Source organism: Papilio xuthus, unplaced genomic scaffold (genome assembly GCF_000836235.2).
Source record: "Papilio xuthus unplaced genomic scaffold, Pxut_1.1 DF826949.1, whole genome shotgun sequence".
Taxonomy (NCBI): Eukaryota; Metazoa; Arthropoda; class Insecta; order Lepidoptera; family Papilionidae; genus Papilio; species Papilio xuthus.
In genome coordinates, this window is record NW_013531700.1 from 5,837,135 (window position 1) to 5,981,313 (window position 144,179).

The 144,179-nt window shown below is 34.8% G+C and overlaps 3 protein-coding genes and 1 non-coding gene across 4 annotated transcripts in view; 3 read left to right on the forward strand and 1 right to left on the reverse strand.

Annotated features, from left to right (window-relative positions):
* The window catches only part of mab-21 (nucleotidyltransferase mab-21), a 1,546-nt gene extending 1,142 nt beyond the window's left edge, over positions 1-404 (forward strand). Inside the window, exon 1 of the mRNA XM_013316072.1 lies at positions 1-404. This exon is cut by the window's left edge and continues 1,142 nt beyond it. Within this exon, the coding sequence (XP_013171526.1) occupies positions 1-10 (10 nt within the window). The 3' untranslated portion in view covers positions 11-404.
* A 59,686-nt stretch (positions 405-60,090) lies between these two features.
* On the reverse strand, positions 60,091-98,238 carry rg (A kinase anchor protein rugose). Its single transcript, XM_013315962.1, has 40 exons — positions 98,185-98,238; positions 97,440-97,566; positions 91,636-91,736; positions 90,743-90,838; positions 87,619-87,740; positions 86,458-86,583; positions 86,142-86,262; positions 84,217-84,363; positions 83,706-84,008; positions 83,303-83,410; positions 78,554-78,694; positions 78,182-78,324; positions 76,895-77,108; positions 75,325-75,547; positions 74,404-74,546; positions 74,184-74,270; positions 74,008-74,111; positions 73,668-73,918; positions 73,058-73,374; positions 71,380-72,973; positions 71,134-71,276; positions 70,847-71,011; positions 70,516-70,695; positions 69,723-69,821; positions 69,071-69,178; positions 68,726-68,870; positions 67,048-67,218; positions 66,237-66,325; positions 65,492-65,647; positions 64,050-64,160; positions 63,537-63,636; positions 63,213-63,313; positions 62,884-63,091; positions 62,549-62,711; positions 62,377-62,449; positions 62,117-62,253; positions 61,823-61,994; positions 61,401-61,530; positions 60,546-60,682; positions 60,091-60,111 (listed from the first exon to the last, which is right to left on the reverse strand). Exons 1-40 carry the CDS (start codon positions 98,236-98,238, stop codon positions 60,091-60,093), a joined length of 7,131 nt encoding a protein of 2,376 aa, XP_013171416.1.
* On the forward strand, positions 90,493-90,565 carry TRNAA-AGC (transfer RNA alanine (anticodon AGC)). The gene has a single exon. It is a non-coding gene; the product is annotated as a tRNA-Ala (tRNA).
* A 6,781-nt stretch (positions 98,239-105,019) lies between the features above and the next one.
* LOC106120609 (RNA-directed DNA polymerase from mobile element jockey-like) lies at positions 105,020-107,619 on the forward strand. The gene is made up of 2 exons (XM_013315963.1): positions 105,020-107,280; positions 107,454-107,619. The coding sequence occupies exons 1-2, from the start codon at positions 105,020-105,022 to the stop codon at positions 107,617-107,619; spliced, it is 2,427 nt and encodes an 808-aa protein (XP_013171417.1).
* The last annotated feature ends 36,560 nt before the right edge of the window (positions 107,620-144,179 follow it).

The following is a 144,179-nucleotide window of genomic DNA, read 5'->3' on the forward strand; positions in this document are numbered from 1 at the left end:
GAAGCTGTGAGCTAGCACGCTCTATTCCTACATTTAGTCCTAAGTGGAGTGAGTGAACTAGTGATTACCGAGTATGTAATTCGCTCTCGAGTCATTTATTTAGTATTTGCGCGGTGCGGTAGTGCGGTAGTGCGGTTGTGCGGTCGTGCGGTTGTGAGGCCGTGCGGTGCGGCGACCGCCGGCGAGTGCGGTTGCCCCGGACAGACTGTAAGTACAGATGTTACTACCCGACTAGTACTTACATGTTGAATATGATTTGTGATATAATGTAAATAATTTACTTGTACAATTTTAGTGATATTTAATTATTTGAAAATATTAAAAAAAGTATCGTGTATTTATTTGACTGAGACATTTTAAAGTAGGCTTACGTATTGATATTACAATAAACAGATTTAAAATTATTTACATCTTTGATTTATGAAAACAATTTATCCCGAACAAAGGAGTTCAACGACCAACACGACAGCTGTAGCCAACAAGAATCCGTCACACAGATATACCAACACAAACATTAATTCTATTATAATTAATTATTTGTCTACGGAACTTATAAATAATTATAAACATGCATTACTCATGTCTTTATCAATGTTTAAAAACTGAGGTAACACTTTCTAAAAAGTTATATGTTTATTTAATTATTGAAAAATGTATTAAGTATGCCTGTTGGAAATCGACAAATAAATTAAGATTTTATTCTTAATTAACATCACTGCTTCAAAAAATAAACAAGAGAAAACTAGTTTATAAGTAGTCTAAAATAAGTATGTACTTCGTAAACAAAACTTAGGCCAAAATTCATTTGCGATAATAGATTACTCAACGCTTCATATCAATTGGGCAAAATATTTTCTCGAGGCCGTAAAAATAAATATCAGTTTTTCTAAACTTTTGTGTATAAAACATGTCCAATACATAACACAAAAATCATTAAAATCAAATATAGATAGCTATAATATGTATACACAATGATTAATTATTATAAATTAATTAATGTTAATTAATATCAGTTAAATAGATAGATATTAATCATTCAGGAAACATGATTCAAAATTTGACATCAAAAAAACAAATATTTTATTCCGACATTCAAAAAGGTTTCAATTCCAATAAGATAATTTGTTCCTTATTTAATTGCTATTTACATTAGTAATGTTTTACCCAAATTGTTCAATTTCTAATCATTATAAAAAAAACTCAATGCTTTTAAGACTATTTGAACATACTGTATTAGGCCTTTCTGAGGTCGCGGAAGTCAGCACGACTAAATTAATTTTTTACAAAGAAACTAATAACTATTTAGCTACTAAATGCTATTTTATACACTTTAATAAGTCTCTTCCCCTTTAGTATGTTGTAAATCAAAATTAAAAATTAAAAAATCATGCAATGTTAAACAATTTAGTACTAATAGTTGCCCGCAACTTCGCGTGACATTCGGCAATTTGACCACATTATAGATATTATTTAAATGTTAACCCAATATGCTAATAACCCGTATGTTATGCGACGAAAATTTACAACATATAGTATGTTCTAATTATAGTTTAAACTAAACGGATTATATTAAATGTGAATCTTAAATCTAGATATCAAAAATAGGCAAAAAAACACAATAGTAATCAGACATTGAATTCATAGAAATCTGGATCATCGCAGGATAATATTCAATTACGTATTTTCTGTGACTAAAAGTGACTTCTGAAAAGTATACTTGTCTCTGTTATTTTCAAATAAAAAGAGAAGTATGGCCATATGTTTTAATATCATACGAACGTTTTTACATTGCATTATGTATAGTTCTCAACTTATACTGTGGAAGGCATGAAAGGAATATATCCAGCTGTAGGCAAATAAAGATGATACGAAATTCTATGATAATCGCTCAATCTATATATGTAAATGGTAATAAAAGTATTTACATGTGGTCGGAAAACGTGAAGGGCTAAGACTAGTTCACAATGAATTATAACGTAGGCGAATAAATTGGAAAAAAAAATTTACAAACTTTTTAGAACATATCCCCAGTATCACCAAGTTGTTCTTGTTATTCTACGAATATAGTTCGATTCTAAAACATGTTAAAATTTATTTGTTTCATGTTAATTTCACAACTGATTAGGTTTTTAAGTAAGATTTTTCTATACATCTCAACTTAGCTGTAAAATAGTCATTGAAACATTCTCTACCAACTCGAATACCTATCATAAAACGAACTAAGGCAAGCAAATGCAAGAAAACAAGCACATAAACAAGGTATAAAGCAAATAAATGAGTGCCTTATATTGCTGCCTACGTAGTGTCCGGTTACAACGATATTTTATAGTGCGTGCGTGTCCGGAGATAGTCCGGACTTGTATTAATGGAGGAGATACGTATGTGGGTAGCATTGGGTATTTCGACCTCCCGATATGCTACCGGTACATACGATTTTACTCTTAAAAACGTCGTTATTTAACAATATTATGTAACTGTCTAACCGTGAGTTCCTGAGACAAAAATTCCCCTTGTCAAAGATAAGGAGTGATGATTATATGTTTTGAATAGAGATTTTGGTCTCGGAAACCAACTGGTATTTATTTTAAGAATTTTTAATATTTTTTTAAAGAAAATAAGTACGTTAAGTAAACAGAGTATTATAAATAAAATAACATACTAAACTCAAACTATTTACGCCTAAGAAATAAAATTTGCATTATTTTTCTTATATTCTTAATTTCTTATATGTTTATTTGTATAGTTTTATAAATAATACTAAAAAAATAATTATGTCAAAGTATTATAAAATGCAGTTAGATTTTTTTATATAAAGACTAGCTCGGCCGACGGATTTGAAATGCCAAGTGACGAAGTTTTTTAATTGAATTTTATCTTTATTAAAGTCTGCTTGTTCTATGATTACCTGTAAAAATATAACTATACATTAGAAAATTTAGAAAGTATATAACATTGGTAAAAAATACTACGAAATGTTCAAATAATAAACTTGATTAATATCTATATAAAATCACATCACAAATAAGGTAAAGCACGAAGTATGTTGAAGTAACAGTACTGAATATCAACACGTACAATAATTGTATATTAATTGGGAATCGTGATCTGCATCTGTTTTATAGTCGAAGAAGTTAATTTCCTACCCCATAAGGATGAAATATCATTAGTCGCTTCATACAAATTCTTTCAAAAACCATTAATACCAAGATGTATATTGAAGAGTAGGTCGTATGCTTTGAAAAATTTTGTATATATCCGTAAGCGGCAAATCTCATTATTTTATTTTTGAATGATTACTGACGTCAGACTAGCTGTCACCCGTGACTTCCGTGGAAAACAAACAAAAATTTAACGTATGTGTTCTTTCAAGGCATGTCCTACGTCTATAACCAATTTTAGAGAGATACCTTCCAATAAACATTTATAAATCCATTCAAATATTCGCATTTATAATATTAGTAAGATGTTAGATTTGCGAAGACGAACATCTGGATTTATTTATCCAACATATATGCTACGTTATAGTTCGTATGGTAACAGTTTACTATCAGATATTTGATCCTCAGTGGGTATTAAATTAAATTCTTTAACTATACAGTGGTGTTTGACTTATGTAGAGGTTATGAACCGAAGGCGCCACAGCGCAGGCACTACACCGCATACTAATTCATATAAATAATAAACAATACTTGTCACGATGTCCGTCATCATTGAGGAAAACATAAGACACCGTTACATCATAAATCAGAGTGCCTGCATGATTTGTTTTATAAGAAAAGTTTTGATTGAAACTTGACTACTATTTGAATGAAATTCTCCTCGAAATGTTACGTTTCTAAAACCAAAATTTGTGTATAAAACATATCGTTATCTCCGTCATTATCTTTGACAGAACAGATATAACATTTGTTTTGAATGGTTATTTTGGTCTCAGAAACCCACGGTTAGGATCATTTATTAATAACACATTAGAAACTCTTGATTTTTAACTGATGACAACGTTAATAAACGATTTTACACTGATAATATATAAATAGACAAAACACATAAAATATCGAGTTTAAACTCTTTACTAAACTCTATTTACGTAATTTAAATTCTCTCAACTAAAACATTTAGGTACAAATGTATTAGAATTAAGTATGAAGTACATTTTGTCGTAAGAACACATTAGGCAATGAGTTTTAAAAAATTCACCAAACGAACTGTACATAAATCTCTTGGGAACGATTTACTGTGGACAAGAGTCGCGGCTATGGTCGCCTGGTATCTAAAATTGGTAGTTAATGGTCAATTACTTACCTTATAAGTTAAGTTAAAAGTTAACTTTCAGTTTTACGATAAACTTACTTAAGGAATAAATCAATATATAAATTTTTTGAGATAAAGTTATCAATGAAAAGTGAAATAAATAATTTTTCTATACTTTATAAGTTTTAAAGATAAATGAGTATTTTCGTATGTTTCTAACTAAGAAATGGAAAAAAATAATAGGGTTATTGGATTCTCTATAAGACTGTTCAACCTTGCGAATTCGAGACGCACCACACACACAAAACAAAGCCCCTTCATTGTATCTATTCATAATAAATAATTAAAAAATGAAAGAACTTTAAGACAAAATTATAGAAAAGAGTTACATAAGATATAATACTCTTTTCATCAGATGATTAGATTTGTATATAGTTAAAATATAATACTTAACTATTAGATGTAGTTATTTCAAAGACATTTGCAACAGAATTTACTATATAGCTTTAAAACTTTTTCTTACAAACGCAAGAAACACAAGAGTTAAAAATTGCTGTCGCCCGCGACACCGTCCGTCCGAATAAAAAAATAGTAGGCCATGTCTTCTTCCAGATTATGTTCTAGATTTATATTAAATTTCACAGGGATCCGATCTACCGTTCTAGAGATACTACAAACAAACATACATCCAAATATTCGCATTTATAATATTAGTAAGATTAATAACTTGAAACTAAAGTATTGTTGCGTAGTGTTTAGACGTTGGACAACATTCCCGCCCATCCCAGCCTCCTCATTATGACTGTTATTTGTGTTCTATTCAATAACTCAACTCCTGTCCACCCATTTTATTATTTATACCTTTACAAACATAACACTCGAAGGCATTTTCTTAATAGTAATTGATACCTTTAAGACACAAAGTGAGTATTTATTTATTGAAATACATTTTCAATCGCATCTGTTTATATTATTTATGGATGTTTTTATTATAATTATACATTATAAGTGTTATTAAATTCTACTGTTCTAACATAAAATGATATAAATTAAATGTGTTTCAAATAGATAACATCGAGGTAGAAAGAAACCGTGAGATATCAACACTTATTTACGCCTACCCTTATGTTAAGAGGTTTAATTAATTATTTCTTGTATTAAATATATAACACATATATAAACATGTATGTAATATATATATAAGTGTTCAGTTTGATTTATATTCATATCATAAAGAGAAAAGATATATATTTTTGTAACTTATAAACTCAAAAACTACTCTATTTGAAAAATTCTTTCACTCATGGGAAGCTACACTATCTCCGTGTTGTTCGTAGACTGTCCGCGCGGACAGAGTCGCGGACAACTTCTAGTAAGAGATATAAGAAACGGTTACTTGTTACTTTCAATAAAATCTTTAATTCTGTTCAAATACCCGAAAAACTTGTACAAAAATATGTTGTTAATTCCATTCTCATTGAAAAAAATATTTTACTTACTTCTTACTAATATTATAAATGCGAATGTATGGATGGATGGATGTTTATTTGAATGTATCTACTGGACGCCTGAATAGAACTCGCTGATATTTTGCATATATGTAGAACATAGTCTGGAAGAACACATAGGCTACTAATTAAGTTCTTTTTAAATTCTGCTCGGTCGGAGTCGCGGTCGACAGCTAGTAGATAATATATTGAGGTTCGTTACAGTGGAAACGTACCCTAACATCTAATATGTCAGATATTAGCTGTATGTTATCTATAACGTCAAACGGTGTCACAGTTACGATTATATTATCTTAATGTCTTGCAATTCACTAATTTTATTCACATTTTATGTTTATCTGCATACATATTGACCGCTGGATACTTTATTGATAAATTTAATGTTGAAGTAAACCCGCAATGTATGGTAAATTTTGATGTGCAATTTAAAAGAACGTTTAATATGATACATCCAGAAATTACATCGATGTTTAAAAATATAAATATAATAAGGAAATAAGGGCTAAAAAGTTGAATATATAAGCGAGAAACTTGTGTAAGAGAGAAACCTTTAAGCGAGAAACATATCGCATTTCCTTGGATTCTAGCTTATCCAGGTTCGAAGTTATCTTTTCCTTATTCTAAGCCGTCTCATATTACAGAAACAAATAACGCAAACAAATTTCGCTTACAATTATACTACTTGAATATAATAACCATAAGTAAACTCGAATTTGAAAATCGGCAAAACTAAACTCTGTTTAAAATGCAAATAAAACAATTTGTTTTGGAATTATGTAAACGGTTAGAAAGGCCAGCTACCGTGGTACGTACAAAAGCTATTTGATGCAAATTTACTGACCAATACAGCTTCAATGGCCTTAGAACATAATCAATATGGTAAACAGAGATGACTTGGACGCCCGCGGCGACATCTGGTGGCCGGTTTGTGTACCAGTTATGATTGAATTCCTAAAGTATGGTAAATGTTAAATAGATTTTAAAAACTACAACAAATACTTAAATATGTTGGTTTGTATGTGTGTAATGAACATTACATGTTAGAAATTCTTTACATAAATATAGATTAGTGACTTACTGTATTATTACTCAATGTACTAAAAAGGAGGGGCGGCGCCTGGTAAAGCGGGTCACTTATACTTGATGACCACGACCAGTCTGACAAGACTGTAACGACGAAAAAGACTTACTGTGGGGTTAACATGAATATTTGTGACAAGCGTAATTACGTCGTCATCGACAAAATTTTAATTAAACAGCGCTCCTATCGGACGTAAAGTGCACTATAAATCTCATATTGATTTTGACACAAATGACAATGACGTTACGAAGGCGCTTGTCGCAGATATTCGTGCTAGGACCACTGTAAAGTCAATTCTTAAGTTTGAAAGTAGTAGTAGTAATTAGTATGAATTAATCATACAAGCAACGGATAAGTATCTTTCTAAACGATAAAATGACGATTGTACAAATCAATGTAACAAAATAAATAGCATTTGAAAAACAACAAATGACATCTGGAGTGAAGAAACATCAACGTAGACATGAAAGCAGTGATATACAACTGTAACAGAACTTAGGGACAATTTCCCACCGGCGCGTAATGCGCTGCAAGATAAACTATCAAGAAAATATACAAACAATCTTATAGTTTTAAACATATTTTCCACTAGCGCTATTAGCTGTCGCTCGACTTTGCATCTGTGGAATTAGAATATAAGTATTGTGTAGTCTAGTAAGCCATTGTATCATTCGAGAGTGTCTGTGTTAAATTGCAGATCCATTTCCAGATCCATTTATCCGCTTTGGTTTTATATGTTAACAATTATCCATACATCTCATGCAAACATTCGCATTTATAACATTAGTTAAAGTTCATTTCCACTGGTGCAGTTGCGATTACCAAATCAATAGTTAAATGTCGGATAGGCGGCTAGCCTCTTAGTGCAAAAATAGTCTAAATTCACATGAAAACAGCGCGGTGGTAAACGTCGCGCAGTAACGAATGCTCTTGCGCGTCCGAAGCGACAAATTTCAAAGTAATTCGTATAATATTACAATTTGCCGGATGAATTATTCAATATGGCGACCCGGAGCGATCTTTATTCGATTATATTCGATTTACATACGAACATAATGCGCCTTGTAACCTGCTGTACTGTACATTACGTTTGTAGGCGCCCTAACGCGAATATTGAATTTCGTATTCACTAACTAACGTCTAGTCAATTCTCTTGAACTATCACAGTGTAAATAACGCTGTATTTAACATTTGCGATGTTCAGACTTGCTTTCTAATTACGCTACGATCGGAAAGTCAACGGTTGAAAATATTTATATACAGTTAAAGTTTACTCAACAAAACTGGCTTGTAGGTCGTATATAACAATATTCTGATGAGAAGAAGGTGTATTACTAGTATATAAGACGCAAAAGCGAATATAAAAGTAGATAATTTATTTATTTGCAATACAATAATGAAAGATTTACTCTCATATGTTATTATGAAAAAGGCGACTATCAACGAAAAAAATTCTCGTGCAACTTTATGATGTATCGAATGACGGATGAAATTTAGGCTATTTAAGTAACATATATATTATATAAAACCACTGTTTATACCTCAATTAATCATTTTAATAAATATTAGTAGCTGTCGCCCGCGACTCCATCCGCGCGGAATAAAAAATCTTAATTGGTAAGCCTATGTGCTCTTCCAGTCCATATTACATGTATGCCAAATTCCATCGCAATCAGCTAATAAGCCGTTAATCAGCCGTTCGGACTTACCTTCTAACAAACCTCCATCCATCCATCTAAACATTCGCATTTATAATATTAGTAAGTAGTAAGATAAAAGCATATACTAAAATGTTAAAAATCTGACTTTAATACCGAAAGACGTCAGCGATGTTTGCGTCTAGGCTACAACCTCGGGAGACCTATCTACTTTAGTGGTCAGTCATTGTATTACAATTACTAGAATACATTTAGATGTCTAGACAGACGAATTTTAAAACTGAACTACATAGAAAAATAGTTAAGATGAATAAATACAGTTGGTTATAAATATAAAAAATTTATCAATTTGCAGGCTATGGAGAAAATTTAGCAACAAAATGATATTCTGTCCCTTTCTACTGTTTTATGTAAGAAAAGGACAACAGGTGTTATCTTTTAGTTTTTTTTTATATCAAAAGGTGGCAAACGAGCGAGCGGCCACCTGAAATCACTGAAATAGCGAAGTGACCGTTGCCCAGAGACATACGCAATTGCATATGCGTTGCTGCGTATAATCGACGGAGAAGAGGATGCACAGAAAGAAAATATCTTCCCTTTCCATGCATCCTCGCATCCGGAAAGTCCACTTTCACTTCCCATCCTTGCCTTATAACGAAAAGGATGAGAAGGGAAAGAGGACTAAATTAGGCCTCCGGGACACACACTCATCAGACGAAACGCGGAATTGCTTCCACTTCACGCCTGTCTTTTGTGTGGTGGTGGTATTTCACCGGGCGAGCCAGGCCGATTCGTGCGAAGATGTTAAAGCGGGCTCTACCACTGTTAAAGTATCTTTTAGTTAGTAAGAAAATACTGTAAGAATAAAGATATTCAATAAAATTTAATAGTCAGCGTCATGACTAATGTAACGAAAAAGTTTAGTACTTGTGTTACCAGTCTTAAGAGTTAATAAATCAAATTTAAAAGAGGAACACATGCTTTTATGAACTTTAGCAGTGTGTTTCTGAGACCGAAATCTCCGTCATCCCTGTCATCATTGACAAAACAGTTATAATATTTAAACGGTCTTTTGGTCTCAGAAATCCAAGGTACATCTAATTCGTAATTACTATAGCTATCTGATCTGAATGGAAGTTGTTTAAAGCAAGTAATCGCAATAAAATTGTACCTAATATCATCAAATATAAAATAGTGAGGAAATAAGCTGAAGATGTAATAAGTACTTGCAACATATTAATGTTTTAATCATTATGTTTTTTAAATATTAAACCATAAACGATATTTATTATTAAGTGGCATTAAACTTTTTAATTAATATAGCAATTAGAAAAGTCATCGCAAGTTTCTCATATAAAAATGTTGCAGGACAGTTTTTACTTTATGATGAAACTTTAGCTGGAAAGGTTAATATTTGATGAAAATAATTTGGCATAGAGTAAGAACATAGTCTGGAATATGCATAGATTACTTTTGATCATAGAAAAATGAACGGTTCCTTTTGGAAAGACATTAGTTTTTTTTTTCAAATCTGTATAAAATTTGGTAGTTATAAAGTATATTTTAGTAATATTATAAATGCGAATGTTTACATGGATGTATGTATGTTTGAAGGTATTTCCGGAACGATTGCATGGATGTAAGAACACATAGACTACTTATTAAGTTTGTTTTTAATTTCGTGCGGACGTAGTCGCGGGCGACAGCTATATTTTTATAAATAATTGCATAGAAAAATTAGAAAATATTATAGAGCATAACATTATGCTATTCATTCGCAAAGTAACAAAACACCGGCAAAGCGGACTAGTTTAATATTAAACAGTTCAGTGGGAGCGTACGTCCGTGCGCCCGTCCGGCTAATACGTTACGACGGATTATTGTGGGGCGCCACTGACAGCGGGCGAGTTAAGCGGAGCGGACAGCGAATTGGTAAGTATCGAGGAATCTATAAAAGAAATTAAAATATCGAACATTGTCTTAGAATTAACAATATATTAGCTGGAGTTGAAATTAATGGAAATCCCGATGTTAAGAGATGACGAAAAGATATGACACACTAGCAGTGTAGTTGATGAATATGCATAATCAATTTAAGTAATGTTTTCTGTTTAAAGGATAAACGAAGCAATTGCCAACAATTTAAAATATTTTAATTTTTTATTGTTATTAATAAGGTTTACCTTATTTTTAAAATAGAAAAATAGTATATATGTCGATCAGTAGAATACATATAATTTTATTTATTTTTCCCCCGCTCACAGTGACGCCCCGCGCTGTGTAACCGGGTGTAAACAATGAATTTTTAGTAAAAACTTGGTGGCCTTTATAAAACCGTCAGAGTGCATTGTGTGTGAAGGATAATATTTGATCTAGGATACAAAAACGCGTATTATGTTGCCGTAATTGACGTAACAACGGCCGATATGAGCTCGTTATTATAATTTACACGAGTGAACGACTTTGAGGTTACAAAGGGAACGCTTCGAGCCGATGTAAAACTAGCTAAACTAGCTCTAACTAAGTGCATGCAGATTATACACTGCGGCATTCTTAGCTAACGTTTTTTCGTTAAAAAAATAATAGAAAAACGTTTCACGCCTTTCATCACAGCTGAGTAGGTTCACTGTTCTAAAGTTTAAAACAATATTCGAAGTCGTTTGATGCCACCAAATAACATTAATACGGTAGGAATAAAATTAACGCGTTTAAAGTTATAAATAAAACACTTTTTAGCCATTTCAAAATTCGATAACAAACACGCATCGCTCGCAAACTTTACCGCTTCCTGCGATAACGTCGCAGCCAAAAAGCATTTCTGTGTCTCGCACACGAAAAGGAAAAGAAAGATATCACCGTAACGACGACATTTCTCAATATCGGCACAAAAAATATATTAGGCGAATATAAAGTAAAGAAGTGCTTAAAATGCGCCCACTATCGGTCGCTGACGTGCTATCAAAAGGTTATTTTTCAACACGATTAAAAAAATATGACGCGACATTCTAAAAGCGTAGGGTTCCAATTTCAAAATTATTCTTTTTTAAAAATCATATCATTGTTTTAAGTTCACGCATGACTCGTTTGAAAGAAGAGATACATTCTCATATCTTTTGAGAAAGATAGAGAGGGGAATATGATGGACGAGGGAGGCGCGCGATCGCGACACCGACTGTAACTCAGGCCGCGGCGCATACTTTCTCATCCCCGTACTAAAATAAACGATCTCTTTCGTTTTATGTGTTCCTGGTATATTTAGAAAAAGATATTGTCAATGTTTTTCGAATGGGTACAAAAAAAAAGTGTTAAGTAGATGATTTATATTAAGTGCATAGCGTTTTAGTTGCTTCCGGAGCGATTATTTAGCGCAGTAAGTTTTTAAAGTGCATCAAATCTTATGACGCCGACATCGAGGGAATTATTCATTAGTTTCGACGCTCGAATGCCTTTTGTCGTTATTTTTAGTAAGTTTTACGTGACGGGGCTACCGCTACTGTCATATAAGTGCGACTCTATTCGAATTTAATGTACACAAGTACTTAATATGAATATTGCATTGTCCCTTCACTACACAAATGAATAATAAATTACATCTAGTATAAAAATGTTAGAAAACTGGTAAAGTTATTTTGTGCCAGTTAAACTTTAAAATTAGAATTATGCAACAAAATTCTTAATTTAAAAATTATTTTAAAACAAAGAAGTATTCAAATTGCCAGTTCGTTCGATTTTTAAAATACATTATTGTATCTTCGCGGCGTAAACGAATGTGAAAACGATTAAACATAAACGGTTTAATTAGTTGTCCCAGCTTGTCCTTGGTAATTAATAATTATTTTAAGACGACCGCTTGCGAATAGTGGATCCATAATTCATTTTTTAAATCTAGGATAAATGCCAAAGTATTTCATTAAATTGAAACATACAGCCAATTTCCAGGGTTGTCACTGTTGTTTATTAAATTGTCTTTATTTATTTGCATGAAAATAAGCGAAAGAAATGCTTTACAAGAAAAAGTCGTACTAAAACTGTTTAGTGTTCTTCTTGCGAATTCAAACAAAATGTATTATTAGCCTGTTTTTGTTAATTTGATATTTACTATCAACTGAGTAATAACAGCATTTTAAATTAATGTACTAGTAACACATAATTCTGATAAGGTTGGGTCAAAATCAAATAAATTAAACAGAAAAATTATAAAAATATTTTAATATTAATTTCAATACTACGATTAAATTGATTTATTAAAATGATTTAAAAGTGCTTGTTAAAACGATTTTCAAAGTTAATCAAATACTAATAATCCATTTTAAGTACCAGGACAACATAAAAACTGGAGATATCGCTTTCTTATCGCAGTTCACGCCTCTAATCAATCCGTTTATCCCGTACGCTACCTCGGCTAGTTAGAGATAAGAAAGAGGTTATATTAATTGCCATCACCATTAACTGCTACCATAACTAACCGTGATTTTTCTAAGACAGCCTCATGAATATTTATTCGTTGAGCTACCGATGCTCGCGACCTGTGGACGTCTTATCTTAGAAGAATATTTAACAAATGTCGGATCAAACACATTGGATTACTTTGCTTATGTAATTTGATAAAATCCTGTTTGTTTTCAATACATATAGAAAACAAATAATTATAGTATAATTACAGGAATTGCTAGTGGGTGGTGAATCGGTGGTGATCCCCAGTGGTGAGCCGTAGTGAGCCCCGTGACCCCAGTGGCGCGCGGCAGGCGGTAGGCGCCACGAGGGCCTGAGTTCGAATTCCTCGTATATAAGTTTTATTTGAATCCGATCTAAAGACATCATAAATCTTTCATAACATTTTACTTCTAACGTATAAATTTTTTAATCGTTATTATTTCGTGGAATCCAGTAACTAGTTGGGCTTACGTTGTTCATGACAAATTAAATAATAACGTTACATAAAAATAAATATTGAAGAGATTTCTTAAGCTTTTCGACCCATATATGAGATGTTTATTGATAATTTTGCTACTATACAAACTTATAACAACACTAGCTGTCGCCCACGACTCCGTCCGATATTGAAAAAGAATTAGTAGCCTACATCTATGCCAAATTTCAGCGAGATCCATATAGCCGTTCTGGAGATACATTCAAACAAACATCTATCATTTGCATTTATAATATTAGTAGTATACTCTTAATACTAAACATTTCTCTAGTAATCGAAAACCCTGAAAAAAAATTCTCTCTGTGAGTAGGTACTCTGTACGAGACATAAAACACCCCAACGTTTCTCATGCACTTAGCTAAATGTCGCGTGGGAGACACAGAGCACCTTTTACATCATACATTGTTTATATAATCGTAACACTTCGCTTCTTTACTGCTTTAGAGATACTATTAACATTTTTATCATCGTGTTTGTACTAATGTGTTATGAAATATTGTACATAATACGACACTAAAACGTTTTAAAAATGCACTTTATTTCATGTACAATGTTATAATTTTTATACGTGATTTAGTGAAATTAATGCTAGCTAAATTATTGTGAAAGACGGATAAAGGTACGTGTCTATTCGCCCGCACCGCACGGATTGGTGTTTCTTTTGACAATAAGGCGACGTTAGGCTTTGATAGTGAATTTTTCTTATGACAAAGTAAGCTAAACATATGATAAATTGAACACAAACATATTTTTAAAAGACATTTTCCGTAAAACAAAATTTTTTAACACAAGTATAAACTTGAAAAAATATTAACAACTAAAATAGATACGTTTAATGAAATGATGCAGCTATAGTCACTACCTAAATGTGTATACTGCCTATTTGTAATTTGTCTAGGAAAATCATTATTTTATTTACAAATTAATATATTATTACAAGTTGTAAGATATCATATAACATGTCAATTTAGTATTGAATTCGTTCGATATACAATTTGCCGAATTATAATCTGGCGGAGTACACAATTTGCCGGTAGCACATACAGACTAGCGTTAGGTAAGGGTGGCATAATGAAAACTAATGACACCGGCACACGCGCGCGCCGTAAAAAATTAAATTCATGGAGGTCCCGGAATAGGAGAATATTGGGTTTAATAATAAAAAAAATGTTTCAGATGCGCTTTTCCAACGCTGCGGGGCTTCGTGAATTATGATCTTAAATCGAATTTTCTTAGTATCAGCTGTTTTTGATACGACTAAAGTTTCCGCTACGAAAAATATTATGATGTTCATTTGTTATTATTTTTATGTTAATTTCAAAGTACTGATGACACCTTTTAATAACATACTAGTTATCGCCTGCGACTCCGTCCGCGCGGAATTAAAAATATGTAGCCTATGTGTTCTCCAGAGTATATTCTACATGTGTGTCAAATATAATCAATATCCGTTGAGCCGTTCTGGAGATACCTTTTAATAAACATCCGTACATCCATGTAAACTTTCGCACTATGAAAGCGAAACTGTTTTGACAATAACTATTATGTGTTTCTTAATTTATTTGTACTTTTTACAGTTCCTAAATTACAAGTATTAGAGAAAATATTAAATACAGCTTTTAGCGACAAGGGACAGAGTATTAAGATGAGTTTAATTATTAATTAATAGCGGAATCCACTCAGAGTTAAAACAATACGCCATTAACTGTCAATTAGAAAGTACCAGGCGAGCATATACTTAAAGTAGGTTATAATTTACTGCGTCGCCTAATGGACGGAGAGCAGTAAAAGCGTCCTAAAACGTTTACCGTATTTATAGAAGCACCAGGTGTTCAGAGGTGACTCCTTAATAGAGACATACTTGCTTAGGAAGTGACTTTAAGAATATTGTTTTAAGATAAGACAGATTGTAAGCTATAAAATTTGTAGATAGGATTTTCAAATTAAATGAAAGTAAATTAAATTATAGGTCTGTACAAAACACATTTCATGAATGATGCTTTGCTCTGAAACATCTCGACTACAACCCAATTAAAACCCTCCAAAAACATGTAAAACAAATTAAAGAGCGCAAAACACAATTCAGCATTCAACCCCTAACCCCGGGGCTGCACAATAAAATTACTCTCGCGGCATTAACCCTTTGCCCGCCGGAGGGACTAAATGCACTTAGTTGTGAAACGACCCCGCTTACAAATTTGATGGATTGTCTTGCAATGACAAACCATTACTTTCCGACCTGTTACATCAAATGTGGTTAGTCTATTTGTTAGAAATTACTATGTCTACAGACTCTCTCTCTATGCCTATATAGTACAAAAAAGCTTGGAATGTTTATTTGTTCTAGATAAAAGACTATTTAACTGATTTTGTTTTTTTTTTAGCAATAAAAGGCTTATTTATCTGTCTGCCTAATCCTAGTATAATATTATATTTGAACGTAAAGCGTTTTATTGAAATAAACATATTGAATATTATTTTAGAGTAATTAGACAGGATGAAGACTAGACAAAAAAAATATATCCTCTGGTAATTCCCCTGTACTACTCCCTAGAGGTGAGTCCTTTCCCTAAGGATTGTTGGGAGCTTCTACAATTTGCCAAACGATATAGGGCTGTCCAAACATAGAAATTTGAATCATTTGTGAAGTAACTAAAGAAAATCAATAAAAAAGAGATAAAAAACGTAATTATTATCATTTCTTACACACTTTCACATACTAAAATGCCTGAGTTATCATAAAAAATTTGCAGAAGAACTTACGACAAGTTTGTTGTGGCAACCCTAAGGTACATGAGCAAGCCCTGCCGGCGGAAGGGCCTTGTGTTTTGACTCCGCCGCATCCCGCGCATAAATCACAAGCCTAATGTATCGAAATGGCACACCAGCTCAAGTGTCCAACCACCCCTAAGAACAACAAACTAAATTTTAGACTCTATTCTAACGGGATAAAGCTCACATACGCCTGTTACACAATTTAAATCGGATTAAATACAATCTTACTATTGAAATAGCTGAATTACGATTTTGAATTTTAAAACTATTGTCATAAGACTACAAATTGTTTATTTTAGGGGAGACAATCGAAGTTTGATACGTTTCGCGGACTAGTATGTAACAAATTTAAGTTTGCTGTTTATAGAAATATATTATGTACGTTATTGTAAAGGAATAAGGTATAAAATTGTGCGTGTTTTTGTTTTATGATTTATATAAGTATGTAATCCACATGAAAGCTTTGGGATTAGTGTTTGATGACATCATTATTCTACAAATGACGATCGCGTCGCGATTTTTCTCGTCCGCTGGGGATCGAGGGGTTCGCGAAAAGTACTACACGATTTTTTTGTTTTTTAATCACGGGATTATTTATTGTTACGATTTGAATTTTGTAAGTGTTATTTTTTTGGGAAAACAATTTACTTCTAACTATTAACTTAAAGAATTTATATAATACTAGCTGTCGCCCGCGACTCTGTCCGCGCGGGATTTAAAATAGATGTTGGCCGATTCTCAGACCTACTCAATATGCTCACAAAATTTCATGAGAATGGGTCAAGCCGTTTCGGAGGAGTATGGTAACGAAAACTGTGACACGAGATTTTTTTTTATATAAGATTTTGTAGTTTTTAGTAATAATTTTACTATCCATGGTAAAACTTGAAAGTTTGACAGATTTTCATTGTATTTCAGCATTTACACTTAACGTAGCGTAATATATAAATTTTATTATTCTTGATGCAACTCAAAAGAGCAAAACATTAAATCCATAGTAATCATTTCCTAATAACCATTGTGAAATCCTAAATCCTCAAAATCGCATGGGACCAACCCTAATCTTGAAAGTACCAAGTTATCAATTATATTATCATTGAAAAATATCCGTTATACGATAAGTAATAAGAGTTATTATAAATGCAAAATAAATTCTGTTGCTACAGTGTTACATCTCCCTTGTACCAATTTTCCAGGCCACTGGACCCTGACGGCAGAGATTGGTCCGACTTCTGAGCAAAAATGGCAGATGTGGTGGATGTAATTATTCATTGATTTATTTACGAGTTTATTCTACACCAGTGTTGCAATCATTGTAGTCATCAGAGTGTAAACATGATTATTCTTGTGATAGACTTTATTGCAATTATAACGCACAAGTTGTTGCCCGCGGCTTCGTCCGCGCTGAGTTAAAAAAATCTCAATTATTGGCCTATATGTTTTTCCAGACTATGTTCTACATCTATGCCAAATTCATCGAGATCCATTGAGCAAACATACATCCAAACTTTCGCATTTATAATAAAAAATAAGAAGTCAGATAAAGTACGCAATTCTTAATCACGCAACATCGTTTAACGTTCACTAAGGACAACCTTTAGTGTTGATTTCTTACGCTAAGGGATTTCTTCGTATATATCGAATATATCGTTGGTTCCTTCATCAAATAGTATTTCAAATGTTTCGGCTAATCAATTTATAGTTGGCTTATTTTATAGACACTTAAATTGATAGTGGCTTGACTAATAATTATTGATGTATTACCTTATGTTTCATAAAGAGTAGTTGTGTTGATTCTGTCTGATACACTATTGGTCGTTGCTGTCAATTCGAACGTCACTCGGTCGTGGCGGGAAATTAGCTTATCTTTGTAACGTGTGATAATTTATAATTATACTTGCACTAAGTCTGAACGAACAGTCTGAGAGAAGAAGGAGGAGAAGTAATAAGAAGTTGTTTCAAAGTATTATAATGTATCAAATGCGAATTAACTGCTGAGAAGAGATGCTCGAACTAGAAAGATCCCTTTTAGTGTGCTATCGATAATCCCGGTTCCCGCGGGGGCGTACTCCCCGAACACCCCCGGGAGGTGTAACACGAGACCGACGGACAAACAGATAAATATGTACACAAATAACACTATGTTACCTAGTAATGTGTACAGCCCCCTCAGTAATATGCGAACTCTTTGTTATATTTTTATTTTATTATATTATACAAAGTTTGTAAAGGGAAAATTTCGAAAAATTTTATCTGTACTGAACCAAACAGTATTAAGTTTAATGTTCAAACAGATATTATAGTAACTTTAGGTTTTATATTGTGTCTTATTGGATTTTGACACTGTTAAAAACATTCGTCCCTTTCGTTTTCTTTGACAAAATAGAGATAGATATATGTTTTCGTAGAAGTATTTTGGTAGAGAAGGTGTCAAAGAGAAGATTACAGAAGACTTGTATCAAAAACGTACCTAGTTAATCTTAACTCAGCGTCCGTACAAAACGTTCCGACTGACCTTATATTATCTGATCTTCTGGTATCCATAGCACAAAGTACCAGGACATCAGCGCTTATCTGAGATCAATTCCGACGAAGGTTGGACATAAACCCGAGTTGCAGTATGACGGACCGAATGAGCTCGAATTTCGTCAACACTTACCTGGAAAGATAAAAAAGATACGTTACAAGAAAGAAAAAGAAAAAAAGATGCGCGGGAGTGCGGAGATAACGTTGTTTTTTTATATTAAAGTATAAAATAAACGACATTTGAGTTTTTGCGAAACAAGAAATCTCGTGCCCCCAGCCCGTTGATAAAGTCAAGTGGTTTTAAAACACAACAAACACAAAATATACGACTTATCTTACATTCTTCAGCCTTATAAATAGTTCAAACAGGTTTAATCTCAATCATTGAAGAAATAAAGAAATGTTACACATAATTAAAGTACCAAAATAGGCATCACTAATAATCTATATAATAAGCAAAATTTTATCAGTTAAATATGTTCCAACTTAACATCACTTAAAAACATTAGCAACAAGTTGCAACTTTACTTAAGTTGCCGCGCTATAAACAATTCTTGCTGAGACATTAAAGGATCAAGTTACATGGTCTATTTTACTAGCTATAAATTACTTTATAACATAGATTCTAATTCTTTTTAAGTTCTAACATTGTGGTTTCGAATTTTATGAGGTCCTTTTGTCGTTAATTTTAACTACTCTCATAGTTGCTGTAAACCGCTTTGCCTAATTAATAATAACAGAATTATAAAGAAGACCGTATAATAAATATTTCCGATATGATCTGTTTAATGCGAGAATTGATCGTATGTTAGATTAATTGCAAATGAGATAGGAAAGATCATTAATATTGAAAACATCCGCGCGACGTAAGATAAGCAACTGTCGCTTCCCGGACATAAAAATTCAAGCTGGCCACATAAACAATGCCGGCAGCGGCCAGTGGCCACTGATCCACGACACGTCATCGGCCACCGCACAAAAAAACAGCGAAACAACACTCCCGAGAATCAAAGCCATAAATATATCAAAACGAAAACAATAGGAGACAACGAGATATCGGATCACACGACCCACGGACATATTTCAATAACGGATACAAAAAAATACAAATAAAAAAAATAGTGGAGAGCGACGTCGAAAAAAATACGTGATGGGCATTAATTAAAACGGACCCACGACCGGGAATCCAGAAAAACAAAGAGGTTAAACAAACCTTCGCAGTGGGAGCCCCCGCAATGATCATCATCTCACATTTTTAATCATCGGACATAAAAATTATTGTGACGATGGAAAATATACTTTGTTTTATTGGATTAAGAGACAAAATTGGTAAGGACTTGTAGTTTAAGAGCTGTTGAAACAGATTTTTTGGTCGGTTTGTCACCGTTGTCTTAATGGTATTACGCATCGAGGAAGGGTTATCTGCGGGCCCCGATCTCCGGCGCAGGCGCAGGTACAGCCGGAGATTGATTGGCTCCGAGTCGACATTTTTACGGCCACCATCTCGGGTGTCGTCGACTTGTACGTTAAGGAATAGGTTATTAAATTAGAGGCATCGATCACTCCACTGACCGCGGACATTGTCGTGCTTTGAAGAGTTTACTTTAATATCATGTCACATAGTTTCAACCATTATTAGATTGTGATTATGCAATTAAAATGCAGTGTTACGATCAATTGTTTCTGTACGTTTTTAAATTTTAATTAAATATACAGAAATTAGCACGAAAAGAAATGAAAAGAAAAAGAAAGAAAAGAAATAGGATTAATTTTGCTGGATTGCTCTTGCTGTCCCATAAAATCGTTTCCATAATATTTTATTCAGCTTCATCATATTAAATGTCATATTAAAATATCGTTAGCGTACAAAAAGCACACAAAAAAGCCCACAATATTTGATGACACGGTATACACAATGGATACCCGGACGGCAGTACAATGCATGTCAACACGGGATTGTGTTGATTGCAACCAGTGTGTGCGGGTGGAGGCGAGCAACAATGAAGTGGCGCTTACCACTAGGGGGCGTTGACGCTTTACTGAGAATTAGTACAACAAAAATCATGAAATTACAAATAACCATTAATTGTACAAAAAAACAAAAATATTATGCGACGTTAAGTTTAATTGTCATATTACTTGATGACAAACTGCTATTTGAACTTGAGTCGAATCGATTGTTATATAATAAAAAAATATATAATATAAAATCAGAATAATCATGATGCAATAATCGATTGTATTAAAAAAAGGTAACGACGAGCAGATGGGTCGACACAATCACGTCGACGTAAACAATAACAACACAGTATCGTCTGACAAAACCGAGATCATCTGATACGCGCGCCATTTGGACCCATAATGCTATATTACATTACCAAGGATTTTGTATAGAAAACATTCGAGAATCGGCGCTCAGACAAACGCACAATGCTCAATAGGGATTTAAGACAGGATTTAGATTCAAAGGGGGCTCTAAGAAAGGCCGCTTTTGTTTCTGCTGGCCTTTTAAATTTTCAAATCTTGAGGTAACTTGAGGTTGTTGTATGGTCCCAATGACAGCGTTTTAACTTAATCTTAACAGTTAAATAATTTTTTTAAGTTTCAATTTGATGTAGTCAGTATTATTATGTTTATTAAATACTGAAGTTTATACGTAAAAATATAATCCACATTTGAAAGTGACTATCAGTTTTTTAGGTTAGAAAAAAAGGACCCGAATACAATCTGATTTTAAACTTCACATACAATGATACCAGTTCCTTTAACTTCATTTGAGTCAAACAGGGGTACTTGTATTAACTTCCTTAGTTACACAATTAATACTCATCGTTTATAAACCCGCGCATACTGTGGCCATACACCGCGTACTAACGTCCTCGAGCTGTTCTTTATCGCGGCGTCTTTGTGCGGGGCCACAAAGCGCGCGACGACGGGGCTTGTGCGACAAAAAGGCGGCGCACCACCTCTCCTTTTTAATTGAGAATACTACGCGAGGAAAAGGGGGAATTAAAGCAATATTTTTTCTTATATATTTTTACGCAATAACGGTTGTAAAAGTTTTCAAAACATAGTATATACTAAAATTAAAGAGAAGATACTTATATTTTTGTATATAGCAAATAAACTCTCTTAATTTTTTTTATTGCATTAGGCACCTGCACCTTATTAAGATTCTTTGGCTGGTACTTTTTATCGGAATTCCGCGCAAGCGAAGTCGCAGACAATGCTAGTCTACATATAAGCTAACATATTACGTCAAATCTATCTTACTCAAAGTAAATCAGGTGAAAATATCAGTTAACTATTGCTAAAAATATCAACATTGTGATAAATATAAAGGATAAAAACTGTCTATTAGTTAATTGCAAGTCTGTTACTGAGCCAAAGTTGTTATAATAATAATTAAGTTATAAAATAGATTTGTTTTCATCAAAATTGCTAATGTCTTGTCTCTTATGCGCATAATTAGAACATTCATGACACCGCGCGGTCCAGCGTTTACAATATTTGTTTCAGAATTTATGGAGAATGGGTTAGAAGTTAAGTTGTCATGTACATTAGGATAATTTCATTGACTTTTATTAAATTTATAGCTGTCGTCCGCGATTCCGTCTACGTGGAATTAAAAAAAAACATAATAAGTAGCCTATGTATTCGTCCAAATTATGTTCTATATGTATGCCAAATTTCATCGAGATTCGTTCAGCCATTCTGGATATAGCTTCAAACAAACATCTATCCATCCATTTATATTAGTATGATATTGTTGCTGACAATTTTCTCATTATAAACGTCATAGGATTAACTACAGGGTGTGTTTATTACTGCGTATTGGAAGAGGATTTACCTTTATTCATTCCATCCATGGATACAATAAAGTATTGTATTTCATCTAAAAATATAAGATAAAGATGCATCACTAAACGAAATCCAATCAAAGGGAAAAAGGGACTTCAAAATATGATGTTGTTCATTGAAGTGCAAGTAAGTGACGATATAGACTGGGACGAGAGAAGACAAAGGTCGGCACAGACAAAGCCAGCGTAATCAAGATATCAGCTGAGGTGTGGTACTCGTCACAAGCGGAAAGCGGACATTGGTATACGCATGACAGAAACATATTTTGCAAGACAGTATTGATCTTATATGCATAATAGTAAATTTTAATGTTTGTCAAAACTGTACAGTTTACTGTAGGTTTCAAAGACCAAAATTCCCGTTTAAAACTCATGATCAGTGTACACTAAAGCAGTCAGAGAAAATCAAAATTGTATGTATTTCATTTTTTATCTATAGTTAGATTATGTAGTACGTAAACGCTTTCAAGACTCTTTTTATAAATTTTTTAATATTTTTTTCACGAATGCACTTACTGATCGAATACTCTTTTACAAAGTGTGTTCAAAAATGTCCTAAAATCATTATTTAATCCATTTTATAGATTAGTTTAACACACACTTATCTAATAAGTTTTCCGCTTCAGCTCATGTCTTGTATGACTGACGCAGGTAAAGCATGTTCTCAAATCAGCGAGGCGCACGCGCGCAGCAGACCCTACGTAATGCGGCCGGCGCCAAACGCACGTCGCGCATCACTTGGACCTCATACCACGACTATACCGAACAGGGTGGGTAGAAGTATAAACGTACCAACTTGTCAAGATCCTAAGCTATGAATTCTTATAGAGATATGGTTTTCAACATGTGTTTCGTCAGTGAAAACTCTTTTTGGCCTTTTCGAAATGTATTTTTATTATAGTATCAGGTGCAGCAGTTTTTTATTTGTCCATTAGCAGTTAAAATGTTGGCATATCAAGACTGTTTTCCTATTATGCATTAATAGGTCTGTAACGAGTATCCTGCTACGCTCTGTAATAACCCAACCTATGTCGTCTTTGCGAACACATTAACTTCTTTAAGTTATGTGTCCCTAGTCATTGCGTGGGCTTGCTACTACGCTAAATGACACTAAACGTACAAAGAAACAATTTTTATTTCACTCGAAGCACTTCATACTTTGTTTTTAAAATAAACAATGAATAAATAGCAAGATATGGGCGAGCTACGTCAACGTACAGTCATTAACACAAGACTTATTTAAATAACTTTTTATTAAACTATTGACGGAGAAAAGTATCAGAATCAGATCGCTAATAATCAATACTGTTAGAATATAATCTATAAGCTGTCGCCCGCGACTCCGTCCGCGCTGAATCAAGAAAATAATGAGTAGCCTATGTGTTTTTCTAAACTATATACTACATTCATAATTTCAGAGATAGCTTTAAACAACCATCCATGTAAACATTCGCATTTATAATATTACTAACTAATTATGGTTATAAAGACTGGTTAATAAATACATTTCCTGTCTGTGGTTTCGTTAATGTATTTCTTTGTAACCGCACACGCAACTGCGTAGATCAAAATGTAAAATAACATACGAGCTGGCTTGTACTCCTGACAAATGCTGATATCCTAGTAATGATGCTAAACGCAGCCATAAATATTGTCCTGTGTAAACTGATCGTGGATTTGCATACCGTTGCGACCCATAAAAACCTTGCTTTACATCCATGCAGTCACGCTAGGCATTATAATTACAGTAAAAAAATATATACGACCATGGTAATTATTTGACATTTTTAAACAACCATTCCACGCAGATATCAATAACTTCAAAGGCGAACCGGGAAATTAAAAATTCGCAGTGAAATAAACAAGTGAGCTTTATGTTTTTTAAAGCTTTCCTTTTTTCAATCAGGAATACACAGATTAAAAAGATAATATGGTAAACCAATAGAGTGTAATATTTTGCAATTTTTACTTGGTGAAATTAGGTAAATTAGGTTAAGTCCTCATCCACACGGGCGCATTAACTCGGCATTTGCAGCTCTCGAGCTATGCTTTAAACACTTTAATTCCGTTCGCTCACCAAATGCAAATTTTTAACCCGCGATAAAAAAATCGTCCCTGTGAAGGGGGGCTATTTTTTATATATTTTTTTTATCGCACTCCGAATCGTAATTGGTCACTAGAAACACCCCTTAGTGTAGATTTAGTATATCTACACTAAGCGATGTTTAGGTAATTATTAAACTACTGTGATTAAATCAGTAAAGTTCTTTTTATTCAACTCCGTTACCTTGACAAGCTCATATAAAGTTAAAAAGCCCTAAGATAAGTTATTTAACTTTAATTAATACAGGATACTCATTTCACAGAACCAACAATAAATATATGTTCTAGCATAAATTACTTCAAATGCGTGCGCTAATTAAAATCCAGTTGTTCAAAAGTCTTGTAGCGAGTAATTTTATTCTGTGGCCGAGCGCCCCGTAGTCATTTTATTTAAGATCAGATAATCCACGTTCAAGACATAATTCACTAATAACATTAACACAGAGAAATACAGGAATCTTTTAATTACATAGAAATAAAAGTATCACCAAAAGGAAATGTTTGAGTTCAATAAAGTTTATGCAAACTACGCAAATAAATATACCTACTTGAAAATGATGTCAAATTTTAAAAATAAATTTATTTAGAAGATACCAAATAAGATACCTAAATAAAAATATAAGTCGATCAGTATAAAATGTTCATATTTATTTAACAATTTACGCTCAATTAAATACGAATTACGTCAGATTGTTATCAAAATTCAAAAAAGTGCCGTCGGGCAAATTCCTCGAAATATCGACACAGAAAAAAACTCTTATCAGATCGCAAACACGAAGTCATAAAAACATACTAACATATCGACTAGTACAAGAGTCGGTCGATAAAATTCGAGAGTTATGGTCGAGGAGAAACTTATCGACAAATATGCGACAACACTACACGCACGCGTCGACACGCCCCCTTCTGACGGCAAGAAAACATCTGCCGTCTCTTTCCTGGAAATGCTAATAAGGACATAATAATTTTATTTGGGCATCTATACTAAAGCATATTAGAAGTAATTACATTCTTTAGCTTTAAATAGAGATGTTAGTTGTATTATTTTAATTTATCAGGATCAGTAATTCTTGATGAATATACCATTTTACATATTTCACCTTACTTTATAGACCATGCAATATGTAGTCTCCCTCTCTTTCTCCTGAGTGTGGCGACATCTCTTGACCATCTCTCGTTTGTATGCATGCGGTTCCAGCGATGTGGATGACAATTTGTACTTGACGGCTTAAATCTTATGGGATACGATATTTATACAGATTTAGCTCTAAGGTCTGACAAGACTGTAACGACGAGGAAGAAGAAGCTCTAAGGTTATTTGGGTACGTGGCCCTTTATGCTTCGTCCAAGAAGCCAAAAAAGTCTTCTTCATAATAACCGTATAGCAAACATTTCAAAAAAATTTGCACAAAATTTCAATCCGTGTTTCAATATTTTTATATATAAAAATCACTTTAGGTGTAGAAACATATATTTTAATACTGTCATTTGGTGATTAAGAGGGCAAATCATTCAAGATGGCAAAAGTGCTTGCATCACATGTCACATGGTAACCACAAATCTCCTCTGAACTAGATAATCCCGAGATTATCCCGCAATGATTTAACATCGCCAGCTGTCAACGCGACTGATGAGAAAAAATATCATTAATCCTTTAAAGAAAAGGCAACAGCTGCGTACAACTGTAAATACGATACGTTATTGAGAATTATACTTTTGTAAACTATTTATAACGTTATTAAAACTATGTTAAATACAGTTTTGTTTTCTTTTAAACGTATCATTAATTATATATTTAAATAATACTTGCAGTCGTCCGCGACTCCGTCCGCTTAGAATAAAAAAAAACTTAATTAGTAGCCTATGTGTTCTATATTCCATGTCCTACATGTATGTCGAAATTCAGCGAGATCCATGCTGTCGTTCTGGAGATAACTTCTAACTAACATCCATCCATCCATCCATCAAAACAATCGCATTTATAATATTAGTATAATATGATTTTCTTCTTCAAGACATATCAATATTATGATTTATAGGTTTTTATAAAAAAAAAGTAAACAATCTTCGTTAGAAAGTAGAACATAAATGTGCAGGATTAAAGTATTATAATGTAATTTCACGGATGCAGTGTCCACTGTTCCGCACGACACGACACGACGCCGAGGTGCGGGCGTGACGTAGGCGTTACGAACACGACACGTGACCGGCACGCGCGGGCTGCGTAAGCAAAGTTCAGAAGGGCAATTAATATTATATCAAGAGCATGGATGAATGAGAAACAAAACTCTACTTGAGAAGTATAAAAATAATCTGTAAATTAAAATTTAACTTAATCTTAACTATGTGATCTAAGTTTGTATGTAAGATACAGACTCGATTACCAAATAACACAGCATCCAGTGTGACATGATGAGAGCGGGGTGACCTGTGGGCCGGAAACAACGCGCGCAATCTAATTACAACCCCCTTTCAGTCCCGTCATTGATATTTATGTCCACGTCGCGAGAGGGCGCTTTTATTATCACTGTACGGTCTACAAGAACTGTTTTACTGTTCTGTAGTTCTGTATAGCCTGGGTGTTTTCCGTTGGGCCGATTGAAATATTCATCATACTAATATTACAAAAGCGAATGTTTGGATGGATGTTTGTCAAACGGCTGTATTGATCTCTTTTAATTTGGCATACATGTAGAACATAGTCTGGAATATAACATAGACTACTAATTAAGTTTTTTTTTAAATTTCACACGGACAAAATCGCGGGCGACAACTAAGCTAATAAAGTGTTGTACAAAAATGTTACCAGGAACGCATAAATTTAGATGTTCCTTTGGTGCTATAGGTCTCAACCACAAGGTAACTCATGTTACAAATCAATACAGTGAGAGTTTAACCATGTAGTGTTAGTCAAGGTTAGCTTAAGCGGCCGGAGCGGGTTGCGGTCATATATTTCCTACGGTTAAGTAATTTGCGGTCATTTGAACCTAGGCAAATGACCTAGGAAAGGCCAATTAGGCAGAGAGAAATAAAATAACATAAAATGTTAAATATTCAAAATTGTATCTAAATTAACTTTGTTTCTTACTAATATTATAAATGAGAATGTTCAGATGAATGGATGTTTGTTTGAAGGTATCTCCAGAACGGATCAACGGATCTTCATTAAGTATGGCATGGATGAAGAACACATAGGCTACTAATTAGGTATTTTTAAATTCCTCGCTTAGGGAGTCGCGGGCAACAATTAGTATTCTATAAACAAACGTAATATCGTCTTCTCTTCTTTGGAAATGAGAGAAAACATACTAATGTTTTTTTACAAGTTTCAGACATGGAATTAAGGTCGTCTTTTGTCGTATTTTGTGATCTCAAAAATACTGCAGTATACATATAATTTATAGAAGCACTCGAGTAGTGTCGGGGGTCACAAATCATCGTGCACAGTGTAATCACTTTAAGAGTGCATTCCGTGTAATCTAGTTATCCACACCCCGCGACCCCCTGCGACCCCCCGCAACCCCTCACAACCTCTCAGGCCTGGGGGTCATTAGCAGAGGGGCGGGCTAATCTAATTCCGATTTCATTAGAGCTGCACCCTCTGTTGTTCAGTTATCTTCTTAAGTGCTGACGGAGCTCTGTGTTTTGTTACATCGATAATTACATTTGACAATATCTGGACAGTGTTATGTCTGTCAGTAGGTAGTCTGTAATTTTTTGTCAAATATAATTTCAGTTGGAAAAACTCTAATGGTAACATTCGGGTACTTAATTGAAGAAGGGAGTGCATGTGATGATTTTAAAGTTTAAAATTATTATCACCATCTGTTACGTCTATGAATATGAAACGCACTACTTAACGTGTGTTTCTGAGACCTAAACACGTCGTCATCCCTGTCTTTAAAAAAAAAAGAAATAACATGTTTTAAACGAAGATTTTGGTCTTAGAAACCCACGATGAATGCCACATCTTCTTTTTTTGCATTATTAAAAGAATATTCCTGCGTTAACAATAAAACTTCGTCGAGGATATTGTAAAAACTATAATCTATATATACAAAAGAAAGTGGTGTTAGTTATACTATTTATAACTCAAGAACGGCTTTACCGATATGCCTGAAAATTGGTTTAGTATAAAATATAACTTTGCACTTAATTTCTAGTTGTAATTTTATATATGTACACGTATTGGTGAGATATGAGCAAGCAAAACAAATATCAGTATTCCATATCGCTCAATACACTCCGGTCGGCGCTGGCAAAGCGCTCGCCTGCCTGCGGTGATCATAATGATGCTGTGCCTCATTGATAAATCATTTCATGCATATTACAATCAATCTACAATTAAAAAAACAAACAAATATTCTTGTGGAATGGAATGTCAAATATGTAACATTTAAAAAATATATTTATAACAACTTCATGTTTGTCATCACCATTTTTGAATCTAAAATCCTCAAGATGATATGTTTTATAGAGATCTTGATCGTAAACTACCAGTTAATTTAATCTTAACTTAACTAAATATTAATTAAATTAATTTGTACATCCCTTGATCAAGTCAATTCTTTTAATTACTTTGTTAACCTCCTTCTTAATTCCTAATTCTTAAATAATATATGTCTATCCGTAAATAGATAATGCTAGAAGTAAACTAATCATTTTGCTCTAGTTACTAGGTCTACATAACTTTATTGGATGCATTGAATTGTGCAATCGGCGTGTTCAAAGGCAAGCTTAAACAATTATCATGTCCGTTAACTATGCATCATACGCGGCGCCCGCGCAGCCTCGCTATATAAATTAAACTACGTAATGATCCGCCCGTGATTTATACCTACGATAAATATATCCCAGAGTATTCCAATTGAATATCAATTCAAATAACGTCTCTGAGTAATAAATATGCTTATTAAAGATAGCTCAGTTGTTGGTTAACGCCGCTTTATGAGTTAACTCTTTCTAACTTTACTTAACTTTAGTTTCTGAGACCAGCAACCCCGTTTAAAATATATTATTATCTTTGTTTTTATCAAATATGATACAGAAATTTTGGTGTCAGAAACCAACGGTAAATAACTTTAAATTAGAGTTAGAGAATGATATTTAAAGCAGACGATTTGTAACACAATAAAAGAAATAGCAGAAATATTTAGGAATAGAGATTACTGTATTATTTGCAAAAACAAAATGTCAGTATCCCATGGGAACCCTATTTCTAGGATCAAAGGTCGACTTAATTGAGATCCATGCAGCTTTTGGAGATCCATCTAAACATTCGCATTTATAATATTAGTAAGATAGTTTAATTTTGTTAAATTTTTATTGTTATCACAAGACCTATTTATCATATTTTATATCGGTTCGTATTGTTTCAAAAATATGTTTGTTTTTATTATATTTTTTTTATTTAATCAATAAATTATTTAAAAATCATTCAAGACTCATGATGACAATCTTATATTTTATGTTCTAGCTGTCACAGAGCAACATACATCTTGTAGAACATAAAGGATGTCCTCATTTGAGAAGCAAAACATGACCGCGTTCAGACATGAGGAATGTCAGCTTATCCATTATCTGCTATCTAAGATCGCTACCTTATCAATGCATCTAAGTTCTGCTACGCGTGTGTAGCAGACCTAAGTATACTTTCCTATTTAGGCATCTAGAGAAACGACCTGAAAAGCATTTCTGCGGCCGGTTTTAGAGCGGCGGCATTTTAATGGTCAGAACACGTAGGGTATCTTTGTTTAGTCAAAAGGTTAAAAGAAATTCAACTTTAACTCTTACTTTTAAGGTTGATATTCGAGTAGTTGTTTTATGTTGTGTTGCTAAGACATCAGGATGAAGCAATTATGCCCCGCACCTAGTTTTTGCGACGCGCGTCGTGTCGGGATTCTCGTCAATTATATTGAAAGCAAAAAGATAAAGTTATTATGTGGTAATGCTAGACCAGTTTTATACAAAAACAAACCATTAAGCGCAATTAAATGAGATATCAATGTTCTACGGAGCCTATCAAATATAACATGGATATAATATAATAATAGTAAAGTTTGAAAAAGTTCGAAGTTATCGCCCGCGAGTTCGTCAGCGCGAAATTAAAAAAATCTTAATAATTTGACTATGTGTTCTTCCAGACTATGTTCTACATGTATGCCAAATTTAAGCAAGATCCGTTGGACCATTCTAGAGATATATTCTAACAAACATACATCCATCCATCTAAACTTTCGCATTATGTGTTCGCAAGCAACATCAAGAAATATTGTTGCTAGATGCATCCATTCACTTTCGTATATTGCAGACACTTATTGTTAACGACGATTATAAAAACGAGAAAATTTCCTCATATCAGAGAAAGTTAGGAATCTTAAAAAAGGAGAAAAAATGCAATTCCTTTTATTGTTAAACGTAACTAAAACATGACTTAGGGTGATATTAGATTAACAAAATAGACGTCATTTTAAAAATAATATTTACTTGGTAAATCGTCGCAAACTTACGTATTTACGAGGAGTAAAAAAGTAATTATTTTTAATTATTATAATATATACAAAACATTTCTGAATCTCTTGCAGACACTTCCATATTTAAAGACAATATTAAAATAAATTCAGAAGATCAAAAGATAGCATCTCGTATCATCCGACGCAATGTTTTAATTCCGTCCCGCCGATGCCCGATGTCCAGCCGAGATAACTTTTTTTTTTCCACGTGTTTTTCATTTTTTTTCCAACCACAAATTTCTGGAGAGTTTTTAGTTACAAAGTTATGTGAACGGGCGAGCAGTAAAATTTCATCGGCCATTCTGGATTCCGAGATCGTCGAGATTTTCGTTTTAACGTTCGAATAAAGCCACTGTCGGTGTTTTTTTAATTGAATTATTGTCGTTGTTTATATGTGGCCATGAACACGTTGACTCTGTTAAACTATGCTAGTTTACCACAAGGACAGAATTGTAAGGTAGAGCAGTAGATAAAGCAGTACTACTACTATTAGTGCACACTAACAAACCAATACTGTTCTATTGCAGCGCGTTCAAATGGTACTACTGTATTATATACTGCTCTTATTCCTACTACCTTCGTGTGAAACTTCAATAGGTGACTATTCTTTTCAATAAATTAGAGTTTGTCAATTCATTAGTAGAGATGTGGGTGTTTAACTTTATAGTTTGTACTTATGTGAGAATGCTTGACGGAATTCTAGACGGATACTAGAAAATTTGTACACAAATAATCGTACTATTAGGATTAGTTAAAAGAAAGCATAGTCATTCCGTTCTAACGTAATTAAACATTGAAAGTTTAACGAGAACGGTAAATTAGGGAACGCATAGCAGTTCTCCGCGACTATGTCCGCGTGGAATTAAAAAATCTAGTAATAAAAATATCCTATGTGGACTCGGGAATAGTGTAACTTTCCAACTGTGAAAGAATTTTACAAATCGGTTCACTAGTTTCGGAGTTTATTCAATACAAACAAACAATCAAATCTCTTTATAATATTAGTAATGATCATGCAATGGTGTTACAAAAGAAAAGAAACATTTTACATAAACGTGGGTCTACACTACTGATAAAAAATTCTTCTAATTATCCTTTAAATACTAAAAACACAATAGCATTTACACAAATGTTTCCGTAGTGGAAACTCACTCTAATAACTTATTAACCCGTGAGCTTGGTTTATATAACAGTTACTTCCATCAATAAATAATATTTCTTCGTATAACAATCCGTCAGAAAAAGAAAGCCATGTCTTCACAGCAGATAACATGCGGACATGGTCGTATAATGCATTAACTACATTAATATTATCGCTCGGCATCGAACCTACGTCCCATGTTTGATGGATGAGCGAAGACTACTGTTGCTGTTCACATGGAATTAGTTTAAGCGACAGGTAGTAGATAGTTTTACGATTACAGTAAAGAAAATATTATTCAAAACTTCAAACCATACCAATGGAATTTCTATTTATTTGATAATCTTTGACTGGAAATAGCAACTGAATAATATTTAGCTAAGGATTTTGTTTGATTTGAAAAAAGCATAGTCGGTTTCTGCTAGTGTTAGGATAAACGTAGGTACACGCAGGTTTTAACAATGGTAGAGGCCGCTTTAACATCTTCGCACGAATTGGCGCGGCTCTCCCGGTGAAATACCACCACCATGCAGAAGACAGGCGTCAAGTGAAAGCAAGCGTTTCGTCTGATGAGTGTGCGTCCCGGAGGCCTAATTTATTCCTCTTTCCCTTCCCACCCTTTTTCTTATAAGGAAAGGATGGGAAGTGGAAGTGGACATTCCGGAAGAGAGGACGCATGAAAAGGGAATATATTTTCTTTCTGTGCATCCTCTCCTCCGTTGATTAAAGGTAGGCAATGCATATACAATTCCGTATGTCTATGGGCAATGGTCACTTCGCTATTTCAGCGAATTCAGGTGGTCGCTTGCTCGTTTGCGACTTTATGATATAAAAAGGCATTCATGTTTTCTATAGAATTTGTCTTTGTATAAACAAACATGTCCAATTCTAAAAAGAATCTTTATTGTTTATTCCGTTCGATAAAACGGCACTTTAAAACTTAATGGCTCCGTTTACACCCAATCAGCATTGCTTATGAATCGATATAAAAAGCGTCATCCGTTAATCTGTGAAGTCGTACAAAATAATTAGCCGGACAAATAATTTGGAATCACAATGGCCGCATAACAAACATTGATTTATAACCTATTGTACTATAAATCGCTTTATATTCATATATTTTTTGTCTGTCATCATGTCTGCCGTGTGCGTGACACTGATAGCGTGATGGTTTGCGCTCCCGAGGAATTCCCGGATAGAAAAACACAAGGAATCCATGTTTGTCGAACTCAGTCGAATAATCGACGTCTCTCAAAGATTAGCGATCGTATCTCGTGTGGCGAATAGCGCGGGAAAAACCGACCCAGTGCTGTGATGTAGATTAAAAATCAATTCAAAATAGACGATTAAAATCCGTCTGATTGTTTATGGTATGAAAGAAACAGTTAAAAATTAATGGTGTTGACTTTAAATTTTATCACATAAATATTTAATGATTCAACTGTTGGCATTAATACATGAATAATTTTTAAATGTTTTTATTACATTTTGGTTTGGACATACCATTGATATCTTTTAAGAACTCTGCTCTACAAGATGAACAAAATCTGATGACCTTTCAGATTAATAAAACGGAAATCTCATAAAATCTATATGTAAATATAAATCAATTGATATTCGTTAGTCTCGCTAAAACTCCAGAACGACTAAACGGATTTATCTTATCTTGGTCTTGAAATGTTCGTGGAGGTCTAGGGAAGGTTTAAAAGGTAAGAAAAATTCGAATAATTGCCGGAAGCTAATTAAGTTTCTATTAATTTCACGCAGACGGAGTCGCGGGCGACAGCTAGTACTATGTATAAATATCACACAAAGAATAATACATATATGTATATTTTCGCTAACTTTAGAGAAATTTGCACCACAATTTGTCCATGTTTTTATCTTTCAATATCCTCGGGAATTGACTTTATAATTGACGAAAGTCCAAAGAAATTGTACAAGTGATTTTTATTCAACATTACATTGTACATCCTGTATACAAGAGTAATTCGTCGATTGAAGAAACAAGACAACATACAGAGTGTTTGTTAAGTATAAATAATTTTAGGCGTGTTCCGGCGCCTAATAAAAAGCCACCGACAGCCGCAGTCGGCCGACAGCGTCGTGTCTCTCCGTGTTCAATCAACAACGACACACCGACACATGTAACATGCATTAAACATATTGCAAAAACATCGCACAACTCGCAGACGCTTATCCTTTATAATTTCAACACAAGCGATTCTGCTCGATTTATCTTAAGCTTTTGTTGGGATATTTATTTTATTTTTCACATGAAATTAGTTGAAGGAGATTTTAAAAGTCTAATTCAAATCAAACAGTTGCGATATACATTTAGTAAATCTTAATTGAATGTTTAAATGTAGCGACAAAACAATCAGTCGACGAACGTATTTTAAAATCTGCAGTATGTCAATAAAATTACCATCTATTAACCTAATCTGGTCAAACGCCAACATAGAGCTATAAAAGATAAAAAGCATAATGCTATAGCAACAAAAAGTATTTGTGTTGCGGCGCGGCGCGTAGGGCTCAGCAAAGACGCGTCGCTATCACCTGCCCACTTTTTGCCCGCTGATTTACTACGCATTGTCTTCCACATTGGCGTACGATAGGAACTGGAAAAGTAACCGATGTGCGAGTCAAATGCAAAGAAAAAATATACAAAGCCACGATGTGAGAAATTCTAAACAGTATTAAAAACAATTGAAAAGAAAAGGAATCTTAACGGACTTTTGGTTTGAAATTAAGTGATTACTGAGCTAGTGTTTAAGGGATTTTGATCTCTGACTACCACAAAATAAGAAGAAAATTATAGCAATAACCTAAGCACGAGTTTAAGAAAGTTACAATATACTTAATAAACCAGATACTCCCTTAAACATGAGAGAGGTAAATTTAGAAATGTTACAAGAAAATCATACCGTCAAATAACTCCTACATGCAATAACGAAGCCTCGTACTAAAAAACCAACGTTTTCTACCTCTAGCATTTTAAATCCGTGCACAAGTCTCTGCAAAAGTCCATCCAGAAACTTTATATCGGCGCAAAACTTAAAAGATCAGGTGCGGAGTCAATAAACCGAATATGGTGGTGAGTGAACGAGCGGTCGCATTGAATTTAGCGAGTGCGGGCTTAAAGCTTTGTGTCGACTGAGCTTTTAATTGCCTCCATAAAGCTCGCTGTCGTATGCATACAAGCGAATTCAGTGGCGTATTTCTGCAAAAAGTTACGTAAATATTTCTTGAATGACCGGATATATGTTACAAGTATGTTCCTTTTGAGTGATTTAATTAAGCTATATATTGAAATAAGTGATATATTTGCGTGCATGAAGTGAGTTATATTTTGTTAAGGCATATAAGGAAATTGGCGGAGTAATGTAGTAAAACCTAGTTATATTTTATTAGGCTTATGGTATATGTATATTTTTAAGTTTAACGTTCTTAGTGCAAGCTAGAATGTAATTGTATCCTAACACAAATCAAAGCCTACCATCTCTTACAGTCTGCCAGCGAACTGCGAGCTGCAAGCTACAGTCACGACATCATGTAATGTCAACAGATAAATCCTTTGCCGAAGATCGCGTGACTGCAAGGTATTTAACTTACTCAGCCATGATAATTACAATCAATAATACAAACGTGATTTATGAACCTGAATAGAGAATATATATCCATAAATATCGATGTAACCAACGGGAAAATAATATTTTAAATTATTAAAACATACCAATACACAATTCCATAAGGTCGTAAGTTCAACGTAGAAAGATGTACTTAAACCATTTATACATCAAGTGGTATTCAAAAGTTAAAGTGATAAATAAAGGATAAGTAGCCTTGCAAAGATGAAAAAGGAACGAGGTGATGTGATTGTAGGTGAGTGGGAAAGGGACAGGGATAGAGTAAATCGAGGGACGAACAAAACAAACATTGGGCGGCAATTACAAGCGCCTGCGGAGCCGCCGACGTGCCGCCTCGCTAAGACGAATTCAAATACGAACACGAATATTATTTTAATTAGAATTAATTTTTAAAATATTGTTTTTATTTTGGATATTTGTCATTACAATTTAATGGTTTGATAGCGAAATAACAAACTAACTCCAGCAAACTTTTAAATTAAATATAAAAAAAATCATTCGTCAAAAAATAGTACGTAATAAATTAGTCTCAGTACATTAATGAATTAACAAGCTACGAGTCTGAATAAAAAAAATGACTTTACTATTAGGTAGAGGTCGACACGGTGTACCGGTATACAGTGGGGGTCAAAAGTCAAACACAACTCTTCGATCACATCAGAAGCTGTGTGACTGATGACCCCGCTGCCGGGTTTAGACATCGCCTTAGACGTTCTATACATTTTACTGTGTGAACACGCCCTTATGTACTTTCACATACGCATCGTCTAAATCGCTAGTGAATAAATTATTTTATGCATAGGTATAGCGTAAAATAAATACACAATAAAATATTTTTTTAAGTTACTTTATACATTTTTTATTTTTATGTAAATTTAACTAGGGCTAGGAAAGTAAAATCTGATAGATTTATTTAATAAGTCCAAAATAGTTAAATAAATAATTAATTAACAATTAATAAAATAATAAAAATTATTATATTAAAAATAGATTTAAATAGTTATTAAATAAATAATTATAATTAAATTATTAAGTAAAGGGGGTCGGCATGTGTCAGGTACCAGGCGAGCATAAAACAAAGGGCCCGGTGTAGGCGCGGGAGGAAGCGGTCAATCATTCCCCTTTGCTGCACTTCCTTGACGTGTCTGCCTCAGCCGCGGAATGTTTATAACAATATTACTAATTAAAAATAACACGACTATTTATTACAAAGAAATGTATCATAATTCAATATTAAATAGAGTTTAATGTTATAAATAAACTAGTTGTTGCCTTCGACTCTGTCTGTGCGGAATAAAAAAAAAACTCAAAGAAGCTTATGTGTTCTTCCAACTATGTTCTACATCTTTGCCAATTTTCAGCGTAATCCATGCAGCCGTTTTGGAGACACCTTCTAACAAACATCCATCCATCCATCTATACATTCGCATTTAAAATATTAGAAAGATAGTAAGAAGTAAGACACAATATTAGAAGCCAAATAATAATATTTATTAAATATACATTGTTATTTTTCCTCGAAAGATAATTAAAATATAATTTAATTTACAAAATGCAAAACCACTTTATCACCACTTTAGTGGACGTACAAAACTTCCCATAAAAAAATAACGCAAAATGTTCATATAAAGAGAAATAATACATATTATTGTGTAACTCTAGCAGGTATGCAAATCTTGAACTGCAATAACAAGTCACTATTCAATTGACCTTTTCTCTATCCTTTTTACTTTACGTAATATAGCTATGAGCGCTGTCGTAATAAAGTAGATACATTTAATTACATTGAACATTTATAAAAGTTTTTTTATTTATCAAAAGGTGGCAAACGAGCGAGCGGCCACCTGAAATCGCTGAAATAGCGATGTGGCCGTTGCCCATAGACATCCGCAATTGCATATGCGTTGCCTACCTTTAATCGACGGAGGAGATGATGCACAGAAAGAAAATATCTTCCCTTTCCATGCATCCTCATCCGTAAAGTCCACTTCCACTTCGCATCCTTTCCTTACAAGAAAAAGGGTGGGAAGAGAAAGAGGACTAAATTAGGCCTCCGGGACGCACACTCATCAGACGAAACGCGGAATTGCTTCCACTTCACGCCTGTCTTCAATAAATAAATATAAAAAATGAAAAGTACGAAAATACTCTATCGTAGAAAGCCTAAAAAACATACAAAACAGCTGTGTCATTAGCAATGTTATCGAGAGCGAAGCCGGGTGCATAATATTATGTCTGTGCATAAGTATCAGCTTACATGGTGAAGATGGACTTTACTTAGACTCACTCCGTTTTCATATTATTTATAAAATAAAAAAAATACAATTAGAAAAATGTTTACGACTTCTACAATATAATTGACAGACAGACTGTCGTTTATTTTTTTATAAACAAAGAGCTATTTAATAAAACCACAAAAAATATTGTATAATTAAACATGAAGGTGTGTAAACCGAACTTAACACAATCGCATTCAAAGACTGATGGCAGCTTTTAGCACGACATCTCTCGGACTTTAAACGATAACACAAATTAGCAAGAATAATTCCACGTACATACATATATCGCAAACCTTTATATTAACTGTGAGTAAACAATATAACCTTTCTGCACGCAGTTTGGATTCTTAGTATTGTACTCGGAGTTATTAAGTTTACATCTGTATATACAAAATAAAGTAGTGTTAGTTACACTATTTATAACTCAAGAACGGCTTTACCGATATGCCTGAAAATTGGTGAGGAGGTAGCTCAGAGCCAGGAGACGGACATAGGATACTATTTATTCATTTTTTTTCGAATTTATGCCTTGAAGAGCTGCTTTTTATTTAACTTACTTATTATAAATGCGAATGTTTAGATGGATGTGATGTAGATGGATGGATGGGTGTTAGAAGATATCTCTAGAACGGCTGATCGGATCTCTATTAAATTTGGCATACGTATAGAACATAGTTTTAAAGAACACATAGGTATACACTAATTAAGTTTTTTTTCTATATCCACGCGGACGGAGTCTCGGGCGACAGGTAGTTTAATATAAAAATTAACACTAAAGTCTTTCTTAGTAACTAAGCGTTATATTAATATTAAGTTTTATAAGTTTAAATACACTTAGTTGCACATTAAATAGGCATCGTATAGCATAATAAAGATAAAATTTATCTATATCTCAGCTACATTTTGCCTTACTAATCGACTCGCGCGCTTTGAGCTGAGATTTAATCGTTACTGAGACGATTTGTTGAAATTAAATAGCGATAAAGGGTAAGCCTTTATGTAACATTATTATGTACTAGCTGTCTTCCGCAACTCCGTCTGTGTAGATTTAAAAAAGCTACGTGTTCTTCCAGACTATGTTCTACATCTATGCCAAATTTAATCAAGATCTATGCAGCCGTTCCGGAGATATCTTCTAAAAAATATCCAACTATCTATAAAATTTGCATTTATAATATTAGTAAGACTATCACAACCCTGGTCTATAAATTAGCAGTAAAACACAAACACAAATAATTTATGTTTTCGTACACCTTTTATTAGTCCAAAGAAACTAATAAGATGTACCTATATCTTTAGATATTATGAAAATACTAAACTTACTATGTTAAATAGCCTTGCTGTAAAATGCATAAACACATTAATTTAATTCAACCTTTGTCGCCGACAGTACACTCGACATTTATTTAAAAAAAAACTTCCATTTGGTTAACAATGTTTTTGCAGTCAAGTGTAAATAACTTTAAGTTAAAAGCATGTTATCAAGTTTATTCGCGACGTGAACAGATACGAGGCGGCCCTGCCAATTGCCCTATCAACTTACTTGCAATGGCGATAATAACTTAAAAGCCCCGAGAAAGGTATTTGTCCGATAATTGTGAATGTAAAAAATATACTTAATTAGCACAGTAATGACGTCACAAACGATAATACAAAGTAGCGAATATAAAACTACTAATTGTCTTATTAACAGTATGACCATTTTTTATTACTGCAGCTCTCTAACATGTTATAAGGTGGCAAACATGCAAGCGGCACTTCATCGCCGAAATGGCGAAGCTACCGCTACCCATAGACACTTTCCTTTCCCATTCTTTCCTTATATGAAATGGGTAGGAAGTGAAACTAGCTGTCGCTCGTAACTCCGTCCGCGCGGAATTAAAAAAACTAAACTAAACTAGTCTACGCGTTCTTCTAGGCGATGTTCTACATCTATGCCAAATTTCATCAAGATCCGTTAAGCCTTTTGGAGATACCTTCTAATATAAAGATCAATCTATGCTTTCACATTTATAATATTAGTAAAATACATATGTAGCATAAGAATCTTTGTAACCTTTAGTTATCTGTCCATTATTAAAAATCAAATTAGGTAAAGGAAAATTTAAGGGATTTTTTTCCTTCATAAATCTAAGTGGTAATATTTTTGCATCTATTAACTACAAAATTAAAATTGCAGGATTAAAACCTCTCATCGTCTGTATAAATGCCGCTAATCGACACTTCGCCTCAGGAAATGTAACTTAAATCTGTTTTCACATTAGCGCCACTATCAAGAGCCGATTCAAACGATAGTCTCTTCCGAAATCATTATGAATATAAACAAGACCAAAACGAATTTCAATCGAAACCATTTCTCCCCTCATTTGACGCGTAGGGTTGTCAAAATATTAAATACTATACATACTAAACCACTTTTCTTTATGTTAAAAGGTTCAGAATAACAGACATAAGTATACAAGGCAATTCTTTTAAAAGGGATTAATAGATTCTTTAACTTTTTATTTCGAACACTAACTTATTCAAAACATAGTAAATAAAATAACTAAAGATGTCATTGATAAAAAAAAATGTAAATAACAGACATATTTAAATTTTTTTTTTTAAACGTAAACCAAGTAATTGTGGCAACCCTACTGGCTGGAAGAGGTTTCGCCTCAAGCGGCTCATACAGGAGAGATTTATTACTCTCGTTCTTTTGTTTACTCAGGCGAGCGACGCGGACGCAAATACTGGTGCATTAAGAGCCAAGATATATCACGATTCGCGCACTAACCTTTGACTATTAACAAATCAAATATCCTCCATCTCTCTACAAATTATTGTTTCTCTTCAATTGACATTAGAGATTTGAGTAGTATGCATGTGGTTTTCTTTTGTGAACATATATCATACATCTACAAAAGGAAATATAACAAAAACTTAACATGTTTTCGTGACCACGAATAGTCAAAACCTAGAGTTTAAAGGTCTGCTTACTAGGTTCTTGTGGCAGATGTGAAATGTGAGTAATTAATTTCGAATTAAACGATAAAAGCGCGCCATTTATTTTTGCGAATTGAATACAAGATGGCGGCTGCGGCGGGTGCGAGCGGCCGTGCGCGTTACGGCGCGATGCCCGCCATCACTCACCATGTTTATTTTTCAATTGCGGCCGTCAGCGGCCCGCCCTCGCGCACTTAGGGCCGCCACACACGACGCCGACAGATTATGCAATGCATACAGCTATTCATTATTTTGAGATCGCTAGTGGTGCGAATACCTTGAATCATTTTATAAAGGTTTAAAATTTATGAAAAAAAATTACGGAGTTAACAATCGTTACTCACTTTTTGTCAGACGTGTTACCAAAAAAATCGTAGTGATTACTATAAAAGTAAAATAGCTTTTGTAAAAAGATTTTTATTTAATACTCTTTTTTTACATGTTAGTAAAAAAGTAACTACAAGAAAAATTAGGTAAAATAAATTTTGAAAAAATAATTTTCGCTAAAACTTTTTCTTTTTAGTTTTAAGACTTAGTAGAGAATGTTTTGTCTCTATTGCTACATATATGTTTCTTATTTTTTTTTTAATAAAACTAGATCCAGGTGATCGCAATGGACAGCCCTATAAAGGAGCGCGGCGTGCGAGGCGTCGCGAACCTGCAATTAGGTGCGCCCGAAAAAGGGCAACAAGGCGCGGTAATACGCACTCCGCTAACTAGTTATGAACCCAACAAACTTTATAAACACAATAAATACATTAAAATGAACCTTAATCCGTTGCATTACAGACTTTTACAACACCATGTAAAGACTTCACCTTAGAAAGCAACACTAAGTGGTAACCGACTTCCACGTTCAAATAAATTAAGATAAAATGAACTTTATATCAAAGTGATCAAGATTGTAATTCGTACAACAAGTTATAGGGCATGGGAAAATTGTTCTTTGTTGTTTATTGGCACAGGCGATCTCGCAGAAATTACGGTGTGGGTTTATTTCTTGAAAAATTGCCGGAGAAAATTGATTTTCGTCAGCAAATTATCACGGTAAGCTTATAAAGTCTGTTCATATATAAACGATCATTTTAACAGACTTTCAATTATAGTAATATCGTTTCAATTTACATTATACATTTTACTCGCTGTTTCTTACGACTTCTTCCGAGCGATATTAAAAAAAAATATGAAAATTAAAAGTAGAAGCTAGCTCACGGGGATAGTGTAGGTTCCAAACAGTTAAAGTATTTTTCAAATCGCTTAAGTAGTTTTGGAGCTAATATACAAACAAATAAACAATCAAATCTTTCCTCTTGTTTAAATAGATGGATGTTTGTTTGAAACTGTCTCTAGATAGGCTCAAGGGATCATCTCAAACATAGTTTGGAAGAACACATAGGCTACTAATTAAGTTTGATTTTAAAATTTCCGGGCCGGAATCGGGGGCTACAGCTTATATTATTATAGATTAATACGATGGGTACTTGTAATCGTTATTAATATAAGAAGTTTATTAATGTTTGTAAATTGATCTTCGATGTTGAATATCTTATAGCATTCAATTACTGATGCAGCTTATTTTGAGGTTAAACAATACGAGTTTCCTTCAAACACCTCACTTTATAATCCACGGCCGTTTATCCGCAGAATTCTTGAATAATGCCACACCGCGTCTGTCTCACACACACCTAACACGTAAACCAAAGTCTCACATCACGCCGTTCTCAGAAATGAGGTGTGAACAGACAACTACTACGTGATTTTAATACAAAATTTGATGTATTGTTTCAAATTTTCCTCTATTTTTATAAATCCCTCAGTCATATGTTACTTGTACAGTCAGCTGCATAAATAATATACATTTAGGAAACTCAAAAAACCCGATTAGGCCTTCATTTTTAAAAATATGTATGTACGTAGTCGACTAACATGTATTAGTAGACGAAACTATACGGACGGATTTGTGTATACATATTGAAACCGAAAGTGCATAAAAGTTTTTGAAGCTTTGTAAATTTATAATTATTTATGCAGCTGACTGTACACGAGTCGACTTGAAATCGTGGAAAAGATACAAATCGTTAACGGCCGAATATAACTTCATTAATATTTGCTTTATAAGTTTTTCCCAACTTATGAGCTTCCGACATATAGTACTTCTCTCTCATGTCTGAAAAAACAATAACCATTAAGTATTGTGTACAGTTTAATAATACGAATAGAACATAAATCTAGTAATTCTAGTATAAAGAACAGACCACACAAGAAGTCTGTGGTATATCTGTAGCCAGTTGGCCGCCGGCATCGCCACCGGCCGCTCTGGCCACTGTCCAAGTAACCGTCGCTCTGACATATATCAACGATTTACTTAATATTTGTATTCGTAGGAACACCTAGTCTCGGTTATTAAATATATTTAAGACACCCTGTTAACTTCAATCACGCAATGGAAAAGGATTAAAGGAAAACATTTTAAGCTTCCTTTTACGTCTTATAAAAAATTGCGGGCCCTTTCTACTGCGTTGTATTTGAAAATTCAGAGGTAGTATGGTTTTGTCCAGGTGTTCCGTCTTTTTTGGTATTGGGGGAAATCTTCCAAAGGTACCCTGCCTTAAGGTTTGAAGACAAGGTTATATGGGATTTGACACACTAAAACCCCCTCGGTGGTCAAACTCAAGTGCAATTGACGAGGGTTCCTAGTAGCATGGGAGCCTTCAAGAGTAAAGTGAATAGATATTTACGAAGTAGCGCGTACCATCTTTCAACCACATCATGAATTTCATCAGGTGGGATTGCGGTCAAGCGTTAGCTTATTCGATATAAAAAAATCTACAAGTAACGCAATGGGTTCAATACTTATCTCCCCATAGGCCCAGATGTTTCGTCTATGGAAATCCACAATTGTACTAGATATTATTAATATCAGACGTTTTTAGATTGTAAAATATTATTTTGTGGTACAATCTTAAGCTAAGTTCCTTTGAATAGATAGTCATTTGTCTTAGCTCCCGGCTGCCGAGGTTCACGATTACAGTGTTTACAGCCGTCGGCCGTCGGCAGTTTGCAGTGAGTGCCGTCGACGGGTACGTAACGATAGCGAGACGATGTTTAAATGATTTTGATTGTAATTGCCGTTGTTTGAAACAGTTTACTTTCATTGCAATTATACCTCGCACGATGTACAGTAGACGTTCAAATAAATTATACTCAACTAGCTGCCGCCCGCGAGTCCGTCCGCGCGGAATTAAAAACAAACTATGTAAGTAGCCTATATGCTTTTCCAGGTTGCGTTCTACAAGTGGGCCAAATTTTAACGTGATTCTTTGTGCAGATCTGGAAACCTTCTAACAAACATCCATCCATCTAAATTTCTGAATCTATTAAATAATATTACTAGTATGATATTTTAAGATAATTAGAAATTGTAAAGTTAACTAAAATCCATAGTGTACTTAACTATGTTGTACATTTATAAAGGACCCTATAAGGTTTAAAAATTTCGGTTATAAAACACGGTGATATCACATATGACATTAAAACTTGTATACTTATATAAAAGAAATCATAATAATTTTGCTTTCACGATTATCATCGTAAGACAAAGTCAAAATTAAAAATGCCAAGAAACATCTGACAGTCGCAAAATGGAAAGTGACGTTTGAAAAAAAGGAAAAAACAACAAATAAACAATAATATCATATTTTAATGCATATCTTTTGCGTGAATAAACAAAAAAAAACTCTAATTTGTTAGGAACGTTTGGAAGAATGTTTGTAAGGCTATAGAATAGGCAAATATACCTAGAGGAAAGTTGGAACAGAAATATGTAGATAATGGAATAGCGCTTAGCTCACGTTTTTTCAGTCAAAAATTTAAAGTACGTACTTAAACATATGAAAGTACATCATTAATTACCAATGCGATGACAACTTGACTTGTACTAATAAACATAAGAAATTACATCGAAAACATCTGACAACTCTTTACAGAGTCGTCACTGCTAAAGTCATTCTGTAAATCACTTCTCCGAATGCAATTTGAATGCATAAATTCATTGGCGACAGAGCATTAACGCTCAAAGACTTTATAACTGCGTTTCCACTGTCGTTAAACTTCTATTAATTCGTAATGTCATCTCTTTCATTATCTTAGAGAAAACAGAGACGACAATATGTTTCAACATAAGTTGCACACCAGTGGAATCCTGCAGTAAGACTTTCTTTGTTGGAACATCACTAAATTTAGACACGTAAAAGCATTCCGCAGTCAACTGCATTATACTTACCTTATACCTTAAAGAAATCTCAATTGAATTATTTTGCACTTACCTGTAACAAATGAAGCACAATTCAATGATAAAGTAGGATATTAACTACGCGATAAGCTATTTGCAGTTATTTAACATCCTGTGAATATCTCTTTGTGAAGGGTTACCACGCGTTTACAAGTGCTAGCCTTTAATTTGAATTGTTTTTAAATAGTGTTGCGATATATTAAAGACACATTTAACATATCTTAAGTATTTAAATAAAGACTAAATAAGACATTATTGTAAAGAAATGTTTATATATTTTAAAACCCAATTTGTTACTTAACTTAATTATTTTTTTGAATGAACAAATTCATGGTCATTTGATGATATAGAGACGATAGTTAGCCACAAATTGTAGCAGACATTCGGCGTGTGTTATTGTTTTATAATAACCGCTCCGCCTCACCGGCGCTCGTCCATCAATCATGGGTCCGGGTTCTCACCCGGGGCTACAAAAAAAATAGCGCCCGTCCCTTAGAAAGTTTAAAACAACATTAAAATTAATATTCTCCGGTTAGTTTAGGGTTAACGTGCTATGATCGCTTGCTTGATCTCGATTTTTTTTTGTTTTTGAATACCTGCGCACGCGCAGATGCCTGTTGGCCGGTTGTTTTTAAAACAAATGCAATAAATGCTCGGAAATAAAATTTAAATTATGTCGTATTTTTTAATCTACATAAGTACTATCCTAGTGTAGCCTATATAGTCTGTGAAACTGAGTAATAAACATAAACAATAATGTATTAATTGTTCATGCAATACTAAACATGACGGCAAACTCTCTCAAGTGTGTCAACACACACCCACGACATTTCCAACTCAACTTTATGTAAATTCGCGTCGCCTAATGAGACAACGACACAGGGGAGGCGTCTCTCCTGGGGGACTTATGTCGCCTCCCCTGTACCGGAAGTACGCATTAGCTGGTTGATATGACGTCAGATATTTATCGAATGTTTCCGCTATTGTCAATGAGGCATGACGAAGGTTTTATGTTTATTTATTAGTTATCTACAATTCGTTGACGGTTGTTAATATATCGTTGCATGATACAAAAGGTAACATTGTCTTATTGGAAGTGTTTGCTTGTGTACTGATAAACAATACAACTATATATCCCCACTAGTTGTCGCACGCGACTCTATCCGCGCGGAATTAATAAACTTAATAAGTAGTTTATGTATTCTTCCAGAGTATGTTCTACATCTCTGCTAAAATTCAGCGAGATCCATGCAGCCGTTCTGTAGATACCTTCTAAGAAACATCCATCCATCCAAACATTCTCATTTATTAGTAAGGATAGGTTTAAACTGACATTTCTGTTTTTCTCAACGAGAATATAAAGAACGACATATTTATTGTAAACAAAAATGCATATCCTCGCTTCATACTAATGAAAGTACACATTCGTTTCAAAATCACCAATGACCTAATCGTCCGTTGGGTCGGCTACCCTACATTCGACGGGGGTCAAAAAACCAATACATTAAACTAATCAGCGGTCAGTTTGTTTGTTTGTTTTGGTGACATGTGTCCGCAATTAACGGAACAGGTCGCAATGACATTGCGGTGAAGTAAATGAGTAATCGAAAAAGGAATTTTACGAATATTGATGGCGATTGTAAGGGAATTTAATTTATTTTTCATTCTTTGACAATTATAATATTTTGCTTGAATTGCCATGTACCAATGTATTTTTCGATGTTACATATGTACATTTATCCGACGTTCATACGGTGAAGGGAAACATTGTGATGCAACCTGCACATATCTGAGAAATTCAAAGATATGTGTAGTCAACCTGCAGTGGGCCAGTGTGACGCCTAACTTAGGGTAAGCTCCGAACACCTCAGTGGCGACGTCTAGTGAGGTGATGATGAGTATAAATTCTTCTGGAAATTATTATGTAAGAGAAAATAATATATGGGAACTTTAACTACATGAAAGTCATCCTAAGAATATAACATAAAAAGCTTCTATAAAATGACCATAATAAAGTAACAAACCTTAACTAATTGTTATTTAATAATAGGTCGTTATACGTCACTCGTGGAGGGCAACAATAAAAGTCGGGCGTTTTTATTGTATACAAGAGCCGGGGCGCCTTGTTAGCGCAGAGTTCTCGTCACGGCTTTTATTATATTGACATTTATACAAATACTAGCAAACGCCCGCGGCAACGCCTATGTTTTCTGTTTATGTAATTTTAGAGGTTATAGAGTTGTATTCGACTTAAACTTCTCGATTCGTTTACATAACATACGAGTTCATATATTAATTATATAATAAATTAATTCCTTGTCAGTTAAAATTCACTTATAATATGGCAAAACAGTATAAACAACAAAAGAATTAAATTAATAATTAAGAAATGTTTGCATATTTTTATTCATCCCGTCTGTCCGTACGTGCGCGTCCAATGATTGTGAGTGACGGCGCGCGCTGCGCAGTTTTACATATAAATTACATATCAACTACCGAAGATTTTCAACAGTTAAGAAAGGTTAAGTTAAGGCAAAGTATGTTATGTAATTAATTTTTATTATATAACGGTATATAATATAACATTTTAAATAAATCCTTACAATTTGAAATCGTACTTCTAGTAATAATAACATTATACTTATTGGTGTATACGTTTAAAAACGTAATTGTTTTTTTAATTTCAAACGCGGGTTAAAAGGTTAAAGAGATACGTTTGAACGCACACTGCCATGTCTATGACTTCGTAACCCGGAGCACATAAATAACGGTAGCTGCTTTTAATAATGAGTAATGAGAATCAAAGAACGCAGGATAAGGAGTGACAGGCTAATAGATGAGTGAGGCTCCGAGCGGCTTATGCGCGCCTGGTGCTTTGTGGTTGTAATGGACGCGGCTCATTAAAACATATGATTGATTTTTGCGGTAAAATCAATACAGTAGTCAATTTACCGACATTCTTGTGGATAAAGCTTGTCATGAATCTTATACAGCTTTTGACAGCTTTTAATCTTCAGTTACGTCAAGTTTGTACTTAATGCAGAGTTGTTGTTGGCTTGTACTGGATATAGAACAGAAGAATGGCTTTGCAGAACTATGAAAACGTACCCGATTAAATTCCGTCTCGTCTCGTCCGTACGAGATTATTATCAAAATAAAATCAATAAAATTACTGGACTTGGTAACTTTACGAAGTTTATAAAAATGTTTAATTTTTTACAAGTCAGTTTGCTCTTTATAGTATGTAGAAATTTCTACTATCAGCCACGACGGCTATAGCAAAAAACAAACTTCAGTGTTGCCTACTCCGGTGTACTTCCGAGCGAATTGTTTTTCCAAGTCACGCGATTCATTTAAGCCGACACAAACGAGTTTGTTCCGTTGCCGTAATAAAGTTAGGGCTGCTAGTTAATGAATTCAAACTTTAGCTAGTATTAATAATTTATATCATGGCAACATTCTTGTCCACCGAAAAACACCTCATTTTAAAATCACATTTGTCAGGTAAAACTAAGGTGATAAGATCTATTTATCTTTTTACAATTCTTGCAGGATAAAATATTGAAATTGGTGTATTTGGGCGAGTTGTTACTGTATCTATTGGGAGGATCTTTCTAATTAATGTTATGACAGTTGACAGCCCTGACATCAGGCTGTCAGAGTTTGACAGGAGGTCTTTAGCGCTACGCAGTGCTCGGCCACCCGCGCGCGCCCCGAGGCAACCACGCTGTACAAACTCATTCCTTCCTGCTAAGGTAAACTAAATTGCCCTTTTATCGGAATAACGGTACCTTATATATGTGCTCCTGGTACTCACGCTAGAAGGAAATTACTTGTTACGTCGTTTAAGAAAATGTAAAAAAAAAACAAAGAATTCCATGACTTTTGGTACGACATGATTGACATCCACACAGGTACGCGTAGTTAAAAAAATATGTCACATCGTGTGCGATGGAAATAATGCATATAATTTACACATTATAAGCATTCATTATAAAACCTAACCTCAAAATGTGGCGCCAAAGGCTATCAACGCGTAAGAATGCGCGGTCAAAATCGGTCGGTTTCCCATATCACGGTAACTTCCTGGAAGAATCGCCGACGGCTTGACAATGCAGTCCTCGCTTTCATGTCACGTGCTCAGATGACTTTATTTTAATATTGCGCGACTCTTTTTTATCGCCTATTGTTTTTTTTCATCCAGGTACGTGTCGCTACGTCGGCGCCTGTTTGCGGTACATTTTTCACTAATGTTTAAGGTGACCAAACTTTTAAAATAATATGAGATAAAATCCTCACAGATGATTGAATTTTAAAACTTTTTCTCTACAGATTTATCCTGCCATTTGTAAAAGTCTTCAAAATTAGTGAAATCATATTATAAATAATAAATCATCGGGAAAATTTGGGCATAATATTAAGGCAACTTATACATAATTCCTGTTATTCGAAAGTGTAAAATTGTGGTCCCCGTATCGTGCACTTATAATTCTAGACCTGCTGCAGAATTGTAGATGGATTTCTGTGAATTCTTTATAATTGATGTCCAGATATACTTCACACCTGATTATTATCACAGGACCTCAATTCGATGCTCGTTACATGTAATGCATATTGCGGTGTACGTGACGATGTGTACAATGATTACACGTGTACAGTCAGCGTCATATAGATCGTCACAGACAAGATATGCAAATATATAGGTACATCAAAAGTAATCAATTATATCGGTACAACAAAAGTCCTCAAAATAATAGATACATTCACCCTGCTCAAAAACATCGGTACATACACAGCGTCAAATATATGAGTACATGCAAGATGCTCATAAATATCGTAGCAGCCACAGCGTCATAAGTAACGAAGCAGTCAAGGTGTGCAAAAATATCGGTACATTTGACAAAATTGAACTCTATCTCTATATACTTGTGATACAATTTGGAATAAACTACTTCTGTTATATTCATTTGACACTTTGCATCAAACCATTTTTCAAAATTTACTAAAAGTGTTCGACGCGGATGACAGATATTAGGTAGATAAAACCAACATCAAATTTAAGTTTGTCATCATATATGCTAGTTTGGTCTCGTGGCCTTACCGTTCGCCGCCGTTGGTACGTAAGGTCGGCGGTTCAAATCCCAAGCCACTATTTTTTTTATATTTAAACTTTTTAATTTTAATATCGAAGCACATGTAATTCAACTTTATCGCCGTAGTTATTAGGTACTTTTTGATATTGCTTTGGACTAATGAGTTTGACCGTTAAAGTACTTTTCTATTTCAAACAAAAATGAAGGAGATAAAGCGATGCTATTGGCATGGAATTTGTTTATTACTCATGTTTGTTAAACTTGTACCGGTAAAAATAACACTACCTTTTACTGATACTGATTATATTTAAGGAAGAAAGAAAAAAAACTGAATGTCAATATCCAAACTACATCAAATTTTTGGTCGATTGCAATAAACATTCCAGTGTGCGTGGGCGCGCACACATATGTAGATAACACTTGTACTTATAGTTTCCGCGCGTACCATTCATAAAACCCGCAATGACAATCCACGCTCCGCCCACTCACTTCACCCGCGATGGTCTGACCTAATTGTTGTTAACGTTATTTAAATTTCTTTCTACCCGACAACGAAAATTATAAAAAAAAATTATCGAGCAAAATTTTACATTACCAAATTTTTACTGGTTATGAAAAAATAACCCCGTGATTGATAAAATGAAAAAAAAAAGTAGCCTGAGATTCGAACCGGTAAACTTAAATATTACGGCAAACATACTAGAATACTGCGCCAAACTTGCATATATTGTGACAAGGCAAAATTTGATATTAGTTATTACGTATCTGTCATATTCGGCGTGACAAACTTTTATAATATATTTAAGCGTTATGACAGGAGAAGAAAAATATTGGGTTGCCCAGTAAGTTCGTGCCGCTTTATAAGGAAAATTGAAACCCTGTTCTCTTAAATTTTTGGAAATGTTTTTAAATTATATTGGTACGACTCTATACCTAAAACGTCTTTTATTTTTGGCTAAAATTTTAAAAATTAGTTTTTATCTCAACCAATGAAATGAAATTATTCACAATATAGAAATTTTTGTCACGTTTGATAATGGTGGAAATCCGAAAATGAATCCACTTTAGCTACAGTCTATTGTAAGCTTTATATCGAAAATCAGAACGAACTTTCCGGACAACCTATAATGTTAATACAAAGTGTCAAATGAATGTAACAGAAGTAGTTTATTCCAAATTGTATCACAAGTATATAGAGATAGAGTTCAATTTTGTCAAATGTACCGATATTTTTGCACACCTTGACTGCTTCGTTACTTATGACGCTGTGGCTGCTACGATATTTATGAGCATCTTGCATGTACTCATATATTTGACGCTGTGTATGTACCGATGTTTTTGAGCAGGGTGAATGTATCTATTATTTTGAGGACTTTTGTTGTACCGATATAATTGATTACTTTTGATGTACCTATATATTTGCATATCTTGTCTGTGACGATCTATATGACGCTGACTGTACACGTGCCGATGTGTACGAAGATTACGCGTGTAAACAATTGCTTGACGATTTAGCCTTGGTGTAAAAAATAAAGCTGTGGTTAAAAACGTCCTGTTTTAGATATTCTAATTTTGAATACTAATCAAAATGACACTTCAGTAACTAGAAGCTAGTGTGGGAAGATTCCTAAATATCGATAGATAACAAAACTTTTTTTTTTGTAATTCCTTGCGTCTCCTTGTATGTCAACTAAACGTAAATGCATTTGCAAATACCGATGTATTTGGGTAGCTTCGTTATTTTAGCCAATTCAGGTGGCAAATTGCACATCATCTTACAACAAAAAATCAGCCCTGATAATCTATAGGATTTAAACGAGTAATTTTTACATACATACAACATAGAATAATTACTTTCTAAGTGTGAGCTAAGACCTTTTTTTCGCAGTTTTTACAATTTTATCGCCATACTTCATTTGCAATTTTAAATAGCATAGTTACCAGGGCACTAGCGTGAGGAAGAGGCATAAAGGTGAGCAGTTATTGTCGCTGTAAATGTGTAAAGTTGTCTACCATGGCGTGACGAGTGTAACACTAAAAAAGACGATGCCGACTTTGCTAATGTTAAGGTCATGGACGAATTTCACGTGTAGAAATAACAACTGTAACATTTCTCTTATTATCTTTGCCAAATATATTAATTTAGTTATTCTTTTAAAATCTTGTCTTGGAATTATTTCCGTTACCAAGATGACTGTTAGATCGCAGTGGTGGCTCCCACAGATGGTTTTATTTAGATGTATAACAAAAACTATGCCCAGGAGAGCAGAACTTCCTAAACTAATACTTCCTATCGCCGTAACTAGCTGCATGTGCGGTGTGTCACACAAACAGGTATGGATTTTGGAATTTCAGAGATCCGTTGGTAAAAGTGCTAACTAATTTTTATTACATTTACATCTTATTCTTATTAATTTTGTAAATTCGAAAATTTTGCATGTTTGATAAAAAGTATTTCTAGAACGTTTCAATGGATCTCGATAACATTTGGCACAGATCTAGAAAATGGTCATGAAGAACACAGGCTACTTACAAAGGTTTTTTTTAATACCTTGCGGACAGAGTCGCGGTCAACACCTAGTAGAATTATAAAACAAAACTCGACAGTTTCTGTACAAAAGAGATTAACTTAAATAATTTAAAACAGTTTTGAAATAATTTAAAAAATGGGATTCACTTCAAAATTTGTTGAAAAAGACGCAAGATATAATTTATTCTGTGTACAGAACCCTTGCTAAATTAGCGCGTATCGATAGTTTCTTTTGGTACTAAGTATATTTTTTCAATGCCCTTGTCATTAGCTGGCATAGCAGCGCTCCGCCCTCCGGTTAGCGCTCCGCTAGCGGCAATTAGGGCTCCGCTGGCGCCCCCGGGACCGCGTCCGGATGCCTCGAATGCCCGCTGCCGCGGAATGCGCCGCGGGTGATTATTTTTGTATTAACTACCGCCCTATTGCCATTGCTGACTAATTTTAAATGATCCCTGATTTATAAGGAATGTACTTTAGTTTATGAATGTCGTAACTATTAACTGAAGCGTCTCAGAATAGCGATCGACATATTTATGCCGTATGTTTACGTGTAAAATGTTTAATTTATGCGTTTCTTATTTAATCGGTAAACTGACGATTTATACCACTATATGCCTGTAATCGTGGGTTTCCGAGAGCAAAATCCCTGTTTATAAACATATTGTTAATCTCTGTTTCGTCAGATATGATGGTATGTTTCATCCAAGAATTTTGGTCTCAGAAACCAACGAAAAATTATTCATAAGTATTTATAGTACGAAGATGTTTGAACGGATTTAACTTAACAATAAAAGATTTCTTTTGTGGATAAAATATAGAAAACTCAACTAAATATAGACAATCTATGTTAGTCTACTTCGTGACAGTAACCAGGAGAGCAACAGTATGCCGGCGGTGGTCTGGTTAGATCGGGCATGGAGAGCGCCCCGCGGTGAAGGCGCCTAAATTCCGCTGCTCGGACACTTGCTCTGTACTATAAACCGATTGAAAAGATAACTTTAACAATGGACATTAGCTTAATGTGGACATGGTATACAGTATCAAAATCTGTAAAGTTGGTTGTTTTTAAGCATACTTAGAACATAATTTGTATGCGTTATAATATATTAACTTTTATAAGATAAAGGAAAACAAGGTGATCATCGCTTATGAAATAAATCAAAACAATTAGAGGAACTGAAGATTGCATTTTGTCCATTGAGTAAGAGAGCTTAGAAACGAAGACAATTGAAGAAAATTTCATCACAAAAATAAATAAATTCCGGTATGTCCATACTAGGCTTTACAAATCATAATCTTTAACTTTCTCTATCGAAACTCCCGATCAAACATCGAGCACAATGCAGGAACGACAGGTAGCCTATGCGCCGTACACTACACAAAAAACACACTATGATACTTTTTCCTACATATCCAATCACAGGAAAAAATGCTCTATTACATTCCTAATAAGAACTATATTCCTATCTTCTGAATGCTTGCACTAACATTTTTATGCAATATTAATTTTAAACTTTAATACGCTGCGATAAAATTTAAAATCGTTTAACAGTGAAAGGTCACAAATCATATGAGACGATGACACGTGTCAAGATTTCCGGGAGCTGACAATGACGTAATATGTTTATCGTACGACAAGCGGACGTTAACAGACCCCGACGGTCTGTGGAAACGTGGGAGCACAATGGAAACAGATCTATTGTACGATAGTGATCTTAACATAGATAAAACAACTTTCACTGTTTAGTAGAAATCTCTATTCCTATTTAAAGTGTAAATATACAATGATGCTAAGTGAAATTTAACTTTGCTTCATGCAAATATCATTAAAAATTTACTATGCAAAGATCCTCCTGTTTAGAATAATAGATTTATCTCTTATAATTAATTACTAAAATACGGATACGAATCAGATGTACAGTCGATTATTCGGAAGCTTGATATAAGGCGATTTAATTTTTATTTTAGTAGATAAAAAAATATTCTAGTAAGTAAGAAATATAGTCTATGTTACACAGCGATAAATTATCATTGTAATGGCAAAAATATTTTTGAAATCAGTTGAGTAGTTTTTGAGTTTATTTGTTACATACAAAAACATAAATCTTTCGTCTTTATATACTAGGTGTCGCCCGCGATCTTTTACTTCCAGACTATGTCTACATCCATGCCAAATTTCAAAGAGATCCATTAAACCGTTCTAGAGATACCTTCGAACAAACATCTATCCGTCCATCCATTTAAACATTTGCATTTATAATATTATTGTACAGATTTTCTTAAGCTTCTGTTTGATATTAGTCTCCACATAAAACAGTGATGTCCATCTTGTATTTAACTGCGTTTTCATTATGTTATTGTTTATTTGTGTGTACAAACGTATTTTAATTACATTCGCTGAGAAGATCGCATTTCTATTGCGCGAGTCGTTATCCAATAATTACACTTGGACTTTAATCTAGTTATAATGGTTCTTATCACCATGGCATAAGGTTCAAAGTGTATATTTGATATATTACAAAACAATTAATAGTTTGTATGATAAATCTTTTTCATTATATTCTTGGTTATAAATATCCATATTATTATAGAATATAATTAAATTAAAGACAAGAGCGTCGGTAGCTCAGGGGTTTCAGCACTTGACTTGCAATCTGCAGGTCCCAGGTTCGAATCCTGCCATGTACTAATGTGTTTTTCGATGTTACATATATCCGACATTACATTTATCCGACGTTCTTACGATGAAGGAAAATCATCGTGATGCAACCTGCACATATCTGGGAAGAAATTCAAAGATATGTGTGAAGTCAACCAACCCGCATTGGGCCAGCGTGGTTGACTATGGCCTAATCACCCTTAACTTAGGGTAGGCTCCGAGCTCCTCGGTGGGGACGTATAGTTAGCTGATGATGATGATGACAGAATTTAATTAGTATTGTAGGAATTAGTACATTTTATAATCTCCATTTTAGTATCTCTAGCTAAATATGTTGACTACGATTTTATTTTGTGCTCAATTATTTAGGAATTTTTGGGCAAATTACAAATGACCGGTATTCAGAACTTAACGGTAACAAAGACACTGAAAATATTTAATTACAAATTTTAGTATATTTATTGTTTTTTTCAGTAGAATAATGGAGCATATATTATCCTTACATTGTGACTCACTTTAGTATTCCTGATGGAAATTATGTCAATTAATATTTTATTCATCACTTAGCGTATCTTAATTGTAGATTATTGCCACCTGTCAATTAATGCACTCATAGATTAATGACACTATTTATACAAAGTGATAAGTTGATTGAAATTGTTTTAACATTAACGTTAATCGATGGATTTGAAATTTATTTCTAACACTTTGCATTTTTACCGTTTTTCCGCTTTTAATGGTTTTTTTCGATGCAAAGAAAAGTAAACGAGCCAGTTTTAATTATTTCTTAAAATATTGTTATTTTTGTCTTCTATACTAATATTATAAAGAGGAAAGATTTGTTTGTATGTAACTGATTACAAAAATTTGGCTTAGGTATATTTATTACTACATTTTTTTGCATTCCACGCGTACGAAGTCGCGGTCAAAAGCAAGTTTAAAATAAGTTATATATATCTTCATATACTTTTGATATCCGTTACTTTTAACTGTTAAAAATAATCTCACAAATTCCAATATTAATATGCACATGAAATCAATTACGTAAACCAACAAAACCGTGCCCGAGGATGAATAAAATTAACAAGCGGCCAATTCGTCACGCGGATAATGATGTACGCATCAATAAATCGATATCGATACAATTCTGAATACCATCACCCATCTCTCTCACACATGCCCTCTCTCTCACACGAACAGCACGACACGGTTAATTAAAACGAGGCATTAGCATAAACAAATAAAATGCCCCATTACGAATTCAATTTACAATCTTTGAAATCGGTTGAATTAGTCGCAGTAAATAATATCTCGAATACTGATATTTTATTGATATTGTGGTCTAATTTACAAGTGGAAAGCGTTACATCTACAATCAATATATAGCTATAGCAATCTAAATGCACTCTTGTTTGTTACAATAAACTGTAAATCATACTTGACCTATATCACATTTTAGCAGATGGTAATCGTCAGTTTTTATGAGTATTTAAATTCTGAATTCCAAAATCCTAATTATTAGATTTATGATCGTTAGACGCTTAGAGCAAAAAATTGTAAATGCACTAAATTATATTATAAAATCGCCTTTGCTTATCGCTTTAAAACATATTAAAGGCAAAATAGAATGTTAGTGTCTCTGTTCACATTTGTTTTGATAAGCAAATATTTTTATTTTTCTTTAAGTTGTTAAAATAAAAAGTCGTATTATGAAGCTTTAAATACGACTACACGATATTAAGTATTAACTACCATTAATTCTGCTTCTACAAGTCACTATTTTTAATTAACTATTACACGGTAAATGGGATATTTAGCGAAATGACATAGAGGGATTAGTTTTTTTTAGCAAAAGCATTCTTAATAAATTACGATAAGCTTAAATTTATACTCAATATATTTACAATTTAAGACGGTTTATTTACATAGCTATATATTCAAATATTATGATATTTGATCAAATCTGCATTTTCAACGAGCAATACTTTAACGTATCCATCAAAATTAAATCAAAATGTATTAATTATAACTCATTAACTAAGAACTCACTCCCGATGAGATCAGTCTCGTGCGAAAGTTTTAAGATAACATCGTATAATATTTATTTATTAATTAAATCGTAAGAAATGAGAATAATCGCTGATAAGTTCGTAACAGTGCGTAGTTGAGGATGCGCGGGCGCAGTGCCCGCTGCCCGCTCCCCGCGCGCCTCGACCGCCACCCCCCGCGGGCAGCGACACGGGCGCGCCGCGGGGCGCCTTTGTCCCGCTGTCCGAGACTGAAGAGATGCCCCACACAACGACCTTGTAGGCACGCACACCACTATTTATCGTTATCGATATCGATAAACATAACGTCTTAATTAAAAGACCAAATTATTTATATTTAAAAAATAAAAAAATAATAATATAAAAAAGAACCAACGCCAACCTTCGCTAATCGGAGAGAAGAAGAAGAAGAAGAATATAAAAAAGAAAGTAGATATACATTGATTAATGGACGAGATTTACCGTGACGTTTAGTATTTAATAAAACATATTGAATAAATTCATAGTACACAATTTTAACCGTGCACATAATTTAAGATCTATAATCTAGAAAAAACAATCTACATATATAAAACGTTTGAAAGTTGTCTTAACTAAATGTGTAATATAATATTGCTTTAAATTATCACCATAAGAGGTAAATTAGTCGATATCGAAATGGACGTAAGGAGCCGCCCTAGCGTGGCGCCTCACGAGCCCTCGCGCCGCGGGGCCGCATTGTCCGCTCAACTAAAGTGCCTCATATTCGGTTACCCGCCTATATTACACGCCTATACTCAACATCGATATCCCTCCAACTTCACCAAACAGACATCCTTATTTCAAATAACTAATTTATTGAAATATATCCTTATGACGTAGTACTTAGAGTTGATTTTTGATATATTATGATTTATAGATGTATCGTTTTGATTCGGAATAAAAGGATGTATAATTCACATTTTACTACTTCTTGTACAAACACGATCCTTAATAAATAAGCAAACAAAGGTCCAACGTCACACCTTATACGAAATCACCTTTGTCATACAACTCGTTTAATACATTATTTATAAATTTTAATGTGTTTAGAAGAAAAAATATCTTTATTCATAAGGCAATAAAATATAAAATTTATCGTTAGAATTTCATTAATACGCTATAAAACGAATGTTTACGAAATTAATGTCGGTATTATAAATATTGAATGATTCGTTAAGATTTGTATGTATGGTAGAAAGTCAGTTGTCCGCTGTCGTATGTATAAACAACACTTGTTCTAATTAATTATAAATATCGATTTTATTTACATACTTACATAAATACTTTACATATGATTATGTACGTTTCAACATTACAAATGACATACGACGACCAACTGGCTTTTATTTTATAAACTATATAAACTAGTGAAATATTAACTTTGAAAGTACCAAGTATTCTTTAATTTTATAGGAGAAGTGGCAAACTAGCAACGAGTCGCCTAAAATTATTTGATCCGACGCCCATAGACATCCGGAACGCCAGAGGAACCGCAGATGCGTTGCCGTCCTTTAAGGGAAATGTAGGCTAATCACATACTAGCTGTTACTTCCGACTTCTAAGTCGCAAAAATAAAGAAATTACTTTTGCACTTAAGCTGCATTCTAGCAAAATTCGTTACGTTTGTAACAAACTAAAATAGAGACTAATAATAAATAAACATTAGAAATATTCAGTTTGTATTAGCGTGTAATTTTATTATCCATCTAATAGATATGAATAGTTTGATGATAGTGACCAGTTCTGTCGCATTTCCCGGGACACGACTGAACTTTCGGCGCTCGTAAATTGAGCAGTTGTTTTATTGGTCGTAAAACTTGGACTTGTTTTAACATCTGACGATTTCTTAACGGTTACTAATGCAACAAACTTCGAACAGAAAATTGGGACAATTTTATTTTACCTAATTTTTTTTAAACTACTTTCTTATCTCATTTTTCCTTAATTTAAACGCAATAAATTTTCTTTAAATATTTAGTATAAAAATAGCGCACATACTTTTCTTATTTTAGAATATAATTATAAAATTTTTGCTTGTGTCTACAGAGGAGATAAGCAGAGAGTATGAAAAACGTCAGTGTCAAACTTTCGTTTTGGTTACTTAAATGCTTTAGGCATATATCCAAAACTATCGTATTAGGAGTGGGTTTAAACAAGAGTGTAATAATATCCTAAAAATATTCGAATAATTAGTCACCGTAGTCATAACGCTTTATCGTTAATATCGTTTCATTATCAATTTTATAGCTCAATTACATAAAGTTTTTACTTGCATTTATCGCGAAACGAATTTAATATAGAATAAAATTATTACACGAGTGTTAAAATGTTGATTTTAAAGTGGTCGTATCAATGACCGGACATGATGCTGTAATTTACTGCAGACATTATAAAACGATATCAGTATCGTGAGTACAGATTTAATGACCCATTACCCAAAATAAAATGATATGTTCAATTTTGATAATATCCTATAGGAACGCTTCCAGTTATTCCAATTGGAAACAATTGTTTATTATTTGATTGAAGCCTCGCTAGATGGCGCTGTTACTAAATTAAGTACACTTTTACTTTTTAACTGCAAGTTTAAATAATGATAAAATAATTGCTTACATCTATTTTTATTACTCCAAAATTCACTTACCTCAGGGTCAATCTTCTTGAATTCAGGATCCTCTTCATCCACCTCGAAGTACAGCTCTGTGGAGGTGAGGGACACGGTACCAGGTGCCACCAGCCCGGGCGCCACCAGCCGCGCTTTCGTACTGATGTTCACCGGGCCTGGGGAAAGAAGAGATCATTTAGAGATCACAGCGATTTAACGGAGGATCTAGAAAAATTACATTCAAGTTAATAACCGTTAAAATACGGTACGTGGTGTATTTCTATACTAGCTTTTCCTGCGTATCCGCGTGGAGATAAATTAATGTGTTCTTCCAGACTATGTTCTATGTCTGTACCAAATTTCATAAAGATCTGTTGAGCCGTTCTGAAGATACTTTGTAACAAATATATTCTATGTTTAAATACATATTAAAAGTATAAAGTATATCAGAGTTTATACAGAGGCTATAAAACTTATAACTTCCGGTTTAAATGAATCTGCGACAGTTATGCAGAGTTGACATGTTAACGACGTCAGAGGGCGCAGGTCGCACACAAATATAACGACCTTTTATAATTTATACAAAAACCGTACTTTTTATTGCTTTTACTTAATTTAATGACCACATTATATCTCTGTTACGATTTTATAAAATATTAATCACAAAACACTAAACTCGACATATAGAGTCGGACTTGGAATATAGTCGACGTTTTAAATTTTGAATTTAATGTAGTTTTAAAAAAAACGTGAATGATTTTTAACTATTTTATTACAAATTATATTTATTAAATCGTGTCGTGCGATAGCGGTTTGTCGCATCAGTGGAAACGGATCATGGTACACCGTTATTTTAATGGCAGCAGTGGAAAGATGGCTTAAGATAATACTGACCAGTGAGCTCCTGCTCAGCGTCGCGTTCATCCAGCAGCGCGTCGGCGTCGTCCAGCAGGTCAGCTGCGGGCGCCGGCAGCTGCGCGCCGCCAGCAGCCTGCGCTATGCGCGCGTGCAGCTCCTCTGTCGCCTGACACACACACACACACATGTTACCATGCGTTTCCACTGCCCACACACTTGTTACAAACATTGTTATTTATGTTTTATTCAAATAGAATGAGAGAGATGTTACACACGTCACACGACGGTGCAGATTCAACGTAACATACTAATAGCAACACAAAAGTACCAGGGTAACAGAACATTAAAGGCAGTTTACCTTTGCATTTCAAAGAATGTTTAGTACTACTTAGATTAGATGAATCGTTTGTTACTTCAAAGTTTGTTGTGCGTTACTCAATCCTAAGCGTGAAGTGTACCTGCAGTATGGCGTCGCTAGGGGGTGTGGGCGGCGCGTGCGTGTGCGCGGGCAGTGCGGCGCGCCGGCGACCGCGCGGGTCGGGCACCAGCCGGCGCCGGCGCCGCGCGTCGTCCTCCCACGAATCCAGCTTCCAGAAGCCCTCGCCGGTACCCTCCTCGGTGCCCGTGATACTGAACATATTATATAGACGTCAGTAGAATAGAGTTGCTTTCTTATTTAGCTTTATCTATGCATAGTACAAAGATATATAGAGTGTGTGACGTAAGATGAAGGTATGGTGTGTATGGTGTACCTGGCGTGCGCGGCGTGGCGCAGCTTGTCGAGTAGACGCGCGGCGGCGGCGTGGTCGCGGCGGCGCGCGGCCGCTATCAGCCGCTCGCACGTGCGCTCCTCCTCCAGCCGCTCGCTGCTCGTGCTCGCACACACGCACTGCACCATGACAATCATACATACAGACATGCAAACTGTCCACCGAACTCTGAAGCGTTCGTTATGATCCTTCGAGTCGGATTTGTAAAAAAGTACGATAGCTTACGGTACGGGCCATCTTACCTCAAAGTCCGCATGCTTGAGGACGTCATCGGCCCTCATCCTGTTCAGTATGAATTCAGCTTCATTGGCAACCCTGAAATGATTAGCTATTTTCAGTCTTCATCCTCCATTTCAATACCTCATCTACTTCTTTGTTACTTTTAAAGATGATAAGCAAAAGTTTAATAGTAACCTGACGATATGGTCGCGCATGGCGTGCGAGAGCAGACGGCCCTCGTTGATCAGCTCAATGAAGGCGAGGCCGGCGTGCTTCTGCAGCGAGTTCTGCCACTCCTGCGAGCACAGCAGCATCACCAGCTCCACCACAGACGTGCTCGACTTGAACGTCTGCAGACCTAAGGCGACACAGGACAAAACTGTTACCACCTGGTCTTACTGCTGGAAAATCCAAAACTAAGGGTCGGCCTTGTAAAAGCACTTGTATGCACATATTGTCCAATATTATTACATCTTTCTTGTTTTCAACACAAGTGTTATGTTAGTGGTATTTCGTGGTTAGTTTGTTACCTTCCATGAGCAGCTCCTGTCCGTGGCTGCCGACGAGGGTCTTGGAGAGGAAGGGCGCGAAGTCCAACATGATCTCGCGCAGCAGCGGACACACGGGGCCCAGCGCCGTCTCCAGCTTGTGCGTCAGTGAGGCCTCGCGCGACGCCTCGCGCCCCGCACCCAGCTCGCCCGCACCCAGCGCGCTCAGACCCGCCAAGGTCTCGTTATCCTAACAATCAAATCCAAATTACAACAGCCTATTCCAATAGCCTGTTGGACTGTATATTTATATACTGTTTGTGGATAGAAAAACATTGAGAAATTTAAAGGTACAATGATAGTGTAATAACCGGATGTAGATGTCGCTGCGACGCCTGCAGGGTCCTTCGCTGGTGCCTCTGCTGCAACTGCTGCTGTTCCGCATTCCTCATCTGAATCTGCTTCTCCATTTCTACACAAAAGAAAATAAAAGTCCAACTATATGTATTAAAAAAACCCTTCAACTTATAAAAGAATACGAATCGATAACACCACTGTCAAGATCCGGTTCCGGCGTTACTTTATTATTGTAAAATTAACTATTATAGAGCAGCCTAGTTTACTACAAGTGTAACTAAATAAAGGCAGTATGTGCACTACTTCACGATACATTTACAAAGTCTACATTTATATACCTTCATGTATATTCCCCTCGTGGTCCCTCCGTGTGATGGTGGCGGGACCTCGCTCCTCCTCGTTCAAGTTCACGTCAGTCCACGACTCGTCATTGCTTACCTAAAAGATAATAAACAAGACTAATATATATTCCATATTTAAGATTAAAAGAAATTCAGTTAATGTTCACTATACTTTCATTCCAATGTTATCTCACTACTTCTTAATTTAAAAATATGAATGTTTAGATAGATGTATGTTTTATATTACATATCTCCAGTACAGTTAAATGGATATCGTTGAAATTTGACATAGATGTAGAACATAGTCTGGAACATACACAGGCTACTGATTGACTTTTATTTTAAGCCGCGAGCAAGATAATCTTACTAGTATTATAAATGCGAAGGTTGGGATTGATTGATGTTTGTCATGAAATAACTACGCAACAGCAGAACGTATAACGCATAGGCTAGTAGCTAGTTTTTTTTAATTACACACGGACAAGGATATGGTTACAATAATTTTCTTACTGGATGTTTGTTATCGTCCATTGCGATCTCACTCGATGTCTCTGGATCATTGTTTGTGGTCTCCGTAGAGTTGAGATGAAACGAACCGGCGTCTTCAATCGAATCTACACTCTGTCGTAATATGAATAGAGTTTAATTTCATATACAGTCAGAAATAATAAAATAAATTGTATTTAAACATGAAACAGTCGACAAGTAAGGAAAATAAAATGAAACACACACACAAAAGCAAATATGTAGATTGAAAACATGCGAGAAAATTGAAAGTTCATGTGTAAAAAGCAAGCAAAGCATTCGCCATACATACATGCCAATCTAATTTGTGGGAATATAACTAGCAAAGTGCTCAAAATTATAAACAAATTTCGATTAAATTAATTCAGAGGTAGCTTTCTGAGCTCCATCTAAAGTATATGAATAGTTAATTATATATTTCGAGGGAAAGATCATAATAAACTTATTTTATCAGAGAAAGGGAACTTCCCCCTTATAATAATTTATAAAGCAGTGGCAAATTAAATAGTAGGTCTATTTAATTCGGTTATTCAAACAATTGAGTCAAACTGTGTATTCAAAATTGTGCTTTGTGCTCTTGTCATTATAGTATACAATACGTATATGTTATGTTAGTATAATTAGCGTAACGTTAGCCTATACCTCACGTATTACCACTTCATGTTACTATAAGTTTCCATTGTGAAAAAACTCAAACATATACCATTATCTCTTTCATTCCCTTTGGAAGATAAGGAACAACAATATGTTTGATAAACTGACATACGTTGAAAGTTCTTCAGTGACAAGCTTGTGCGCACAATCTGCTTTAGCCAAGTTAAACGATTTAGGTTCAACATTACTAGAATTATACGCAAATTTATTATTTATTAGTATAAATAACAAATAACTCGAGTCAATCCTTACAATTGTAATAACAGTACAAAGTAGTTTTTGAGTCGTTGTGAAACTTTTATGAACCAATATCGTAAATAAAACTCCCTAAATTTAGTGTTGTAGTGAGCGAGTCTAGACGTGTGTGCTGTAAAGAAATCGTACCAACCAGGTTGACCACAGACACCGTGATCCCAGATAACGTTTTCGACCTCGCACTCGGAGGCTTATGAGAGAATAACATGAATTTATTATTTATTAAAAAAAAACGAAAAATTCTAATGCCTACAATCCTATCCTATAGTAGACCGTAACACCCAGGATTTCAAAAGTTAAAAAAAAAACAACAAAATCTAATCTTTATCTTTCCTAATTTAAGAAAGGAAAAAACTTTAGTAGCTATATTATATTTTTGTAGACTGTTTAAAAAACTAAAAGGTTAGTCTAAAGTTTTGGGTTCACGTTCTAGGCTAAGACAGTAAGCGTCAGTAAAGGAAACCTAAGACCAATCACCAAGAGGAAGTGATATAGAGCCTGCAAGTCCCAGAACTGACCTTGGGCTTTGGCCTGGCCACTCGGAGACTGGATTTGTAAAGCGGTTCCTCCTTCTCCGATGCGGGAGAATCTTCATTCTTTGTTTGTTCGCTAGTATTCGGTTTCACCTCGTCCGAAGTAGTTTCAATACGCGCCACACCTTCTTCTTTATCATCCTTAAATATTTTAACGCGTTTGCAAAACAAAAGAAATGATATAAAAGCGTCCCCCCATCCCCCCACCGAGGCACATCGAGTCAACTAACGCACGTTTAGAGGCACAATAAAAACCGATGATAGCAAAATAAAAATCCAAATGGAAATCGAACTTTGTACCTAAACATGCATGGACTAGACAACATGGAATATCTAAATCTATCGTACTGATCATAACCAAACTAACAGTCGGGTAAAATACATTAAATATGAATATTCATGCCAATTCAATTGAAATCGAATCAAACTATAAAAGTCAAACTATTGGAAATGACTTAAGTAGTTAAAATATTAAATCTACTTACAATATTACGTAATAAAAGTTGCAAAATAACTTACAGATAAATACTAAAACGGTAATACAAAAATAAATTGATATTAGAAATGAAAAATATTACGTAAGAAAATTCTATATTATTCCAACTCTCTACTTAGTAATCTACGTTTTTGTTATCCTTAAATTATGTAGGGTTTTCTTACTCATGCCATAGGAAATTGGACATTAAAAACATTCAATATAAGACACTATTTAGTATAAATAAAATCTTACCTTCATCGAAGGTGAGTCCAACTCATTTATCGTAGAATTATTTTCGTCTACGACAATCATTGCGTATTCAACATCATCGCCGTTGTGGTCTAAAGAGAGATGCAAAACATTACTATATTATTTATCATCCACAAAAAAACACCAATAAAGCTTTCAAATAAGCAAGGACTTAAGGATCTACGGTCAAATATTTCCAATAATCTTTTTAAGCAACCATTTTAAAGTTACATTTGTATGCAAAACAATTTAAAGCATTTCGATTCTTAACTAACAAATCACTTGATAATTTCTATCAGCTTTAGACTAATCTTACAAACTAGACTAATCTATTATATTATAATAATAAAAAAAGGGAAAGTTTAAATAAAAATCAAACAGCCTAATCTAAATCTAGGATGGTGAAATGATGTTGCAAATTATTAAAAACGAAAACAGCGGTGCTAAAGCGGGACAGATAAAACACTGTGTTGTCTTGCGCGGCAAGTCTAGACTTTGAATGTGTCTAGGACATTTATTTTAAGTCCTAAGACAAAACAGTGAACTCGCGAACGTCGACAACATCTATAATACGTCTCACACCGCATTGCTAACGAAAACTTTTCAATAATGCTTAAAATATTGAGTTAATTATGCAGTAAAAGGTTCATCACATAATGACTTTGAGAAATTATTTTTATACTTTGTAGGATACATATTTTTTCTTTAGAAACCTACTTAGTAGTTTTTTCATGAGTATATAAATAGCGTGTGTTTAGTACGCTTGCCGTGAGCAATACGTTGCGAGCGTGCGTTGCGCGTGCGCAGCGCGTACCCGCGTTCGCGCGGTAGTTAGCGATGCGTGCGTGCGCCGCGTGCGTATTGTGCGCGCACTGCTTGTGCGAGTGGGCGTGCGGGTGGCGATGCGCGTGCGGGTGCCCACCCGGCAGGAACTGCGGGTACACGTGGTGCGACCACTGCGGGAACAGCGGACGCGTGCCCCCCGCTGCTCAGTGCCCCCAAATTATACCATGTATTTGTGATTGTACGTTGAACGAAGACAGTAAATAATGATTAAAAGGAGTTTTCAATGATAAGCAAATATAGCGATTTTATTAAATATATGTAGTTTCAAATTAATTAATATAAATATAATGTTATGTGTATTTTTGTATTGAGCGAATATATTTGTGAAATATTTGAGAGCGAGAGAGAGAGAGAGCGAGCGAACAAAATAACACAGACGATGTTACCAGGTGTCCAATCGTGACGCGGAATCAAGCGGCGTGAAAAAAGAGGAGAAACGACACATTCATATAAGTTAATCGTAACACGTCATCATTGTCACCTACAGACATGACATTGTTGTACTATAGGATACTCACAGCATTGTAAAATCTTAATTAAATTTCTTTAAATTATGGATGTTACTAACTTTTCTAAATAATTTTTGATAACTAACCGACACAATAAATTTTACAGTGTGTTTTGTAAACTAATTTGTAATCAGATGAATTAAAGTTTAAATTAATTGTCAAAATCCGTGCGACGAAGCGTTTGTAATGAAGCAAAATAAATATGACAATGATTTAAGACAACACCTGTATGTCGCTACTTATATAATTATATTTAATTTTAATTCAAATAAGTCATTCAATGTTAGAACATGTTAAAAAAATTATCGAATACACTAAAACAGGCATGAAATTAAATAAAATGCTAAAACATTACTAAATGTATTATTATGTATTTATTGAAAAGATTCTCTACATATATTTTTAAGAAATTAAAACGACATTAAAATATACTTGTATTTAATTCATTGTTGTTATCATTATGTTATATATAAAATTCTCGTGTCACAATTTTTGACCGATTCTCATGAAATTTTGTGAGCATATTGAGTAGCTCTGAGAATCGGTCAACATCTATTTTTAATCCCGCGCTGACGGAGTCGCGGGCGACAGCTAGTATTTATATACAAGTCTATCGTACTAACATTACAAATGCTATGATGGTATGCTGGTTGTTAGGTCGAAGGTATCTACAGAACGGTTGCATAGATCTGAATAATATTTAGCATAGATGTATAATAGAACAAAGTCTGGAATAACATATAGGCTACTTGATTTTTTTTTATTTTGCGCAGATGAAGTCGTGACCATCAGCTACTTTTAAATAAATATGTTTTATTAGTGACACCATAGCTAGAATTGTACATAGTTTTACGTACATACAAGTTTTACGTCTAATAGAGACGATTACGTTACCGGGACTTGTTTACAAATGTATCCTATTTTTCAAAGTTAACTGCAGTGTTCAGTTTAAGATTACATTGGCTTTTTATCTTTATTAAATAGAAATGAACGCAGTATTGACAAACACACAAAGAAACGTGTGATTCCAATGATTCAGAGACAACATGTTTCGTATTTCATAAATGAATGATTGCGACTAGAATATAAGTTGACAGTCATAATATTGATATGGTGAGTGTGACACTGATGACGCACCATGGTGTTCGTGGTGGTGTGGTCTGCGCGTGCAGTCTGGCGGCGCGTGCGGCGGCTCCAGGATGTCTCGGTATTTGGACACCATCAGTACTGAGATGAAGTAGACAATCGCCAGTGACAGGAACTGGGCCTGCTTCGTCTCTTCCTGGAATTATTCAATCAATATTCATAAGAATATTAATTACTAGCAGTTCACCACGACTACGTCTGATCGCGCTGAAATTAGGCATACATATATAACATAGTGGAAGAATACATAGGCTATTAAATAATTTTTTGTTTTAATTCCGCGCATAAGAAATCGCCGGGGACAGCTATCTTCACAACACATTTGAGGTGACTCACCACATCCCTGTAGATGACGGCGCGGAGTCTGTTAACGTCCATGTCTTGTAGCAGACGCTCGGGGTCCTTCACGGGGCTGGACGCGTCCGCTAAGCTCGCCACCACGCTCTGCTCACACACAAACATACATACATACGCTGGATCTTTCATTATAATCTCTGGATTACAACAAAAGTGCTAGGGCAATATTACATGTATCATGACAAGTGAAATTCACCGTTATGTACATTCTTATGTATTATATTCCTAGTTATTGCGAGATATAATGTTCTGGTAAGTGTTTGACTTCTTGTTCCTGCTTCATCATTAAAAAACATTTGTATAAACTAAAATATATAAAAATTAAATAACACAGATTTAAAAAATACAGTAGACTAGTAACTAAAAGATATCTACGAGAAAATGTTATTATAGCTCGCATGCAAAATTAAGAAGTCTACAGTTCTCTATTCTAATCTTAGCTATCTCATAAATCACGTAAATATTAAGAACATGATTCTTGAATAAAATCTTCATGGAGAGTCTTCTCTAGTAGGGAACGTTTCATTATTTTTCTTTCAGACTCCCTGCTATATTTATTATTATGTTCTGTGCAGTGATTCGTACGATGTTCCGAGCCGTCAAGATGTCTTTAAATACTACATACGCTAACCTTAGGAGCGGGTGAGTCCGGGGCTCGTGCGGCACGCGCGGCGGCGCAGCGCTGGCGCTCCTTGCATTCGAGGCAGTTGCGGACCGCGCACGTGCACACCTGCGCACACGCTACACGCTACAAGCTACCAATACACACTACTACTAATACTATACACATTCTAATTCTCTATTGGAACACGCATCACGTGTAATGCGACGCACAACATGTGTAATGCGACGCACAACATGTGTAATGCGACGCACAACATGTGTAATGCGACGCACAACATGTGTAATGCGACGCACAACATGTGTAATGCGACGCACAACATGTGTAATGCAACATACAACACATGTCATGTGTGTATTCATTTAATTTCAATAAAACTACATATTTTATTTCTAACAGCGATTAATTCTTGATATTGACTTATACTAAGGTTTACTATATCTTAATTTCTTCTCAGACTAAAAAACATTAACAGGAAAAAATATTATAACTAAATTAAACAAAACCCTACTGACCGACTGTAATATCGGTTCTATTGAAGTAAGACATTTGTATAAAGAAGGAAATTACGAAGCAATACCCTAATAGATAGTCTCAAAAACTCAAGAGAAGTCAAGAAATAATAGAACATTTGTCGTTAAATCAAAACAATAGAAAATCTAAAGAATAAAATAAAGTATTCAAACATTTTTACAAACAATTTATTCATTTTACTATGCAATAATGCTGATAAAACCTATTTTACGATTTTGGGCACTAAAACTTATTTTCACAATATCTATCAATATAGGTTCCTACTGACCAGTCTCAAGCACTGCCTCAGTATCCCACCGCTGGACATGTTCTTCTCAGCCTCGAGCTCTGCGAAGTTGAGTGCGCTGGCGAAGATAAGGACATCGGCCATGCTGACCAGTCGCTGCAGGAAGGTGACCGCCACCTCGACAGGCATGCCCTGCGTCGGTTCGATCACGTCCAACTCATTCTGGAATCACATCACGATGAAGATAAGTATATTGTGCGTTAAGTGAATTAACCAGGTCACAGAAGTGTTATAGTTCGAAGCTGCGATGTTGATAACCAAGCATCAGTATATTGTTTTGATTAATATTTCTTTAAATTCCTATGTTACTAACATTGGGCGATGTGGCGGAGGCGAGCAGCGGCAGCAGGCCGCCGCACGCAATGATCAGGTTGTCTGCGAGCTGGCTGATGAGGTGCACCGTGTTCACCACAAAGATCGCGTTCTCGCTGCTGTTCACAAAGTCTATCACAGACTTGGTGGAGTGACTGCGCCACACCTACAGTACAAGTTACACAGAATTAGATCTTCTAAATGGAATTATACAATGTTGTCTTTTTAGGATAGTATTACATGGCATTGCAACGGTTATCGCTGGTAAGAGTAAATATATAAAATAACCTGTATATCAGTCTCCAGTGAGAAGAGCACGTCAGACAGCAGACGCTGATGTATGTAAGACCAGCGGAACTCGGGGATGCGGAACGGTGGTCGCGTCGGGCCCGGCGAGAACATCGGCCGTGTGCACTTCGGACGACTTGACTCTAAAATTATACATATGTTTACAGGGTAAATAAAGGTGCGTATAATTATAGAAGCAGAACGAAGAGCTGTATTATGACCGATTTCCATAAAGAAGTAACATACCGAAATGATTTGAATCGACTTGTGTACTTGTGGAGGCACTGCGCGGTCGTTTTGGTGAAGTAGATGTGTTCGTGCCTTGGGATACATTTTCCGTCCTGCCGTCCTGCTTCATCTCGCTGTCGCCCGGTAAACTAACTCGTCTCTTTTCCCTTTCGCTCTCACGATTCCTTTCTTCTTCGTGCTCCTGTTGCTTTTTGTTGGCGAGCGATATATTCTCGCTAATTGTAGAAATTGGGGGAATTTCTGGTGTTTTGTGTTCTTCGGACTCCTCTGCGTCTACTCTATGGCTGTCATTTATGGCATTTTCTTCTGCAATTTTACTTGACAACATATCTTGCGATGGTCCGTCGCTATCGGGATTAACTATGAAATCTCCATCTAAAGGTAAAACATTTCCTTCCTCGGAATGTTCAGGGGTCGAAACTCTCTTTGGGCTTTCGCTCTCTTTGATCACCATCTCTTCTTGGGCTTCACTTTTAGCAACAACTGTTGAAATTAGATCCATAACAAGTTCGCTAGCGATCGTTTCAACAGTTTGTTTTTGATCGATCATTTCCTCCATGTCCTGTTCAAAGTCGTCTCGTCCGTTAGGCGTGTTCCCCTCTGAGTGCGGTCCACCAGATATCGCCCCGGAGTCTGTGTCGTCGTCCGCCTTCAGTTTGACAGTCTCGAGGGCGATAGTTAGCACATCGTTTACAATATTTATAGCGATATGTTTAGGATCATCGCTGGTTATCTCTTCAGAAATACTAATTTCAGACTTTTCCTGCGTTCTTCTGGGACTCGTGGCCTCGCTGGGAGTCAAATATAATTCGGACCGATCCGATAATTCTGATTCCCTCTCATTTATAATATTCATATCGACTACTTTCTCGGGGCTCGCCGCCTCGCTCGCCGATAAGCTCGAGGGGATGCCTTCGCTCTTATCCGTGTTGTCATCTTTGGCGAGACTGTCTCCTACGTCCCTGACCGGAATGTAATCCAGGCTACCCTGCCGGCTTAGAGGTTTGTCGGTCTTCTCAGAGTCGATTATTCCGATGCCGGACTCGGAGCTCTCTAGCAGCTTGTTATCAATGATCGACTGCACCAGTTCGCTGTCGGGGCTGGGAAGCTTGTCGCCTTCGGGCTGCTCGCCCTCGTCGACCGCGTGTTCAGTTTCATTATTAACATTATCACAACCGTCGTCGTCGCCGGCGTCGGAGCCCGCGCTCTGCTTCAGGGGGCTATGCACTTTGCACACGTCACTGTACACTTGTGTAGTCCGCGTCTCTTCGCTCCTGTCACTATCACGGGAATCACGTTTGCTGCAATTGCAGCCCTCGACCTCCCTGAGGGAGAGGCCTTTGCCGATCTCCGTCTGTGCCGCGTGGTTGAGGACGTTCTGTTTCTTGATGGTGCCCGGAGTGCTGACGACGCTGTCGTCGGTGTCGGGGCGAAGGCGAGGTGCGGTGGGCTCGGTGTGTCTGTCCCAGCCAGATATGGTCGATATCGGTCGCTGCTGGCGCTCCGCCGGGTCGGTTATGTTGTCGGCGCGCCGTTGCTCATAGTGTTCGTACATTTGAGCGAATTGGAGCTTGAACTCTTCGTATGAAACCTGGAAATACGAAAATCAAATGCTATCAAACTTCTTTCGATCAGGTGACTATTAAGGTATGCTTGTGAATTAAATAATAGTTACCTTGGAGTGCACAATAGCGAGGGTGTCGACCCAGACGCGCCAGCCGCCGTATTCGTGCTTGATGGCATGGTGCAGCAGCATACGGAACAGCGAGTACACCATGTCGGAGATTTTCTGCTCCTCCGCGTTCTTAGGGTGTATGTAGGCCATGGCCACCAGCCACTCCTGCCACACCGACATCTGCAGCACCGTGCGCCGGTTCTCGCGGTTGTTGCTGCACAACAGCGTCATGTCCGACAGGAACAGCTTCTTCACTTCCAGCAGCTGTTCCGTCTGCTTGGACTGTCGGATCAGTGTCGCTACCACTTTTAGTATCACTGGAATTAAAACAACCAGGAAATAAGTATATAGGATGGCTAATTAATATGTTGTGATACAATTCAGCATACATTTTCATAATTTAAATTCTAATTTGGACAAATAAAACTCTTAAGGTTATACAAATTATTGATATAGGTAGTATATGTTGTTGAGTGTCGTAGTACGGTGAATATTTGTTTAGTATTTAGAACACTTTGTTATATTTTATTTATTCTACATACTGCTCGAGTTAAGATGTATGTATGTTTGTTTGTCGCTTTGGTATTTACAGAAAGTGAATGTATCTCACTGGGGTTCTCCAGTCGGAAGTGCGGCTGCGGCTCCGGGTGGCTGGTGTAGAGGATCTGCTGCGCCACGTGCTCCGTCAGCAGCTCGTACAGCGCGTTGTACACGGGCAGCGACAGCCCCGCGGTCGCCGTGCCCCCCGTGATCCCGGCCGTGCCCCCCGCGCTGCCAGCAGTGCCCCCAGTGCCCGCCGCGCCCAGCCGCGTCGCCAGCAGTGTGTACAGGTTGTGGGGCGACATCACGTCGTATTTACGTCTGTTCCATACACGAATTTTAAACGCAAAGTAGAATTAAAAACAGTGAAAATATATATTAATAGGTTAAGTGATAATTATAAATCATACTTGTGTGTGCTCCGGCTGAGGAAGAAGCCGAGGAGTTTGAGGGCTTGCAGTCTGATCAGCTGACTCTCGGAGGCCAGCAGCTTGAATATCGTCCGGACTCCGCCCTGTAAAACATACAGTGATATAATCTCAAGTTTACTAAATAGTTTTGACATTGAGTACAGTTAACAAGGTACCTTTGCATCGAAAGCTGGCACCATAGAGCTGGGGTGTTCAGACATCAGAGATATCAACATCTGTAGAACATCGTGAAGATTCTCATCCTAGAAAGAAACATAAGAAAAATATATTTTTAACAATCAATTTGCACAACGTCAAGGAAGTATTCGGTAAAATTAATTTGCCGCTTATGGTGCAATATATTCGAACATAAGGGATTTAATTCTATAAGTATACCTCGTGCATGGTTGTAAGGTAGTTGAGGATGGCCTGGAGCTCGTCCTCTTTGACGCCGTTGCCGATCATAATGAGCTGCTTCAGGAACAGTAGGATATACGCGCGGATGGTGAGGATATCCTTATGCGCGGGCCTGGGACCTTCTGTAATAAAGAGCAACAACATTGTATTTTTTTTTTAATTTTTCTTTTTTCTCTTTTTGGTTGTGTTATAAGTGTTGTAATGTTTTTGAACGGATTAAATGTCTTATTATTATTATTATTATTATTTCACTTTTATATTAACAATTCCCTCTCGTTTCTTCGAATCTCTAACAGAGATAGGAAAAATTTGATCCCTTGATTTTACTAATTGAAAAAAGGCTTTAATTGATCTTGTGATGTCGGGAAATTTTTAATTAATTTTATTCAATAAGAGTTTAAAATAACTTCAGATTATTCGGCTGTTAACTAGTTTCAGCTTCAATCATCAAAATAAATGTTAGAAGGAAAGCGGCAATATTTCAGAGGCAAATAGAGATGTACTGCTGATAAAATGATCGTCAAATAAAAGTGATAAAGCCTTAGTAAACGAGCCAGCGAGAGTCACTCCGACAACGACAAATTTGTTGCGATTTAGTCCCCCCTGCTGCTACGCCCCCCACGCTATCTTTATAATGTCTTCATATTAGGGCAGATGAATTGTTTCCGGAGTTGCGCCGGTCATTTATCAACTCCTCTCTGATTCCTTACCTTGATACTGTCACTTTATTAATTTAATTTATACAAAATTAAAACTTTTTCATTAAATTTTGTTTACTTTAAGTTATTTATTAAATTAACTAGCATAAAAATAGAGTCTTTTGACGTTAAGATTTCGATTATTGATTTTTACTATAAACTGTTTTTAAACTTTATTTATTTATTTTATTTATTTACTTACCTAATCCTTTAGCAGTGATCCCACTCTTAGTCCTTGGATTGACCACCCAATAGTAATACTTGAGTGTGTGTACAGTTTGAAGAACTGTGCTGATTCTCCTCACGCTGCCGTAGATGTGTGCATCAGCCAGGAAGTCAGTAGCCAGATAGCAGTAAAGCCGAGCTTGCACTGCTGCCGGTGTGTGGATCCACAGCGAAGGGTTGAACAACACGTGGTCAAGCAGCTGCCAAGTCACGAATGAGTGACAGAAAGACTACGTTAGCATAGACTTATGACTGTCCGATGGTCGTTAGCGTAACGCTCTCTTGCTGATTGATTTTAAACAATTACAATTTAAATTTAAAAAGTGTGTATAGATTTTATTATATGGTGAAAATAGATTCTTGTTATTCACATGGAGGCTTTACTTTATAACAATAATCTTGAATGTATTAACTAAGTGTTCATTGTGCAAAAAAAGCGTAAATTTCCGCTTTTTCTGTTCAAAATTTGTTTTACACTGTAATGTTTTATTCCTTGTGATTGTTGATAAGGGCGTTTTTTTTATTCTATTAAGCCCCAAGTGCAAAGCAGTGATTTTATAAAGTAAAAAATCTACTTTTCGTCATATTTGCCATCTTTCTTTAAAGCAAAACCTATTGTAGAAAATAATAATAAATGAAGCACGAATCTGCAAGGGCAATTGCAAGAAAATAAAATAATAAGATAAGAACTATTGTCCAAAGACTCCACAATTTAATATTAAGAAAGTGGGAAAAATAGTGACAATTTTTTGCGTAAATTGTGCAATTTCTTCTTTTTTTGTGTAAACAAGGGAGGGGGGGGGGTGTAAAAAGCAAGAGGAGCATGCGCTAACAACCATCAAGGGGAAAAATAAATTGCAGCTTTTGGGATTTGTGCGTAGTTTTTTCGTTCCTTCTCGGCTGAAAGTTTTCAGGACGTCATCTAAAAAAGCTTTCATAAAAAATATAACAATGTATTTTAATGCAAAATAACCGTGCGTTTACACTGCTGTATCACTTGTGCAGAAACATATTCTTCTCTATTTCTTAAAAAGAAATGAAATGACAATATTTTGCCATTATACGTTATTTTCAGCAATGGAAACTCACAGCTAAAAGTGCTCAATATATAATAAGTTTTGTTTTTTATCAAATATATTTCATCAAAGAAATAAAAATAAAAAATTAGAGTAAAGACAAGAATTGTAAATTAGTATACAAAGGTGATTATAACATTGAAATACGGAACTATAGCTACCCAAAGCGGTGTCCCCTATTGATTTCTTACAGATTTACCTGAATACCTACCTGGACATATTGGCAAACAATGTAAAGCATTTTAAGCTCTAAAAACATAACAAATAAAAATCAAAATGGAGTTTGAAAAGGTAACGACTAATGTAAAGTCCTCATTGCAACAAATAACCATATTATCCTATGAGGTCCTGGTATTTTTATAGACTTATATGGTACACTAGATGGTCGAGAAAACTATGAAAAAGTCCTTTTATAAACTATGAAAAAAGGAAAAAAACATAAGACATAAAAAGATAGCACATATCGCTCACCTGTTTGAGCAACAGATCAGAGTTGGGCGAACAGCAAGTGACGAGATGCTTGGTGAGGTGCAGGAAGGAGGCCAGCGTGTCTGCAGTGAGATGGTCGCGGGCGCAGCGCTGCAGCATGTGGGAGACGACGAGGAAGCCGCGGCACTGTAGCATGTGTTGTTGCACCGTGCTGCACGACTCCACCAGCGAGCATACAAAACCGAGCAGCTTCGAGCTGGAAACATAATCCGCAATAAGAAAATTTGCACGCATATTACCAAGGATACAGAAAACGGCTTTGGTTTGGGTATCGGTACCCTTTTATATCGATGACTAGAACTAAAATACTGCGTTATTTGACCGCCCTATTTAAAATATCCAACAAAAGACATTGCTGCAAGATTGCTATTAAATTAAGCTAGGCGTTTATTGCAATATAGTTAAGATGTCCTAGAATTAAAATATTAAATATACATCGAAAGCTATCAAAACGTATAATTTTACAGCAATAAATCTCGACTGTAGACGTAAATGGTTAATGGAGCGATTATAATGTCAAGACTCATAAGATATTCAGCAAATATATTATCGCATCGCTTTAACCCTTTCAGTGTAGATAACTGAAGCTCCATTAGGCAAATGCGGCTGTGAACGGTTACTATTACAGATTAAATATTAACTTTGTTAGTTAATATTGCACGAGCACGATCTTTAAGAAAAGCTTAAAAACATTTCGCAATTTTATTCAAGATTGATGTTATTAAATAGAGAAATTTGAGCTTTATTAAAGGAAAAGGGCGCACAAAAAGAATAACAAATCACGCAATTATACCGAGCTATGTTCCTTTTTTGTTGAACAAAACATGTTTTTTCGCGGCTACAAATTGAATTGTAAACGAAGAAAAAAAGTTAAAATACAAGGGGCCCTTAGCGAATAAATTATTGTCAAGCGCATAAAACGCTGTTCATAAATCCGAGCAAGGGGCAAGACCAGGCAATTAGGAGTTGTCAGGAGTTAGTTCATAGCTATTACCCGTCTGCCTCGAGATGGCTGGTAACTTTCAGGGGCGATTAGAGAACGACACCTAAAGTGCATTTAGTCGGTTTATACGAGTAAAGCTACTTGGAATATTAATGAATTGGTCTCAGCTTAGAAAGTTTATTCAAACTTCAATTTAGTAGTGCTTTAGTTCGCAAACTCTACTACTTTTGTGAATTTCGCTAAGTCTACAAGCAAATGACGAAGTCAGAGACAGTTTTTACGATTATATAGTACAGTCTCGTTAGTAGAAAAAGGATCTAACTTACCATAGCATTGGATCTCTCTTGGGCTCGTTGGCCGGCGCGTCATGCGGCAGGTCGAGCTGCGCGAACAGTGGAAACAGGACTTGCACGCCACCGATAGAGTTGAGCGCGCTGTGGATGGAGTGTGTTACCACCGCTTTCACCTCCTACAGACAAAGGTAAAATGGTACAGTGGTAGAGACTAGTAGCTTTTGGTAGACATGTACCTAGAAGTAGTACTACGTCTCAAGTAAGTAAATCTAGACAGTTTCAGATATTTTAAATCAATGTTTTAGTTCAAATTAAAAGAGTACCAAGGAAAATTACTTAACATAAAAGCGGTCTTTCTAAAGACGTCTGTTAAGTTCAGATACCCTGGTACTATATTAATTGTACCTGCAGCATGAGAGCGTGCGGCGTGTGCACGAAGTAGGAGACGTTGCCTTTGGGCGCAGACTGTAGACATAGTTGGCCGTCTGTTGCCACCGGGTTGTACATGAACACAATGGCTGATGACAACTTGCCGTCGTACAAAACCTGCATGAAACATAAATGTAAACAACACAACGGGAATTTTATGGTACGAGGGAGGAAATTGCTGTATCAAGATTACTAGGAGATTATATTTTTTAAGTTATATATATATGTTGTTTGTTATTGTTACAAATTGTAGTTTGACAATTCTGAATAGAAAAAGATTGTTATTAAATTAATTGTGAATAAAACTATTAAACATAAATATAAAAACACACTGAAACATATGTTAAACATGCAACTAACATAACAAAGAAATAATTAAATTACCAAATCATTATAAATTGTAGGAAAGCGGATTAACAAATGATGCGAATAATTGTTAAGCTGACTGAATATGTAGCGTAACTGACGTGTTAGTAAACGAAACATAAACCCGAAACCCGTGTTAGTATCCTATAGTATATATTAATTCTAATATTAAAGAATAGCTAAAACATAAATCTACACAAACTTTTAATCTGTTAAGCTTATTAAAGCGTAAAAATGTCTATTATTTTAGCCTATTATTGTTATTTACGTATATCAATATAAAGAAGAGAAAATTACAGTTGGCCGTCATCCTATCTTATCATAAGGTGTAAAATCAAGTAAATTTCTAATTTTAAAATGAATAATTCGATACTGTTGATTTAGAAAAACATTGAATTTGAATTCGGCTCGATAGAGTTACGAAAAATTTGGTATTTTTGTTTACTATGTTATTCTTTTTACATGAAAACTAAAACTATCTCAAGTAAATATATATATAAACAAAATAAGATGTGAAGATAAAGTGTTGTAAGCGGTGAGCCATTAGCTCAGATAACACGCGAGACGTGCAGGGTTGTCACTCCGCACAAATCACTGAACATCAATATTGATGAAACTTAGCTTACAAACACTTCTGGAATAGATTTACTGTGTAAAAATGTCTAATAAATAAATTTTCTAGACAAATATCTATATTTGTAAGTTTAGAATAATTTTGGAAATAAACTAATAGATTACACTAATAAATGTGCGAGAAACATTTTTTTTACAAAATAGCAAAAATTATGTTCCCAGCGATGTGAGTTGTTTTTTCAACTTACTAAGATAAAACATAATATTCATTAGTGACAACCCTGTGTAAGAAAGGAATCCTTTCGAGAGTAGCGTTTTAGGGTTAATGTAATGGTTGTGGTCGGTGTCTCCTTACTCGCCTCGCTACGAATAAGTCGCGATAATCCGAGCTTATACCAAATTGCACTAAAGTACACAATGAGTTGATTGTGTTACATTTAAAATAAATAGCTTATAAAGTATTTTTCCTTAAACTATTTAAGCTAGAGTTACATAAAAAGGGGTTAGAAAACATAAAATTTGCAATACTAAAATTTATTTTTTGTTTCGCAACTCCAGTTAGTTTCAATAGTTTAAGAATAACCATTTGATTTGTATTATTAAGCTGCGGTAATACGAGTAGAAACCTAGGTATTGTACCCTAACCTTTATTTTTTATTACACATAATCCGATTCTATTAAGCCATTAAAACATATGATGTCTCTATTGTTTGCAAAGAGAAAGACAAGTAATATAGTGTATACTTTATATAAAGATATAGACATTGGAAGCGCATAGTTTGAGACTATCATAGAGTAACATATAAGTCGATAAAATACTTGAAGATAAATAATGTGCAGCAAGAAAGCGCTGTAATGTTGCGGAAAGATTTCACGTTTATTTGTTGCTGAGTGCTGCAGCGCTGTTTGCTGTAATGCATGTGCACAACTAGTGGCTAATGGGCCTAACACTTTGTCCGTTAATGTTTCATACTTATAAATTATTCTCTTTCATGTTATATGTACTGTTTACGACTATTATATCAATTGTTCCAACATCCATCAGTGTGAGTTTCCACTGTCAAAACATGCACAAAAATAGATTGATTTATCTGAATTCCACGGTTACGATGTCGGATATCATAAGATACGTATAATTTTTTTAACATGTCCAAAGCAGTTTTTTTTTTACATTTACCTTTTTATCGCATTTATATACAGAAAGATATACAAAGCTCACTCAACATTCTCAAGACGACATATCAAGTTGTCATATTATGTTGTCAGAGTAAGTAAACATTCTCAAGTGTGATGAAGCTGAGACAAATCTCAAACGACGAGCCACAACGAAATACTAAGAGCTTTTGATATTTATTCAAATAACAGAAATAATCACAATGTAGAGAAAAATAACTAAGACGACAAAAATAATTATATTTAAAATGCTCTTCCATTTATTTTTATAAAATACTTCGGACATTTTATTCGTAATATTTTAAAAGAAAATCTGCTAAAATCGTAGTCTGACAGAAAAGTATTTCATCTTAAAGATACAAAAGAGAGAAGATATAAAAACGTTTTGTTATGATTTCTTAATGAACATTATGAAACAGATAAGATCTACGGAGAAAATACAATTATTTTTCATTACATTGTAACCTACGCCAAAATTATGAGGTTCTTTATCTTGATGTTTCGATTTATAGAGACATAGCTGTCGCCCCCGACTCTGTCCGCGCGGAATAAAATAAAAACTTAATAAGTAGCATATGTCTTCATCCAGATTATGTTCTATATGTATATCAAATTTCATCAAGATCTGTTCAGTCGTTCTGGAGATACGTTCAAACAAACATTTATACATCCATCCATAGATTTCGTATTTATAAATGGTATAATGTTTTTAAATAATTTCATAAATAAAATTATGTATTAAGACGGTTCTAGTATATAAGTAAAGTTAGAGAACGTCAATAGAGTTTTGCTTCTAAATACGAGGCGAAAATTGTCAAAGTTAAGCATAAAGTTCACATTCGTAAGGCAAGAGTCGTTATGAGCGACTTTGTTGAATATAATTTGAATTTGAATAAGATGTTTTGGTACTAATAAAATAAAGTTATAAATTATAATTTTAGTAATTCTTCAGTATTTTGTAATTTATTTAAACAAATTTTTATAATAAATTTCTTGAAAAACAAAACCATATTTAAATATTCCATAATATTTTCTAAAATACTTTCCAACAAATAATAAACTTTTAAAGTAAATGAAATTGTCCGTTACAAGGAAACATCGAAGTCGATTAAAATTCCATAACTTTCTGACAAGTTTGATCTCACAATGAAAGTCTCCGAGAGGGCTGTAGCCTAATGGGGGAGGGAGGTAGAAGCAACAAGATATATTTTCAATAAATATTATTCGAAATAAAAATCTATCCATTCACGTTATTTCAATATTGACTTAAAATGTAATAAAATATTCAAGATGATTGATGTAGATAAGATAATATTATTTTTATATATATAACAGTGTAACTAACACGACTTTCTTTATATATATATATATATATATTATATTATAACTCAAGAACGGCTTTACCGATATGCCTGAAAATTGGTGAGGAGGTAGCTTAGAGCCAGGAGACGGACATAGGATACTATTTATTCATTTTAAAAAAAAAAATCTTACTAATAATATAAACGATGTTGCGAATGTTTAGATAGATGTGATGTGGATGGATGGATGAGTGGGCTACACTAATTAAGTTTTTTTATATAACCACGCGGACGGAGTCGCGGGCGACAGCTAGTATTAAATAAATTATTGAAATACATGTTAATACTGTTTCTTTTGGTTTTAAAAATAAATTTGTCGTGAAATTTGCAATAAATAAGTCGATATTCAATGTTGACAATAAATGCAACCCTATATCTTCCGTATCAGAAATTTCTTTTACTTTTTCAATAAAACTTTGGCCGGTTTTGTTCGGTTTTGAAAAGCGAGGCCGTCGTTACGGACCTCGGGACTAACTTTGAAGCCTTTTGTTACAACTTACTTTGGAAACATCTTTCGCGTGCCTTTGCCAAACTTTTTACACAACAAACAATAAAAAATCAATATTATTAAAATTATTTTCTGACAAGAAGCATTTATCATAAATATTAATTTCCTGCTTTGGGGAATTTGTTAAATAAGATCGATTGCAAAACAAAAGCAAAATTTTACATAAAACAGATTTCGTGGGAAAAAACAGCCGCATTGATCAAATTAAAGTGAAAATTATTTGCGGAAAATATAAGGCGCGTATGTATTTGAAATATTTATGAGACCAAATAACTAAGATAGAATAAATATTATGAGTAATTTTTGAAAGTCAATTAAAAAAGCTTTAAGCTCTAATTCATTGAATTACTTTTCAAAACAGCTGTAAAGACTAGGATAAACTGTTAAGTAACACCGGACCTAAACTATATAACGTAATTACAGTTCGGTTGTACAAGTTGCAAGCAATCTGACAGCGTTAAACTCCCTCAAACAAGTTAATTCAATGATCCTAGATCATTAATTTAACTGTACACCACACCTACTCGTTACAACTTTAATGGAGATCCCACAAACTGTCTCGGAAACCCTAAACTTAAACATTCATCTATTGTTAGTTTTATATCTTTAGATTTAATTATTATCATGCAGTTTATTAAAAGTCAAATTAATATAAACCCTTCTAAACTTCAAAAGTAACTCATCATAACTCCCAATTTTAGAATATTAGTAATTCCAGAATTCCCTGATAATTGTATCTCTTACATCGTGTATATTCTGCGTTGGATCGTGTATAAGATCGCCGTATTTATCTACCCGGACTTCAGCGGTCGGTAGGGGCACTCTGGACTCCGAGGCGAAACGGAACTGACCCTGTCAGGACATCACAACACCAATGGATATGTTTCAGACATACACAATCTGTGCAACTAGCTAACTGAACACTTAAGACTTAGGCAAATAACATAGAAATAAATATTACATAAATTTTAAAGTGCTGTTTTACGATGCTTTTGTTGTTGATTTTGTTTTTAGATGTACCACTAATTTGCGACTAAAGCATTTCCATGTTCCCTTGCATAAGTCTGAAGCAGTCAGTCCTCTCCGGCTACATGTAAAGCAAAATGAACACTTGAGATAAACGTAGCAAGCGGCGCGTCATGCTTACACGCTTGCATGCTTCAATATCTACGAGCAGGGTCGCATGCGCGGCGGCCACTTCGCGCGCTTCGTCCGCCAGCCTCCTCCCTCGAGGCGTCGAGTCTTCCTTTACTACAACACTATCTTCTTCTGCTCCCCTGGTATCTTCAGAAGCGTCAGGATTGGTTTCGGGATTGATTTCGGGATTGGGATCATTATCGGGATCGGGCAGGGGTTCAGCGTACTCAAGCTTGGGCGCAGCCGTCTCGCTCACCCTTTTGTGATTTTCCGGTAAACTGATGTTGCATTCGTTGTCGAAACGGAATTGACTCTGATGTTCCAAGGTTAGCAGGAAAACAAATTATATTGACAACATTATTACATTATACAAAATTCTAAGTTAAATCAAAGTATTTACATAAGTTGTAACATAAGTGTAACATCAAAGAAATATTTGAAAACATCAAAAATATTTTTTTTACTTTGAACTGTCAAACTGTGGCAGAAATACTGGTAGTAGTGTTCTAGTTCCACCGTACCTTATATCCAGGTCCGAGGCGGTGCATGGCGCAGATCTGGTGCGTGGTGAGCGCCTCTCCGAACAGGTAGATGGCCGCCATCTGGCCGCAGAAGACGCGCTCCTCGTCCAGCTCAGCCGTCGCGCCGATGTAGCATTTGTCGAAAGGCTGAGTCCATACATATTCATTTAATTATTAACTTAAAACATTTTTTATTTCAATAGTTAAAGTATATTGAAAGTATTTCAAAGGTATTTTATAGGAAGGTTAACTTGATTTCATGTTTATACGATTAGTCTGGTAATAAGCCGTATCTGTAAATTTATTTATCGTGTTTCAAAAAGTTAATTTTACCTGTCAAAACGAATAATTTAAACAAAAATGAACAGTAGAAAAATCATAATACAGTGACGTAAAACAGTCACAAAAAATAACAACGCCACGAAGTGACGAGAGGTTGCGATGTAATTTCGTTGAACGTTCGTCACGCGGCGGAAAGCTCTCTGAAGAGCTTTTAACTCGATTTGGGGGCGTTTTATGTAGTTCGAGGTACCAGGACAACAGCGAAGGCAAGGTATGCATTAGCAAATAAAATAAAGCCGTCGCGCGAGTAATAAAGCTAACGAAGTGCGGTAACCGGGTTAGCGAGAAAATACGGAAGAATATTTCCGATTAGCGATGGCTTCTTACGTATTAAAAAGTTACTTATTAAGCCATCTATTTGCTAGCAATTGAAATAAGAATTTGATAGATTAAATCAAAAAATCTGATTATTGTAATTTATTGCGTAAGTTACATTTATCTTCTATCCTTGTCTCTCTTATATATACTTACTCAATTATTAAGCGTACAATTTATAACGATGTAACGCCATGTTAATTCCTTTTCAGTGCGGAGTGGCTTACGAGCGGCTTAATGTTTATGGGATAAGATTAGTGCGTGTACCAGAGATTACATTGAGGAAAATCTGACAAGACCACTGTTGATACAAGATAGTAAATGGCATTTGAAAAATGTTGCACGATTCATTTGAAGGTTTTGTTGCATTAGATCTGTGTTGAAGAAGTATTACGCCTTGTTCTTTTCAAAGCGAATAAGAGGGATGATGTTTTCTCATATAGAGGCATCTGAGTTAAACGTTTTTCTCTCTCTCTTTTAGGAAGTCATGGTACAATAAAATATAATTCAATTTATAAAGCAAAATAATTCGGGTACAGCTCGGAGCGATCCGGAAACTTTGAATAACACAAACACTACATTGGAACAAATTAACAACAAACAAACATAATAATTTAAGCCGACCACATATCAAAGTGGCAGCCAAATAATGTTACAACTAAAACAAAACTCGGACGAGGGTTGCGCAAAAATCAAGGGGCCGCAGCGGACCCGTCGTTTATTATTCATGATGAAAGGTAATTACTCTCATCGTGCGGCCCCGGGACTAACTCCACCTGGCCGTGGACACTGTCCGCGCCGGACAAAGGAGCACATTGTGTCCAAACATTGTTTAGATAACGTTTCAAAGAGTGACCTATTTTTGGGAAATAATGTCCACGGAAAAGTTATGAATAAAAAAAAAACTGGTAATAAATAAAGTCTCACGTCGTATACCAATCAATAACGCTAAAACACCTTACGCTCACATTTTATAAACTCCGCATATTTTATGCCAATTTTGCATACAGCGTCGATAATAAATTGCCTCTAACGACTTGTACGTGAGGAGCAGGCACGTCGATGTTCCCGCAACGACAAAATGTTTTAACGCTAAGCTGTTTCAAGTTATGTGCCCCTGGTACTCACGTTGAGATTAAGAAGGAGTTAATAAACCACCAAAAGGCACTTGGAACTGTAATTAACTAGGATTTTAGGCTAAATGAGTAGCTACTTTATTGTTGTTATTTCTCTAAGACAACAGGATGTAAGAACAATATGATACTTACATCATTAGTGGAGACGAACCAGGCCATCTCTGTGCTGGAGGCGAGCTGGCCATTGACCAGGCATTTGATCTCGCTCTTCGTCCATCTGTTGTAGATGTAGACTACAGCTATCGCGTACCATCTGTGGTAAATAATAACCTAATTAAATCAACATGACAAAGAATCAAGATATAGTTATTATCTCCAGATTGTAAACAGGTGTTCGAAAGAGTTGAATTTTATTCTTCTCTGGGGTGTCTTGCAACCAGGGAAACAGACATAATGTGGAAATGCTTCACATTGCATGATGTTGAAACTAAACTCTTGTATAGTTTACCTTCTAGGTTGAAACTCGTATTTGACGCAGTGCTGGAATCCTTTGCCGCGGACCTTCATCGATGTTAGTACAAGACAGTTGCCCACGAAGTGCGCCGTGTAACCAACGCCTTTGCTCGTCTTGAAACTAAATATACAAATAATCAGTCTTTCATTCTCAACTACATAATCATCATATTAAAGCTACCAATTATGCTTAACTGACGACCGGTTTTTATTCGCGTCACCCATCTACCAATACACCGTTTTATCACTCTCAATATCACCTCTGCTGTTGTGTTGAAGAGGTGATATCAGCCTTAAATACTGTCATATAAAAAATCTTTAACTAGAACTAAACTAGGCATGAAGAAATATGATTACAATAAAGGTAAAATTTACCAGTTATGAAAAGATATTGTCGCTTAATTACAAACTAATACGGCTATTACGAATTTCATTAGATCTTCAAAATGGTGGCCCGTTTTAATAAAAGTAATTATAATGAATTTAATGTTCAAATACTCTTCGCCGGAGCAACTCGGTTTAATTAAGTTTAAAATATCTTCTTATAAAAGAGTATTGCTTTCAGCGATCATTACTAAATACTTAGGTTTATTCTATTTGTTGTGCCCGGACTTATGCTAAGGGTTTGTCGTAATTAAATTGAATTTATTTACGACCCTTCTTGTCTTTTCAATGAGCAAGGATTAAAGATAAAAAGGTCTATTAATAAAACCTTCTTTCTATTAATAAAATTAGAACACCGGTAAATAACAACTTTCGGTATCAACTTAGAATCAGTATGCGGGCAACATAAATTATCCAGAGCCTCTAATTACTTAGAATGCAGCATCTAAATTCAAAGTAAATTGTTTTCATTGCAGTAGTGCTACAAAGTCCGAGTTAGGATGCATTTAGCTAATTGAATGCTTCGTTCCCGCCCACCAAAGCCAAAGTCCCTCCCCGTATGCGTATCGCCTTACGCTTATGATACCCTGGTAGCTTGGTTTTAGTATAGAAGGGGTTATCCGCGGTGTTGTTTGTTTGTTTTTAAACATCTAAAACCTTGGTTTAAACAAAGGAAAATTAATAATAAAAACGTCATGCAATACTAATACTAGGACACAGGATCCTAATATAAACATAGTAATTTTATTTAGATAAAAATGTAGTTATTTACCAGTATAGATATGGTTTCTCTCTCTCAATGTTGACTGAATTAATGGGATCGAGTCTGAACCATGTGGTGAAGGTGAATCCGTTCTCGTAGGGCCACCGTGCTAACGGGGGCAGCACAATCGCCTGCAACAAATAATATATTTTAATAAAGAAGCTGAAATCGATAAAACACAAAAATAAAATCAAATGTGAAATACTAAACTGCACTATATTACGACATAATTTATCAAAACTTGTCCGACAAAGTTGAGTGGTAGTAATAGAGAGCATAAAGTTGTAACTTATTCAGTAGGGCGCTAATTTCGTATTAAATCAAGGCGAGAACTAGTTAAATATGTAACCGTTATTAACTCGGTTACAAGTTACGAGGCAAAGTTTGGTTCCCTTGGGACCTTATACGCTATGACCGTTTCGTGGTCGACAAACTTTGCAAGCCCATATTTGTTCATTTTGATTTAGATGACCAATATATAAAATATACCTAGTGTACTGGGCTACAATTTTAGATCATAAATAAACATACATAGCTATTTTCTAAACAAAAACTCCAGGAAATCTTAAGGATAAAAGATCGGATTCCCTAGCGTCGTATTACCGAACAAAATATAACACAGCCTCATGCTATTATTAGAAGCAATAACTATTATTTATGTTACCCATGAAATGTATCACAAAGGTTCGAAAGAAACTTTTAGACAAGAATAAAAAGTGGTAAAAAAATAACAAGGTAGTAAACTGAAATTCTGTCACTACACGCACCGCATCTGAACCAGAAAGGCTTTTTAGAGCACGAGCTTACCAAGAAATGAATAGCCTTCAATAAAGGGCCGAAAGTAGGGAATTGAGATAAAATATCGAAGCACCCTGTAAGGGTAAAAGGACTATTTATCACTACATCAAGCGGTCGAAAGATAACTGCGGCATCAACGCACTTAAATCTTCCCAACTGCCGTACTTTGTGTCAAGACTAATTTTTACGCTTACAACCATTTTAGGGTACCTTTTTCTTTTACATTTTATTTAGAAGCATTTTCTTTTTGCCCGTTTTCGTGGAGTATTATGTTTTTCAAAAGTATAACGCAGTGCTTGATGCTTTCCTATCTTTATTCGTTATAATCCCCATCGTATCCTCATTGACATAAGTGTATGACAATACGAAGGCGTTTGTTGCAAATATTAGTTAGTGCTAGGCCTACTGGAAGTTAAACATACTCGTACAAGTCATACGTAAACCATCCGCTATTAACTAGGAGAGCAGACGAGGCTAAGACGCGTCAGTTTGCCGTCAGATGAGCGGATAAGCGCGACAGAGAGAAATGGACCGACCCTCGGGCGGGCTGCGATAAATAAAAAGAAAAAAAGCGGACACACACAGATAGAGCCCAGTATGTCACTGGGATTACGCTCGCCGGCCCGGCCCATATTTGAATAAGAATTGCCAATAAGGAGGCCGCTTAAACGATACCCCTAAGTCCTGTCCGCCTGGTATCGATCTGTTTTACCGCTTAGGTTTTCTGTTCGACTCACATACATTTTAATGCGAGGAGTTTCTACTATTTTATTGCCATCCGTCTCTGTCACTCTCTTTGACAAAACAGAGAAAACGTGATGATTTCCGAGAATGAGAACTCACACTTAAGACCAATAATAAATACAAGTGGGAAGAGTGATTTTACGCAAAGGAAAAATTTATTTTACCGCAAATTTTTTTTCAGGTAGCGAGCGATGTTTTATCTCAATCGGCAGAATATTTATTGCTAAAGTTCGTAATTAAAAAATCAATCAAACCGAAAGTGCGCGCCGCAAACCGACAACCATCGGAAAGCCATTACAGAAGAATTGTTACCGAATCCGTTCGCTCCGATGGCGAGAAATTTGAATTAAATTCCTTTGGAACGGTAACGAAACTTGGAGCCGACATTGTAGCAATATTTCAGCGTGGAGTGGCAACATTCCTGAGAGAAGTTGCGGGAATACTAACAAGAAGCCGGGCTGGTTCACACCTCCACTAGTATATACTTTAATTATAATTTTGGAAAAACTAAAACTTTAAATTTAGCTCTTTTAAATATTTCTATACTACTAAAAGTAGTCTTTTCAAAAGTAAAAATAGTTTGTTCAGTTGATTTACGTAAACTCACGCTAATAATAAAAAACCTGATCTCTACACCTACAATCTAAATTTATTAAAAAGACGTAATAGCGTATTTTCTGGAAAACATCGCTCCCACAAAATTAATTCGAGTCTTACAGCGTGATTTAAAAGAAATCTTTTAATACGCTCGTATTATCTGAAATCTTGGCAACATTTTTCGGGCGCTCGAGGGCGGGTTATTAAAGCCGACCCTTTGCCGAACGTTTTGGCCAATTTATCGGGCAAGGGGACCGAATGTCGCTCGCAAATTTTGCTAATTAAAATATCTTGATAATGAATGGCCGATAGCGTAATTCAACTTTCACCGGTTTTGGAAGATCGATTTTTAAAGAAAAAAAAACTGTCTGGTAATTAATATACAAAATAATGTCCCCACAGAGGGTCACAGAGCCTGCTCAAGTTAGGGAAGGCTAAGCCATAGTCAACCATGCTGACCCGATGCGGTTTGATATGTTTGAATTTCTTCGCTGACATATGCAGGAAAACACATTGGTGCATGTTGGGAATCGAACCTAGACGTGAAGATTTCGATCTTGTTTGGTCAAGCTCTTACCAACTGCGCCACAGACGATGTCTTTGAGAAGCAAAATGTGAATAAAAATAACATACGAATATTTTGCAAGCGTTGCATGAACTTGTTCTACTTTTGAAATAATTACGTAATATTGCTTGAGGCATTTATTCAACAACAAGTCTATAATTTTGCAAACGTAAGTAACAGGGGGCGTAGCTCAGATGGTAGAGCGCTCGCTTAGCATGCGAGAGGTACCGGGATCGATACCCGGCGCCTCCAAAATATTATTTTTGCACTTTTTTAAGTTTTTATTTCAATAATATTTTGTTGAGAGTAAAATACTTTTCTATTTTAGAACTAATTAATGCGTAAAAAACTAAGTACATTTTACTGCACTGAGATTATATTTTGTTTCTCTGTGGAAATTCTCTCCTAACATCTGAAAAGCTCACTCACCGATCCTTTCCTTCCAGGGAAGCTGAAGAAGACGTCTGGTCCGTTCCTGTGGGGCATTTGACGTAACACGTTGAGGAGCTTAGCTGAATGGCGCGGCTGAAACAATATATAATAATAATAACACTATTTACCAGGAATCCACTACTTCAAAAATCATTACAAACTAATTTAAATATCCAGTATATGGTCCTTTAAGATTATTTTTATATATGAATAGTCTTTAGTAAAGTTGTTAGGGTAAAATCTCAACTTGTTCCTTCTAATACCTCAAAGTTGTATCGAGTTTTAGAACAAGCCATATCTTATCCCACTTTGGAACAAGTTTTAAGTCTTCGGTGTAATTGCTTGGCTGGCGAACGATGTACTATCCTCTATTTTTAAGTGAAAAAGTTAACAAAAGTGGCCCTTTTTTTGTTCATTAATATTTCAAAACCGGTCATAAAAAGAAAAAATGCAAGGAAGGACTAAAACAACCGCCCCCGCAACAAAGGACACATTCTACCAGGCCAACAGAAATTCTTAAGAGATTGTAAATAACCCGCACAAAAAGGATAGCAGCGAACGCTTAACGCTTAACAAGAGGTTAGCTTGACTCTTTGAATTTACATCGCAGTAGGGGCGGCAGTAATGATCCGGCAAAAACGGAATAGCTACTTCTTGTTTATGTTGTCCGTCACAGTCAGAAAATGCTCAACATTTTTGCGAAGTTTGAACAACCAACCAGCCATAGTTTGCAATTTTTCTGGCCAGTTTTGTTTATAAAGTGAACAATTTTAGACAGAAAGCGTACAAAAAACTATAGAAATAAAATAAAATTTTCGTGGATTGCACGGATCACTCTAGACGAAGTTCGTACAGTCTATATTAATTTAGTAGTAAAACATTAAGCATACCCATTTGCCGTTAACAGCTTTCATGGCGTTGAACAGCTGCTTGAGTTCTTTGACTGTGACACTGTAGCTTGCAAGGACTCCCAGCATTTCGATGAGTAAATCTGAAACAAAGATGTTCAATTATTATTATAATCAATTAACAAATGCGCGATGTTCCATCCAAAATGAAAAATTCCATCTGTGGTAAAAATTACACAAACTACAATATTTCCTATTTAGATTTTTCCAGCTCATATTATGGTGAATAGCGTTCGCTCGCTACACCGTTTGCGCGGAATTTAAAAAAAAACATAATTAGTAGCCTATTTTATCTTTCAGACTATGTTCTACATATGTGCCAAATTCTTCAAAAGCCGTTGAGACGTTGCGGAGATACATTCAAACAAACATCTATGCATCCATCTAAACTTTCGCATTTATAATATTAGGAAGATTGGTCGTGCAGTACAGCAAAACAATCTATTATTGTTTCGTTATGATTCATAATACCAATTGCCATTTTCAAATTTACTTTACGCATTAAAAAGCGCACATAATCCTAGGCTTTGTGTAAACGGACGCGTTGGCGCTAAGCATCGGATGAAATTATCCATTCGAGCGAATTAATAATTCATCAGAGCACTGCACTCGGTAGCAAGGAATGACCTCAATCCACCAGATCCGTAAGCGCTTGCCGGATAATCCTATAGTCACGTAATTGTGTAATATAGGAGCGTTACTGCCAATATCAATGCAAGTATTGATTTAGCTAATTTAGAACGTACTAGAATGATCCAGATTGATCAATCTTGGTCGTTATAGACTAGTGATTAACCTTTAATCATAGATTCAGAACTTTTTAACCCTTTTTAGTTTACGTGTAACGTGACTTGATGTAGAAGAAAAAGTATGCAGCAAATAAAAATCAGCAATTACCGATAAATATTTTAGCGGTTTTTATTATGATGCATGAAATAAATCAAACATGAATAACGTCAACGTTTTGGGATTTCTAGTTATTTCTGCGGTGTGAATACTAGTGAATCCATTAAAACAAGGGATGAAGCTCTAACGCATCGAGTTAGAGCAAATTACAGAGTATATGATGTTGGAAGTACAAAAGGCGATACGCTTTGAACGTTCGCAGTTAAAACAAAAAGAGAACCGGTTTCGAATTGAAAATGTTTGCATAAACATTGCTCGTTCAGTTTAAACGGATATCGTGTGAGTTTGTTATTCGTGCGCTTTTACGAAATGGATACATCTGAAGTCTCGAGTATGTGAGGTCTATTTCGATTTCATGAACTGATATTTAAATGTGTAGCATATTTAAAATGTCGCATATGAAATGATGTTTGAAATATTATTTGAATGTCACCGTTTCAATTTTCATTTATAAAATATCGAAAAAATATTCCGTAAACTTATGAAACATTTTTTTAAATCAAAAATATTGCAAATATTTTTCATAATGTATATCTGCTTTCCTGCTTCAAATAAAGCTGTGTCTTAAATTTATTTAAGAAAAAAATACCGTTAATTTTTACTGGTGAAAACTTACGGTGATAATAGTCTACTCCGCAATTCATTTATATCAAAAGCGTAAAATAAAAAGCACTTGAAACGTCGAGTTCGCGGAATGACCGCCATATTGTTTCAAGAGTAATCCCGCGCATCGGCGAGGTGACTAATCCCGGCTTAATTCCCGGCAAGTCCGGGACTGGGGGCGCCTCGGACGAGAGTTTAATTCCCGCGGATATTACTGGACGTTGTTATGAAAGTAATCGGTGTAATTCACTGCCTTTGTTTGAAATAAATGCTCGGAACTTGTGCCGCTGGAAATCTTGAATAACGAACAACATTAATGGTAATTAATTTATTTTCATTCACAACATATCAAATAAAATGAGATCTTACTAATATATTAATTGGGAAAGTTTAGATGAATGGATGTTTGTTGGAAGGTATCTTCAGAACGGCTGAATGGATCATGATGAAATTTGCCACAGATGTAGAGCATAGTCTGGAAGAACACATTATAAAGAGAAACTTCATAATATATTGTTAAATATTACTTTTGTCGTTTACTTGACTTTGATTTTTTATCTACAGAGATAAATTACAACATAGATCTTTCTGTCTTTAGACATAAATCCGTGATAAGAGAACGCGGGTACTTTGTTACCCTACAAGATCTGGGAGGCTCGTTATCAGTAATAGGCTTTTCGAGTTCCTTTGACATTGTTTAAATAAGCTTTTTTTCTTATATAACTAAAAATGTATAAACACATGAAAATTCAAATAAATAAAAGCAGCTCTTTTTAATCATGGTAATCAGAAGCATAAGCGTGGTTGACTATGGCCTAATCACCCTTAACTTAGGGTAGGCTCCGAGCCCCTCGGTGGGGACGTATGATGATGATGACGTCACAGTGTTTTTAATAAAATTTAATACTTTCCGAAAACAACGTATAAGCCATGTTTTATAAGTAATAAATTACAGGCAACAAAAAATTAAATTATCTGAAGGAAATTTATTCCTCCATTGAAATCTATGTCCGCATAAATAATAAAATATATCGTAAAAGGGATACAGTGAAAGCCGAGCAATTTTATCTGAATCAAGATTTACTGATATTTTTATTACAACAAGGAAACCGAAACGTGGGTTTCCACTACCGAAAAACACGTACAAACATATATTTTTTCTCTGTTTTTCCAACCAGAGTGAAAGGGATGGTCATATTGTCATGAAGTGTTTCAGCATACTCCATTTTTGTAGGGGATTATTTGAGTGACGTGCATTAAAAATATAGCATTTTAAAAAGCTTTTCTATTGGCAAACAAACTATGACAAAATCATGATAGCTAGCTGTCGACCGTGACTCCGATCACGCGGAAATAAAAAAAAAACTTTATTAGTAGCCAACATTCTTCCAGACTATGTCATCTATGCCAAATTTCATCTAAATCCAGTTAAGCCGTTCTGCAGTTACCTTCTAACAAACATCCATCCATACATCCATGTTAATAAAAAAAACTATCAGAGAACCATGACATCTTAACCATCTCAACGTACTAGGGTATAAGAACTATGCATACATGTCTCTTTTTTGCCCTAGTGTAACGGATATCCTTGTCAGTTGACCCTTTGTTAGGAGCGTAAATTAAATTTCACAAAGGTAAGATTTATAGCCGATCCGATAATGAGATTTTCCTATGAAATAGACCAAAATAGTTTCGAAAATATAAAAAAACCCTTCTTCGTCTTTACACGAACTCCTTAGGAATATTTGTGTCAAACAAAATTACTCAAAGGTAATTAAAAAATCTATCCTGACATTCAGTTAATTTACTCGATTCACGTTTGAAACAAAGATGCTTTTAGGATTTCGTTACTACCAAATTAAAAGGAATGCCATTAAAACCCAAATAGGCAATTAAGTCGATCTGCAGCTTTTGGAAGATAAAACTGGGGCACCATTACGACTTACACTCAATCCCTAAATCTAGTTGCCTACTTTTTTTCTATTATTTAACTTCAACTTAGGTACTGCCATGATTCTTTCTTCAGTTTATTCCAAAAAAAAGCTACTCAAATCAATAAGGACTTTTTTTAAAGTCTTATTTAGTCTTGGAGATACGGTCCCAGTTCCCAGAATTCCCATACTTACTAGGAGATTATGAATATATAAGAGACGATAAAGTGCACTGATCCGTGTCGACGCCATGTGTTGTACCATTTTGTTCCCAGAAACAGCTGACAAATACATTCCAGGTTTTTTTAATAAGTTTGGAGGTGTTCAGAAGGGTTAAGAAATTTTCTCACATCTACTAGGGGTACATAAAAGTAGGCAGTATGTTTACTATGGTTATAGTCATAAAAATTGGTGTTAGCAGAAAGACCCTGAATTGGTACACCGCAAGAGGTCAAATTTTTTGTAAGCAAATCAGTCGAAATCGTTTTATTTCTTTTTAGTTTATAAGTAAATTACACTACAGTTACATTTTTTACAAAACAGGAATTGTAAATAATGTAACAAACTTTGCGTAACATGTTATGGAGCAAAATGGTTGATTTAAACGAAAGTAAAAGTGTGCAAAATGGTAATACAACCGGGGTAACGGCGTGCCCCCCTGTCGTACACAATTCACCACAAAACGGATATCGCATAAACGGGCCTTTTAAAAAATCGATAAGTATTTTCATTTTATTTAGGTTAAAACCGGAAAACTCAATGTGTATTATTCAACAAAACAATTTCATGATACTTGCGGAAAGAATTACGAGCATTTCTCTTGTTTTACGACTCTTTTATACAGAAGTGAGCGCGCGTAAAATAATATACGTAGTAATTGCTATCTCGTGTTTATTGAATTTCATTCCTTTAACTTAATTTACTCAAAAATTTTGATTTGCATGTTTCATTCAACATTACAATAGTGATTATATGTTATTTAATTCCTAGGGTTGGTTTACTTTTATGGTTTCCTTTCCCACTGTTACTAGGAGATCACACATTAGTAGGCACATCGACACAACACGAGAGGACACCAGTAACACGAATATGTATGTAAGAAAGAAGGACAGAGATATTTGACGCAGGTAAAAAAAAACAAAGACAAAAAAGTTGACACGCATTCAAAGATCCCTATTGTGCAAAACTAAAAAGGCAGAAACATTTATAGCGGGCTACTAGGGGTGCATAGGTGTCCTCGTGATAATGTCTACGCAAGCGTAAAGACGACGCGTGCCTTCTTGCAACATTTACAACTCACGCAGGTGTTTCCCTTGGTTTTTTCCGTCTCGCATATCTTTGCCTCTTCTGGTGTCCCGGTCCCTTTGGGAATTCTAAGAAAGTCATGAGAACAGAATTCCTCGCAAGGGTTTCGGGTATTTTATGTTGCCTTAGTATCAGTGAGAAAACTAATTCAACCCTTTTATTACACAGCTCCCACGGGTGATCCATGAAAAATGTTTTAAAAGATTTCGAGACATCTATGATAGCTTGGTATGGATAGGAAACAGGTAAAAAATTTTTGACATTATAACGGTCCATTAAACTTTAAAACACGATGAGAATGTAGGTCTCTTTTTTCTTTAGGTAACATTTACCGCCGAGTACGTTCTGCTATCCTCGTGGGCTTGGGAATATGATGCGATTAATATCAGTTAAGAAGTCGTCTCTCTTTTTTTTTCATATTTCGTCATCACTTTGGGGAACATTTGGAGAAAATAATCCCTGTTGACTTACTAAGTATTTCTGTTCCCTTAGTATCTGTGAGAATGTCCTTAACCCTTTACGTCCTCTAAGAAATCTTCGTTGCGTTCAATTTTTTTTCCCGGGGTTGCAATTTGTGTTGCCAGAAAGAGCCAGCAGTATGTTTTTTTTCTTTCTTACCTTTACTGGAATTACCCATCCCTATGGACATAAATGAAGGTCCCAAGCATTTTTGATACCCTGGTTTGTGTGAGAAATATTCAATTATAGTTATAGAAATATAAATTTTCAAAAAGGAAGAGGAACTCAATGAAGTTTTTTACTCTATTTTAAAAGGCCTTACTTAATTCATCCCAAGGGTTGTTCTCATGGTTACTAAGGCCCCAGAAATAAAATAGAGGTGTCCAAAACCATTACACACACCCTAAGGAAAGGGACGGCAGAAATATATGTGACAGGATAGGTTGAAATAGATGATAGATTGATTGGTTATCAGGGACTGTATGTTTGGTGGTTAATTTCCTATAATTAATGGCCAGGCGATCAGCACTTTTACGTTACGATTAGTTTCTACCGTAGACAATACAGTAGTAACAAACTTACCAGCGACAACTGTTTCTGCTCGGGGTAGCCTTTGCAGCACGTGGTGTATAAGGCCGACGTCTGTGCACGCCTGCAGGTTGCGGACGCTCTTGCGCAGGATCGCGATAAACACGGACCAGATCTCCGCCTAGAAACAAGATATACTATTTAAACCACTTAAAAAAAATGAAAAGACCAATTTAATAGAAGGTAACAAAAGAGTAAATAGACAGAAAATGTTAAGAATTGGATCACGAGAAAAGACAGTTTAATTTAGTCTAGTTACATTTTATGTATATACTATAAAGTTTCAATTAATTAGCAGCATAAAATCATCAACTGAAAATTTAATTAAACTTAACATCAAAGAGGAGCCATTACATGGAATTTCATTCGAATGAAAAATAAATAAATAGCACGAGGCTCATTTGCGCTGGCTGCGTATTTAAACGACGCACATCCGCACAACCGCGCGGCGCACATCCGCATTCCCCCTATTCAGAGGATACTCCTCTCATTTCCACAGCATTCCATTTAATACCGCAAAAACCTAATGCGCTGGATTTAAATTAAATTCTTTTCTTTGCCCATGTTTCACAATGTTCACTAAACAAGGGTGTCGTGGTTTTTTCCCGAGTTCTAATATAAAAAAAGAAAAAAACATTATTTTGTCTTGAATAACGAAGAAGGCCGTTCGTTCTCTTTTGGCGGGATATTAAAAAAATGTCTTAAGGAAAATTATGTTTCTTAATATTCACACACGTACTAAGGCATCAGAACAAGTAAGGAGTGTCCTCACTGCATGTTTGGATTGCGGCATGCTGACAACAAAAAAGGCAACTAACTCCATGGGGAAGTTTAATATTTTTTTACCAGAAGTCTAATACAATGACAATCTCGATGTTATATACATAATTATATGATAATCAATGTGTCATGTATGTGATATTCAATGATACTTTTAAAACATAATCATTATTTTCCACGACGAAAGTTAACCAACGTTAACATATAGATGTGAAGAAATTATACGATACAACTATTTGTCATTTTCAATACTGGTCAGAATTGGGAAGAAACAGTCACAACCTAGATGTAAGACGCACGTCATTCAAATTCGCACGGTATGCATTATGTTCTCACACGTACTAGGCAAGCAGCCGTATGCAAGAAGTTACGGAATGTTCAAGCATAAAAGTGCAAAGGGAGGTCCGTATCGAGACATGGGAGGGAAAGAGAGAGCATATACGAACGTCATCTGGCAAATGTAGGGGTCGAATGCACCTTTATTGTTGAATGAAAAAACATGACAATCATATCAGGTACGTTTAAACGCAACTTGATTTACTATTTTTAAAAAATTTTAGCTTGAAACTAGACAATTTTAAGACGTTTAAAAACCGCCGTCTTTGTTTAGCAGTTTTGTCAAAAATTTATGTTTAAAATTCGTTGGCTAAGGAACGTTTTTACCTTTAGAGTTATTCACCGTCTCGGATGTTAGAAAGTTTGTGAAATGACTGAATAAAAGTTTACAAGGCGAATGTTTCATTACTCTGATGGCAACATACAGTTCCCCCAACTGTAGACGTCTTGTGGCGTTTTCATTTTTACAAGCTTTTATTTTACGACTGTTTTATGTCTGTCTTCCATAAAAAGCTATATTAACTACATTGAGATTAATGTTTGATATGAAATTTCATTTTTTAAAAAGAAAACATGCAAAATATCTGAGTCATGTACTAATTTTTTTGAACCTTTATCTTAATAATATTACAAATGCGAATGTTTGGATGGATGGATGTTTATTTGAAGGTTTCACCAGAAACGGCTGCACTGATCTCGCTGAAATTTGGCATAGCACATAGACTACTAATTATTTTTTTAATTCCGCGCGGACGCAGTCGCGGGCGACAGCTAGTATTAATATAAACCTCATAATTTTTAAGACTATATTACGATACGAAGCTACAAATATAATTGGTTTACTTAAGTAATAATACTTGTCACTTGTAACTCATTCCCAGAGCCGCAGTGTCAGCGTGACGCTAATTACATCCCGCGGGATGCCGTTTCACGTCGCCCGCCGTCCATCACGCGCAACGTGACATGTCACTATTGTAACGTTTGCAAGACCACTTCAATATTTTATTATTAGGTTACTAAAAAAAGAATATTTTTAAAATTTTTATACAATTTATCCCTACTTCCCTCTATACTAATATTATAAAGAAAAGATATGATTGTTTGCATTGAATAGGCTCGGAAACTAATGATAGTTTATGTCACCCGGGGATATTCACACTATCCCCGGGTGACATAAACTATATCTCTTACTATGTAGTTCTTTATTAATTTTGCGCAGACGAAATCGCGGGTAAGCGCTAGTATTAAATAATTATCTTTATTGACATGACTTTCATATATTTTTAATATTATAGCTAATTAAATCTTTAGGGAATGTATAGTTGCAAATAATAAAAGAGTCATTTGAAAGGGCTTATGTTCGCGTAAGTCCACTTCAACATAAGCCGGGTTACTGAGACATACAAGTTGCGTTCTCCGAGACATGTATAATGAAGGCATCTTTCACCGCATGCGGGAATTCCAGCTATACAAAATAAACAAGCACTTTCTTACAGAAAATGTTAATTAGTATGCACTTGTGTGTTGCATTAAAGAAGGATAAACTAAGTTCTTTTCATAAATTACATACATTTAAAAATAGGTTTCTGTTTTTTTTTTAATTTAAATAGATTTTTGCAAATTAAAATGTACGAAGCAGTAACTGAGGCATAGGTATGGACAGGTAGAAGTGCTAATTACATCGCTCGTATGAATTAATTTAACGCAACACTGCGCAACTAACTACATTTACTAAAATTATCATTTTCATATGTACCGCCTACAATAACATACATACATTATAATTATTTCTATTCATATCCAACTCTATACATCCATCCATCCAAATATTCGCGTTTACATGTAGTAACATTGACGAGGGGGGGAGGGTTCAGTACCAAATTAGAAGTTACCAGGATAACAGCGACGCTCTAAACAAGAAATACCAGGAGCGCATAATCTACGCTGTGGTAACAATTCTCTAACATAACAAGAAGAGTGCAATTACATTGTTGAACGTTAGCGAAACAATCTCGGCGAAATTGCCGCTGGGTCAGATTTCAAGACAATCTACGTGGTGGGCTCCGAGGGAATGTCAGATGGAAACTTTTATTTTGCGGCGCAGCGTTTATTTCTCCTGCAACGATATTACAAGGTTTTTATTACGTTTTACGCTTCGAATATTGTTACATTGTCATATTAAAACGATGAGAAGTTAGTTAGGCTTTTATTACGTTACAAACAGCTAAAGCACAATAGCATTATATTCGAACATATTATAAATAGAATATAACTAAAAAATAAACTTTATGAAGAAGTAAGAAAAGCTCGAAGATCACGCTTGAAGAACGAAGTTCTTAAATATACATAAAACATGAAAAGTTTCTACAAGGATATAAACTTACTTCTTATTTATTCCAACATCACGGCAAAGTTGTTCTTAAGTCACTTTTGCTGAATTTGTTTGCGTTATTTTTACGAAAAGAACCTTTACTAGTTTCAATCTACTTTTCTGCGTTATTATAATAAATTAATCTATAAATAATATACGTATAAAGAGTCATAATATATGAAAAGTTCAGCAAAGAAATCAAAAAAGACGAATATGTAAAAAATATGTTTTCGAAAGTCAGAAAGGTTTCAAGCTCTTCAAAATCCCAATCTCACTAATGGCGAAGGCAAAAGCCGATTCTAACAGATCCATCGAGTGCGCTAACACGTCGGAGTGACGCAGCACTTCGCATCTCATCTGTCACGCTATCACGCCGGCGATTAACACGTCGCGCGGGGTGATGCAGCACGTCTGTCACGCTATCATGCCGGCGTTTAGCACGTTGAGCGGTGTGACAGAATCTGCCTTGTTTATCTAACGTTTGAATATGGAATTAATTTATTTTATCATTTTATACGATTTTTAATTTTATTTAAAACTGAGTTTTTAAAAATCTTCTGTACATAATATTACTTCTATTATAAATGAGGCTTATATAATAACATGATACACCTTGAGAGCATAAAACTATGTAACTTATGCAATAAGGTATATACCGAAACTTCACAAAACTTAGGAACTGAAGCCTTAAGTACTATGAAACATTACCTTCATGCATTACTTAGAAACCTGTTGTTTTGCAGCTGCTACACTAAATTCTAAATAATATTGTAAGGAGAAATAATTTATTGTTTACTTGCTATCGCCCGCGACTCCATTCGCGCCAAAATTTAAAAAAAAGTACTTAATAAGTAAGTAACTACATGTTCTTCTGGACTATGTTCTACATCTTTGTAAAATTTCAGCGAGATCCGTTGAGCCGTTCCAGAGACATCATTAAACATCCATCCATCCATTTAAATATTCGCACATTTATTACGAATAAACTCAAAAACGAAATTTAGCCTTTTACCTTTTTAATTCTGTTTATTAGTCGTGGCGGAGAAAAAAACTACAATAAAATTTCTAATGCGATTTATTTATGCATTATGGAGATTTACAATTAACTTGTAAACATAACTGCATATACCACGATTCTCATTTAATTTTCAATATATAATACTTTCCTTACTACATTTGGTTATTTGACTTTATCTTTATTAAATAGTATAATAAATAAGGTGCGGATGTTTAAAACTTCAGGTAAATTGTAGCAGGTGTACCAAGCTTATTCATTTACCTCTACAAATGCTAAGTACACGACATAGAGGGCGCCACTTCCACAAAGTTCTAAGGAAAATTGTACTTTAAGGAGGTGCTTTGTTTTGAATTATTTATTAAAGTACTGAAGAATGTTCGAGCGCTCGCCCGGGACGAGGGGAACATTTAGAAAGTTTTAGCTTGACGATTAGAATAATGAGTGTTTTAAAACTAAAAATATTCATACAAATTGCTGACAAGAAACTTATTCATTTACATTAGAAAGTTTTATTTCAATAATAGTATACTTCGCTTTCATCTACATTTCGTCGTTTCTAAAGAGAGAATTGTAGCACTTAGCTGTCAAGACAAGGAATAAATTAAAGTTTAAACAGAAGAAATAAATTTTAATATTAACACAGAAATCAGCATTTCAAAACAAAATTTTATGAGAATATATTATAAAATAGAAATATCAATTAATTTAACTAACTAATAATGGTAGTACTAACATCTCAAGAAGCTCTCGCTAAACAGTTGGATTAAGGGCCCGATACAAAAGGCAGTTATCCTAGAAACCGCGCGCATCGTGAGAAGGTTCCTGTCTCTGCAGCCCTGACCACTGGTTGTTTGAGTCATGGGATTCCGCAGCCAGTGGTGTTCTCTTTTTAATATATTATGTTTTGTATATTTTTTTTTATATGAAATGTATTATATTAGAAATGTGATAAATAAATGTATATGTTATAATAGTACTATATATTCAAGAAACTAAATAGTAAAATGTTACAAGCAATTTTTAATTTATAACAATTTGCTGATATTGCCTTAGTAACCACATTCGTTGTGCAGCAAATTGCAGTAAGAGAATCACGTCGCAGCACTAGTTTGCAGAATGCTGCTCACGTAACTTTTAAGCAATTTCAACATAAAGCGCCCCCAAAATTCCCCTAGAAATAATACGTGTCAGAGTGTAACTTGTTGAAAATTAATGTAGCTTGATTTTAATATTTTATTATCATTTCAGTCTGTTCAGTCTGTATGTAACTCAGGGTCGTCAAGTTTAACTAACCCTTTATTTAAATATCACGATTACCAGGGTATCATGAGTATAGTAAGGTTGCACCTTCACAAACCAAAGCAAAATGAGCATAACTCGAGCCCTTGTTGTATTCGTTAAGTTAGTTAACAGTAGTCAATTGAAAATAATAAAAATGCATTTAAATATGTCAAAAGATCGTTTAAATTGCTTAAGTAATAGTTTAAGGGCATTAAATAAAAATGGTAACATTTTTTTTATTGCAAAATTAGGTTTCGTTCAGTTAAAGGGTTAATTTGCTCTACTTTGGTACCAGGATCACATAACAATATAGGATATGAGCTCATACCGACAACAATAAAAATAAACAAGTCCCACACTATACCTCCATCTCTTTTTGACATACCGAGATGAATAAAGAAAACTAAAATAGAAAGAGACGAACGATGGTGTGTGAATCGCTATTGGTGACGTGAAAGGTAAAAAAAGCAAAATGAAGGGCATAAATCATGGCCGCTGGAGTATTTGTGGGGGCCGGTTTATGTATAAAGTTTTGATGAAGCCACAGTTTATGGAGGGGAAACTTACTATTGTTTGTGTATTAGCTTTGTTGACCCGCATTCGATAGATCGAACATTTACTTTAATTGTGTTTTTTTGTAACCAGTAAGTGTTTGAAGTAGAGAAAAAAAGTTTATACATCATTGTTCATAGCACCCCTTATACTATTCTTAATTAATAATATAAGCTAAAACTAAAAATAATAACGGGAACATTCTACCATAGAAACGAGAACAAATACTGTGAGAGAGAACCCAATCCGGTAATAATAACGAAGTAACGGCCCGAGCCGAGGTTCCTGAGGGAGCCCTCGAGCTTAGTTACTCTTAAACGAGGTTTAGGCTAAGTGCCATCTGCGCTCGGCCACCTCAAGCCCGGTGAAGCTGTAAATGCCTCCTCAAGGCAAACAGTGGCAGTCACAAAAAAAAAAAAAAAAGCTGTGAGAGAGAGTAAAACAATGTAAAAAAAATTTAATGAATGTTCACAAAGGCGGGCCGCTTAGGAGCGCGGATTATCTCCGCTTTACCCCTTTTTGTATTCAGTACGTAGAAATGATTAATTAATTTGCAATCCGTATGTGAAATACGACTATAAGAGATTTGATTAATTAAACTTTGAGTATAACACAAAGCAATACATACTTATTAATAACCTAGAAAAGGCAAGTAATAAGTAATAGTAAAAACTTGTAAAATTTCCCGCCAATATTTTTTATTCGACCTAAAGTATTTTTAAAGCTTAAACACTACGTTGATGCTAAAATCGACTTATGTTTTCACTGCTGAATCGAAATACAAAGACAGATGAATGAAGTAATTTTAACAGTAATTTTTTAATGTTATGTCACTTCTCAATACACAATTTATTACAATTGTTAAGTCGTTAAATACTAATTTAATTTTTAAAAAAATGGTTTCATCAATTTTTTGTACCTTACTGCTCTTAACCACACTGCCACGCAATTACTTGGTATGGTTGATATTATATTTCGTTATCATTTGCTTAGAAAGCATATACATTGAATGGTATCATGAAAATAGTGTAAAAACTTGTGTTATAATTGTCCCACCTACATTCAAAACTAAAAGTTTAAATTTGATAACGAATCTAGAAGAGTTAAAACATAGTTTAGGTACTGTTTCCTTGAACTCGGGATTACAAAACTTTATCTATAAATGCACTAGAATACTAGGAAAACCTAAATGTTATTTACGTAACAATATATTTTTATCGCGTATCTTACATGGCTATGGCTATCTTTAACAACTCTTTTTTGAGATTAGGCCTATTAAACATTAGGTCTATAAACACTGGACAAGATGAACTAACAGCAACGCTTCTTAACTACTCGCCTGATATCGTAGCCCTCAACGAAACCTGGCTCAAACCGGGTGAGGAGGCTGCGGCACCCGCGATCCCGAGTTACAAATTCTTACACAAGGCAAGGCAAGGGAAAAAAGGTGGAGGTGTGGGCTTCTATGTTCGACAAGGAATCACTTCTAAGGTACAAAAACATCCTACATCTAAACTTGAACAATTCTGGCTTGAAGTTCAATTGCAGGGCTCCAGTTTGGCCGTTGGCACTGCCTATAGACCGGAGTCGGTGGGAGTTCAAGACGCTCTAGACGCCCTCAGTGAGTCTATCAACTCTTTGGCAAGATGTGACCTTACATGTATTTTAGGCGATATTAATATAGACATGGCAAATCCGACAAATCCAAAAGCGCAAGAACTTTTACACTTCTGCCATCAGCATAACCTCGAACAACTAGTTAAGGAACCCACGCGAATCACGCAGCACTCAGGGACCATTCTAGATCTCGTTCTCACTGACAACGCGTCGAAGTGCCGAAATGTGCAAATTATTCATAACTACTGTCTAAGTGATCATGCTTTGGTTATTGTAGACTTTGACATAAGAAAGACCAAGTTTAAAAAAGAAATTAAATATAGGCGCCCATTACTACATATAAATTTTGACTCTTTCAATGCTGATTTAAACCGCTTACCATGGGACTCCATCGGTGACCTGCAAGATGTCAACCAAATGGTCAAAACATTTAATAGTTATATGCTTCTACTGTTTGATATCCACGCTCCAATTCGTAAAATAATCTGCGGGGTTAAGCCGAAGCCGTGGATAACAAATATGATAAGATTCATGATGAGGCTGCGAGACCAAGCATTACAGCGAGCACTAAAAGTGAAAAAAGAGAGCGCCAAAGACTACTATCGTAATCTTAGGAACTTAGTGACCGCCTCGATAAACCGCGAGCGAAGAGCCTATTTTAATAGCTTCATTAACATCAACTTAAAGGACTCGGCTACGCTTTGGAGAAATATTAAAAAAATTACCCAGGTAAACAGCACCAAGACCAGCACGATTCCTGATCATTTAAGGGACCCAGATAAAATTAACGATCATTTCCTTAATCTACCACCTTTTCCTGGGACAATTCTCGACGCAAGAAGTATGAACCTGATTGATGTATCAGAACACGATGAGTTAAACTTAAAGCCAGTCTCAGAGGAGGAAGTAAAAAATACTATCTACAATATAAAAACTAAGGCAGCGGGACACGATGATTTAAGCATCGACATGATAAAGTTGACATTGAAAGTCACACTACCTATAATAACTAAGATGGTGAATAAGTCTATTGAAACCAGCACATTCCCCTCTAGCTGGAAGAAAGCGCTAGTTAAACCTATCCAAAAAAAAAGTACAGTGCTCGAGCTAAAAGATCTACGCCCGATTTCAATTTTACCGGTATTATCGAAAGTACTAGAGAAAGTAGTGCTGGTGCAAGTTCTAAAGTACCTAGAGAACAAGAATATAACGCCAAAGCTTCAATCAGGCTTTCGCAAAGCGCATGGCACTGAAACGGCACTCCTCAAAGTTACAGACGATCTGACGGAGGCATCGGATATGGGGCTTAGCTCCATTATGGTGCTCCTAGACTATTCGCGAGCATTTGACTGTTTGGAGCCTAAATTGCTTCTATCTAAACTGCAGCATTATCGTTTCTCAAAAAACACATGTCAATGGTTTCACTCATTTCTTAACGGCAGAGAACAATCCGTTATAGTTGAAAGCAAAGACGGTCTTAAGAGATCTTCCACTTCTAAATCCATCCTACGCGGTGTACCTCAAGGTTCGCTGTTAAGTCCAACTCTTTTTACAATTTTTACAGCTGATTTACCTACACAAATAAAACACTGCAAGTACCACCTTTACGCTGACGACACTCAACTGTACTACTCCTTCGACAGCAAAAAGACAGAAGAAGCCGCTGCCAAAATCAATGAGGACCTAAGGAACGTTTACTCATGGTCTCAAAAAAATTCTTTACTTCTTAACCCAAATAAGTCTCAGATGGTATTCTTTGGGACCAAAAACCAAATAAAAAAAGCGGAAGACTTAGAAACGCAAATAAACATCAACAATGTACCAATTCATAGAGTGGCATGTGCACGTAATTTGGGTCTAATGATGGACGAGGAACAGAAGTATGCTGAACATATTAGCAACAAAATTAAGGCAGCTTTTTTCAAGTTAAAAACCCTATATAAAATAAAACCATATATAAACGAAGAACTAAGATCACTACTCTGTGAGTCCTTGGTACTGTCTCAACTCAATTACGGCAGCGTAATCTACGGCCCTAGACTCAATAACTCAGCTGTAAGGGCTATACAAAGAGTGCAAAATGCAAGTGTTCGGTTTTGCTACAATGTGCCAAGAAGGGAATATATCACCCCATATCTGAACAGGAAAGGCATACTAAACATGGAAGCAAGAAGAGAGCTGCATTATGCCTGTACTGTACACAAAGTGATCTGGACTAAGAATCCAGAATATTTATTTGAAAAACTTGTTTGGATAAAGGATTTCCCGCACAGAAGCCGCCATGCAACATCGAATTTGTTGAAAATACCTAAACATAAATCGGCAAGATTTCAGGGATGTTTTAAATTTGCTGCAGCAAGAATCTGGAATGATCTCCCTCCCCCCCTTAGGAAGAAAATGAACATCTACAGCTTTAAACTAAAATATAAATTGGCGCTGCTCAAGCGTCAACTTGCTGCAGAAAATATAAAACTTTCCTACTGGAAACACCTTAGTCTGAAAGAGTATTTGTAATTCATAAATAAAGAAAACATCCAGTACATACATATTGTACTAAGCACATAGGTTCGTTAACACAAACACCACTCATTACCACACGCATACATAAACCCAGACTCACATACACTCACACACTAACACACACACACACATAAACACACACACACACACACTCAGGCTCACACACACACGCAGACACATCGGAAAGCTGGTGCTTGCTAAAAGGAAAAAACTATCTACATATAAACAAGAGTAGTAGAGGATCATTATTGGTTGAAATATTATATACTGTTCTTACTTAACAGTTTCATTTTCTTAAATTGTGTGTCTTTTAATTTTCTGTTCGAATATGTTAAACGCATTAAGTATTAAGTAATAATTTGTTAGTTTCTGATTTTTAACTTTATGAATAGTGTACAGCGACCATCTACTATCTATTCCCCCTTTTTCATCTTGGGAAGGGGGGGTGGCTGAAAACCAGCTCGACACTGGAATTTGACCTGTGTTGGCAAAGCTGAGCCACCCCCTTTTGCCAGCACTATCTCTGTATAACAGTGTGTTGTATATTTTTGTTCAGTTTTTTTTAATGGCAATAAAGTTTTTATTATTATTTATTATTATTATTATTAAGTACGTTTTAGCAATGGAAGCTTACGCTAAATCTACGTTTACACGGTGGACGTGGTGACTGACCTGAAGACTGGGTGGGCAGTGATCCAACAGCTCTAGCATGTGCTGGATGTTCTGCGCGTCCTGGATCACGAAGTTCAGCTCCATATCGAACTCCCCGCCCACCAGCTGCAACAAAATACAAACAGATTAATTTTATATATATTTTATATTAAAAACCTTTGTTACGAATCAAGTACTATCTATTCTTATTGAATTTTTTATTTTACAATTTTTTTTTAATATATCAATAATTCCATTCATTGGGCTTATTAAATACAAAACTGATAAATATCCGAAATAAATGTTTAAAGGCAAATTAACAGTTTTTGTTATAAACTTTAAATCACCACAAGACGAAAGATCTTTCGCCATTCCAAAAGAACCTTTTACAAAGTAAAATATTGCCAGTGTCTTGAATGGGCGTCTACACAATAGCGGACTATTCGCGTAGACGTCGTGTTCGACGGACATTCAATTTGCCCGATCGGTCAATCTCTCTGTGGCTCCTGCTACCCTGGTACTCGAGCCTATTGTATTGCAATACTAGCCTTTATTTTTTTTTCATTATTAGGTCCAATCAAATTCTATACAATGCGGAGAAAACAAAATATTGGAACGATCTTTATTCTCAATTGTGTTATTTATTAAAAAAAAATAACAAAAGATAATCATTAAAATTAATCGAGTTTTTTTTATTTTTAACGTGACCTAAATTTAATTTAAAACAAATAAATTTCTATACGATAAGAGGATTAAATAATAATAACACTTTTTTACGAAATGTAAGTAGACATAAAAACTGTGGGTTTCTGAGACCGAAATCGCTGTATTAAACATATCGTCATCCTTGTCGTCAATAACACAGAGATTACAAGTATATTTATTGTCAATAGACATTTTGGTTTCAGAAACTCACCTTTAGTAAAAAACATTCGTTTAGTATGAGAGTAATGGCAAGTGTTGCTATCTCTTTCATCATGGCAACCCTACATTCACCATGGAGTGCTTGAGAAGCCCACGTTGTTTTCTATGAGAACAATAAACTTTTGCACCCCTATGGTGTAAGTGTACTAGGAAACTAGAAACATAAAGGTGGTAGACGAAAGAGGGGTTGAAAAGTTTATGAAGAACTAGTTTGGCATTATATTGCGTTTGATTTGCCGTTTCTTTATAATAAGACATTAATAATATGTGGCAATAGATGAAACTACGTTTCTAATAGTCATGGTAACTCAACAAATTGACGACCTGCAAATATGCTGCAAAGTGGCTTTTGGTAGCACTTTCTGTCGAAAACATCCGCCGAAGGGACTTGCAAATGCAATTATAGCTCAAGCTATGGGGCAGTCGCACCACGTTATTAAATTGGCTGATTAATTTAATAGGAGTATCGGAGAACTTACAACCACTTATGGACGCCTAGTACTATGATACGCTTGTTCTTATGCAATAAACTTAGGAGCCAAAGCGATCCTTTTTGTATGGTGTCCTTTTATTCTTTGGATAGTTAGGAGATATTAAAATGTAATTAAAAAAAACATTAAGAAGTGATAATGCGGTCGAGAGAGTTTTGTTGTTTTCTATTTTAATTAACACATCAAAGTAAGCAAAATACTTCTCGCAAATTGCGTCGTTCAAAATCCTATTGAATGTATAAACGAACCTTTACATTTTTAAACCGCAAACATGGAATATAAAGAAAATGAAATTTGATATTACTTAACTTCCACAAATTGAATTGGGTCCTCCGTGTCTACAAAATGTTTTAAATTAAAATACTCTCGTGCCTTTTTATTAACTTGAAATGAGATGGTTCGTTGGGAATAATAATATAAAATGCGACAAATTACAGGGTTAACCCGGTTGAGGGAGCGCGGTGGAAAATGAGAGAAATTATCAGGAGAATGCGCGCCATTTTGTAGAGCCATACTCTACTAGGCTCGCAGGAATGCCAAGATATGACTTGTTAGCATAGAGACAGATGAAAAACATCGTAAAATAAATTCATTTAGGAGCAGAGTTTCTTAAAGTTACCATATCAGTTAAGAATTGACGCCTATATTTAAGTTTAAATGTATTTAAGGAAGGAGCAATAATAATATGTAGGTACTGTAACTTTTTTGTATCGGATGCATGTAAATGGCCCGCTATCAAATAAAACACCTTTAACCCGCATAAAACAAAGAGAAATGGTGGTATTCGGTCGGAGTGCAAAGAGGCGTGTTCACACGAGCATTAGTTACGCACGTCGACACAAAGTGGCCGTAAAATCGCGCGCAGGCACTTGCCTCTGATGGATCGTCTGGTGTAGACCTAACATTTGCTCTATGTAGAGTCGAAATTGTAACAATTGCGATGCCTAAAAATGTGATTTTGACATATGCAAGCCTCATTTAATTACTTAAAAATCATATAATTAACATCGTGTTTGACACAGAAGAAACAACCCCTTATGTAACAGTTTGTCACGACCCTTTTCAACAATCCAAGAGGGGTTGTTAAATCGTCATGGATCTACTTCAATACTACTCCCTATTAACTCATGCTATCCTAGTATCAGGATTAGATAGATACATTAGAAAACTAAAAGTAAAAAAAAGAAACAGTGACATAATATAATAATAATAGCAAACAGCAAAAAATCAAAATATTTGCTGACTATCTTTGCAAAACCATTTTTTGTTTTCTAAAACGAAAGGAAATAAAAAAAATTGCAAAAATCCCAAGTAACTAAGAATTTGCCATAAAAGTACCAGGCTCACATAGGTCCATGGTGTAAATTTGCAATAAGGGAAGCTGGGGCTCTCCTGCGGTTAGGGGCGGAGTGAATGAGCCGCTATGAAAGGGCCCCGACCCGTCTTGTGCGAACTGAAAAGGGGTTGCTAAATATTTGACGTGTTCGATAAATGGCAACTGTCAGTGCTGTGAAAGGAACTGCTTGTTTCAAAACGTAATACAAATGGTTACGTTCTAAATATTTTTAGCACACGTGAAAATAGCAAAAAGGGATTTTTAGAATTTTGCTTTACACCGATTGTGTATCTGGAATTTCTAAAGAAATAAGGAATGTTTAAGTTATTTTCAATGTTTTATAATCCTTGCAAAGAAGTTTAACAAAGTCTGCCGATAAAACATACTACGTAGGAAAGCGGAATTTAATACAATGAAGCCTTTGCTTATCGGAGAGATTATTAAGGAAAAGTACATAAGAAAAGCGAATTATCCAATATTGTATCGTATACAAAGATTATTTATTATTTTATTCTTGTTTTTTGTAATAACGCTATATTTTAAGCTGATAATCGTTTTTCTTTCTTAAAATTAGACTTTGATTTTTTTAGGTGTAAAATGATATAAAACTATTGTTGTGTTTGACTTTCAAAAGTGTCAATAGTTTATTTTTTCTCTGGAACACGGATGATGGAGATTATCAGTCCAAATTATGCAATAAAAGTACCAGGAATTCATAGCGTGTCAAGAGACTTTTTGCAATGAGGGATGCTGCGGACCCCTGTTGTTAGGGGCGTACGGTACAACGGAGCGGTTTAGTACCGTGCATAATGTCCGGTCATTGTCAACGTAACCGTTGGGTTCCATTGACAAAATACTTGTATATTTATTGTCAGCTGTCTTTATATAATACTATTTAAAAAAGAGATAATTTTTTAATTAAAATATTTGTACGGAGTACAAATACTGTTTAGAAAAAAAGCAATTTACAAGATCTCCAAAATAAATCTAATGACAAAAATCCTATTAAAAGTTAATTCGAAAAGTGAAGGCAATCATCTGTTCAAATCTTTAAGAAATTAATTAATAGAATTATTAGAAGGCAAGACAGTTACATAAATGTCTTAAAACCTATTGTTTGAATTAACAGAGTGATAAAAGATCAATGTCTCCATTGCTTACAATAAAACGTAATATAATCTTATAGAAGTAACGTATGAATAAAATACAAAATCTTTTAGAAACAGATATCTTTTAAAAATATCGCTTTGGCCGCGAGCGCAAATCCTATTTAGGAACGTGAGTCCTGAATAAAGAGAACTATATCTTACTGAGATTCCAGTTTAGTGTTAGGTATTACTAGCTATTTCAAATCGAAGGAAATTTCAAAGGACGTCTCATAAAATATTTACTTTTTATAATATATCTTGTATAGTTCTTTAATTTATTAACATTTCTAACATGTATTTACAGTAAACATTATAAAAAAAAATGAACTTCGAAAGGTTACTAAATGTCTTTAGTCTTCGATATTGTTTTCTCAACGTAACTTTTGTAGAACCATAAACTTGCGACTAAAGAATAACTTAATTTGTAACATTTATGTTAGTTTCTTAAAATCAAAAATACGCTATAGAAAAAAGCAAAATTAATAAAATTGACCGATCGTTTTACAAGTAAGAAAGATATTTTTAATAGGTTTGAGACATTTTATTTTTGGTACGGAAATAAAACATGGCAGGTTCGAAAACGTTATGTGAGCAGTGGGTCTGCTCTGCTGCCCTGGTAAATATCTCATGAATACCAATATTGCATTACGTATTCCTGGCGCAATGCAAAGGGAACGGAACAGTTTCGCTGCGGCTCTGTTTAAAAACATTATATGGGAAAAAGATTTATTGCTATTTTAAAATTGTATTTTTGATTTATGATGTTTTATTTATTCTTCAATTTTTAAATTAATTTAATGACTTTTTGTTGCGTTATTCATATGATTCAAAAAGCTAAAAAGCCATGTAGCGAATGGTGAATGCTTTTAGCAGCAGATGTCGCCTCTATTCATTGGCACGGTAAAGGCAACTTACGTTAACAGCACCAACATAAAGGCTGGTAACGTTTGGCAAAAGCCTTATGATAGAGTTTCAGTGAAAATCATTTCTATCGAAAAAAGTAGTCGTATGTTTCCCTTATAACAAAATAAATTGTAAAAATTGTATAGGGTACTAAACAATTTGAAAAACGTTATAGACATGTCCTAAATGACATTCGATCTCTCTCGATCCGTGAAGTCTTTAAAGCAATTGTGCGAAAGAACCAAACCAGCCATGCAAATAAGACAACTGCATAAAACATACTTGGAATGTAATTCCGAGCAAGCCGAGACTTCTTTCGATTCCTGGTAGCCTGGTAATTGAATTCAAATGACCATAAAGGAATAACGCAAAATTATATTAAAATTACGTCCCTAAGGGCTCACTTAGTGATCAATTAACAACTTTTTTTTTTTAATTTGATAAACATCATAAAATTAAAAACTACTCCATAAAATCTTAAACTACGAAACGCCTGCAAAAACACTAAGCTTTTAGTTGTATGAAATATTGTCAATAAGGACTTTGCTCTGACAGCCTGGTATTATCACTATTAAATTATTAGGTAATAAATTCTGTGGCACACATAAAATCCTTTATCAATATTGCACACAGAAGTAGGTCGGTGATTTAATGAACAAAGTGTAGGTGGCGCCTTTATCGCCGTACAAAAGCTTTTTGTTATTAATAACCATCGTTTAAAGACGCTCATATTAAAGTTTTGCAATAGGAAGGGGGAATATTTCTCCTAGTATGCGTCCCATCTACTCTGTCTGATTAAAGTGCGTACCTTTATCTGCAATATTATAATATCAGAATAATATGACGGTCAATAAAGACTCAAATATTGAAACATTTATTTAATTCAATCAAATAGCTTTTATATGATTCGTACGACTAAAAGAAGGTTTTCGACTTTTGACCTTGTGGTGCCATGTTGTGGTACTTTAAAAGGTTTATTGTTCATCTTGTTTGTTCCACAATTTGCAAAAATCATGATGGAATAGAGATAAAATCAAAATAGACTTTTGACCTTCGATACTTACAGATTTCTATTTAACAACCCACTCGTTGGACAAAACATTTTTGCTTTAAAAATACATAAATTATATTTACAACTTTTTTGTAATCTTTTTGAGAGATGGAAAAAAATGAACAACGCCGAAAGGGTTAAAAGATTTCTCACAAGTACCAAGGTAACAGCGAGACGAGGATATGAGAAAGTCATTACTTGTTCAAACTTCCTGTATTCGAGGTAAATATTGTAAAGGTATCGGAAATGCGAAAGATTTAAAGGCAATTTCATAACACATTATTTATACCTTCAGTTTTTGGTAGAATAAATCAATAAATAGTTTCGAAAAATTTAGGTTTTCCTTAGTTCGATTCAAAATTAGGAATTTAAAAAAATTGCGTTGTACAAATTCCTAAAAATTCAAAAGTTAATTTTAGTTTTCTCCATTCATACTTTGTTCTACGTCTTCTAACAATTATAACAAAATACAGTATGCTTCATTTAATTTTGAAATATTGTAGAAGCAAATGGTTAACAAAGGCAGGCGATTAAAACTTGTATAGAAATAAAGAAACAAACAACCACTTGCTGGGACAGCAATTGTGTGGTAAAGAGAAAAAGTAAATTGCGTTAGAAATAAAAGAAAAAGGACAATGCACAATAGTTAATGTGGTTGAATGTCGTTTCACGTAATTACCAACCGACTGATTGACCCTTTCTTATTTCTGCTGCCCTGGTAATTAAACTACGTAGCTAGAAAACCTTTCTTTATCGGTAATTCTTTAGTTAATAACAATATTCAAACAGCGCATTGCTTCTATAATGGAATCGATTATATTTGTATTCGAATAGCGCATTGTATCGATATAGAATCGTATCGGCTGCAATGCGCTCTCTGCAACAATCTCGGGTGGACGAGCGCAAAATATCGTAGTCTTAAAATGCGCCTCACAACGTAACAATAGTAAATCGATTTAATACTAGAACTGCCTGTTCCTATGCTTTGATTTATATGTATTTTATTTCAATAAGAAACGAAGCAGTGAATGTGTCTTATCTTCAGCATTTAGACTTAACCTTCATGACAAAAACCAGAGTGTCAAGGTCTATAAGTCGTAATTGATTTTTTCTATAATTTAAAATGAATATATAATTGAGATTTAATTAGTACATGTGTGTTTTGTTCTTAATACATTGCACTGATCAGTTTATTTAACTAACCAGTGTAACTTCACTAGGTCATTTCCCAACCTGGCAATACGGTGTCCGCATCAGCCGTCGACCGCAATCCCGTGCCCCTGCGGCTTGCGGCGTGTCTCCGCGCAGCATCAATATCGCAGCGACGTCCGCAAACCGCTACCACTCATTACTGCGCCCCTGGTACTCTGGGTATATTTACCCTCGTTTCATCATCGTTAAAAGGTTTTTTTTTCTGCTTGATTAGTTTAAATCAGGTCAGCAGAGTTTTTATTTAACAGCATATAAAAAAAACATAAAAATATTTCCCAGAAATATTTTAAAACTAATCAAAAAGTTGTTAAAAAAATCGAATCGAGGAAAACCAATTAAATAATCAAAATTCAATCGAGCATGTTGAAAGTTCTCAATTGAGAGAGAATTGATCTTTGGCGGATTCCATTTAATTTGCTAATTGGTTTTAAGTTGCTTAATCAAAAGTGTAAACAGCAGTTAATTGTTATCGCCCGAGGCTTGTCGTGTCGTGTATACGACCTCCTTCAGCTAGTAACAGATTTAATTAACAAGCACGTAAATACTTTAAACATTCAGGTTCATTAATACCTTTTAGGCAAATATGTTTTTCTGTAAGTGGATACTTTTTAGATCTACTAGACTTTAAGTTATTGAAAAAAGCATAGTCTAAGCTTGGACACTCATTGTAATCTATTCTCGAACACAAAAGTGAAGGCACAAAAAGAGCTTTTGGTTTTTTGTTTTGTGAAAATTCCATAAGTATTGTCATTTATTAAACAAAATATCATTTGGAAATTCCCGATTAGACTCAAAATTTATAAAAAAAAAACTTCATCTACTATTTAAGATGTCAACGTTTGGATTGCTGGATGCATGTGTTAGAAGGCATGTTAGTGATATCAAATTAATTTTACAACAATTTCTATGTTATAGAATTAAACTTATCACTTTCAACAATACAACCAAATAGCTTTATAAATTGGTCACAATAGGTTATCTGCGAAATTAAACTGATTGTTTTCCTCGAGATTTCCGTAGTATAATTTGCGTATGTAGGAATCCTTTATACCTCAAAGGAATCGTAACTATTATTGGTTAGTACTTATTGAAAACTAGATGGCGCTGACAAAAATTACTGGCCACCGAGAATGCAATAGACATTTATGTAATTATCTCTACCATTTAACGAAGTTTTTGGTGGACAGTATGGTTAGTACTTATTGAAAACTAGATGGCGCTGACCAATTATTGACATATTCGTTCGATCGTCAAGTGGTTTCGATTTGTTTTTTCTATAATAATACGCACTGTACAGTAATTTGTACCATTTTTCAATCTTCAAATATAAAGAAAAATTCTTTAAAGATGTATAATACATTTCCGGCCTGAAAATCAGTAACCCTTGGCAAATTTCATAAAGCGTTTATGTAAGGGATCGCTCCTAAAAGTCGTAAAGGGAAATTTCCCTTTATCAGACCGCTTTAGCGCTAATTGGGGGATCGTTTGGTCACAAAATGCTCCCACAATATATTGATGTTCTTTGATATTAAATACAACATCCTGTGAATTATATTTTATATTCATTTAAACCATTTCAAACACAATTAAATATACATACAATGTGTTTATAAGCTAAACAAAAAGTCTCCAAAAATAATAAATCCATCGAAATGTATTAAATTAAAAAAAAAAATAGTATTGTTAGTCTAAAATATTTTATTAAAAAATATCTTTAAATCTTTTATTCTGTAGCTCAAATTAATCCACCGGTACCGTACATAAGTCGTAAAGATGGATACAAAAAACACAGCTAATCTCCTTTATGTTTCGAACGTCTCCAAATTAAACAGGGCTCCATTATTTCGGGACTCAAAAGAGTTCTTTCAAGGATCTTGTAACGACGTTAAGAGTCTTGATGACTGTTTTTGTATAAATATCTTTTTTATTGTACAATAAAGTTAATTTATTTTGGATTTATTTGCTCTTAAATTATTTTAGAGCTAAACTTAATATCATATATTTTTAACAAGAATTTCTTTAACCCAAATGACTATTGGTATTGAATAACATTCTTCCTTCATCGTGGTATTAGATAAATCCCATCGTGCAATAGACATTTTACTCTAACACCATTGTCAAGTAACATTGGGCCGCGCTTCCCATCCGCAAATTAAATCATCTTAAATGCCGTGTCATCGACACAAATTACCGGTTCAGTTCAGATCAAGGGATCGCGATCCTATAATCTATAGTCTAAACTTTCGACAGATAAATTTTGATAGATTGATACATCAACGTTACCCAATTTAAAATTGTATGATTTATTTTGAAGAATTAATTTCTTCAATGATTGGTTTATAAACATAAAATACTAATTAAAACGAGATACAAGACACTGCTTAGCTTTTGGTTTTATTTTGTCCTGGTGCAAACCGTCGGAAACAGCGCATTGTTAGCGTCTATGCGGCACTCCCCTGCGCTTACACCCCCCCTCGTGTATAGAATAAACGAGGGGGTAAATGCCAAATGCCGAGCTTGAAGCTAAATAAGTCGACAGAACAATGGATCTTGGTGTACTGCCAACAAAGTCCCAGTGTAATGAAAATGACCGTCTTTGTGCTCGCGATTCCTACAATTTTGGGTGTCGAGGAATGCAAGCAATAATACTTGAGACTGCATATTAGATGCCTTCAATATCAATAAACTCTTAGCAATTATACTTTAACTTAAGTCATATATCTACCAAATTCTACACCCTTAATTATAGCTATCAAGAAATAAAAAAGAACCCTTACAAAACAATGGAAAAAAGAACTGTAACAAAAGTATTCCACAACTAGTCTCCCGAGACTCAAATATCGGAACTGCTAGCAAATAGTGAGCCGGGGCTTGGGAGGAAGCTCGGCGGGGTGCAGCCGTGACGTCACATCCTCATCCGGAGCTCGCACAAAGACTTCCGGCCGCAGCATGCCACCACATCCTCCGTAAGGAGATGAAAGCCTACATAAACCTAAACTTATACAATGATATACCAAACTTGTACAGTTTTATTGTTACTTTTTAGTTTTTATTCTCACAGGCATTATAATAGTTATTTCTGCTGTCATTTAGTGTAGATATCTCACATTAAACTAAGGGTAGATTTTAGTGACCATTTACCGATTACGTATGTAGTTAAAAACTTAGGGATAATAAATGTTTTTCTTTTTAATTAAATGTAATCGAATGTTTGTAATAAAGCAAAACAATTAAACACAGAGAACAATATGGCCGCCTATAAAATAACATTTTAAATGAACGTACTGGAGATTAAGACTCGTTGCTGGGAGCTATTAACGTTTATACGAGCAGAGGACGGTGGCCTACAGCGTCGTAATCAATCGACCGCTGCGGGCGGCGCGGCGGCGGTCTGTTGCACAAATAAAACTTTAATTCCTTCGCGACCGACTTTATAACGCTTCTTCCACAATTCTTTTATACATTACTTTTTACGTTATTTGTTAAAAAAGAACAATAAATCTAATCTTCATGTTGTCGTTTCAACGTACGTCAAATTACAAAAATACGACCGATCCAATGAAAAAGGTTACTTATAGTCGAAGTAATGTGAAAGGAAAAATCAAAGCATGTCTATGTTTACAATTTGTCCACATAAAACGGCCAGCAGAGGCGGGCTGGTATTTCATCCAATGCCACGGGATACCTGAAGCGCTTGTGTGTGGAACTGTACGCATACTCAGAATACCATCGAGTAAAGCTTTTGTGCTGCAATGTATTTGTTATTTTTGTTCATTTATTAGTCGTAAATATAGACAGTTGAAAAATGAGATATAAAGCTGAGAAATTATGTTTCAACTTAAAATTGTGTGTTCAATCAAATTTCAAACTAATAATCTTTTCAGAAAATGAAAGAACAAATGCTATTTAACAATAATAAAGTTGTAAGAGCCTTTATATTGAATTTAATGAAGTCTAAAATCTTCTGATTACGTAGAAAACCACTACAGTAAGCATTAAAATTTATACCAGAGGGGTTCTGAGAGGCTTCACAAGTAATGATCGTAAGTGGCGTTGTTATTTGAAAATATTACTTCGACCTTCGTGCGACATGATATTTTGCTGACCGAAAATTATAGACGAATCTGATGAAACATAAATTTGAAAAAAAAATTATAAAAATTGACGCTTAAAGTTATTCAACTTGAAAACTTCTTTAAGAATACATAACAGGTACATTATTGTTTCTTATTTGAATGTTTGTAATTGAAATGAAATTTTTAATATATCACAAACATGTTTTATTAATATTTGTCGTATGTATGTTGGAGAGTTACCAAACGAATACTTTCCGTATAACCACCATTTATTCGCACAATGTGAACATACCTGTGAACAAAGAAAATATTCGTTAATAATATATTGTTTGGGTATTCCTTACTTTGTTCTTCCAATTCTAAAATACAAATAAACATATTATCATCACGATCATTATCATTTAAAAATTAAGAACACATTTTTATAAAAATGTTTTGAAAGTGGAAAACCAAAATGTTAGTATCACAAACTACTTCTGTAGGAAGCTTTTCAAAATGAATGAAGTCGAAGAAAGAAACTTCAAAAAGGTAACTTATGCCCAGTTACAGTGGGTTTCTATTTTTCAGTAATAATCCAGCGACTTGGTTGGACTGGAATAATCTAAACTGAGCATTAGTTTTCGCAAGGATCCAATCAACATATTTCAACATATGTACATGAGAAATATTTAACACTAACATAAGAGAGAACTTGAACAGAATAGTAAATAGACCGTTTAATCCAATCCTTGTTCAATAGAGTGTAGGCAGAGGCCGCGGCAAAGTCAGTGTGTACCTCGCTTTGTTTGTTTGGGTCCAGTTCAATAACTCGCAAAGACCGGAAACTATGTTTTATATACGCTATAGGATTCAAACATCAACTGACTATATTTTTATTTTATATTTTTGTTATATTCATTTGTATACAAATTATGAACTTCTATATTACTCATAAAATTACTTGTTTCTGGAGTTTTTGCATGTATTCATTTCTTCTTTTTATTCCTGAAGTTTTATAACATGCATGTTACTTTAACATCACAAGGCAACAGTGTCATAATCATCAGCTCACTATACGTCCCCACCGAGTGGCTCGGAGCCTACCCTAAGTTAAGTGTGATTAGGCCATAGTCAACCACGCTGGCCAAGTGCGGGTTGGTTGACTTCACACATATCTTTTGAATTTCTTCTCAGATATGTGCAGGTTGCATCACGATGTTTTCATTCACCGTAAGAACGTCGGATAAATGTACATATGTAAATCGGAAATCGAAAGACACATTGGTACATGGCGGGATTCGAACCCAGGACCTGCAGATTGCAAGTCAAGTGCTTGACCACTGAGATACAACAGTGTATTGGTGGCGAATCATCTCTCTAAGCTTTTTTAATCTTATCTGAGACTGAAAATGTCTTCTAATATTTACCTCGTACTAAAAAGAAGCAAGCAAGTGAAGTGCAAATATGTACACGAATGAATTCCATAGTTTTTATTTGTTCATTCAGACGAAGAAATCCAATATGTCGTGACGTAACAGGTAACAGATTTGACGAGTGATAGAAAGTCATAATAAACACAATGCCATGAAATATTGATATTGACAAAACATGATTGGAAGTGTGTCTGGCTTGAGTTGGAAATGTTCTTGTCTTTTTCACGTCAATATGTATCAGGGTGTGTCAAAGAATGACAGTAAAATATTCAATACAAGCATCTACTTCTAATATTATCAATCTAAACTAGAGATTTAAGGGTTTCTTAAATAAATTCTATAATTTCATAGATTAAGTGTCATAAAATAGGCCATACTACTGTAATAACTTTTATATACTCGTAGCAATAGTTGACTCTTTCGAAAAGCTCCATTTTATTCGCCCTCATATTCCAATATTAGACAAACTTGGATATCATTGAGGTTAGTGCTGCGTAGACAAAATCGGGGGCTCTCACATGTGAGGCAATATCACCGCTCTACGAATTATTACGTGGAAAATTTGCTGCCGTAAATCACTGGGCTGTGATAAGCTGACTATGCTTATAGATAGAAAGTTTTGCTAAGTTATCATTTTCCCTACAGAAGAGCCGGCAATTTTTTTAATGTTACTTTGTTTATATGATATCAGAATTCTTCAATTTACTATACAAGAATCAGAGCATATATTTTTAGAATTTGTTTTACCTATAGTGATGTTAAAGACAAAACATCTAAGTGCATATTTACTCGTAACTGTTCCTTGTACTTTCAAAAAGACTTACTACTACTTTGAATTTAAAAAAAATGTAAAGGGAGCTATTAAAACAGAAGAATCAGTATTTATACGGAAAAAAGTCCAACATTGCCTCAGCGTGAATATTATGTCATGTGCATTCTTACATTAATCCCGACCGCGGCTGGATTTATGAGACCCTGGTCCGTAAGGGTAACGTAAATCAATTTGGGCGGCTAAGGGGCATAAATTCGATTCCCGGCTCGTGCGACGGATCCGACATTTTCCCGGGAGAAGGTCGCTTATACGTTACGTCACGACGAAGCAAATTCGATAAGGCGTAGCGTAAAATATTTTTCCAAAATTTGTTTTCTCCAGGTGTCGGTTGCTCTGATTGAATTGTGTTGATACCTTTAGGCGGTTCCGAAACTGTTGGACGAATACAATTTTATGTCATTTCAACTTTTATTTACAAACTATTATGTACCTTCTATTGAAGAATGTCATGAGTTTACTAAATTATTGACTCAAGTAAGAATCGAATTTATAATATTTCATCATTCATCCACAGTGTCCTTAAAAAAAGACACCAACATGATTCAGTATACTTGTATCGGCAATGAAAACTCACAGATAACACACCTGTTCCTTTTTCAAATAACACGTTTATTATCTAAACTGAAATTTAAAAGTGTTACAATGGAAAAGTCTCCCTGAGGAGCTTTCCTCACAGTAATGTCACGTAATCACATTCAGTATCAGATCCGGATCGCATGCGGCGACACGTAAAATGGATACCTCCCCTACATGCCCCCCCACTACACCCCAGCGATACAACGCGACGCGATGCGATGTGTTCCTTTATAAAGGAAACTTTTATCAACACACAAATAATTAGAAATCTAAATACTTTTAGACGTTTATTAGTTAGAATCCTTTGGCGCGAATGGCGCGCTTTCATTACAAAGTGTCAGATTAGTGAGGAGACATAAACGTCGACAGTTTAGTAAGGCTAGTGTGGCGCCAGTACACCGGCACATTGTCGGATTTTCTTCCTAACAGTACAAATATTATAAATATTTATAAGGATTAAAGTATCTTATAGCATTATGTTTATAGACAAAAGTAACAGTTGTGAGGTGGATAGATTGCTGTTTACTTGTTATTGTAGAGTGGAAACTCACGACAAGACAGGGCAATAGAAACAACAGGTAGGCACATATTTATTTATCACATGATGTATTACTTATAGGTATTGTTTTATCCAGACGTACAATTCCAAGTAATTAAAGATCATGTTTCTGTTTGATAAAGTTTTAATTACTTTGCTGCGTCTTAAATAATTAAAACATTTCATCCTAAATGTAACTCTCGAGAACTTTAATTATTGTATTTTCAAACTCTTCAATATAATAAATAATCCTTTAAATAAATAAAACACTTCAAGTATTTTAATCGACATACGTATAATTAAGCTATTGAGGAATTGTATATTTCGAGCTATCTTAAAATTGTATTCAACTGTATATACATTAGACTTATGTATTAAATCTTTACTCTATCATATCACTACAAGAGATATAAACAAACGACATGATACTTAATGCAATTGCCGTCTCTTTGACTGCACACTGTAACTTGATCCTGCCAAACTAATCCATTGTTAACTTTATAGGTATCATTTTACATTGGCTTCATGCATGCACGATGCAAAGTGAAGTTGAGACGTCCGGCGAGTAATAATTACCGAGTTTAAGACCAAACTAATATATTGTAAATAGAATTTAGTTATTTAGCTACTAGCAGAGCAAAATAACACAAAAGCTCTCCAATCTTATTAGAGAAATACTTTTTAAAATACGATAGAAAATTTTAAGACATTTTGAAAAAAAAAAACCAAACAAAAATCTTTTAATTAACTAAAAAATATTAGACACAGATTATTATAGATACCCTTTACTATGACTTATTGTAAAAAAAAAAGTAAAAGACGGTGTAAATAAAAAAATACTAGAACCATATTTAAAATAAAGTTTCAGTTTGTAGAAAAGCTTAGTCATTTTTGATCGAAGTTAAAACAAAATAGAGATAAGCTTTTTAACTTATATTAGGGAATAGAGACAAGTTAAAGTCAAAATATAATACAAAGAAATTGAAGTGTTCATAACTAGTGCGTCATTAAGAGAAAAATATTCGTGCTTAAGTCGTCACAAGGGCCTGGGACGGGCGGCGGGCGGTGGCGGGCCTGCAGCGACCGCCGTCATTTGCCTAATGACAGCGTCACCCTGACCTCGACCGCTCCACGTCTAATTAAAAAACTTTGCCAAGATCATTTTCATTATTATCTCTACTTCCTAACAGTTAGCGAGTTTGGTACAAACTTCTGTACCAAAGTTGGACATGATATAAAAACTTCGGTTACTTATTATATCTCTCCGCACTTGGAAAGTCGTTAGTGTACGAAATGATATATTTATTTACGTGGACTCAATGTGAGAAGAATCAATTAATAATAATTATCATAGTTATATACTTCTCCGAAAGGGATACAGTAGTTCTGAGAATCGTTTACTATCTATTTTTTAATCCCACGCGGACCGAGTCGCGGGTGGCAGCTAGTCTCTTGTAGACAAACATATGCGTACTTTTAGTAAAAATAAACAACAATATGGAAGTAGCAGTTAAAGCGGCGCCAGGCCGTGACCCGCCGCGGGCGACCACTGACCGACTGCGCGTTATATAAGCTTTGACACATCCCTTACACACACACACACATGCACACAAAATCATCTAAAAATTTAAATTAACATTTAAATAAACAATTAAATAATATTTCAGTTTTCTTCGGGTTTTAGTTTCATGGTAATTTTGTTATTTCAATTCAACTAAAGGAGTCAAAAATAATTTGGCATACATTATTGAAATCTAATCTGTATTATATCATTAATAATTTCTGTAATTCTAATCTAATCTAATCTAATCTGAATGTAATTTTGCACTTTGATGCATTTCGTTGGAAATGAATTTAGTATAGTACTTTTGTGCCTATTTATACTGAACGATTTTAAACATGGATGTTTGAGAAATTATTGAGCTAAGATAATCTAAATGTTAATATGAATAAACGCGTAAACTGTACAACATAATCAACATTTATACCAATATCCGTACTAACAAGATAAAATTGTGTATTAGAAGGTGAAATTAAAGGAACGATTTTATTCCGTACGTCGAGTAAATTCTTTTCGCCTGTATTTTCAGTTGTGAGCGAGCCTAATAAAATTACCATTTTACGGGCATTTCCGAGCCATTTCTACGCAACTCTCGTTCAAACTCCGTGTATTTGTGATTTACAGATGTACTCGCTACCCACACGTTTTACTGAATAACGGACCCGCAATTTGATTTGCTTTTACTTTTATAAAGATATACGAGGATAACTCATGTTATATTTAGCTACATAAATTAGTCTATAAAAAACAATTCCAATAGGCCGACCTTCTTGAGTAACGCATTTCAATGTATAAGTTTTGTTACGACATAATAATTCCAGAATAAATAGTAAAATATAGATTAAAATTGTTTTAAAACACATTTTTACGAAATAAAAATAATCACACCTAGTTTTTTTTTATAACTAGATCATTCTGCCAATATCTCGCAATTTGTTAAGATAACATAAAACCTATTTTTTTTCGTAGAATCTAATTTCAAAATATGTTTACATTTAACACACGAAGTTCAAATAAAACCTAAACACTGAATGCTTCAAGATAAAAGCAATCGCTTGCTCGATTATTCTCAGTGTCGAGTACACGGGAGTGAATGAAAACAAAACAAAAACGCATCGCCTGACGCGTAATAAAAGTACTTTTAATCCTAATTATGAGCGATTTCCAACTGAATGATTCGTTAAAGTAACTCATAACCATTCACCATTCAGTGAATGAGGAACTTAAAATTTCCTTTGACTCCGTTTGTCTAAATCTCTTCTATCCGATTGCAATTAGTCTCCGAGTAGAACTGACGCAGAAGTCTGAGAGATTTGTTCATATCCTACTAACTCTGCAATCCTGGTACATGGATTAGAAAATTGTTTTAATAACTAGCTGTCGTCCGTGACTCCGTGTGCACGGAATTAAAAAACATAATAACTAGCCTATGTGTTCTTCCCGGCTGTGTTCTACATCTATGCCAAATTTCATCAAGATCCATGCGGCCATTCTGAAGATATTTTTTAACAAACACCCAAACAAACAAACATAATATACATTTATATATATCATCATCATCATCATCAGCTCACTATATGTACGTCCCCACCGAGGGGCTCGGAGCCTACCCTAAGTTCAGGGTGATTAGGCCATAGTCAACCACGCTGGCCAAGTGCGGGTTGGCTGACTTCACACATATCATTTGAATTTGAATATATATAACATTAGTGAAATTTAAGGAAAACGGCGAAAGGACACATTTAACATTTGGTTCCGAGGCCAACAAGGAGAATTTGGTTAATTCATTAAACCACATAATTAATTTATTTAACCGTAAAGACTAAAGGATTCTAAGTTCCAAGAATAATACTTAGTAACTGTAATTAAAAACTTTCCGGATTGTATCTTACACCTCTGACTCATTCGACGTTGTTTGTTACAAAAGTTGTTACAAAGTGTGTCAGTGTTACACGAGCCAGACGTAACGTCTCCCTTCTGTAATGTATACACAGATATAGTCATATTAAATAATTATTATTACATTCACGTAGAATTAATAAGTTTAAAAATTGTTGTCAAAAAGATTCAGTGTAATCTTACTGGAATGCTTCAAAGACACACACAGAAGACAGGCGTGAAGTGGAAGCAATTCCGCGTTTCGTCTGATGAGTGTGCGTCCCGGAGGCCTAATTTAGTCCTCTTTCTCTTCCCACCCCTTTCCTTATAAGGATAGGATGGAATGTGGAAGTGGACTTTCCGGATGAGAGGATGCATGGGAAGGGAAAATATTTTCTTTCTGTGCATCCTCTCCTCCGTCGATTAAAGGTAGGCAACGCATATGCAGTATGTCTATGGGCAACGGTCACTTCGCTATTTCAGCGATTTCAGGTGGCCGCTCGCTCGTTTGCCATCTAATGATATAAAAAAAAAGATAATTACCAAATTGTTACGTTGCAAAACTTCATAACATTATGCGGTACAATTAAAAGTTATTCTACTAAGATTTGTCACCGTTATTTGTTTCGCGAGTAGATATATAAAGTTTCCCGAGGGAACTAAGGTGCGAGAGATGTCGCAAAGAAGCGGCACAGCAGAGTTTATTGTGGAGAGCAAAAGTTAAACCATTATATTTATCGGATCACAAGCGTGATTAATTCTTTGAAGATAACGTCAGACTTTATATAAATAAATTATATTAAATAAATAAAATGGTGATAGAAAAAAAGGGAGATAGAAAGAGACCAGTTTGTGTTGTTAAATACGATAGTGTATCGTCCCCTTTCTCAATTTCAACTGTTACTCCTCTGGAAAGAGGAGATTTGAAAATCGTGTATCTACAGCCTTAGTTAGATAACTAGAATGCAACTGTTATAACACGTTCACTGGAAGCCGTTTATTTATAGGCTCCGGAGCTTTGCGATCTGACTGCAAACTCAATGAACACGACCGCTTTGTAAATTCTGCGGCCCTGGTAACATAAATTTACGTGCACCTATCTGCAAATAGTTTCGAAATGGAATTCTCTCTTCTAACGAAACTGTATCCATAAACCAAAAATATTATTTCTGCTTTTTTAGAATATATCTTCTTCTTACCATAACAAAAATCCAGAGAGAAATGACTTTATACAAAGTACAAGTTAAGCTATTTGAAGACGAAGTAGTTTAAGTTGACTGAGAACTTAAGAGGACGTCGAGTTGACGCAAACTCCCCTTTCCAACTGACCTGGACAGATGGTTGAATACAATTTAAATACACATATTTTTCTTTTAATTTATCATATAATAAAAATCTTAAAATTTGCAGAGTAAAAATAATTGCACAATGTATTGAGTTTCATAAAAATAAATAATTAATTTTCTCTGCTTTAAAAATTCTTGGAATGTTTCCACAAAGTGGATAATATTGAATGGGTTCAGTAGCGATATAATTAGAAAAGTTTTAGAACAAGGAGCTCTGCGGTCTTTGTTGTAACATCGCAATCTTTACCCGAGCATTGAGTGGATTTCAAAACATTCGACAATATTGGTAAATGAAAATAGAACCAACAAAATGTTGCAAGAGAGATTGTACGATGAACTAAAATGGGATTAGAAGAGCTAAATAAAATGCACTATTTAATTTGACATTTTATTAGGTAAGCATACTTTAATAAACGGATCTTTAAAGATTAAGCTAAAAGCTCATGAAATTAATAGCTAAATTAGTTTAGTAAGAGATTAGCTTTAGTTACACGAAACATTAAAAGTTTGTAATTTACTTAGCTAGAATCAGGAGCAAGGCGAGGGCAAAATACTCCGATGCGACGAAATTCCTCGAACATTGTAAATTCAGAATAACACGCGAAGTTTACAGTATTAGGAGCACCTGAAACTGACGGGCATGTGCAGATGCGATGAAATAAGTGAGACAGGTGAGCCAGGATCGCGCTACATGAAATCCGTTATCTTTGCCTACCTCTCTGAGTTGTGGGCGTAAGTTATATTGCAAAAAGTACCTGTATAAGGTCCTGTTAAAATAACTTATATAAAATGCCTTTCAATGTTTACTATTAACAAACATGTATTTGATCGCGACACTCCGCTTTAAATTTAAAAAAAAATAGTTAATAAGTAGCCTATGTGTTCTTCCAGACTATAATCCGCTGAGACGTTTTGAAGATATCAAACAAACATCCATCCATCTAGACTTTCGCATTTACAATATTAGTGAACTGTTACCCAAATGATATGTCAAAGTTTAGTTCTATGAACATATGGCGTAATATCAAAGTCGGATATCTTAAAAATTTAAGTTGACAATAACACTTAGTCGATTGTGTGTGAGGCTGCAATGGAGTAGGTACATTGTTCGCCGCGCCGAGGCGCCACTGTGTCGCGACACTGTGGCGTCTTGTGACGTCACGGCTACCTTCCCTCCGGTAAGATTCGGATTAGCGAAAATACACGATAGTGAACTTTCGTATCAAGACTGATTAGACGCGTTATAAATTGCATTGAAGACGTAATTTTGTTAAGTGGATCTCGTTCTTGTAACGTTTGAAAAAACTCTTCGAATATCGTAATTAACACGACGTATTGACAACGTCTCTATCGAGTTAGTAAAATTATTATTCACTCTTTTTGAGGAAAAAAAATTCTCTTTTCAATGAATTCTGGGCATTATTACAAAGGATATGGAATTTGCTTTGCCAGCGAATTGTTAAAGATCTATTAGTTAGTGTTACCTTTGAAAGGGATTCAATAGAGCTGCGAAATGAATTCGCTGATTCATTTTAAGCAAAACCCATAAGTTAACTTAACTATATGTAGCTCGGCAGCTTTGAATAATGACAATTATTTTTTTATCCGTACAAAAAGTTAATACGGCAAAATTCTAATTTTTATCTTACTTATAATTTTCAATATAAGTTGTTTAAGACTTAATTCAGCTCCCCCTTCTGTGTATAAATTTACATAATAAGCAGTTAGGTACCAGGAGATCAGAGCTGGGGAGGGGATGATTATTTCAAACTCGGTCGTGTCAAATTAAATTAACATAGGGAGCGCAACACGAGACAGCAGCGCCGCGACGGCAAACACCGGCATTACTTATGCCACCTGTCAGTGCTAACCACCTGCGATGCACAGACTATAAATAAATTATTATAATATACGAACTTTTTAATTATAATATTACGCCAATTTTTGTTCAGTAATTTTAGAAAAACACAATCATGCATTTTAAGTTGAAAGCCAACACACGAAAATAATTAAATTAATTTTCTTTTTTCTTATTACCAAATAACATATTAGCTCCTACAAAAGCTATATTTCTTCATTTAATTCCAATATTTTCATCCGCTTACGGACTTTGCAGAGATTGTTTTGTTGGAAACCGTCCAAGAAATAATCCACGCGACCTGGTTTCCTTAATCCTACAAAGCTAATACTTTTAAAACTTTCGTTTAATGTAAATAAAATTTTAAAACAATTTAGTAAATATATACTGCTAAAATAGACGTTAATAACGAAACTGAAAACTGCATAAAATGTTCGAATTTACATTTTCGATTGTGTTTTTAGATCGCACATGATTAAATATAATATATTTTAATATTATATTGTAAATGTAAATTGGTAAGAAATCTATTGAGAATAACTTTGCCTTTGAATGACTTAACATCAAACGACTCTTTGATCTTGCTAGAAAGCGTCGTAAACTATATTTTTTTCCTTCCGCACAATTGTTTTGGGTAACAATGTTTGTGCAGGTCCCTATTTACATATAAATAGGTGTGTAAACTACATGTTGCTAAGGGAAGGCGGTACGTTGCGTACGAATCGCGTATTATGGTTTGGATCGCGCGCCATTTTTACGCTGAACTTGTGAGTAACAGTGGACGTTTGTTCATTCTATTACGCGGGAAGTGAATTCAAGATCTAATGCGCGGATTACACTATACAAGGTTAAACGATGATAAAGTAGATGATAATTCAGATGCAATATTTATTAGAAATTATACAAATTTTATTAAGGTTGAATCTATAATATATACACGGATGCAATTAATAAAATTGAAGTGTCTGTATGTAAATAAAAAAAACAATATTTCGCGAGCATAATATATTTGTGTTACTCAGAATGAAGTGCACATTTTTATAGTATTGTCCAATTGTACATTTCTTTTTTTACTTTTGTCGTATAATTGGGTTGAGTTGTGCTTGTTTGATTGCAGAGTCATATGCATTTTTTTAATCCAATTAAATATTGCAGTTGCGAACAATAAATCTGTTAATTAAAGACTGGAAGCTATGGTTGTATTTTGCAAAAATAATTAAATAATTTGTGTAAATGAGATTTTGAGGCGTTGCGATTTGTTTGCGTTGAAATGTTTAAGGAATCCCTAACGCGTTGAATCAATTAAAAGTTGTACGGACTCGTTAAGATTAGAGGGAACGAGAAAACTTTGCTCAGTTGCCGCTCGGTTACGTGTTAAATCTTACAAGAATTAAGTCATTAACAAAACTTCTTATATCTTTCCATGTTTCGAAAATCAATATAGTATTTTTTTGTTTATAACCTGCAGTTTAACTTAGTGATGTAAAGGTTAACATTAACTCATCCATAATTGAAATACGCTCTTTAAGAATTGAAATCGAACTAAACATTTTGTGTTAAATAAAATAATTGTTAGAACTGATAATAAGTATACTCGTAGTTTGCTATAAAAAAACATTAAGTTATAATTGTTATGTTTATTAAGTTAATTTATTTTAATTAATTTCTTGCAATGCAAACTTTCCTATAACTTGTGTCGACTTTTTAACAAACTATGTACAATCAAGTAGGTAATTGTTGATGAATTTCTTCCTACTTTACAATAAATCCAAACACATATGCAAATAACATCATTTAATTTTCAAAGCGTAGCGGTAGATGGCGCTGCGAGGCTCATATTTTCTTGAAATTAATTTCAATGGCGTCGACTCCGGCGAATGCGTGGCGAAGAGGCGGCTCATTTGAATTGACGACATGTTCTCGAGCGAAAATTTAATAAAAATATCGAGGTTAGACTTTATTGGAAGCGGCATCGGATAAAATTAAAGTAATAAAGTATTTGACGCAACCTTAACGCGATGGGCACATATTCCTTTCATAATTGTTATATATTTTCTTCCCATGCCGCACCGCGCTGCTCGCTGAGGGGGAGGCAATATTTTTCTTAATTTATTTTCCTATTCTTGTCGATTCAGCGGCGACGCGTAGTTGGCAGAGTTTCAAGAAACAATTCATATGACTGAAATATAATCATAACCGAATATACATTCCGTGTAAAGTTACACATACGATATATTTTAACAATTAAGTTACTCTGAATGTTGATAATAATATACGCATTTCATTTAACTAAGTAGGCAATTAACTATCTATAATTCAAACAAAGCACGTGTTTTTGTATATAGTTAGATACAATAAAGGGTTTCGGATTTGCAAATATACTAAAACGAAATGGTCTTGATCCTTTTATATTTGTTAGAAACATTTTAGATAATCTTGGTTCGGGATCCTTCTTTTGTCTGTGAGTGTACAGCTCGCCGCAACTTGTCGCCGATTCTAAAATGGCGAACATTTAAATGAGTTTCGGGCGAATGAATGCCCAAACCGCGGCCGCGAACAAAAAGGATTAGACGTTTAAGTGTTTTGAAAGTATTAGCGGAATCTGTTTAATGCCAGAGTTTAATTAAGTCGAGCTTTTAATTATTATTAATAACTAAGTTAAGTACTCATCTATCCAATTATTTAACTATCATTTTATAAATAAATTCTAAAGAATTTATTTAAAAAAACTAGCTGTCACCCGCTACTCTATCCGCGCAGAATTAAAAAAACACATAAAAAATCTATGTGTTCTTCCAGACTATGTTCTGCGTCTGTACCAAATTCCGTCAAGATCCGTTGAGCCATCCATCTAAACTTTTGCATTAACAATATTAGTAAGAAATAAGATATGACTATGTATATTCTTATTTGAACTGCAGTGTACTCTTCTGTTCTATAAAACAAAAGAACAAGAATCCATTAGGCTACCATTTTTACGCTATCATCTTTCCACGTCTTTGTAATCTCGTTAGCGTCCGGTCTATGTCAATTGAGACAGCACAGAGCTTACCCGACTCGGCTCTTGCTACTTCTCTTTGAACACTAAATTAATTTTACAATGAAAGCGTACGTCATAAAGTATTTAAATGTTAAGTACTATAGTTAAAATGTAACTGTTTATGCAACCAACTAACGCTTAAACTTACAAAGTAAGAAAATTATTATTAGATTTAATTAAAAAAAAATCCTGAATCAAGTACCATGCAGGTAATATCAAATTTACTAATATTATATTATAAATGCAAAGGGGTGGGTTTTTTGAAGGTATCTTCAGAACGGCTGCATGAATCTCGCTTTTATTTGACATACATGTAGAACATAGTCCGGAAGAACACATCATCATCAGCTCACTACTACTACCCTAAGTGAGGGGTGACTAGGCCATAGTCAACCACGCTAGCCAAGTGCGGGTTGGGCGACTTCACACATATCTTTGAATTTCTTTTCAGATATGTGCGGGTTGCATCACGATGTTTTTCTTCACCGTAAAAACGTCTGATAAATGTACATATGCAAATCAGAAATCGAAAGACACATTGGTACATGGCGGGATTCCAACCCAGGACCTGCAGATTGCAAGTCAAGGGCTTGACTCCTGATCCACCGACGCTCTCACCGGAAGAACACATAGGCTACTAATTACTTTATTTGAATCCCGCTCTGACGGAGTCGCGGGCGACAACTCGTAAAAGTATATCGTTAAAATCTAATTTCTTAAATAAATCTTATTACAAAGTGAACAATGTCGTCATTAGTAAAGCAAACGTACTTGATCCTTGGAGCGGAATAAATTCCTAATCTACTTGTATTCTGACATCGTACGAAATCGGAAACATATCTCATCTTATCCACGCTCCTCTGATTCAGATTCATTCTCTTTGAAACGAATAAGATTAACTTCTCAATACTTATAAGTCGATTGACTCGTGTCAATAAATCTATTTAACCTTTTCTTGGATTTTCTTTAAAAATAATCTTAATACATTTTTATGATCAAAGATTTCAAATGATTTGTTCTATGTCGTTATAATAGTAGAAACAACTACAAAATATTTTATCTCTATTTTGTTTCATGTTAATGAGGATGACGATATGTTTTTGGTTGCTACGATAGTGGAGATCAACAGTTAAAGAAAACCAAGATGAACAGTAAAGTTATTTTCTTCATTTTGGAATTTTCAGTTAAAATACAATTTATAACTGCCGTTTATAAACTTTGACCTGTTAAATTGACTTAAGAACATCGCGACTTACTTTTTGTTTTAGCGCAAGAATTTAAAAGCAAGTTACGTAAGTTGCTCTAACTTTAAGCTTATAAATACGTAGCGAATCTACGTGGATTTTTAAATGTATTGCGATAGATTTTCGTGTACACTAAGATACATTTAATCTACTAAGGGCCTGATCAACAATGTACAAGTCATGAAGAAAATACTTATCAAGCCTCGAACATATTTGTCAAATAAAGTCAAAGTCATTGGCATTTCACACTCCTCAAATAAGCTGTGATATGCAAACTATTTTGACAGGAACTATGTGTTTGTTTATTAATTTGTTGACACTGTATAACAGCGCTTTAACATGTTTAAAAGATTAGTACTCCTGAACGAATTATATAAGTTTCCACTGTCCAACACAATTATTGGAAAATTATATTCTCTTCTAATCTTTAAAAAAAAACAATAAAATAAAACTAATAACATTTACTGTATCAATATTTAGTTATATATCTTTTGCCGCTGAACCTTTTCCGTCAATTTTCTTAAAACGCTTCAGTTCGCGGAAAGATTACCAACATTGTATTAATCTGATTTCTGAGAAGGAAAAGCGAGGGAATGTTATGGATTGCTATTTTGATACATCTCTCACAGAATATATTACGATATTAAACTTAATTTGCGATAATATTTTAATATATCATAAAAAAGGATATTATTATAATATGAAGATTGTAATAATTCTAGTTAATAAAAACTAATTTCTAACATTATTCTGAAAGAGACTAAAGCTAAAGTATATTAGCGTAATATTTGTTTCAGTCTGTTTCTAAGAGTTAAGTAAAAAAGAAAACCTACAATCAAAATATACAAAACTCTCTTATTTCTTGTATTATTTGTCTATACAATTTCAGAATCGGCGTCAATTGAGAAACAAAAAAACATACAGACGAATTGACAATCTGCTCCGTTTGGAAGTCGGTTAATAACTCTTATATTATTTTACAAGAAATAGAAAGTAAATACAGTGACTCTAGTATCACAATCAGTAGGAGATACATAACCAGATGTCTCGGGGATATAATATTATTTTTTCTATCGTAAGTCTTGTGATATTGGCTGGCGCAGTGGACTGGCACAAACTCGGCACGTGTCGTCATTCAGAAAAGAGACAAAAACTCACTATATCGTATGAACGCAAAAACATCTTGTTTACTAAAAAGACTAGTTATTATGAATCGTTTGCATAACTAACTGTGGGTTTTTGAGACCAAAATCCTCGTTTAAAACATATTATTATCTCTGTTTTGTTAAAGATAATTTGGTTTCAGAGACCAACGATACCTATTTACCACTTCTAAATTGATAAAATATGCAATGAATTTATAAAATCAATTATCTAAACACGAAATAGTTTTATTAACATTGTTCACAAAGGTTGGGAATAATTCACGCTACTTTATAGCGTGAATTATTTCCATTGAAAAACAACATTCCAAACACGTAAGGACGTTTGCCGCATTATTTATTAGATCCTAAACAAACTCGCTCTTATATTCTGATACTGAACGTAGTATTAAATAGTTTTATAAACAAATAACTTTATATCTTGAATAATTAATTGTGGTCAAAATGAAAGAGAATGTACTCAAGCAATTGTGCCAAATATAATGCTTCTATAGTGCGGGCTATACGGCTTCTCAATATCATATCTAGAGATATAGATTTATTTAGTTGCAGCGAGTCGAAATTCACAGAGGCTGCGTACAGATGTGTGGAAGACGTTTGAATATTGATGTTTAGTTACGCGTTTATATATTCTTGCACTGTATTATATGTATTTTTTTTTTCTTTTTATTTATCATTGTTATATGTTATTTACTGTTATTATAAAATATGTTATCGTGTAAACTGTTATGTAAAGTGTGTATAGTGTCAAATTGGTTGTATACTGTAATGATGCTATGCAGTTTTTAAATAAATAAATAAAAAATAAATAAATAATAATGGCGTAATACATTTTTATAAGGTGTTGTTTGCATGTCTTATTCGTTTTTATCATTGTAATTACTCCTGTTATCTTTTTCCTTATACTAATAAGTATTTATACATAACTGTAACGCTAGTTAAGTTAATCAATGGTCGTGATGAATCCCAAGTGAAATCAGCCAAGTTAACAGTGCGTAATGAATAGTTATTATTCCGTGAGAGCGTGGGAGGGTGCAGGGTAGCGGGGGGTGCGTAATCACGTCTCGGGGGTTCCGGGGGGAGGCAAAGGGGGCGCGTATTGATACGTCTTATAATTGAAGGGGAAGTAGGAAAATATTTATAGACCAAGATTCGGATATATGGATTGATTTCAATCAGACTGCTTGTTGTGTTTATTTGATATGTTTTGTTATATTTCATTTGGTTACTTCGGATACTTGGAATTATTGTTCAGATAAATATGATTTACTGAAGGCGTCTTTTATTCCTTACCATTGAAAACTCTTTCCCAGTGTTAGTGAAAGGAAGACTTGGTGTCTATTTGTTTTGGTTCTATTAGTTTTTGAATCAAATATTACTTTTTTAATGTCCATTTAAATAGAAAGGGCGTAAACACATCAACGTCAAGTAGTAGAAATAAGTGTCGTAGTGACGTCACGAGGCGAACGACGAAGAATAGCAATGAGCCGGGCAGCTGGTGCTCAATAAACAGGGCATTCCGGCCCGCGCCACCTCCAGCCCGCGACCTGAATGAATAATATACACACATAGTTTCTTGGAAAATCGCTACTGAATTTCATTAATCAAATAACGTCAATATTCTTATAGTTTTATAGTCATAATGTCGATAAATAAGATCGTAAAAGATAGAAAAAAAATAATCAGGGACTTTTTTTCCTTTCGTAAAATAAGAAATGGTACCGGTTAAATTAACTCGATATACCAGGGGCGGTGGAGCAGCGAAGATGCGGCAATTCAATCACGCGCCCATTACAGCACACTCCGGCGCGCTCGCCGGCCGATACGATGCGGGCATGGCGCGGGGTGAGGATCAGCAAATTGCAGCCCCTAGCGTCTATGCTTCCCTGGTATTTTTACAACGATATTTAAATGACGTAACAAAAGACTCCATAATTGCTTTTTTTATTGAGTTTTAAAACAACCATTCTAGTTATATATTTTCTAGCGTTCGCAGGAATGACAGGCAAGGATTGTTTTATATGCAGGCCGAGCATTTTGATTATCTGGCGACCACCACCGTATTATTAATATAACCCGATGAAACAACCATACTGTAAATAATTATATGACTAAAATACAACAAAGGAATTATTTACCATTAGCAATTAAATAAAATGGAATACGACAAACATGGGTTAATTAATGAATTAGTTGTAATCCCGCATAGCGATGCAAATAACTGTATCTGCATAAATATTGGAGCGTCAACATCAACAGGGTGATCACAAACACATCATTTGTGTTTACAGCGAGCAAACAATATCCATACAATTGTAGAATTTGGAACTAATTGAAAACGGGAATATACAAACGGGGAAATTCGTACACATTTTCAGTGAAACGTTTCTGTTTGCGAACGACACGGTTTATTCTAAATTTTCAAAAGAATTTTGTTATTTTTAGCTTAAAAGATCAACTATTTATGCTTCATAAAGTGAATGAATAACATTGATAATTTCACACTAAGACCAAACGTGCTATAATGCATAATGTTACACGTAGACGTGGCAATTCAATCAGGTAACCATTAGGGCGCGTCCGGAACACCCTCAGACCGCAAGCTGCGAAGGGTAGAAAGAGATAAGTGCCAGCCCTGTGAATTTGCGAACACGTGCCTCCTGTGGTTTATTCAATCCTAGTACATTTATTGCATAAAATTTTTGCTACAAAGTTAGTTTAGTTTAAACACTGATTTTCTTGCTTTGCATCCGTCCGTAAGATTTGCAAAATTTAAAAGTACGTTAGTTTATCTTAATTTAATGTGAATGTGCAGGACGTTTGGCAGCAAGTTGGTTGGAGCAGGTCACCATCACGTAACAATGCCGCATTGCAGCCTGCATTCCTAGTGTAGCTTGCAACCAGCACCATGCAACATGCTGCAATCCGCATTGCCAAATATTTACTCAGCGAAAGCTTACAACGATTTACATTATTCATCACAAATTTAAATCTTGGTCGTTTATTGATATAAAAAAAGAATACCATAAACCATTTATAATTATGTTTTTTTTTTATTCTATAGTCTCAATTGGTCCAATTGAAAATACCCAAAATAATGTAGGATTATTCAAAAAGAAATGCAGTTCATAAATAAATATTCTAAATAACATGTCCAAAAATATTATAGTACAAGACAAAAAACAAACATGATTCGAAAGAAAAGTTTGTGAAAAATAATTCCAATGACACGGCGAAAGACGAGGAGAATTTCAAAATTAAAACTCCAAGGTTACTCAGCGAAACACAAAAGCGGGTTCTGCCGACTTTCTCTGTCGAAATGAAGACGACCTGACGCCGGCAGATATTCTTTACAGTTCGAAAAACACGAGCGAGTGTCGGCCCAGCACTCAGCTGACAGCCAACAGCCGACAGCCGACAGCCGACAGCCGATATCATTTTTAACAACAGAATCCGGACGACAAAAGTCAATCTTGAAGCTTGTGAAAGATAATTTTCAAACAACTACTATAATGTACTATTTTAGGTTGAAAAAGATTTGTTCGTAAGTATGCTGGAAAAACGGAAGGGTTAAATCCGGGGAGTAAAAGATTCTTCGTATAGTTATCTTGTTTGGATGAAGTTTTTAGTCTTAAAATAAAAGCAGTAAATAGAGTAGTCATTGAAAAAAATCATGGAAAACGATAATTTATTAAATGACATGGTCCGCGCTCCTTACTTGCCGGTGCGAAATAAATACGATACGATAATAGATGGCTTCACTTACCATCTTGGGATTAATGAGGTGGTAGGGCAATGTGATGTAATATTTTTCATTCAGCGATGATCGGTCCCGGCGCGTGCACGTCTCGACCTCTCCGCTCCCTGGGACGCTGTTGATTAATTTGTTCCGCCCTCATTCACGAACTCGTAAATTTTTCATTTAAAATATTGCCCCAAGATCTATTTAAGGAACGTAACGAACCGTGTATAAAAAGCTTCTTTAATGAGTAGACATCAGACATTTTTCGAGACATTTCTTTTTATATTACGCTTTTTTATGTCTCTATTTTGAAATTCATCAAATGTTGCCTACATCCTGAACTATTTACCAAAAGCAGGAAAACTAGTTAGTAAGTAAATAGTTGTATCAAGTTGTCACCAGGCTCGCATAGCCGGTGTGGCGGCGCGGGTGGTGCGGTGTCTCCGTCAGACCTCAAACTGTGCAAATTATCTCGTGTGCGCGACATCGCAACTCATCTAACTTGCTCTCGCGGATGAGTTCGCGAATAACATGACAAATTTCTCAAATAGTATGACTATCTAGACAATGTTTTATATATAGTGTAAAATGTCATGTGGCAATTATCACAATATTACGTAATGTACATTTTAATAAGGTTAGTAACATGTGCTTTACGTGAAGAATAAATAAAAGCAGTCATAGATTAAGGCGGATCTGTACCGTTTATAAACATGATAGTGAACTTTATTACGTACAAAGTTTGTCGGATATGTGGGCATTGGTGGCGAGGATCATTCAAACTGTCTAACGGCCAACAGCGGTCACCTCATCTAACTTTTCCACTCACCCGACGACATTACTTGACGACAATGTGCTGCAAAATTTAGTTGAAACAGGCACGTGTACAGGTACACTCCATGTACAAAGTAAAAAGGAATAAAAGATTAGTACAAATCGGTGCAGTAATTCCGGACTATTCAATTCAAACAATCAAACTTTCCTCTTGATATAAGTATAGATAAATAAATAAATCTATCAGGATCATATTAAGTACAAAACCATGCTTAATTTGTTATCAAAGCGTATCATATCAGAATCAATGGAAACATAACGACAACGCTTTGGTAAGGACATCAAAACTGTTGTCATGTTTGACAAGTTGTGTACGGAGGCGTGTGACGTCACAAAGCAACAAACCAAACATGAGAAGTGTCACTCGGTCAGCCGTGTGCGATACGACAAACACAAAATGGACACAAACTATGCGTCCATTTTGTTTTTTATGATTTTTTTTAAATCTCTACTTTTATTAGTTTGAAAGACGAAAGAAATCAAAGGAATTTTTAAAAAGAGAGCTGAAAATATTCGTGATATCTTTTTACGCGACAAATTTCGAATGTTGTGATTTAATTTTCCCATCGTATATGTGCAGTTTTGTTGCAATATGTTTGTAATAAAGTCTAATGATATGAGATACAGTTTCTGTAATAACCTAATCACATTTTATTACGATAAAATATTTCAACTCCTCAGTTTCTGATACAGTCATGTTACCGTCCAGCAAATAAACATACGCAGAGGGACACAAAAAGCGCTCACAAACGAGCTTACTATTTTGAAATAGGTAGAATCGAACCCTATTACGTTACAGTCCCGACACAACGGACCCTTTTTCCTTTTACGAATAAATGTATATTCATTGAAATTAAGCCTGAAAGCAATCTATTTTTACAATCGATCTCATTTAAATTTATTGCAAAAATAACATCAAAAAATGTACCTAAAATTAGTTGAATAAACTTACTAGGATATAAGAACACACACTTGATGCATTGAAGAAATATGAACAAAAACAAAATCGTGAGATGTGGTACAATAGGGGTGGAGCAGGCGCGGGGGGGTAGCACGTGAAGTTGTGAATCTCAGTTAAGACTCACCCTCAAAACTATGCTGTACTGGTACATTTATATCATAAAATATTTCCGTATTATTTATGAATTATGAAATAGAGCTTTCATTCCTTTGACTTTGTTTTTTACTTGGACTAGCCGTGATTTTCTGAGACCAAAACTCAAAACAAATATATTGCTATCTCTGTTTTGCCAAAGATAATGACAGGGATAGCGATATGTTTTATACGGAGTTTTTGGTCTTAGAAACTCACGGTAGAACAGCTTGTGAAATGCCAATCTGGAAACATTCACTATTTCAGATTTGGCATAGTCATTTCTCGCAATAAACATAAAGCGGGTGGGCACGCACACAACGCCCACACAATGGGACAGTGGGCACGAGTACCAGGCGAGCAGAGTCACGTAAGAGCACCGCAATGCGCCGCCCACGTGCCCGCTATAATAAATTGACGCGCCATACAGCTTCAAATATAATCATTTTGAACGACGAGTGACTTTTTCCAATTTTTTTAAATATTATTTAATAGAAGAGATAGTATGAAAATTAATGAAGACGTTTTACTTATTTCTACTACTATATTACTGATTGCAGAGGTAAATTTAATACATAATGCATTTCGTGTGGTATAGTCTGCTCCTGTCGACAATTTATTCAAACTCGCGTCGACAACTCATCCAACTTTTTCCCGCACGCGCCTGTATGGGAGGAACATTTCGCATAAATCATATGCACATTATATATTCTGATCTCGTTGTATTCAGCTCTTTTTGAAATGATTACTTTTGTTTTAACTCACGTATAAAATGTTTTAATTGTCACTTAACTAACTTTCATCTAATATTTAAACTAAACAAACGCCATGAAAAATAATTAATTTTAATTTAAATTATTGCAATTTTTTTAGTTAAAACTAAAAACTTATAAATAAAGTTAATTTAAGTAAAATACTGAACATAATAAAGTAAAAGATGTACCTAACCATTTCCGGACTTACTTCTTTCTTGTCTTTTCCTGTTTTACTATAAAAAAAGTCTATTTACCAATACTGCGGTACAGTCGACAGCAAGTCTAAGGGCGGCCGCTGGGAGCATTCCAGTAATTCCGCGATGTTAATGGAAAAACGTTTTCTGTTTGTGACAGTTTGATTGCCCGCTGGACTATAGCGTATACAATGTTACCAACATCCGAAACAACAGTTACGATATTTAGATAAATAAAGAATATATAACGTCGTCCGTCATATCATATAATTAATCTTCACTAACATAAGGAGGTAAGGTTTGTATTTTTGCATATTTTTATTTAATGAACTCTAAACAATTGAACAGATTTTAAACATTCTTAAACTATAATAATGCTATGTTAATAAGACGTTAAGAGACAATGTACACCTTGTTTTTAGTTAACATTTTGTAGTTGACACTGGTGAGAAGTCGTAACTGGCTATTGTTCGTTCGAGCAGAACATTTCCTTCAAAACGAAAACATACAAAATAGGATCATAATTAACAACATCATAAATAAAAATATACAATTAATTAAATTAAATCTACCAAATTAATCTAAAAGTTGACATTGCGCGGAGAAGTAGTTTAATTTGTAATCTAAACCAAAACTGCACTATGTATATTTGCTGGAATAATTACGTGAGCACTGTACTGTACTCAGTTACCTTTACACGTTGCCTTCATTTGTTCAGCTGCGCCGCGCCGACTGAGAACTAACAAGCGTACATAAACTTACACACCTGTTTGCAAACTTATTGTACACAAACACACACAAAAGGAAACTGAAATAAATTGAAATGTACATTATTTAAATGAATCTTTATATTATAATAATATATAAGGTCATTCAAGTAAAATAATATTAAAAACAGAAGAAATAAAATGTGATAAAGTTAAGAAAGACAAAATAACTTTAGGAAACAGGGCATTTGTGTCCAACAAAATAGCTGCATCGTAATATGTGACAAGGGTTGACACGCCGCTTACGGTGTCCGCTTTCTCGCGATCCCTTAAAGCATCTGATTTCCTGGTACTTTTACAATTTACATGCAAGGTTTCTTTTTACTAAAAAGAAAAAAAAAACGATGTTTGGTTTAAGTAAAGTCAAAGTCATGGTTTCTGAGAACAAAAGCCCGTTAAAAACATATATCTCTGTTTTTTATTTTCGAAGATAATGACAGGGATGATAATTGTTTTATACAGATTTTGGTCTCCGAAACGAACTACAAAAACTCGTTATCTGAACCGGTGCGCATAAGTCAAACTAAATTATGACAACGGAATGACCTCCCCCTCTCATCGGATCAGATATCCTCGTTTGACTAATCTCAAGAGGATTTGAAGGAACTCAATTCGCCCACATCATAAATGACTGTAATAAAATTAACAAAAGAATTACCCCAAAAAAGAAAATCTATTTGTTATATAACTTTAATTTACGTCACGAAAACATTCGCACTTCGCATAACTTAACGACCTCTAGTGACCGGGAGTGCATAATTTACTGCGGAGAGAAAAAATCTCCATACAAAAGAGGCCACCTTTGTACTGGTTTGTGACAAGAAGGTCGCCAAATGTACTCTATTACCATAGCACAAGGTTGTACTTTGAAAGTCAAATGTTTTGCGTCGTTGACAAAGAGCCGTGCGGTTTCGCGGGCACTCATCATACTTTGGCGTTGTAAAGCGAAGCGGAGACACGGAAAATTCGACGAAATTAACATAAAATTACACGATACTTTTCACCCGCTTAATTATTTTCAAACAACAAAACTATGCCGTGCATTTCTTATCTTGTTTTAAGTCATATGCTTTATAAAAAAACGAGGTTTCATTAGGCTTTTCCACTGTATATTAGTACTATCAGTTCCATTCTAGCGTATTAAATTTTTAATTCAATAAAATAGAATTTTTTATACAATACTAAAATCAGGATTCATCCATTTATTACAAACTCGGAGTTACCCAAAAATGTTGTGAGATTTAATTTCCAAACTAACAAACAACGTATAACATGAAATGCAATTTCACAAACTGACCGTCAACTCTAAATCCGTTCCGGTTGTTTTGTTCATCCTGTAGTTTAGTATTACTGTAACTCTATGTTACAGGATGTTTCAAAACTAAATTACCATTTCAACATCGAAACTTAGTTTGGATGCTATTCATCCCGTTGTTTTGACGATTTTATTGTCCGTATTAGTTGGATGAAACAAATAAAAAAATAATATGAATTTACGTTTTATACAAAGAGAGAAAATAACAAGGACACAAAACAATATTGTCTCCAAAAATTTAAATTTTATACGTATTCATAAAAACTTTACAGAATCTTACTCATTACGAAGCTAAATTTTATACAAATCTTAGTTGATA

Excerpts from the sequence above, each read along its gene's own strand:
- rg (XM_013315962.1), bottom strand. The coding sequence starts at position 98,238 with ATGCCGCAATCCAAACATGCAGTGAGGACACTCCTTACTTGTTCTGAT. Across the intron at positions 74,547-75,324 it reads GATCACTGCTAAAGGATTAG|AAGGTCCCAGGCCCGCGCAT; the intron begins GTAAGTAAATAA and ends TCTTTATTACAG. Across the intron at positions 73,919-74,007 it reads CTCAGCCGGAGCACACACAA|ACGTAAATACGACGTGATGT; the intron begins GTATGATTTATA and ends TGTATGGAACAG.
- LOC106120609 (XM_013315963.1), top strand. The coding sequence starts at position 105,020 with ATGGCTATCTTTAACAACTCTTTTTTGAGATTAGGCCTATTAAACATT. Across the intron at positions 107,281-107,453 it reads ATGATGGACGAGGAACAGAA|CTGTAAGGGCTATACAAAGA; the intron begins GTATGCTGAACA and ends TCAATAACTCAG.